The sequence below is a fragment of the Candoia aspera genome, chromosome 2 (genome assembly GCF_035149785.1).
Source record: "Candoia aspera isolate rCanAsp1 chromosome 2, rCanAsp1.hap2, whole genome shotgun sequence".
Classification (NCBI taxonomy): domain Eukaryota; kingdom Metazoa; phylum Chordata; class Lepidosauria; order Squamata; family Boidae; genus Candoia; species Candoia aspera.
The window spans coordinates 202021231-202146419 of record NC_086154.1 but is presented as its reverse complement, the minus strand read 5'-3'; the positions used below and the strand labels follow the sequence as shown (position 1 = coordinate 202146419).

Below are 125189 nucleotides of genomic sequence, written 5' to 3'. Positions count from 1 at the left end.
GTCTTCTTCCACTTCCGTGCATTGCTTGTTTAAAAATAATTCCTTATCTCTTCTGGCTAACCTCTGGAATTTTGCATTTAATTGGGCATATCTCCCCCTATCACTGTTGCCTTTTGCTTTCCTTCTTTCTTGGGCTACTTCTAGTGTCTCAGCAGACAGCCATTTTGCCTTCTTGGTTTTCTCTTTCTTTGGGATGTATTTTGTTGCCGCCGCCTGAACAATGTTGCAGACTTCTGTCCATAGTTCTTCTGGGACCCTATCTACTAAGTCCAGTCCCTTAAATCTATTTTTCACCTCCACTGCATATTCCTTAGGAATATTAGCGAGCTCATATAGCTGATCTGTGGGTCTTCCCTAATCTCTTTAGTCTGATCCTGAATTGTGCAAGAAGAAGTTCATGATTGGAACTACAGTCAGCTCCAGGTCTTGTTTTTACCGACTGTATAGATGTCCGCCACCTTTGGCTGCAAAGGATGTAGTCAATCTGATTTCGGTGTTCTCCATCTGGTGAAGTCCATGTATAAAGCCATCTCTTAGGTTGCTGGAAGAGGGTGTTTGTTATGCAGAGTGAGTTGTCTTGGCAAAATTCTATCAGCCTGTGTCCTGCTTCGTTTTGTTCTCCCAGGCCATGCTTACCTGTAATTCCAGGTGTCATTTGACTGCCCACCTTAGCATTCCAGTCTCCCGTGATGAAAATAACATCTCTTTTAGGTGTGTTGTCCAGTAGGTGCTGCAGATCCTCATAGAACTGCTCTACTTCAGCTTCTTCAGCATCTGTGGTTGGGGCGTATATTTGGATCACTGTGATGTTAGATGGCTTGCCCTGAATTCGAATTGAGATCATTCTATCGTTTTTTGGATTGTATCCAAGCACTGCTTTAGCCACTTGACTATTAATTATGAAGGCTACTCCATTTCTTCTGTGGTCCTGTTGTCCAGAGTAGTAGATCTGGTGGTCATTTGATGTGAAGTGGCCCATTCCAGTCCATTTCAGTTCACTGACGCCCAAAATGTCTATCTTCAATCTTGACATCTCACCAATAACCACATCCAATTTGCCCTGGCTCATAGATCTTACATTCCAGGTTCCAATGGTGTGTTGATCCTTAGAACATCGGATTCGCCGTTCACCACCAGCACCGTCGGCCGCTAGCCGTCCTTTCGGCTTTGAGCTAGCTGCGTCATCACGTCTGGGGCTAGTTGAACTCATCCTCTGTTCCTCCCCAGTAGCATTTTGACCATCTTCCGACCTGGGGTCTCATCTTCCAATGGTATACCGACATATCTCTGGTTGTACTGATCCATTTAGTTTTCATGGCAAGAATACTGGGGTGGGTTGCCATTACCTTCCCCAGGGATCGTGTTTAGTCTGACCTCTCTGTCATGACCTTCCCACCTTGGGTGTCCCTTCACAGTTTAGCTCATGGCATCATTGAGGTGCTCAAGCTCCAGCACCACGACAAGGTAACGATCCTTTGCTGAAGAATAATCCCTATATATGTTGATAAATATTGTCAACACATACTTATACTGTAAGTATATATGTATATAACATCACCAATAAACTTAAGTGCTCAGCTGTGGTATGCTGACACTATTATGAAGATAATAGTGAGGATAAAATGGGGGGTAGAACCATGGATATGTCTTAAGGAGCTTGCAGAAGAATTACCTGTGATCTAAGAATAATATCCAATGGTGAGTATTTAGGAGTGGGAGAGAAATGTCTATCCATTTCTGTCTGGTATAAGCAGCTGCTTTTAGTTGGCCTATGAAATAAAATTACACTGTTTTACATTGTGTTATTTGGTTTCCTGAGAAATCTTCATGGTGATGAAGGCTCACACAAGGGAATATATGTCTTGATGCAGACTTAGCTCAAATGACCTTTAGGACTTACTAGATTCAGACTTCCATATTTTTAAACTTATTACATCAAAATATAGTTAGGTGATTCCTTTCCAATCACATATAGATCTTGTGTACCAATAATTTAAATTAAATTAAAAAGATAAGAACCAATACGAACTAGAAAAACAAGAATAAGAAAAAATAGTGCAGAAAAGAAAAAAAATAGAAAAAAAATATAGTACAGAAAAAAAGTATATATCTGTATACTACTAAAACTCTCATGTCTGTCTGTACTTTGTAACCTTTAACTGGGTGAATCGTAGGACAACAGTTTTTGAACCAAGGTACTTCAAATGGGCTAACTTACAGAATGCATCCAAAATCCAGGACCTGTAACTCCCATGGAATAGAAGTTTGGCAAATCTTACAAAACATTTTATGACATAAAAATGATCATAAAACATTTTATGACATAATACAAAATGCCATAAAACATTTCCTGTGGTCAACTCCTGATGTTTGGGCTATACAGTTCAACATTGGCTACTTTCAAGGCAGATACATCTCTGAATGTCTCCCAGAATTTTTAAGAACATTTCCAGTGAAGGCAGTACATTAGAAGCTCTGCCACTGTTGAAAGCATTGAGGAATCTGGTAAGGAAATAGCTCTAAAACAATGACCCAACAGGTCATGGGTTGTCAAGTAATACATAAACCTTGATGGTAAATGGCATTGGGCTTATTATACAAGGCATCTTAAAGGCAGGGACTGGTGGATCCCCACCACCACCACCATGTTGTTTCTCTCCCCTCCCACCAAATGTCACCAGTCAGCAGGAAAATGTTAACCAGTTGTTTCCCTTAATATGGGCTGGGGAGAAGGAGAGTTTTGACAAATGATAGACTAAGATGTTTCAGCCTTTGTCAAAATGTAGTTATACACAGGTGAATTGTAAGGAAGCCTGACTACCAGCTGATAGGTGGACTCATTTTGTACATGGGTTTAGCACTATTCCAAAACCAGGCCAAACAGGTGACAGACGGGGGAAGAATTGTACCATGAAGCAGCAAAAAAAAAAAAGACCCATCTCGTTTTACCATCCAGCCCTCCTGAACCTCTTCCCCCACCTTTGATCACCTGCTATTCAAGCCAATCCAGGTTTAGATACTCTCACCCTGTCTGAAGCACACTGGCCCTAGAGAAGAGTGCCCAGGAACCAAAGGGGAAGGGTGTGCCCACATTAGCCTAAGGTGGACAGTAGGTGTTGGTCTGATGCCCTTCCTTTGGGGTCATCTAACTCATTTTGTCAGTGAAATTATTTGCAAACATGTCACAGCAACTTGTACCATGTAGTCCTCAACGACCACAATTGGGACCAGCAACTCTGTTGTGAAACTAGGCAGTCATTAAGTGAAACATCACATGACCATGCCAGACTTATAAGTTCCACTATGGTTGTTAAGTGAATCACCTGCAATCATTAAGCACAACTTTTTGTGTTTGCCCCATGCCCCAGTTGGGGGCGTGTTATAAATAAAAAATGTAGTTAGGTCACCACCAGTGCTCTAGGTTTCTTCTTGCTTGGTTAACTAAGGAGCTCCTCTAAAGCCTTCTGGTGCAGAATCACTTCATTGCCCTCATCTCTGAATTCCAGAGCTTGATAATGCGTGTGGCAGACTTGTCCACCATATCACTGAAGAAAACCCTAAGTGCCTGTGTTAAACCTCAGCTACACTCAGTGTTCCGTTCATCACCCATTGAAGCAGACATAACCAGCTGTCTCTGGAACAGGCATCTTGAGATCCCTGGAGGTCTCTGAAGCCTGGTAAACAGCTGGGAATTTGTATGGGGAACACACATGTTTAGTGAGATGATATCCTCCAAGGGATCAAGGATGAGTAAATAATTTATATTATTTGAACAGATAGCATGCAAAAGAGCCTCGGTTGATTCTACCTTTACTGAGAGCAATATAGTTATATTTTGCTTAAGCACTTTCACATACTTTTCTCACATAGTTACCAAACCCACACCAGGCAACTGGGCAAGGAGCCTGAAGACAGTGAGACAAACAAACTCGGCTTCAGATGTTACGTATGGCCAAGATGTTTTCCAACCAGCTTCCTCTTGGCCTTCCCTTTTATAGCAGTCCTCCCCCTCCTTTTGCCTTGGCTGGCTTCCCTGCCTTGGCTGTTAATTCAGTGACCTAGGTCCCCTTTAGCTGGGCCTTGTTTTCTTGATGAGCAATATTTCACCCTGGGCCAGCTTCTGGTTTAATCTGGTCTAAATCAGGTCACTTACTGGCCTTGCATTGCCATGTTCTTTAGATAGCTTTGTTCTTTGTTTGCTTTCTTGCTCTGTTTGCTATCCCCCTACTTTTTTTTTCCTTATTACGTTACTGACTTCAGATAGTCTATAATATTTATACCCCCTGCCTAAAACTAATGAATCCATAAGCACCTGGGTGGATTTCTTTAATTAAGTTGTGCCCTTGTAGAGGTTGATGATGGCTATAGGCCCCAAGCTAACCAGAAAGTGATTTGGCTATAACAGACAATTCAACCCTTGCATGGAGTCTGCTCTAGGAGGAAGACTAAATCCATTAAATGGCCACCTTAGTGCATTCTGCCAATTATTAGTTGGGACAGACCCTGGTTACCATGGAGGTAATGAACTTCTGAGCCACTCTGGAACCCATCCTCAGGATGTGAAGATTGGAAGCACCTAACACCAACAGTCTGATAGAATCCAACTTCAGCCTGCCATGAGATTGATGACTTCAGGTAGGAATACTGCTAGGCAACAGGGTGAATGGGACATGAGTAGGAGTATTCCCAAGCTTTAGTACTTTTCCATTGAATGCCCTTTTGATGCTTAGCTCAACTACCCTGGAAAAGGTAATAAACAGATCTTTGTTTCAGACTGGTTTTTCAGCAGCCAGCAGTGAGTGTCTGTTTTCTCATTAACTGTATCCTCTTTAATGGCTTTACTATGCCTTTTATATTATTACAGTCTGAGCAATTGTGTAAGAGCTTAACAAATTTAATGCATAATTTTCCCTGTATAGGGTTAGGGTGAGAATCTTTCTGTGTAGAGAATGTTCTTGCGGGTCCTGCATCTAGATGGATCTTACACTGCTGGAAAAGAATAGTTACATCAGCTGTGTGTGAAGGCTGCATAAAGTGCCCTCTTGGCTCTGGTGGGAGTAACTGAAGGAACTATAACTGATATAGTGAAACAGTTGCAATTTTACTTTGACAGAAGAACAAAAGTAAATATCAATTTTCTTTTTTAGTTGGTAAACCACCGCTTGGGGTTTAGTGTGTTATATGAATTCCAGTGAATTCTGGTTTGTTCAATAAACTTTTTTCAGTTTAGTGTGTTATGTGAAAACCAGTGAATTCTGGTTTATTCAACAAACCCTAATTATACCATACTTTATTGTGATACCTAATCTAAGACTCTGCTTGAGCATTGTATGTGTTGTCCTTAACAAATAAGTGAAATTCTACATATAAACATGGGTTTGTGGTTGTATATTATGTACAAATATAGAGTCCCTGCTAATAATAATTCTAATGTTAGCTTATTGATGAATATATAACTGCTGCAGAACAATCCTTTATGCAAGTTTTCTAAGTACAGTAATATGCTTGGTTGAAATAGTATATACAGTTTAGAAGGAAGAGCCATTACGACTTATGATGGCAAGTATAAGTCTAGTTAATATAGTATTAATTAAATCTGAAGATTCAGCAGTTACTCTTTTCATGATCAAATGTGATTTAATGAGCATTTTTTAGTCCGTTTGTGTATGTATTTTGATTAGGAGAATTTGTCTTTTGAACCATATTGTTGAACTTGCAAGCAAAAAATGTGAAGTTACAAATGTTAAGCATCTTGAGTAAAATGGTAAAAGAAACTATTTGGTAACATGCAACAATAGTAAAAAAACAAACAAACACCCATCTACCAGGCTGGGGCAAAGTAAAACATATTTATGCAATATTAAACAGGCCACCAGATGGCAGCAGACATCTTTGCATAAAATCATTTGCTGGTCCACAGAGGAAAAAACATCTACAATCTAAAGCTGGGTGATAGATTTATTGGGATGAACGAAAATGATAGAAAGGGGTATGACTCTTTTGTGTCACTTCTGGTGTACCTAAAGCGAACCTTGTCAAGAACAAAAGGTCTTTAGCACTTAAATAAGGTGAACACTATTTGTTTATCATATTTTTATCACCGCCCATCTCCCACATATGGGGGACTCTGGGCGGTTCACAATAAAACAGTTTAAAATTCAATAAAATCATAAATAACCTTAATCCGTCAAAATAAATAAATATAAAATGTAATGAGGTCCAAGTAATGGCAGATCTAATACCACCCAAAGGGGAACAAGACCGGCCTCGGCAGGACTAGGGAGCCAACCAACCCCAAGAGTGGCTCTTCCTCTCCCCACTCCAGGCATGGTGACAAAGCCAGGTCTTCAATCGTTTCCTGAAGTCCAAAAGAGAGGAGGCTAGCCTTACTTCCGGGGGAACGATGTTCCAAAGGGCGGGAACTGCTGCAGAGACGGCCCGCCTCCTGGACCCCGCCAGATGGAGTTCTCTTGCAAACGGGGTCTGCAGCATGCCCTCTCTGCATGACTGGGTGGGACGGGTTGATGTAATGGGGATGAGACAGTCCCATAGGTAACCTGGACCCATGCCATGTAGGGCTTTAAAGGTGATAACCAACATCTTGAATTGGACCTGGAAGCATACTGGCAACCAATGCAGCTCACGGAGCAAAGGGGTGACATGTGTTGATCTTGGGAAACCCAAGATCGCCGACGCGGCTGCATTTTATTTATTGTTTGATTGATTGATTGATTGATCAAATTTAGCCACCGCCCATCTCCCCCAAAAGAGGGACTCTGGGCGGTTTACAATAAAATCAAGCGCAAAATATAAACATTAAAATCTCATAAAATAGTTATTATAAAATAAAGTAAATAAATAGAATCCAAGAAAGGTATTAAATCCAGGCTGGTGGGAGGGACTCTAGGGTGCGAGCCACCCCCAAGAATGGTTATTCACTTTTCCGCCCCAGGCGAGACAGCAGAACCAGGTCTTTAGGGCCTTCCGGAAGGTCAGGAGTGAGGGGGCCTGCCTCACCTCCAGGGGCAAGATATTCCAGAGGGCAGGGGCCACTACAGAGAAAGCCCGTTTCCTGGACCCGCGAGATGAAATTCTCTTATGGATGGGGTCCGCAACGTGCCCTCTCTGAATGATCAGGTGGGGCGGGCCAATGTAATGGGGATGAGACGGTCCCTCAGGTAACCTGGCCCTATGCCATGTAGGGCTTTAAAGGTAATAACCAACACCTTGAATTGGACCCAAAAGCAAACAGGCACCCAGTGCAGCTCACGCAACAATGGTGTTATATGTGCTGACCTAGGGGCACCAAAAATAGCCCGTATGGCTGCATTCTGGACCAGCTGAAGCTTCCGGATACTCTTCAAGGGTAGCGCCATGTAGAGCGCATTGCAGGACATAACCAGGGCGCGAGTGACTGTTTGGAGGGCTTCTCGATCTAGAAATGGGAGTAACTGGCGCACAACCCGAAGTTGCGCAAAGGCCCTCCTGGCCACGACTGCCACCTGCTCTTCAAGCAGGAGTCATGAGTCCAGGGAAACCCCCAGATTACGCACTAAGTCTGTCTGGGGCAGTGCAACCCCATCCAGAACTAAGGTTGACAATTTCCCGGAAGATGAAGCACCATCAATCCACAGCCACTCTGTCTTACCAGGGTTCAGTTGAAGCCTGTTGTTCCCCATCCAGACCCCCACAGCCCCCAGGCACTGAGAAAGGGCAGACATTGCATCACTTACCTCAACCGGGATAGAGATGTATAATTGGGTATCATCAGCATACTGATGATACCTCAACCCGTGGTGACGGATGATCTCACCCAGTGGTTTCATGTAGATGTTAAGAGAGGAGAGAGAACCGAACCCTGCGGCACCCCACAATGGAGGGGTTGAGGGTCAGATCTCTCCTATCACCACCGACTGGGACCAGCCCTGGAGAAAGGAGGTGAACCAGCACAGAACTACACCACCCACCCACAACTCCCTGAGCCGTCCCAAGAGGATATCATGGTCAATGGTATCGAAAGCCGCTGAGAGGTCAAGGAGAGCAAGGATGGATGCACTGCCTCCATCCCGCTCCTGCCAGAGACCATCCATAAGTGCGACCAATGCTTTTTCTGTCCCATATCTGGGCCTGAAACCTGACTGAAAGGGTTCTAGATAATCAGCTTCCTCCAGGATCCTCTGGAGCTGCAGTGCCACCACCTTCTCAACCACCTTCCCCATAAAGGGGAGGTGGGAGACTGGGCGAAAATTATCCAGCATGGCAGGGTCCAGCGATGGTTTCTTGAGGAGGGGGCATACTAACGCCTCCTTAAAGGCTGCCGGGAACACCCCCTCCCGCAAGGATGTATTTACCATCGACTGGGCCCAGCCACACATCACCTCCCGAGCTGCCTTCACCAGCCAGGAGGGACATGGATCTAATTGACATGTGGTGGCATTTACAGTCTGGAGGATCTTGTCCACTTCCTCAGGCCCAACAGGATCAAACTGTTCCCAAATAACTGAGTAAGTACGCTCCCCAGGAATCTCCCCAAACTCCGTCACACGCTTGGAGTCCAATTTAGAGCGAATCCGAGCGATTTTATCCTGCAGATGCTCTGAAAACTCCTCAGCACAGCCCTGTAGATGATTTTCCAGGTCCCCTTTCCCCAACAGGGATCGGGTGATCCTAAACAGGGCCGCTGGGCAGCATTCTGCGGATGCAATAAGAGTGGAGAAATACTGACATTTTGCCGCTCTTACCACCACAAGGTAGGCCTTAATTGCGGCTCTAGCTTGTGTCCGGTCGGGTTCGGTCTTCGTCTTTCTCCAGCGGTGCTCTAGGCATCTCTTAATCCTCTTCAGAACCCTCAGCTCCTCCGTGAACCACGGGGAGTGTCAGGTTCGATAGGATAAGAGAGGCAGCACAGCTGCAATCCTGTCCAAGGCCCCGGCCTTCTTCCTATTCCAGGCAGCAGCCAGGGCCTCCGCTGGACCGTGCACCAGACCCTCGGGTATAACCCCCAGTCCCTCTGAAACTGCATTGAGTCCATCAGTCACCAGGGGCGGACTGATCGAATAGGTCCTGCCTCCCTGCGGAGGGGGGTGGCATATGAGAATCCCAAGGTCACCAGGGTGTGATCTGACCATGACAATGGGGAAAGATGTAACTCTCCCCTCAGATCACATTGCCACTGCTCTGACAAGAAAACTAAGTCTGGTGTGAGGCCACTGTCTTGAGTCAGGTCCCGAATAATCTGAGTCAGGCCCGTGGCCACCATGGTGGCCATGAACTCCCAAGCTGCCTCCGAGGCCCGCCCCAGGGATGGCAGATTGAAGTCCCCCAGAACCATAAGCCTGGGGAATTCCACCGCCAACCCTGAGACTGCCTCCAGCAGCTCAGGCAGAGAGGTTGCTATGCAGCAGGGAGGCTGGTACAGCAGCAACACTCCCAACTGCTCTCGGGCACCCGACTTGAAAAACAGGGTCTCACAACCAGCTACTTGTGGAGCAGCGCCCCAGAAAGCCACTAGAGACTCTGATGACAACTGCCACCCCTCCTCCCCTGCCCTGGCATCTTGACTGGTTCCACACCCAAAACCCGACTGAGTACATCTCCGACAAAGCCACTCCCCCTTCCGGGCCCAGCCAGGTTTTGGTAATACACACCAGGTCTGCCCCCTCCTCTGTGATCAAGTCACACATGAGGGGGGCCTTGTTGTTCACCAACTTGGCTTTAAGAAGCAGCAGCCAGAGGCCAGGGTCCTCACAGGACTGCTGTCCAGGGCCTAGGTTTAAGCACGGAGGGTTGGAACACACTACGGGTAGCAAACACCTGGGGCGTTTTCCTCTATGATGACTCACCCTCTGGCTTCCATCATAACATCCCCTGCCATCACCACTTCGATGAATTGTCCCGCCCTATATCCCCCAGGTTCTACCAGTCCAGCTGCCTCCAGTTCTGGACCTCTAGAATTCCTGGCTTGAGGTAAGGATCCCTCCATCCTCTCATACAATCATATAACCATACACACTTTCCACAACTGTGAGGGGATGGTGGGCCCACCAGCACACCAGCTCTCACTCTCAGCGTTGATAGGCCCAACCATCACCCAGATACTCACTATGCCCCCCAAGCCTCTCTCATTAGGTAACAGGGGGCATCACATCCACTACCCCTCCACCCCTGTCTCTCACTCAGGGGAGTGCTCTAACACACCAGCACATTTACACTCGGACTCCCCCCTTGTCTCTCACATGCAGGGAAGGAGCCCCCATTCACATTGTAGGGACCTTATTAATCTCTACCACACCCCGTTGTTGGGAGGATAAGGAAATTGGGAGGGGATAGCCAAATTCTAGAGATTTTACAGTCTAGAGGTCAAAGGCCTCAGGCAGTTCCCCCCAGCGTTGTCCGTGATGTAGCCAACAGAGACCTCAAAAAGTCCCTCTATGCAGCCAGCTGTCCAGGAAATCCCGGGTAATGACAAGGTCCAGGCCAGAGTCTGTCCCTCCAAGGCACCAATATGTCCTCCACCACACCCAGCCAAATTGCTATCACAGGGCTCGTCCGGTGGCCAAGACCAGTCTGGTACGCCACTCCATCTCCGCCAGGGCCGACCATTCATTGTGCCTTTCATCACACCGCCCCGACCAGTCCTCCTCATGCTGCGCCATGGGATCAATCTTCCACCCCGGGGCAAGCGGGGCTTGCCGGGGCTCACTCCTGTGCTACACAGCTACTCCAAAGTAACTCCAGCAGGACTGGCCTGCTGCTCCGCTGCCCGTTCACTGCTCATCGCACCACCAGGCTGGAGAGGATGAAAAAACTCCAGCAAAGGCAGGGAGCTCCAGCCTCCAACAATGTTAGAGGTAGCAGCTACGAAGCAGCAGTCTAAAGGAGCCAACCAGGGTTCCTTGCCGCCTACCGCTGCTCGCCGCCACCGCTCTATCCAGGAGGGTTCCCCCACTCTCACCACCCACACATCAGGTATGGGGGTCAAGCTCTTCTGACCTTCCCCAGTACCCTAGCCCAAGGCCAAAGTTGGGGGTAAAGGTCTAAATATCCTAAAAGTATCAGGAGTCTCTCACCGTAGAGCGGCATCTGGTGTCTGGTTGCTATCTTGGATTCACAATTAGAGCAGCATATTAGCCTGCCTGCCTCTATACTACAGGAAGGGAAGGATATATTGAAGGAAGGGGAGGGAGAAGTGCATTTTTCAAGAAATTAATGGACTTGTCCAACTTAGTCTGTGACATCAGTCTCTCCCTCCCATGTCTTTTCCCTGTGCTTTTCCTGTAGTTATTTTATTCTGTTATTTTAAATAAATTTCATACTCCTTTATTCAGTCATGTCTGAGGGTCCAATGTGGCAATTTTTGAAGAGGAGGTATGTGAGAGAAGAGGAGGATTTTAAAAAGAACAATACCTATAAGTTTAATTATGATAATAATGAAGAATTTAAAATTTCTCAGGCATTTCCCTGGACTCAACAGACTCAAAAAAAAAAGTCCATCTTTACAATGAAAGCTATTTATCAATGGGTTTTATATGGAATGGTGATCCAAGTTGTTCTATTCTGTTGTATCTCATCTGTGGCAAAAAACTTACAAATGCAGCAATAGTTCCAGCAAAATTAAAAAGACACTTAACTACAAATCACAGCCCTATGACAAGTAAAAATTCTGATTATTTTAAATGGCTATTGGAATCACAGAACAAAGAGTAAAGCTTTTGTTAACAGTCAGTAAAAAAGCCCAAAAAGCAAGTTATTTAGTAGCACAATTCAATTTAATTTTCACATTTATGTGGCCTCCCATCTCACAAAAAGCAACTTTGGGCGGTGTATTATTACTTATTACACAGCAAAGGAAAATTCATGCTTTGGGTGAGAAAGTAATCATGCCAGCATGTAAAATAATAGAAAAATGCTAGGACCAGATGCAGTGCAAGAAATTGAAAAGGTTCCACTGTCAGACAGTACAGTAAGTTGGCTATTGATGACATCACATGATGCTGAAGACGTTTTGTGTGACAAACTGAACAGCAGCTTTTCTATCCAAGTTGATGAGCAGAAGAAGTGTTCTCAACAAGGTGTTTGAACTAAAGGCAGAATTGCAAGAGTATTTTCAAGAAAATAGTATTCCACATTTTGCTGAGTGCTTTCAAGATGGAGAATGGTTGCAGAAACTAGCATACTTAGCAGACATCTTTCATCACGTGAACCAGCTGAACAAGTCTCTGCAAAGCACTGGAGAAAATGTTTTGACTTCAAGTGACAAGATTTTTGGATTTAAAAGAAAACTGAATATTTGGAAAAAATCATGTTGCAAAAGGAAATATTGAAATGTTTCCACTGCTGCTTGGGCTTGAGAGTGAGGAAGGATACTGGATAGTCTCAAATCTAATTGAAAGCCACCAGAACAAAATTGATCGGTACTTTCCCTCCCTTTCAACACAAATGTATGACTGGGTGAGGGATCCTTTCTCTGCATCTTCTGCTCAGCCTGAGAACTTCATTTTGAAGGAAAAGGAAGAACATTGTGAGCTGCAGTCTGATCGTACACTCAAGATGAGATTCATTGATCTGCCCATGGACAAGTTTTGGATTTCTGTGAAAGAAGAGTATCCTGCCATTTATAGGAAGGCACTGAACATTTTGCTGCAGTTTTCAACTTCTTACATGTGTGAGCAAGCTTTTTCTTATTTAACAAGCATCAAAAGCAAAGACAGAAATTGTCTTATTTCAGTTGAAGAGGAAATCCATGTGTGCTTATTTCACATTCGGCCCAGAACTGAGTATTTGTGCAGCAAAAAACAAGCACAGGTTTCACATTAAAGAGGTAAGTTTCATTATTTTTAGTTTAAGAACACTGTTAATACTTATATACAAGGCCTACACATGAAACGAATATAATAATTTTGTAACTTCTGGCCTATATTTGAGCCTGAATGTGCAGGGGTTCCCTGAGGCCTGAAAAATATTTAAAGGGTTCGTCGAGAGTCAAAAGGTTGAGAAAGTCTAAAATAAAGGGTAAACCATGGTTAATTGCATCTTGCTATGTTGTAAGAGAGAAACAGGTTTTTAAAATGAGGTTGTTAGCTGTTTCTTGAGTAGTTATTAATAAATTCTCCTGGGAAGAGGTATTTTCACTAAGAGTTTTAATGAATTACTGTTCCTTAGCAAAAGAAGGCAGAGTAGAAGCTTATATATATGTAGTGACTTGTTTCTCACTACACTAAGCTTTAGTGGCTACAAATTGTATGACACAACTGCTGTCTATACCACAACATATACTAAGCCCTAATCTTTATAAAATGTAGTGGTTGGTTTCACACAATACTGGTTTATTCAACGGATTGTGATTATGCAAATCCAGATGTAGTCAAGCTCCTAGATCCTCTGTATTCTTGAAAACTTTGGACCTCCAGGGACCCAGGTGGTTTTACTGGCTCTGCCTCTCCCTTCCCTTCCCTTCCCTTCCCTTCCTTGAATGACCAGTGTTCTTCTTGTTGCTATGTAAACATTCTTTCAAATTAACAGACTTTTACTTGTAGGAAGTACCTATTTAGTGCAACCTACTCTTTGCTCCTTCCTTCAGCCATACCTATCCATTCCTTCACCTGGTAAGCCTTTCCTTGATTCTTCATCCTTGCGTGGTTTTGCTACATATTTCTCTCTTTGCACTTAATTTAAATACCTATAAAGATCTTATTTTGATTCTCCAGCCTATATTGTCTGCTTTCTCCCTTGTAAGCATTGGCACATCATGCTTTAATGATTAATCGGACTGTAATCTGATTACAGGAATCCAGACTCTTGAAAAGACGCAATTAAATTTTATTCAGAAATATAGCAACTACAAATATATTACGAGGTCCAACACAATACATCCACTCACAAAGCTCTACTACAAGTTCAGTTACTGTAAGTTGATCCCAAAGTTAGAATTTACTTTTATTTTGTGCCTTTGAATCAGTCTCAACTCCTGGTGAGTCCCTGAACAAATCCACCCAGTTTTTTGGCAACATTTTCAGAAGTTGTTTGCCACTGTTTTCTTCTTAGGGCTAAGAGAGGGTGACTGGTCCAAAGTCACTGAACTGGTTTCGTCCCTAGCAGGAGTAGAGCTGGAAATCTCCTGCTTTCTAGTCTGGTGTCTTTAACCATTATACCAAACTGTCAAGGCTACAGTGGGTCACCCAAACAATGACAGTGACACAACTCCTTGAATTAAGCTGTGGTTGGCTAGCTTCTGGCTCAGTGGCCAGAAACACTGAATGATAAACCAACCAACACATTTTGGCATTGCGTGTTATATGACTCCAGTCCACGTGGTTAGTTTATTTATTTATAATTTAGCTGATCTAAAGTGTGGCAGACTGATCTAAGAGATTCACTCTCCCTATTTCAGTGTATTGTGTGAACATGGTGTTTAATAAAACCTGGTTAATTTAATCATGGCATGATTAAATGCAACCCATATTGATTCTTGGTATCTTTGTGAAAGTGGGCATTTAGGAGATAACAGGTACGATCTAGATTAGAAAGACTTAAGTTGTAGTGGGGAATGCTTTTGGCTCTGTCATTACAAAGAAATGGGTAACATTTGGCCCATATGGGTATGAGTGAGTGAGTGAATGAATCAGACTACGCCAGATTCATTTTTCCATTCCTGTATTAGAAGCCTGAGTGGTCTCTCTGGTACAGAGTAGCTTTTATCAGCTTAGGTTGAAATCCCAGGTATGACCCTATCTGGAGATATGTGCAATTATTTATGCTCTAGTACACTCTTGTTTGGATAACTAAGTGTGTTGGACAACCTTTGAAGATGTGCAAAATGTAGCAGTAAAGTGTTTTCACAGGACCAGAAATTCCACAGTATCCTTTCTGAGGAAAACTTAAAATGCTTGGCAGAATGCCTCAGAATCTCTTTACACCTTGAGACCCTGATACTTTTTTAAACATCCCCTCACATATCTGCCTATCTGTGTCCTTAAATTCTACCGAAGGTTTCCTCAGAGCATTCCCTCAATAAAGATTATCTTTCTCTGCCCCCTTCCAATATGGTGTGGCTCTCCCCAAAGAGAAATTCACATTGTGTCAGTACTTTTCCTTTCTGGCAATAGGTTAATGCAGTGTTAATTTTCTAGGTCTGTGCTTTTGTATGTATTACATGCTGGCAGTTTTAATTCTTGTTTACATCTTGGCTTGTTTTAGCACCTAACTTTGTGCTGTCTTTTAGCAAGCCATTACTGCATTGCAAGCATTGGTTCTTGTATTTTCTTGTGTACTGCTATAGTACCTTTTTATATCGTTGTGAATGCTTTAGATCTTGGTATTTTATTGTGTCTGAGAGAGTCACTGACCCAAGGTCGCCCAGTCAGCTTTGTGCCTAAAGTGGGACTAAAACTCCCAGTCTGCCAGTTTCTAGCCTGATGCCTTAACTGCTACACCAAATTGGGTCTCTAACCCTATATTAAATCAGCAAAAATTGTTTTTTTTTAGGTAAACTTTTTATTTGTTAAAATACAATACAAAATCATAAAACATTGTCGACATACATAACATTCTAGAATACACCTAACACCACGTATACACATAGAAACAAGTAAGACAATAACAATAACAACATACTAAAACATGGTTTCCGACTTTCGTAGCTATAGATATACAAATAATTATCTTTGTAACTCTCTTATCGTTATTTTCCCTTAAGTTACTATTATTTCTATTTATTTACTTCTTTAATATAAAAATCCCATTATCATCTCTTTACTTTTTTCAATTGAATACAGGTAACCTAATATCAGTTGCCATATTTCTTTAAATCTCGTAGTATTTTTTTTCTTTTATTAAAATCATTAATTTCGCCATCTGTGCTAGCTCCAATATTTTCATCACCCACTCCCCTATTGTTGGTATGTTTTCCTTTTTTGCAATGTTGCGCATATATAATCCTAGCTGCTGTGATCATATATAATAATAAATTACCATATTTTCTCTCTAAATCCTCTTCCATTATACCTAATAAAAATAATTCTGGTTTTTTTACAATTTCTATCTTAAGAATTTTCTGAATCATTTCAAGTATTTGTGCCCAGAATTTTTCTGCTTTCTTACGGGTCCACCATAAATGGTAAAATGTTCCTTCCTTTTGTAAACATTTCCAACATACATTAGAAATGTTTTTATACATTTTTGCTAATTTTTGTGGGGTTAGGCACCATCTGTACATCATTTTATAAAAGTTTTCCTTTAAATTATAACACAAAGTAAATTTTAATCCCTTTGTCCATATTTTCCCCAGTTCTCTAATAAAATATTATATCCAAAATTTCTTGCCCAATTAATCATACATTCTTTGACTTGTTCATCTTCTTGATTTAATTGTAATAACATTTTATACATTTTTGTAATAATATTTATGCTCATTATTTATATATAACTGTTTTTCAATGTTTTTTTTAATTTATAATGTTTTTATCTAATTTAAATCATTCATTTAACTGCATATATGTGAACCAATGACACTGATGTCCTGCTCCTTCTATTTCTTCTCTTGTTTTTAGCATAGGTGTATCTTGTTCATATTTTATTATATCTTTATATCTTAACCATTTTACCTTATCATCTAAACTTTCCATCCTTGCAAAAGATTCTTGTGGCGATATCCACACTGGCATATTTGGTAATAATCTACTTTTATATTTATCCCAAACTCTCAATAATACTTTTCTTATAGTATGATTTCTAAATTCTTTATTCATTTTTACTTTTTCATACCAAATATATGCATGCCACCCAAATCTAAGTTCATGTCCCTCTAATTGTAAAAGTTTTGGATTTTCTAATGTTAACCATTCTCTTATCCACAGAAAACAACAAGCTTCAAAATACAATTTAAGATCTGGTAACCCCAACCCTCCTCTTTCTTTGGCGTCTTGTAATAATTTAAATTTAATTCTTGGTCTTTTTCCTTGCCAAATGAAATTTGAGATATCTTTTTGCCATACTTTAAATATTTTTTCATTAATTAGAATTGGTAATGTTTGGAAAAGAAATAGCATCTTCGGTAATACATTCATTTTGATTATGGATATCCTTCCTAGCAAAGATAGTTGTAATTTTCCCCATCTTTCCATATCAATTTTTATTTCCTTCCAAATTTTCCCATAATTATTTTGAAATAATATATTATTGTTTGTTGATAATATTACTCCTAAGTATCCAAACTTTTTTTCTATTGTAAAACCTGATTTAGTTATTAAAGTTTCTTGTTGTTGTTGAGTCATGTTTTTACTCAACATTTTCATTTTTTGTTTATTTACCTTAAATCCTGCCACTTCTCCAAATTCCTTTAATTTCTTCAACAGATGTTCTATAGAATCTAGGGGATTTTGTAATATAAATACTAGATCATCTGCAAATGCTTTTAATTTATAAATTTGTTTTTTAATTTTTACTCCTTTTATTTGACCATCCCCTCTTATATCTCTATTAAGGACTTCTAGGAGTAGAATAAATGAGAGAGGTGATAGGGGGCATTCCTGTCTCTTTCCTTTTTCTATTTTGCTATTATCTGTCAATTCGTCATTCACTATAATCTTAGCTCTTTGTGTTGAGTATATTGCTTCAACCCCTTTCACAAATGATTTCCCAAATTCCATTTTCTCTAAAACTTTAATCATAAAAGACCAATTCAAATTGTCAAATGCTTTTTCAGCATCTAAAAATATTAAAGCTATTTGGCATTTGTTATGATGTTGTGCATATTCCAAAATGTCAATCACGGTTCGTATATTATCTTTCAATTGTCTTTTTGGTAAAAAAACACTTTGATCTTGATCAATAATTCCTTGTAGGATTGTTTTTAATCTTTCTGCTAATATTGAAGTAAAAATTTTGTAGTCATTATTTAACAATGATATTGGTCTATAATTTTTGGTTAGAGTTGAGTCTTGTTCTTCTTTTGGTATAAGTGTTATATTAGCTTCAGTCCATGTCTCTGGTATTTTTGATCCATCTATAATCGAATTGAATAAGTCTCTAAATGGGTTTATAATTTGTTCTGTAAAGTGTTTGTAATATCCTGCCGATATACCATCAGGTCCCGGTGTTTTTCCTATTTTAAGTTTCTTTATAGCTTCTATTATTTCCTGATTTGATATTGGACTGTTAATTATTACTTGTTGAGTTTGTGAGAGTTTGGAAAGATTTTGCTTATTTAAATATTCCTCAATTTTATCTAATGAAATTTCTTGTTTTTCATATAAATGTGAAAAAAAATTATAAAATGCTTTTTTGATTCTTTTATTATCGACTAAATCTTCATTATTTTCCCTGATTTTAATAATCATTTTCTTCTCCCTATCTTTCCTTATTTTATAAGCCAGCCATTTTCCTGGTTTATTAGCAAATTCAAAGTGTCTTTGTTTTGCATATCTTAATTTCATTTCTATTTCCTTTGTTGTCAGCAGCGAAATTTGTTGCTGTAATAATTTAATTTGATATAATAAATTATCATCTGAGGGTTTTTTCTGCAATTCTCTTTCCTTTAATTTAATCTGATTCATCATTGTTTGTAATTTTTGTTGATATTGTTTTTTAATCATTTGATTTAAAGATATAAAATGTCCCCTCATTACTGCCTTACTAGCATCCCAAACTGTTCTAATGTCCACTTCATTATTCAAATTTATTTCAAAAAATTCCTTTAATTTCTTTTTACACTCTTCTACTATTTCCTCTTTTTTAAAGATATTTTCATTCAATCTCCATTTAATATTTCTGGAATTTTCCTTAATTATTATATTTACTGGATTGTGATCTGAAAAGGTTTTTGGTAAAATTTCAGCTTTAGAGATTTTATTTGCTAAATCCTTTGAAATCCAGATCATGTCTAATCTTGAAAAAGATTTAAATCTTTCTGAATAGAATGTATAATCCTTCACTAATCCATTTTTATGTCTCCAGAAATTACCAGTGTTAAATTTTCCATTAATTCAAAAAATGATTTTGGGAGTTTCCCTTGCTTATTTTTAATTTGTTTTTCTGATTTCCTAACAATGGTACTGTAACCTCATTCCAATCCCCCATCAATATCCAGCTTGTGTATGTATACATTGATAATTCCTCCATTAGTTTCACATAGAAGTTATTTCTATTTTCATGTGGGGCATATACACCTACTACAATCGTTTTGATCCCTTGTATTTCTAAGTCAATCCCTATATATCTTCCTTGTTCATCCGAAAATAATAAATTTGGCTTCAAATAAGGTTTCACATATAATACAATTCCATTTATTTTCTTATCATTAGCTGTTACAAATTCTTTTCCTAAATTTTTGTTCACTAAATATTTTACCTCTTTTTTTAATATGCGTTTCTTGCAAACAAATAACATCATGATTTAATTTTTTTAAATAATGAAAAAAAAATTCCTTTTTTGTGGAGCGTTAGCTCCATTTATATTCCAAGTTGTATATTTCATTACCATCACACCAGTAGCTTCTCGTATTCCTTAGAATTTGTAGCTAACTCCTCTCTCTGTATCTTTTTCTCTTTTGTCTTATTTTGTTCTAGTTCCTTTCTGTGTCTTTCCAGGAAGTCTTTTATTTTATGTATTGAATTTAATTTGTACCTTCTTTCTTGAAAAGTAAAACTCACCCCCTCTAATTTTTCCCAATGGAATGAAATATTATTTCTTTCCAATATCTCTGTCAGACCAGCATAGTCTTTTCTTTTTCTCAATATTCTTATAGGTATCTCCTTAAGTACAATTATATCTTTCCCATTAATTCTAATCCTATTTTCAAAATGTGCCTGCAAGATCATATCTTTTGTTTTTCTCCTGGAAAATTCAATTAGAACATCTCTAGGTTTTTGATGGATATGTGCATATTTTGAATTATGCGGAACATCATTTCTATCTCTTCTGCCATTCTATCCTCTTCCCAGTTTATTAAGTTTGCTAATGTTTGTATTATTGTTTCTTCCATTTCTTCCTCCTTCTCCTCTGGTATGCCTCTAAATCTTAAGCTATACTGTTTATCTCTTAATTCTAACAATGCTATTCTATCTAGTTCATCTTCTCTTACTATTTCTAATTCTTTCACCCTTTCAGTCACTTTTTAAATTTCTCCCTCCATTTTCTCATTCATCTTTCTAATTTTTGTTCCAATTTCTTTTCAAAGTCCTCAAAACTTTTTTCCAACATTAGATTCACATTTTGAAGAATTGTCTGGGAAGTCTTCAAAAAAAATTCTTCGAACATAGCACGTACTCCATCGTTTTCTCCTGACCCCAAACCTCTTCTATTTTGCTTTCTAGTACTCATGTTCCCTTAAGTTCATACAATATTTAAGTCAAGTTTTTATGTTTTGTATATCCACCACGATGTAAGGAAAAAGTCAAATCAAGTCACTAGAAAATGGCTCCTTTATATTAATAAATAAGTCCAGTCCCTGTTTATTGTAGTAGTCCTTTAAATCCCTTCGTAATTCTAGAAAATGTCTCAAAATAATGAAACTCACCAAGAGCCTCTGTATCTCTATATCTATGATTAGCTTTTTCTCCTCTTTAGTTCTGTAAATGATTCATTAAGGAGGTGAGGTGGTCGATGGTATTGTCTTGTAAATCAAGATGTTCAGTCGCAGCTCCTACAGCTCGAAACTAGCGCTTCCCAGCTGATTGCCTGCTTCACTAAAAACGTGAGCCGACTGCTCTCTTCAAAAATCAGCTGTCTGGAAGACACGTTAGCCTTTCATTCACTTCTTCTTCACCCAAAGTTGCTTTTCGCCCCTTTTAATTATCTGGAGTGACTTTTAACACTGTGCTGAGCGTTTTAGCTGGCAGAGCTCCACTAAAACTCAGTCCGTCGCCATTTTCTCCTCACCGGAAACCCAAATCAGCAAAATTTGAGATGCTCAACCACAAGTCATCCAAGTAATATAGTAATTTCATCAAACTAACATAATTTGAGTAGAATAATGTATGAGTCCTAATTAGTGAATTCACAAAAGTTTACTAACATATCTAGGACAATTATTACCTTGAGGTATTAATCAGTGGCTTAGTTTGCAAAATATGACATCTTAAGGTAGCTTGTTTAGTTTTTGCTTATTATAATGCATGAACCCACTGTGGATTATAAAACATGGTTGACGATTCCTTTCCAGTCTGGTACCCTCCAGATATGTTAGGCTGCAACTCCCATCAGCCAGCATAACAAATATCTTGGTTGATGGGATTTTTAATCCAACACACTTGGCACCAAGATATTGAAGGTTTGCTTATGGTTTAATGTTCCGTGTGAACCTACTCAATTATGGTTTATTTAACAAACTGTGATTAAACAATGACATATGTCTATCTAGTCACTGTTAAGTGTTAGCTGTTTCCACTCTCTTGGCCTCACTCCATGAGAAAATGGACCATGTTTTCCATGCTCATGTCTATGTCTGTTTCACTGAACTAATACCATTGATGGGATTTTCAAGCCCAAGCAAGTCTGGATTAATTAACAAAGGCTTTGTTTTGTTTTGTTTTGTTTTGTTTTGTTTTGTTTTGTTTTGTTTTGTTTTGTTTTGTTTTGTTTTGATCAGAGTGGATACATACTGCCTATGCTATATCTTGTACCCTAAAACCTCACTGACCCCAAACAAAGGGATGTCAGAATTGAGAAAACCATAACATTTATGCAAGTACCAAAAATGTGGAAGGGAAAAAAAAACAGTATAAGCAAAACTGCTCAGTGAAAAATATGTCCTTGGTGGCCATTGAATGCTGACTGTGGAAGAATGAAATTGAGAATCAGGGGTGATAGAAAATGGAATTGAATGTCCTGGAAAAAAGGCATGGCTGGAAACGTGAGCAGAGCATTCCAGTGAGTGCTGGTAACTAGAAGGAGCCTGCGTCTTGCCTTCAGATGACACTTAACCACAGGAAGACACCCTTGTACAGTTTCTTTGCTACTTAACCACTGTATAGGTAAGTGGGACAAACATAGTCCAAGTTCACACATAGTCATAACTGAAAAGTTTCAGCTCAGCATTCCCTAATTCAACTCCCATGGCTCCTTTGTGTTTCCTTCTGAGCTAGCAGGTAGTATTGTCCTGGAGAAAGACTGAATAGATTCTTTATCTACAGTAGGTGACACTTGTAATATGACTTTCTCTCTTTCCGCTTGTATTTTTCACTCCTAGCAGCCACATTGGGAGATGAAGAAAAAGGGGCATATGAGGTTGGGGTGGGGACCATAGAGACTCCCATCAGCCATACTTATATTAGCAATGATGACAATCCTGAGTGAGTAGTCACTTTTCGTTTGTCCCCCCTACCCTAAACCAGAATATGGTAGCTTCCCTACCACTGTTGGAATGTTATCATGAATTACTGTATTTGGTCATCCATAGTCATGTGCTGCTGGCACGAAAGTATGGTTAACTTGGGCAAAACCAAGATGGTGACCACAAGCAGACGCCGTTTGCCACTCTAAGGGGGTGAGTTTGAGATCGCCCGAACTGCAGCCCCAGCCTTTGTTTGTGGGTTGAGGTTTTTACGGGGGCTGAAGATAACAATTTGAGCCCAATTTGGGAGGTGGCGAAATCCCCCTCCCCCTGGACAGAGTGGTAGGAAGTGGTGGGCCCTGTTGCAGCAGCCTCTTACTGGAGCCAGAGTGGGAGCCATTCCTCCCTCCCCTCCTGTCCTTGCCTCCACCGGAGCCTCCAGTTGAAGTGGGGGTGGTAGCGTTTCCACGGCTTTGTGACTTTGAGGCTCTGGGGCACCTGGTGGCAGGTGAAGCAGCAAGCAGCCTGGCAGCAAGCAGCAAGTAGCCTGGCAGCTGGCAGCTGGCAGCAAGCAACCTGGTGGCTGGCAGCAAGCAGCAAGCAACCTGGCGGCTGGCGAAGCAGCAAACCCAGGATGCTAGTCCGGCCTTGGCGAGGAAGCAGAACCAGGCGTTGCGGCGGACCTTGGAGGCCGGAAGAATCTAGCAGTGGTGGTTCGACCAGCTAGCCAGGGGTGTTGGGCCGGCCTTGGCAATGGGACTTGGGTGCAAGACAACGGACAAGAGGCTGGAAACTGAGAACACGGCGGACTGGGGGCTTGAGGCACTGATGAATTGCAGCACGACAAAGCAAGCCGGGCAGTCTCTGAGCAGGAGGACCGGTATCGTGCCACAAGAACTTGGAAGGTAGATTTGGTGGAGACTTAAAGATGGGACTTTAGGGGAGTGGCGGTCTGTGTGGCACAGTGGACTTTGGAGTTCTGTTAGGGCACTCAGATGTGGGCACAGCCTAAGGCTTCTAATATTGCTTTGGCCAATTTTAGAACAACTGGATTTGAGAACATCGAGATAAGAGACTATAGCAAATTAACTCACCATCCCTTCCTAACCGTCCCAAGATATAATTAGGCTATTAGGGATCCCTAAATGGTGAATGGTGGGCCCCCTCAGGTGTGAGAGACGTGAGAGGGTGCCCAGGTTTGGATGGGTAGTGTGAGAACACTCACCTCCTGAGTGAGAGGCAGGAGGTGAGGAGTAGTGGTTGGGTTGCCCCCCTGCTGACTAGTGAGAGAAGCCGAGGGGGGGCACAGTCTGTGAGTGTGTGTGGTGGTTGGGCTCTACTAGTGCCGAGAGCGTGAGCTGGTGCACTGGGGGGGCCCACCATCGCCCTGTGATTGAGTTGAAGTGTGGTTGTGTGAACAAATGGAGGGGTCCCTATCCTTAACCAGTGATCTCAGGAGTCCAGGAGTGGGGGCTAATGGATCTCGAGATTCGGGGGGGTTGTAGGGCGGGGCAGGTGATTGAGGTGGTGATGTGTAAGGGATGATATGATGGGAGCCAGAGGGCGGGTCATCATAGAAGAAGACGCCCCCGGTGCTTGTTACCTGTGGTGTGTTCTGGCCCTCTGCGCTCAAAACCTGGTCCTGGACAGCAGACTCATGGTTGTCCTGACTTCCGGCTGCTGCTCTGTAATGCCAGGTCAATAAACAACAAGGCCCCCCTCATATGTGACTTGATCACAGAAGAGGGGGCAGACCTGTCATGTATTACTGAAACCTGGCTGGGCATGGAAGGGGGTGTTGCTCTTTTGGAGTTATGCCCAATATTTCCAATTCTTATATCTTGAAGATAGTTTCCAGGCCAATTATCTATGTGCCCCATGTGGAAAACTAGTATGTGGCCAAGAAAAACAAACAAACACCCAAATGGACTAATATTTGGAATCTAGTTGTATAACCGTATTTTGTTTAATTGCAGTATCTCAACTTAAAAAAAAAATGCAAGACTGAGAGTATACATTCTAGAAGAATTACAGATACTGTTGGCAACAAGAATTTATGTTCTAAGTCAGTAGCAATTACAGGGATCTGTGAGGTGGAAAGCAAGAGGGTGTAAATGATGAAATGTGTGTTGCTATATTGCAACACAAACCATGTGACTTAACGTACTTGTGTCCAATTTCAAGTATGAATGCCTGGGGTTTACATCATGATATTGTTTTGTTACTTTTTTCACCAGTGTGGTTTGTATCTGACATATATAGCATTTATATTTTCACAGTGAATTTTTGTACTAGGAGCAAGCAGCAGTATCCATGGGGCGGGGGAGGGGAACAGGGGTCAGACTGATGAAAGCAGCCCTGCTTTCACAATGCAAGCCGTGCCCCTTTTCTACATGCATTGTGACACTGAACACACAGAAGCGGGAGAGCTTGCAGTGCTACACTACTTTGTCATTCTGATGAAAGCAGCAAGATATTGTGGACACTACTAGAAGCAGGATTTCATACGGTTACTGAACCCAGTGCTTCGATTCTGCAAACCTCGGCAGTCGTTCCAAAGGGATCTAATGACAAATTCTTAATTTGTTTACTGAATTTCTACTTCACTACTTTGTTTCTTGAACAGTCAAGGCGGCTGGCAGTGATTAAAAAAATACAAAATGTAAACAAAACAACATCAAAACCATTAAAATAAGGATTAAAATTAAACATTACACTACATTAACAAACACTTGGCAGAATATATACATTTTTATCATCCTAAATATTAAGAGAGCGGGGCCAAATGTATCTCCCTAGGGAATGCATTTCACAGCCTAGAAGCTATGCAGGAGAACTCAAGCTTCTGGTGATGAGGGAGCTTCAAATGCACCCTCCTGATGGTCTAAATCAGCGATTCTCAAACATGTTGGTCTCAGGACCCCCTTGCATTCTTAAAAATGATTGAGGACCCCCAAAGAGCTCTGACTTATGTGGGCTATATCTATCGATATTTATTAGAAATTTTAAAATACATATTTATTTGACTTTGCAGACCCTCTGAAAGGATCTCGAGGACCCGCAGGGATCCCTGGACCACACTTTGAGAACTGCAGGTCTAAATAGTCAGAGAGCTTCAAAGCAGAAGAGGTGATTCCTCTGATAGTTAGATTTGGGCCCTAAGACTTTAAAAGCTTTAAAGATAAATATTAATATCTTGTATTGTGCCCAGAAGGCAACCAGTAACTGGTTGTAATGGTATGTAGGAAAGATCTTGGGAGACTGGGCAAAGAGATGCTGCCAAAGGAACAGTCAGATAAGAGAGGGCATAGTCTGCATCTGGGTAATGGGCAGGACAAGAGGCTCAGGAGAGACCCTCCCTGGTTTCTCAGGCTGTAAAGGAGATGGCGGGAGAATTGTACTTTCCGACTTGCAAGATTCTGTCAATGTAGCTTTCAATAAAGTAGCTCATCTGGTTGTGATTCCTATCTGATTTTCCCTGTGAGGCGGAGAGAATCTTGCAAGTCGGAAAGTACAATTCTACCCACCCCTCCACCCCGTGATCCCTGTATCTTGTAAATATGACGACTTTGGATCCGTATTTCACAATCATATATTTAATCTTAATTGTTCAAGCTGTTCTGTGAGTAACATTCTTGTGGCACTTTTAGTACACAGGTATGCCAACTTCCTCTCCACAAACTGAGCCAGTTATGCCAGGGTTCACAAGATTGCCTAGAGACCTCTTCATCTCCTGACTTTCTGCCATCCAGATGCATAGTTGATCACATTATATTAACCAGGAGCTTGTGAACTAGGAGGTTGTATCTTTATCCCTGTTGGAGCTCTAGTGGAAACAGTCTTTTCCCCACTTGCACCTAAGTATGACTGCAAACATATCCTGGCAACATCTTTTTTCTTTTGCCATGTCCCCATGATGTTGCCTTCATTGTCCCCAGATCATGACCTAAATCTTCATTAGCTACTCTGCAGTATAGCATTTTCCCACTTATCCTGGCACTACCAAGGACAGTCACAGGTTATTTGACCTTGGCATCCATTACCTTAGAGCAGTGTTTCTCAACCTCGGCACCTTTAAGCTGCATGCTGGGGAATTCTGGGAGTTGAAGTCCACACATCTTAAAGGTGCCAAGGTTGAGAAACACTGCCTTGGAGGGACATCACATAACTGCAGTGACCAGGAGCAACAGCAGAAGAGGGATTGAAATGGGAATTTCACACCAATATAATTTTCTACTCACCAAAGAGAGGTGGAGAGCACTTCAACTCATCCATGGGGAAAGGCCCACAGGGTAGGGGGGAAAAAGCAGTTCCTTTGTTTTGGAAAAGAGGGAAATTAAGAAAGCCCTGGGTTCCTACCCACTAAGACATGGATGGGAAGCCTGTTGACAGATATTGCTGAACTATAGCTGCTAGCATTCCTGGCACAGGCCATGGAAACCATGGAAAACTGAGTTGTTACTGAACAGCATTAGGGAATTTGTGAAGCAAGGTGATGGCCGCCTTGTTGAAAACAGTAAGTCTTCTGTGTCTTTAAATGTTACATAACAGGAGCTGGACCTGCCTCTCTCCCTACCCCCAAGTCCTTGCTAGACAGAATACCATTGATTTCCTAATTCTCTGCTAAGCAGCTTGAAGAAGTAGGGAGACAGACCAGCTAGAACAAAGAGTGCCCAAAGACAGGTCAAAGCTTTCATACTAGCTCCCCCACACTCACCCCCCCTTCTGGGGATTAGGGGCAATGTGACCCCCTGGAGACCAATTTGAACTCTGGGTATGCCCTGAAATGCTAAAGTCTTTATCTTAATTGAAATTAAGTAGTTAGGTGGAACTGTTTTCCTGTTCCAAGTAGGAGGTTAATGGATTACAACGGGCGCCTTTATTAGTGATAACACTGTTCATTGTTAAAGCAATGGTGATAGCAGAATTCATTATTACAACAAATGCACTGTACTGTAAAGCAAATTTGTAGCAAATGGTGTGTGCCATTTGTATTTTATTATATTTGCATCCATGTTGCCTTAGAAGTAAATCTTGCTGTTCAGTGAGGCTTGCTCTCTAGAATATATAGCTAGGTTAGCAATATTTTTTTAATCTGTTCAATCGTGTCCAATTCTCAGAGCCTGCCTGGACAAGTCCCTGCAGTTTTCTTGGCAAGTTTTTCAGAAGTGGTTTGCCATTGCCTCTTTCCTAGGGCTGAGATAGAGTGTCTGGCCCAGGGTCACCCAGCTGGCTTTGTGCCCAATGCAGGACTCCCGTCTCCCGGTTTCTAGCCTGATGCCTTAACTGCTACACCAAACTGGCTCTCTGTGGTTGGCAATTACATTGTACATATTTCAGAAGTCCCATTGCATTTGACGGGGCTTGGTTACTTAAAGGGAAGGGTGGGGGGGATCACTTTAGGCTTGGTTTACCATCACTCGTAGAAATGACAGTAATCTCATCTTTCTTTTGCAGATTTTTCATTTTCTTAACCCTTTCTTACTTAAACGAAGGGTTACTTTGGTCCAGGGTATGGTGTAGAACCATATTACAGAAAGGGGCTATTTAGGCCCCCATCAAGTGGGCAGCATCTCCCCTGCAAAGTGTGTGGGGTCTACTCTCGTGGAGGTATCTCTTCATTCTCCGACTTAATCTCCCAGAGAAAGGGGCACAAAGAGAAGCAGGTGTGGCTGGATTTCGTCCCTCCTTCACCATCCATCTCCTCGTGGCGCGCGCGGGCGCGCCCCGCGCGGCTGAGGGCAGATGGGGTCGAGCTCTCCCGCCGCGGCGCGGCGAACGGGGGAGCTCCCGCCGGGCCCCCTGGGTGGCGGCAGCAGCTTCCTCGCTTGCACTTCCTGCTCTGCCCGCAGTGCCTACTGCAGCACCAGCGGTAGTTTAGGCGCCAGCGCCTCTGGCTCCTCTTTCTGGTGTCTGAGCTTGGCTCTCCAGCAGCCGCAGCTCCGGCCCCCTTCGCCTCAGCTACTCACTCCCTGCCGCTCCTACTGAGAGGGCGGGGAGGGTTTGAAAGGCGCCCGCCGGGGGACGAAATCCAAGGCTATTTCCTCCTCGCCTTCGCCCGTCTGAGCAGAAGGGGTGGCCTGTGAGCCAGCCAGCCTGCCTGCCAGCCAGCCAGCCTGCCTGCCAGCCAGCCAGCCAGCCAGCCAGCCAGCCAGCCAGCCAGCCATCCTAAGAGCGAGGAGGGCCTTGGAGCGGAGGAAGGGAGGCTGAGGGGGGCGAGGAAGGTAAGCGCCTCTCATTGCAGCCGGCTCCCTTGTCTGCCCCCCACCCCGGACGTCACGTCTTTCTGTGCTGCTCCGCTTTTTGAACCTCTTCAGGTTTGCCCTCAGAAGATTCTCCATCTCCTTATCCCTGCCCCCCCCCCCCGCCCTTCTGCCCTTTCGGGCACTCGGCGTCTGCCTTCCTAGGCAGTCAGTCCTTCTGGAAAACTTGTTCCTAGGGGAATGCTGTTATTTCCCTTTGGGTCATGGAATCGAGTTTGGACTGGTACCTTGAGGACAAAGTGCTGGGGAAGGAAAATCCCTCTGGTTGCAATTCGTCACGGGAACAGGGTGGAAGTGGGGCAAAGCTCTTGCACTTATTTCGAAAAAGCACCCCCAAAGTAGGGTTATTTAGAGTCTCCCCATTTCAGTATTTTGGTTTATCCTATCTGTAGCTTTCCCCTCCAGGGTCTGTGTTCTAACTATACAGGAGTATTTTAGCAATAGCGTGTGGCGGGAAAAGCATCTCTACAGATTTTCTCCAATACTCTGCTTTGAAATCTGTTTAAAGCACTGAAGTTCAAATAAATACCTGGTAACATTATGGCTTAAGACAATTTGGTCCAGATATTTGCCTTGAATAAGTAAGCAGAAACTTACTTGAGGGTGGGATTTGATTGGTTGGGGGAAATGTAACTTGAGATAGTTGGGCAATTAAATGTGCTCTGTTGTGGTTAATACAGAAGGAGATCAGTCTGGTATTACTTATATTGAACACCCCACCTCCCCCCAGAACCCCTTCCCATACATCAGAATAACCTCTCTTAACTCTGATGAGCATTTGTTTATGTTTGAAATATTTGGTACCCATTAATCCAGGCCCATTTAAGCTACAGTAATTTGAATTTGAAAAAATTGTGGAAGCAATTTGACAAAAAAGATACTAGTATCTTAATTTCAGAAATTGCTTTGTTTGATGATCTGCATTGTTTTTATCTAGTTTCTGAGGGTCATGAAATTTGTTCTTACTTATATGTCTTTGGGCTTATAAAGATATTAAAATGTATTATTAGTTATTAAAATGGATTTTTGATACATTTGATTTACTCCCTCTCCGGAATCACATTTCCACTGTGAGTGTAATATTCAATTTATGGGTAACTGTTCTTCACAAAAATCAAACTTTTGATTTATCATCTGAACGTACTTTGCAAATAGGAAAATTCAACCATATTCACTGCAAACTTTTATTTGGTTTATTTTTTAAACTGTTGGAAGTCTTTTTAACAATTTGTCATATGAACTAGTGAGATGAATTAGGATCTGTGTTTATACTGAAAGGTAAAGGTAAAGGTAAAGGTAAAGGTTTCCCTTGACATAAAGTCCAGTCGTGTCCGACTCTAGGGGGCGGTGCTCATCTCCGTTTCTAAGCCTTAGAGCCGGCGTTGTCATAGACACTTCTGGGTCATGTGGCCAGCATGACGACTCGGAACGCCGTTACCTTCCCGCCGAAGCGGTACCTATTGATCTACTCACATTTGCATGTTTTCGAACTGCTAGGTGAGCAGGAGCTGGGACGAGCAACGGGAGCTCACCCCGCCGCGCGGTTTCGAACCGCCGACCTTCCGATCGGCAGCTCAGCGGTTTAACCCGCAGCGCCACCGCGTCCCTGTTTATACTGAACAAACATAAATTTCAAGGCAAAGACTTAAAGAATTACTAAGAAAAATAAATCTGGGAGAAAAACAGGAGCAAAAAAAAATGAGTATACATATATCATTGAAATACAAATATTTTAAATATCTATTTCAATATTTCCATCTAGATTATTGGTTAGGAAAAATATTAATATAGCAAAGAAATTGTGACCAGATTTGATTAACTGTAGCCTTTATTGTAGATTTTTAAAAGGCAAAATAATTTCCCATTTCTAAGTGTCAGAGTTCCAATGAAATGTCTTTTTTTGTTTTCTAGTATTATGTGATAACAAAACTGGCAGCTAACAGAAAATTGAATCAGTTTCTTACAGTGCTTCAGTTTCTAAGCCTTAGGAACTATGGATGATGAATTAAAAGCCTCATTCATTGTTATAGAAGAAATTTTTCCAGTTTCTTAAAATATTTTAAACTAAAAGTACTGTAGTAAATGAGCATTACCATTAAAGATGGTAAAATGTACCAACTTGTGGGCAAGCCCACAAACACCATTTAGAAGAGTTAGAATTTATATAGGATAATGGTAGTGAAGTGTAGTGCCATCTATGGATTATTTTCATGATTAATTCTTGATGAGCTGCTGAAATAGATCTAAAAGGAATTTTATGACACACAGCATTCTAGTATGATTCATCATGCTCTAATTGGAAATCGCCCTCCCAGACTTTTAAAAGAACCAGTGTGGTTAGTATAAGAATTTTATATAATATTTGTCCTAACAACCAGGAAACACACTGAGACAAGGAACTGGTCTCTAATATTTATTGCTAGTACTCAACAGGAATCCTAACAAACTGAAGAAGCGTGGGAAAACCCAGACATATAACCCCCAAGGGTTAAGGCGGTCCCGATCTGTGTCTCTTTGAATGGCTGAACAATTCCTCAGTGCTACGCATGCGCTTGACAGTCTGGATGGGAGCCCCCTGCTCGCCATCCTTACTCATGACAATATTGTCGACATGATTTTAAATGTAGATGTTGTAAAAATAGTTCCATGTCAGAGAGCAGAAGACATAACATTTCCAGTATACGTTTCCTGTTCTCAGATAGAATCCACAACCACCAATGAGGCATGGCACCTGGTGTCATGTTCACTGTTCCGATGTTTCTGCATCGTAATGGTTCGCTTGCCATGGTGCTGATACGTGTTCTGGCTGGGAGGGTGCTGCTGCGAGCCTTGTACTAAAAACGTGTTGATCTGTGCGAGAAGGAATGTGTTTAGACTATCTCTGAAATGTCAAGGTCTCTTTGCCCATTGAGCAGCAGAGCTTGTTAGGAGCATCTGGGAATGTGGGGTGAACTGTATGTGAGGGAGGGGCTGGGCTGCTGTTTGTAAGATGCTATTTAGTTTGAGTTTAGGCGCACTTTTCTCATTCTCAGCTTTTTACCTGTTTGCACCCTTTTCTAAATAAACTCAGAACCTGAATTGACATTTTGAGTCTGAGCGTTTTATTGGAATTAAGGCAACCATCACATAAAGCTGAGAATCTTTTTCAAACCAACCTCACTGCTCTTTACCGGAAAATTTTCTTGTGAAAGAGGATCCAGCGATGGCTGAAGGGGGAGAGGATCTTACAGAGCTCGAAGAATGGGCGGAACAAGCTCCAGAGTCGACGTCCACGAGCAGGGACCCGAGCCCTGTCCCCGCCCGAGCAACCTCTCAGTCGGGGGATTCCTATTCTACAGCAGGATCAAAGAAACCCCCGCAGGACGATGGAGCGGGACAGGAGCAATTTCTATGGGATGCGCTGGTGGACCCTCAGCCTGGGCCATCCCACTCAGCATGGAAGCTCCGCTGGCCAGACAGTCTGCTGGGAGTGGGACCTGAGGTGTCAAGGAGTCCTCCGCAGGAGGGACCGGGACTGGAGGACTCCGCCACGCCGGACCGAATTAGGGTCCTGGAATCCAAGATCGAATCCATGGAACATGTCTTGCGCTCCATGTTGGCTGCATTTGGGGATCTTGTTAGAATCGTCAAAGGTCCCGGGGCGATGCGGCCACCCAGCCTCCCGCCTTCCTCACTGGCTCAGGGAGGGAGCACCCCACCACGGGGCTTGTCAGCGGGTCCGTGGGGATCTACTCCCATAGGGGTGGCTCCGAGGCAGCCATCCAGTGGGGTTCAACAGATTGGGGGAACCCCCCAGGACTTCCCGGTGAAGTTTGATGGTGACCCCGCTAACCTGTCCTTCTTCCTCACCAATGCCGCCAGCTTCATGAGATGGCATGGCCACCTCTTCCCTTCAGAGGAAGAGAAGATAGTGGTGGTGGCCACGAAATTGAAAGGCATTGCTGTGGACTGGTTTGTCCAGCTGTCGGAAATTGGGCTCCAGCCCTGGCCTCATTCGATGCCTTTTTGGCTGCCTTAAAGTGCTACTTTGAAGATCCCTTGGCTAAAGAAAGAGCTAAGGACGCGCTTAAAGCACTGGTGCAAGGGCAAAAGCCTGTTGCTGACTATGCACTGGAATTCAAAGTTTTGGCAGGCAAAGTTCCCGAATGGTCTGAGGCCACCTTAATTGATCGCCTTAAGGATGGCCTCAATCGTGAAGTCTTGCGTTGGGCTCTTGGGCGAGATGATCCCAACTCATTACATGATTGGATCTGCCTCGTTGGTAAAGCAGAACATGCCCAGCGCACCTTCATGATGGCCACAAGAGAGGACAAGCCTGTCACCTCTGGCCGTGCTCCGGGGCTGGCGTCTACCTCGCAGTGGGATACGGAGAAGCAGCGCCGATTTGTCTGGGGGCAATGCATCACCTGTGGGAAGCCAGGTCACCGAGCTGTTGACTGCCCCAAAGCTAAGGCGGCAGAACGTCCCACGAAAGTGCTTCAGAAGCCAACCAAGAAAGCCGTCAACCCTGCTCATTGGGTGACAGAAGTGCTGGGCACTGCGGACGACGAAGATGTCTACACCCCAGGAGAAGAATTAGATGCATTGGAGCAGTTGGCGGGAAACGCTTTCCACCTGACTTAACCGGCGCCGCGGGGCAGGTGGTACAATCCGGGCGCAACTCTAACGGGGTGAGTGCTGATTGCCCTATTCTTGCTGTCAAAGTTGACTTGGGCTTTCAGGAGAAATCTATTGAAGTCTGGGCTTTACTGGACTCCGGATGTTCTAGGTGTTTGATCCATCCTGATTTAGTCAAGGCATTGGATTTACCCTGCTTCCCCCTCCCAAAGCCGCTGCTTTTTCAGCAGCTTGATGGCTCTACTGCAGGGGGGGGGGGCGGCAACCCACTTCACGGGTGAAGTTGCATTGTGCATGGGGTCCCACTTCGAACTTATCCAGTTCATAGTGACCCCTGTGGGGAATCCTCTGGTGGTGTTAAGGATCCCATGGTTCACTTCCCATAACCCCTACATCAATTGGCGCTCCCGCTCCATTACCTTTGAGGATGGCTTCTATCAAGCTCCTCTGCTGGGACGTGCCATGCCTCCAATGGCTGGGCAAGCAGAGATTGTGGCTTCCCCCCCTCCCCTGTCCCCCTTGGAAGGTCTTCCAGCCACGTACTCAGACTTTGCTGATGTCTTTGGGGAAGAGGAGGCTGACCAGTTACCCCCCCCCCCCCCACCACAAAGCTGACTGTTCCATTGAACTTCTTCCTGGCGTTCCATTGCCAAAGCCAAAGATTTACCCTATGACAAAAAAGGAACTCTCCGTGTTGTGGGAGTTCATTGACAAAAACCTCGCTTGAGGCTTCATTGAACCGGCAAATTCGCTGGTCGGGGCGCCTGTTTTGTTTCGAGAAAAGAAGGATGGCAGCCTAAGACTTTGCACGGACTGCCACGGGTTAAATTCCGCCTCCCTTTCCAACAAATACCCTCTGCCTCTCGTCAAAGACATGCTCTCACATCTGTCTACTGGCAGTCTTCTCAAAGTTGGATCTTCGTGAAGCCTACTACCGCGTTCGCATTCGGGAGGGGGATGAATGGAAAACTGCTTTTAATTGCCCACTGGGTTCTTTCTAATATAAGGTTCTCCCGTTTGGTTTGGCAGGGGCTCCTGGTGTTTTTATGCAACTGATCAATGAGGTTCTGCATGACCACTTGTTTAAAGGGGTTTTGGTGTATTTGGATGATGTTCTCATTTACACTAAATCCTTAAGAGAGCATGAACGACTTCTGAAACAAGTTCTTACCAAGCTTAGAAATGCCAAGCTTTATGCTAAGCTGTCAAAATGTGAGTTTCACAAGTCTCGCTTGGATTACCTTGGGTACAGGATTTCAGCTCAGGGCATTGAAATGGATCCTGTCAAAATTCAAGCAATGCTTTCTTGGGAACGCCCCAGAACCCGGCGCCAGCTTCAAAGTTTCCTGGGATTTGCCAATTTTTACAGATCCTTTGTCAGGGGGTTTGCTGAAATTGCTCTGCCCCTCACTGATTTGTTACGGACTAAAGGGGTGGGGGAGACCCGCAAGGTTAAGAACCCAGGGGCCGTGCTCAATTGGACTCCTGCATGTCAGGCTGCTTTTGATCAGCTTAAAGTTCTTTTTACTGAGGAGCCCATCCTCTCCCACCCCAACCCAGACCTTCCCTTTGTCGTTCAGGTTGACGCTTCTGACTTCTCAATTGGGGCTGTTTTATTGCAGAAAGATTCTGCTGGGGTTTTGAAACCCTGTGCTTATCTCTCCCATAAATTTTCGGAGACGGAAAGGCGTTGGCATGTTTGGGAAAAGGAGGCTTTTGCAGTAAAAGCTGCCTTGGAGGCTTGGCGACATCTTTTGGAAGGGGCTTCTTCCCCATTTGAGGTTTGGACGGATCACTGCAACCTCGAGGCGCTCCGCGCCCCAAGGCGCCTCACCCTAAGCAGATTAGGTGGGCTCAATTTTTCAGCCGTTTTAATTTCCAACTCAAATTTCTTCCTGGAAAGAAGAATTTTATGGCTGACGCTCTTTCCTGGTTGCCTCAGGATGAGAGCCCAGTCTCCGATGTCATTGGCACTGTCCTATCGGGGCTGCAACTGGGTTTGGTGGCTGTCACCCGCAGCCGCGCACGGGGCCAGCCGCCACCTCCTGCCTCGCAGGTTCACAAACCACCTGCTTTGTCCCCTTCATTACGCTCTGCTTTTGTTTCGGTGCTGCAATCTGATCCATGGTTTCTGGCTAACCCTGACAAGGTGTCCATTGAGCACGACCTTGCTTGGGTCAAGGGGCGGTTGTATGTACCTGACTCGCAGAGTTCCACTGTACTGACACATTCTCATGACAGCAAGCTGGCTGGTCATTTCGGTTTTCTGAAGTTCCTCCATCTCACCCGTAGGCAATTCTGGTGGCCTACTCTCCGTAAGGATGTTAAAGCTTATGTAGCTTCTTGTCCTGTCTGTGCTATGTCCAAACGGGCTGTGGGTAAGCCCCAGGGGCTGCTACAGCCGGTGGCTGACCCTGCACACCCTTGGGATGTGATTTCCATGGATTTCATTGTGGACCTACCCTCCAGTCAAAAGAAAACTGTCATTTGGGTGGTTAAGGACTACTTTTCTAAACCGGCACATTTTGTGCCCTGCGCTGCTATTCCCTCGGCTCAACAACTGGCAAAACTCTTTTTGGTACACGTGTACCGCCCACACGGATGCCCCTCCCGTTTGGTGACCGATAGGGGCACACAATTTACCTCCAAGTTTTGGTGGGCTTTTTTGAAACTGATTGGCACTGAACAGGCATTGTCTACCGCGTGGCACCCCCAGACTGACGGATCCACTGAGGTCCTTAATGCCACTTTGGAGCAATTCCTCCATTCTTACATAAACTATCATCAAGATGATTGGGTTGACTTGCTTCCGTTCGCTGAGGTGGCTTACAACAATGCTGTCCACCAAAGCACGGGTCAAACCCCATTCCGCATTGTTTCTGGTAGGGATTTTGTTCCCATACCTGAATTTCCCCAGCCACCTGCTCCGGCTGTTGCCGCCTGTGATTGGGGCTCCCGGCTGGCTGATTCCTGGCCAGTCATTCACACGGCTCTTTGAGAGGCACAGGAAACTTACAAAAAACATGCGGATCGACACCGCCGCCACCAGCCGGCTTTTCAAGTAGGGGATTTAGTCTATCTTTCTACTAGATTTATAAAGTCCCCTCAGCCCTCTAAGAAATTGTCTCCTAAGTTCATTGGTCCTTTCCCAATTACTGCAGTCATTAATCCTGTCACTGTTCGTTTGGACTTGCCTCATAATTTGAAGCGTTTGCATCCTGTTTTTCACTGCAGTTTGCTCAAGCCTGCTCACAATTCATCCCGCTGTAATGATTGCCTAATCCCAAATACTCAGTCTCACAAGCTCGGGCTTAAAGATAACTGATTTATTAAAGGAATAGTATGCAAATACAGAGAAAGCTGAGAATGAGCAAAAGCGCGCCAAATACAAACTTAAAAGCCTTGCTTGTGAGCAGGTCCCGCCCCGTCGCCCGTCAGGACGCTCCCTCTCCCAGGTGCTAGAAGCCGTTAGACGCGCCTGGGAAAGTAACCTTGAACAGGAGCGCAAACCCAAACATGCATTCCAAGCCCTCAAAACAATGGAGGGCGAAGGAATGGAAAAACCCCGGGTGAAGGAACACGGAACAGAAAAAGACATGTGAAACGTTACAATGTTAACCAGACATTAGAACGAGAACATGACATATTGCCCCCCCAAAAGAAACTAGGGAGATGGTTTGTCAGGATAGGCAGAGTGAAATTGGGCTACGAGACGAGGAGAATGTACGTCTGGAGCAGCAACCCATTCAGGATGAGGGAAATGTTTCCAGCGGACGAGGTACTGTAAAGCGGAGCGCTGGCGTCTGGAGTCGAGGATAGATGCCACCTCGAAGTGTTGCTGGTTGTCAATCATGAGGGGAGGTGGAGGAATGGGTTGCGGATGCCAACGGTCCGACGACAGGCAGGGTTTGAGTAAACTACAATGGAAAACAGGATGTAAACGTTTAAGGTTGTGAGGCAAATCAAGTTTAAACGTAACAGGGTTGAGCTGAGCAACAATTGGAAAAGGACCCACAAATTTAGGACCAAGTTTCTTAGAGGGTTGTGGGGACTTGATAAACTTAGTTGATAAATAGACTTTATCCCCGACAGCAAAGGATGGTTCTGGGGAACGCTTCGCATCGGCATGGCGTTTATAGGTAGCCTGGGCATGGCGGAGAGCGAGTAGAATATTAGACCATGAGTCTTTGAGAGAGTCTGCCCAGTCAGCAAGGGTGGCTGGTAGCGGTTGAGGATGAGGAAGTTCAGGAATCGGAACAAATTCACGTCCAAAAACTGTTTTAAAGGGAACTTGACCAGTGGTTTGATGAATGGCATTGTTGTAAGCAACCTCAGCAAATGGGAGTAAATCGACCCAATTGTCTTGTTGGTAGTTAACAAAAGCTCTGAGGTATTGTTCCAATGTAGAATTAACCGCCTCTGTAGATCCGTCCGTTTCCGGATGCCAGGAGGTGGAAAGCGACTGTTTTGTACCCAGAAGTTTTAAAAATGCCCGCCAAAATTGTGACGTAAATTGTGTGCCTCTGTCACTCACCAAACGGGCGGGGATACCGTGGAGGCGGTACACGTGGATGAGGAAGAGGCGTGCCAGCTGTTGTGCGGTGGGGATAGAAGCGCATGGGATAAAGTGGGCTTGTTTGGAAAAAAAGTCTTTGACGACCCAAATGACAGTTTTGCGTTGACTAGGGGGTAGATCAACGATAAAGTCCATGGAGATATCCTGCCAAGGGACAGATGGAGTGGCAACGGGTTGAAGGAGACCTTGGGGTTTGCCTGGTTTGCGCTTTATCGCCGCACATACAGGGCACGCAGTGACATACTCCTTCAAGTCTTTGAGTAAAGTTGGCCACCAGAATTGGCGGCGAACGAGGTGCAAAGTTTTTACGTAGCCAAAATGTCCAGCTAGCTTGTCATCGTGGCAGCGCTGGAGTATGGTTTTCCGCATTGCCTCGGGTACATAGAGACGATCGTTGCGCCAGGCAAGATCATCGGTGAAAGTTAAAATGTGTGTATTGGTTTGCAACCAAGTATCTGTTTTAAGGTGGGAAAGCAACTGTTGTTGCAAATCGGAGGGAATTGACAAGGGCGCTGGGCGGCTGGAAGGCAGAGCGGCTGGAGGCGGAGTTGATTGCGCTCGGGTCTGGCTGCGAGTCACTGCTGCCAAACTTAATTGTTTGTCGGTCCAGACGGTGCCTTGGACCGTTGGTCCTGGGCCAGCATCTTGGGGTCTGCGCGAGAGTGCATCAGCTAAAAAATTTTTCTTGCCTGGTATAAATTTAAGAGTGAAGTCAAAGCGGCTGAAAAACTCAGCCCAGCGCAGCTGTTTGGGACTGAGTTTCCGACTGGTGCTTAAAGCTTCCAGGTTTTTATGGTCAGTCCAGACTTCAAAAGGGTTTGAAGTGCCTTCCAATAGGTGTCGCCATGTCTCTAAAGCCGTTTTTACAGCAAAAGCCTCTTTTTCCCAAACATGCCATCTTCTCTCTGTTTCTGTGAACTTGCGAGAGAGGTAGGCACAGGGTTTTAAAGCGCCAGATTGGTCAGATTGTAATAGAATTGCTCCTATGGAAAAATCTGAAGCATCGACTTGTACAACGAAGGGTTTAGAGGGGTTTGGATGCTGTAAAATTGGTTCTGTGGTAAAGATTTGTTTGAGCGCTTCGAACGCTTGCTGACAGGCTGGAGTCCATTTAAGGAGTGCGCCTGGGTTCTTTGAACGTCGCGTATCCCCCTGTCCTTTAGTTTTTAACAGTTCAGTAAGGGGGAGGGCGAGTTCTGCAAAATTTTGGGCGAATGCCCGATAGAAATTAGAGAATCCAAGGAAACTTTGTAATTGTCTCCTGGTACGGGGAGGTTCCCATGCCACGATAGCTTCTACTTTTGCAGGGTCCATTTCAATGCCCTGAGCTGAAATCCGGTACCCTAGGTAATCAATTTGTGACTGATGAAACGCACATTTTGACAGTTTTGCGTACAACTCTGCTTTTTTCAATTTAGCCAGTACCTGACGCACCAAGTGGATATGTTCTGACATGGTTTCAGTATAAATCAATACATCATCCAAATATACCAGTACCCCCTTGAATAGGTGGTCATGCAAGACCTCATTGATTAGTTGCATAAAAACCCCAGGTGCCCCAGATAAACCGAATGGTAAGACTTTATATTGGAAAGCCCCAAGAGGACAGTTGAACGCTGTTTTCCACTCATCCCCTTCCCTTATGCGAATGCGAAAGTAAGCCTCTCTCAAATCCAGTTTGGAGAAAATTTTGCCTCTGGCCAGATGTGATAACATATCTTTGATCAGGGGCAAAGGATATTTATTTAATATTGAGACCGCATTGAGCCCGCGGAAATCGGTACAAAGCCTTAATGACCCATCCTTTTTTGGCCTGAATAGGACAGGAGCTCCTACCGGAGAATTTGCCGGCTCAATGAAACCCCTAGCCAGATTTTTGTCAATGAACTCCCTTAGCGTGGTAAGCTCTTTGGGAGACATGGGGTATATTTTTGGGTGAGGCAATTTTACATTTGGTAAAAACTCAATGGCACAGTCCGTTTTTCGGTGGGGTGGCAAGCGATCCGCTTCCTTTTCCCCAAATACTTCAGCAAAATCTTGGTATTGATTGGGTAGTCCCTCAAGAGGTTGAAGCGTTTGCACAGTGGTATACGCTACCCCTCCACCCTCCATGTCCTCCAGTAGGTCCTTTTCGGGTACTTTGTAAAATCCATCTGCAAACGTCACAGTTCTATGCAGCCAGTTGATAAAAGGGTTTTGTTGCACAAACCAAGGCATCCCCAAGATTACCAGAGGACCCCCCACTGGAGCTACCACAAATGGCAGCTTTTCCTGATGGGAGCCCATCTGCAAGGCGACCAGTCCCGTGGAAAGATTGACTGCTTTCCCTCCCGCCATAGTTCCATCCAATTGGGTGAAAATCATGGGTCTTGGCAAAGGGAACGTGGGCAGTTCCAGAGCCGCTACGACATCAGGGTGCATTAGGGAACGGGAGCAACCCGAGTCTAGCATGGCCCACACTTCCACCGTTTTGGTTTTTGAGCTCAGTTTAACTTTAACAGTCAGTGTGGGGAAGTTTCCACTCACCGAATCATGGTTACGCCCGGTTTCTTCCACCTGCCCTAGGGCGCCCTTCAGGGCAGGTGGTAGGCTTTTCCCGCCGGTTGCTCGAATTGCAACTCTTCCTCCTCTTCTCCGAAGGGAAGGTCTGGGGGGTCCAGTTCCGCGAGGGCTGCCTTCAGTTTTCGCGGTGGAGCAGGAGCAGGCGTCTTTACCGTGGGTTTAGTCTGTCGTTCCTCTGGACGGCGTCTCGGGCACGACGTGGCTCGATGCCCTTCTTTCCCACATCGGAGGCACTGACCCTTGGAGAACCGTTGCTCCCTCTCTTCTTCCCAGGTTTTCGGTTTGGGGCGGCTGGCAAGTCCAGATGTGCGCGCTCCTCTAGCGAGACGTGTTTGTCTAAGCTCTTTGGTATGGGCATAGGTTCGTAGGGCATTTTCTGCGCTTCCCGCCAACTGAATCCACCCATATAGCGTTTTAGGATCATCTCTGCCCAGAGCCCATCGAAGGATTTCGGGTTCAAGCCCCTGCTTGAACAATTCGATGATTGTTGGCTCAGACCAGTCTTCCACTTTTCCTGCCAAAGCTTTAAACTCCAACGCATATTTGGCAACTGAGAGGGACCCTTGGTAGAGTTTCCGCAGGTCATTTTTGGCCGTTTCTTGAGCTAGGGGGTCTTCGAAATGCTCTTTTAGTGCCCACAAAAAGTCATCGAAGTCCTCCAACTCAGTTGCCTCAGCTTGGCATAGTTGCACATACCAATCCGCTGCCCTTCCTCTCAGCTTGTTGGCAATGAAATTGACCTTGCCATGTTCAGACCGAAAGTTTCGACCCCAATCTTCTATATAATGCTTGGCATTAGTAATAAAGAAGGAGAGCGTTGTGGGATCCCCATCGAACTTCACTCCAAATGGTGGGAAGGTTCTTGCCGGCTCAGCTGGCTGTGGCGGTGCCGCGAATGTCAGCGTGCGCCGAGCCCCCATGGGTGGTCGATCCCTAGGAGGTCTTGCCTCTCGCTCCCCCCCTTGACGGGCTGATCGAGTCTTGCTTCTCCCCCGGGTCGACATGGTACTGTGCCTGGGGTACTGTGACGGCTCTTCTTCCCAATCCTCCGGGGTGGGCTCTGCCTCTCTGGGTAGATCCTCTCTGGGTAGATCCTTGAGGATCGTCACTATTAAATCCATCTTATCTTCTAATGCCCTCATACGAGCCGGAGTGACCGGCTCCTCCGGGGGTTGGTTGGTTACCACCACCCTCGGTGACAAGGGGACTTCGTGCTCCCAGGACAATTGTGGAGACCCCCTCCCCGGTGCTCTTTCCATAACAGTTCTATGTTCACTCCTGAGACTCTCCTGCATGGATATCAGCAGCTCGTCCAATTGGATATCTCGCAACTCCCGACGTGCTGCTCTTTGCGCTCTCGAGGTTAGCGCTGGCCGGCTTTTAGCCGCCTCCCGCTCCTCTTCGCTTCCCTCACTTGCGCGAAGTTGAGGTTCTGTCATCGCTAGCGTACCCTCTTATCCAATGATTGGATGGGGCTAGCGGAAAATGGATAAAATGATTCTCAGCTTTATGTAATGATTGCCTAATCCCAAATACTCAGTCTCACAAGCTCGGGCTTAAAGATAACTGATTTATTAAAGGAATAGTATGCAAATACAGAGAAAGCTGAGAATGAGCAAAAGCGCGCCAAATACAAACTTAAAAGCCTTGCTTGTGAGCAGGTCCCGCCCCGTCGCCCGTCAGGACGCTCCCTCTCCCAGGTGCTAGAAGCCGTTAGACGCGCCTGGGAAAGTAACCTTGAACAGGAGCGCAAACCCAAACATGCATTCCAAGCCCTCAAAACAATGGAGGGCGAAGGAATGGAAAAACCCCGGGTGAAGGAACACGGAACAGAAAAAGACATGTGAAATGTTACAATGTTAACCAGACATTAGAACGAGAACATGACACCCGCTGGCATCCTCGCTGTCCTCCCCCTCCACCAATCATGATTGATGGGCAGCAACACTTCGAAGTTAAGGAGGTCCTGGACTCCTGCAGGCTGCGGGGAGCTCTTCAATACTTGATCCACTGGAAACACTTTCCCCATCCTGAATGGGTTGCTGCCCGGGATGTTCTTGCCCCTGATTTGATACATGCTTTTCATGTTGCTTACCCTTCTAAGCCCTCTGTTAGGTGATTTTTTGGGGGGGGGCGGTATGTCATGTTCACCGTTCCGATGTTTCTGCATCGTAATGGTTCGCTTGCCATGGTGCTGATACGTGTTCTGGCTGGGAGGGTGCTGCTGCGAGCCTTGTACTAAAAACGTGTTGATCTGTGCCAGAAGGAATGTGTTTAGACTATCTCTGAAAGGTCAAGGTCTCTTTGCCCGTTGAGCAGCAGAGCTCGTTAGGAGCATCTGGGAATGTGGGGTGAACTGTATGTGAGGGAGGGGCTGGGCTTCTGTTTGCAAAGATGCTATTTAATTTGAGTTTAGGCGCGCTTTTCTCATTCTCAGCTTTTTACCTGTTTGCACCCTTTTCTAAATAAACTCAGAGCCTGAATTGACATTTTGAGTCTGAGCGTTTTATTGGAATTAAGGCAACCATCACACCTGGTCACATACAGAGTCCAATGACCTCAGCTCTTTCTTTCGTTGGAGAGAGGAAAAGTTTGGTCCTTTTAAAAAGAAAGGGCAAAAGTCTGTGAAACAAGGCTAGAAAACAGGGTTTTAACATCTCCCCCAAAAGCTGCTGATGAACAGCTGGAATCTCCACGAACTGAGGGAGGTCCTGGTATTGAATCAGAGAGAACATCTGATTCACAAGTCATCTATTTTCTGTAGAAATTGGCAAATGCTTACCCAGGAGTTTGCACTAGAATGTTGGTTTGTTTTCTAACCAGGTGGTGTTTATCTCCTCCAACACTGAATTTCAGCTATTCAAAGATGATAAAGGGTCCGTCACAGTGTATGTTTCCTTCTTCTAATAAACTTTGTCCTGGTTTATTTTCTGTGAGATTGGTTTTCATGGGAGATGAAAGGTTGAATCCTGTAATCAACACACCTCTCTGCTACACAGCTAGAAATATAATAATAATAATAAACATGTTGACCCTTTAATTGCCATAAAGGCAGAACAGATAATGAAAGCCCTATTTCTCTCACGCACTGGTATTAGGAGGCGGGCACCCTGTGAGGTATCCCCTGGAAGATAGGTGGTAGCACCAAGAATTACCAAGCTACTATCCTCAAGCTGGTGACAGGGTGAGGATGTGAATACCCAGAGGACTTATGGGAGACGATGTTTGAGACTTCTAGCCTTTCAGCCAATGAGCTACAATAGATTTATAGCATTTTTCTAACAATAATCTTAACTGATAGTTTATGAGGAAATGATTGAATTTAACACATGTGAAACCAAGTAGAAACCAAAGGCTGAACTGTGGAATCCTTGGTGCTCTGAGCTTGGTTGTTTGCTTGCAGACATTTCATTACCCAACTAGGTAACATCAGTGCAAGTGAGTGTGAGGTTTGCTCCCTGTTTATATACAGTATACATTATATACTGTGTGTGTGTGTGTGTGTGTACACACAGACATGCATACAGTATCCTCTTGAGATATTACCCAAATTAAAACCCTTGGAAGTGATTGAAATTATGTTGAAAAACCCCACCGTGCAAGCAGTCAATTATAATTGGAGGAAATTTAAATGCTAGGTTGGACGCATATGACCAAACCCTCCATAAACAGTTTAAATGCTTTTAAGAGGAAGAAGAACGTGAAGAATGCTTCTAGGGAAAGTTTGGCAGGATTTTGGGTGAAACAAATGGACCTTCTTGGATCCATCCATGTAGTCTTAATGGCACTCTAATGAGTAATCCACCAACTGAAAACACATTTTGGAGACGGGAGGGAAGGGTAATAGTTGACTGTGGGGTTGTTCCTGCAACTTGTTGGCTTCACCAGTGACTATGGAGGTGGAACCCTGATTAGAAAGCAGCAATTTCCCTTTAGTCCTGAGGTTACCCTCTAATGAGCTGTACAGAATAGAGGAAAGATGTCCCCCAGTTCTGAAGGATGCAAAGACTGCTGTTCAAATTAAGTAGAACAAAAGGAGTGCTACAGCTTCAGCTGATTGGTTAAATTCTCCACTCAGATTAGAAATGTACACCTATCACAAATTTACTCATTACACAAATTTACATACAAAGACACTCCATAATGAGTGTGTAGAGTTATATAATGTGTTTATTAACAAATGGAAGTTGATGTCATGGAAAAGAGGAAATGTCATTTTCATTTGGGCAGCGAAGAATAGAAATAGTTCAATCAAAAAAGTGTCCTTATATTTTCAAAAGGAAGTTTCAGACTGAATTTATAGCTTACAAAATCCCTTCAAGGCCTTCATGCCAAGAGTTGTTGAAACTTAAAAAACAAGGTTAGTCTTTTCTGAAGGAGAAGAATAAGGCCAATAAGGAATCTTTGGAGTTTTCAGTTCAATCATTTAAAGAGAAGGATTCTTCCTTTTTCTGACAAATCATTGGCAATGGTTTCAGTAAACTCCAGAGAATCCAGACAACTAGATGCCTGTACAAGCATGGGAGCAGCAACTTCAGAGCTCTCTGCAGGTCATTCAGGGACCTGAATAGAGGTGACTCAGATATTGATAAATTGACCAGCAGGCTGCCAGTTTTTCTATTTGAAATGGTTAAATAATAGAGACCCAAGTAGTGTTTAATTAAAACAAACCTAATTTGGTGAGTGCCTCTTGTTAGCTTCACTTTTATTGATCAAACAGGACGTATTCCCAAGGATTGCAGAGGTAGCAAGAGTAATCCCAGTTTGCAAAAAAAGGTAATAAGAGTGACTAGGCAGAGTTAATGGAAGAACTAACACTGGTTCCTAAGCCATTAATCCTTTTTTCCAGGGTTGATTAAATTAATGTTTATGTTGCTTCCGGAACAAGGAGCTTGATCGTTCTGCCCGGTAAACTAACAAAATGCAACTTAAAAAATGAGTTACCCATGATCTTAAAATGAGGTTAATACAATAAAAATGGTTGCTTCATGTATACTGGATACTTTGGAGAATTGTTTATAAAAGTTGGTGACAAATGCTGGGCTGTTAGAGATGCAACTCAGAAGTTGGAATATTAAATCATTGTTTTGCTCTTGTCCTTTTGTTGCTCTATTTGGGGTTGATATGGACAGAATTGTTAATACAGCTCTTAAAATATGTATGATAAAGATGCATATGTTCTTCTTGGTTGTATCCCCAGTATGAAGATGTTAAGAACCATAGGTGTTCCTGTGATGAAAAAAAGTGATGATATGTTTGTGGTGATGTCACAATGCAAACCCTACTTGCATTCTGGTATCAGATTCAAATGTATAAGTCATGGGATTTGCATTGTGCTATCATGACACATGTTTCATTTCTGTACCAATCCACCCAATCCTAGCCAGTTATAGAGGCTAACTGAAAGAATTATCATACCATGTTGGAAGGAGAAATCTGCATCTGATAAGCATGAAAGGAATGTTGACATATATTGTTTGCCAACATTTGAATTTTTATTTTTGTTGTTTTTTAACAAATGGATGAAGAGGACCTTTGAGCAGTGGGTTTTTTAGAGATGTCCAAACATGTTTTTTGTGCCTTTTTTCCCCTTTCTCTTTTTATTATTCTCATGATTATCAATTAACAGTTATACTGTTCATACTCTTGCGTGCATCTATACTTAATATTTTGTGAATTAGTTTAATGTTAACAAAAGTGTTAATATGTTTGAACTTTTGTCTTGTGTCAGTTTTTAGAAATTTTAACTCTTAGTGTTAACTTTAAATTTGTCTCAACAGAAATATTAATATTGTAGGTAATAATAGCCAGTTTGGTCTAGTGGTTAAGGCAACGGGCTAGAAACCAGGAGACTGTGAGTTCTAGTCCCACCTTAGCCATGAAAGCCAGCTGGGTGACTTTGGGCCAGTCAGTCCCTCTCAGCCCAACTCACCTCACTGGGTTATTGTTGTGGGGAAAACACAGGGGGAGATGGGCGGTGATAGAAATGTGAATAATAAATAAATAAAATAGGAGGAGGAAGGAGTATTAGGTATGTTCGCCGCCTTGAGTTATTTATAAAAATAACAAAGGCAGGATAGAAAATAAATACAAAATTTTAAAGATAAATAATATTAACAATATTGATTGATAGAAAAAGAAAAAGGCAAATATGGGCCACACGTATAGAATATTTTACTTACAAATGCATCAGCTGTTATGCAGTTATAACTGTAGTTTTAAAGTTTTAGCTGCTTAAAATCAACAAGCATCCTGGAACTAGGTCCTGGACCCTGCAATGATAAACAGGGCTCAGCATCAGATATGGACTTACAGCTCATACCATAATATCTATTTTTTTAAAAGACTCCTATAGAACAGAAAGTAGTAACATATGGCTGTGAGAGCTGGACCATAGAGAAGGCTGAGCAAAGGAAGATAGATGCCTTTGAACTGTGGTGTTGGAGGAAAATTCTGAGAGTGCCTTGGACTGCAAGAAGATCAAACCAGTCTATCCTCCAGGAAATAAAGCCAGACTCTCGCTTGAGGGAATGATATTAAAGGCAAAACTGAAATACTTTGGCCACATAATTAGAAGACAGGATACCCTGGAGAAGATGCTGATGCTAGGGAGAGTGGAGGGCAAAAGGAAGAGGGGCCGACCAAGGGCAAGATGGGTGGATGATATTCTAGAGGTGATAGACTTAACCTTGGGGGAGCTGGAGGTGGCGATGACCGACAGGAAGCTCTAGCGTGGGCTGGTCCATGAAGTCACAAAAAGTCGGAAGCGACTGAACAAATAAACAACAACAACACAGAACAGAAAATAGATGAAATAGATATTCTGAAGAGGAACATAATGGACAACAGCAGGCTTATAAGCGTTTGACTATATTCACTAAAGAAAAAAAGAAAAGAAAGCAATGCTAATCTTCCTATATGCAGAAATAACCTTTGATAACCTGCAGTGGCCATTTTTACTTGCAGTATTAAAATAATTTTTTTTTCTCCAAAATTCTTGTTACAACAACTTCTTATATGTAAGGTCCTTCTTGGACAGAGCAGCTAACACAGAGGGGTCTGTCTAGGATGCATCTTGGCACTTCAATTTATATTTATATTTGGTAGCATCAGCTTTCAGTAACCCTGATTTCCATACTCCCAAACTGGCAGGCTGTAGAATCATGGGTTCCGAGAAAAGAACCAAACAGAAAATCTGTATTATAAGGGGGTATAAGATTGAGTACATTCCCCGCACCCCATCTGTGGAGAGATTTTCTTAAACTTTTAAAAGCCCAAACATTATCACAAATCCTACACAGAGCACAGGTGAGAATTTATGCCATGGAGAATACTATGGAAGTGGTGCAGATGAAATTTTTGAGAGAAATTCTTGCTGCCCCAAGATGCGTAGCCAACAGTGCTCTCTGACTTGTGGTGGAGATGCCTGTGATCAGTTACTAGCTATACATCTGGTTCTTCCCCACTGGCCTATTTGCCTTGTATTATCAGAGGAGCATTCCTCAAGTTGTAGGGGTGCTATAGCATTCAAACTGGCACCTTACAGACTCTTGGTTCCTTCTTAGCCTGGGTTATTAAAAGGACAGAAATGTACAGTTCTTACTGAAAGGATATGGAGTTCAAACTGGAGAACAATAGGACACCAAATAAGAGCAAAGCCTGGATTTTTAGGGGACTTTGACAGCCAGCCAAATATTTTACATCTCTCACATTACCTAGGTTGAGTGAGAAAGGACTTTGTTTGAGCACCATATAATGCATTATCATCAGTGCTCCTACTGGGCAGATACTTCAAAATCCTCTTATCCACATGAATTTCCTGTTACGGTTTGGAGAGATTGAAACCCTTCTCCGTGTACTGCTGTATTGCAATTTATACAGGGACAAATGGCATTCTTTTATTTCACCTTTTTTGTGATGGTATCCTGGACAAACAGATCTTTATTACAGAAAACTCCTACTTTCTGACTAATGCTTGCATTACAGTACTATGATTAAATTCTGTGTTGCTGCAATTAAAATGTGTCATAAAACATTGGATGCCTGACTGTTATGCTTTTGTTTGTTTCTGTGTTTTTATCTAGGAAGATAGATAGATAGATAGATAGATAGATAGATAGATAGATAGAGTCACGCTCCCCAATAAAATGTTCCCAGAACATCTTATCAGACTCACATCCATCTTTGTGCAACCCGTGTCAACCTACAAGTCGCCATCTGGGAGGGGGAGATGGACGGGAGTGTGAATTGTGTTGTTTGGGCTAGATGCCCCACGGCCCAAGGTCATTGAGAGAGAGACCGTTCCAGCCATCTGCTGGCATGGGGAGGAGGGGCACATTCCTAAGAGGGCAGTAGGGGGGAAATTGAAAGTTTGTGATTTTAAATTGTAGAACGTGTGGGAAACGCTATTCGCAACTTTTGTACTGGACACTTCACTTCATTAAACAGATTTATAAGTAACCACTTATGAGTTGTAATTAAATGAAAGCTTGAGAGGATAGTAACTGACATATATATACACATACATACATACATGTATCTTCTAACTCATCAAGGTACAAGCTACTTCTGAGCAGGTATTGTTACTGGCAAGTTCTTGTATTGCTTGGAAATTTTCATTAATACAACAAAGGTAAATATAAATATTTCTTTTCTTTAAACCAACAGAAATCTGTAACTTTAAGATGGTTGGGCTAGGAAACAGCCGTCGTGGGATAAAGTCGCCTCCTCTTCTAGTAGCAGCACTTGTAGCTTGTATGATCGTTCTGGGATTTAATTACTGGATAGCAAGTTCTCGTAGTGTTGATTTGCAGGTATTACTCTTTTATTGGTTTTCAAATTGAATCAGTGTATATGCTTCAGTGTTTCAAAGTGTTAGTTACTATCTCAAGTTTACAATGCACTTTAGAATTTCTGGATAACTGTATCTGACAGATATTTGGCAGGTGGCCATAAAAGCAAACAAGGAAGAAGAAAAGTACCTGGAACGACATTGTATCCTGTTCAGCCAGGAAGTTCTGTAGCTTTATACCCAGAATTAGCAGTGTGATGCTCTTGGGCATTGTGGTATCAAAGATGCCACAAGACAGCATCCACTGACCTCCATCATTTCTAAAAAATTAAAAATAGTCAAATCTTAAAATATCTCTGTGTTGACACACATTGTCTCTTGAGATTCTCACCATTTATAGTACATTTTTCAAATACATTTGGTGCCTATAACATTGCACAATAGTGGCTGCTGCCTGAAAAGATGTGTGGTGTGACTTTTGACTAATTATATAAATGAAGAGACTGTTTTCTGTTTTCTCTTCCTTCACATGTTTTTATATGTGATGTGCATATGCAAACAGGTCAGAAGCCTTCTTATTTTAAGTCAGTATGTGGAATTAATCATAAGCTGCTTGGTTATGCTGTCTCATGGTCTCTGCTACCCTAATCCTTGTCCTATTTTGCCTCTTACTAACAGCACACAGATCCACCTGTGTTCCATGGTTGAGTCTCTCCTGGAGCTCATTATACTTCTGAAGCATCATTATGTCAGTATCTCTTTCACAGATGGTTGTTGCACTGCATCGCATTTAATATTAACAGAACCATATCCCATTCTGTAGTCACCATGCTTACTATAAACATAGGCAAACATAAATAGCATTTGAACTGCAGGGCAAAGTAACTGGATTATAGCCAGAGTACATGACGCAAGTAGTGTTTTGAGTATTTTTAAAGTCTGCTAAGTTTATACATGTTTTAAAATAAAGTTGTGCAATTATTCTTAGCTGTGGAGGTGTGTATATGCAAATAAAAACGTAGCCCCACTCCCATCAAAAGGCTTACCAATCACTCTTATGAAACAAGAGGAAATAGAGGCCAATTGTATTTTTTTTCCCACAAACATCTTCACCTTGCCCCAGGTCAAAGGTGAAAGTGGGGAAAATATTGCAGAACTGGTTCTACAGCTTTGAAGATACTCCTGTACTAAATTGGATAACTTTATAGAAAATGCAGCAAGTCTATTAATGCAACAAGGAAAAAAAAAAGACTTCTCCAGATTGGCTCCTTACCTTCTGTCCACCAGTTTCTGCTAGCAGCTGGTAAATTCTGTCTTCTGGGCCAAGTAACTTATTTCTTCATCCTGAGGATCAAAATTACAAGGAATTTTTTCTCTCACTATCTTTCCCCTGTCCATGTTTTCAAATTCTGTGATATTCATTCAGCTAGTGAGTTGGACTAATAAGCATCACATTTATGTGTGCGCATATAGAGAAATAAATCCAGTTTATGTTTTGAAGATATAGAATGGAAAAACAAATTCTAATTCTGTACATATACTGGGGTGACTGTGATTATTCTTGTTAGTGACTGTAATAAAGATATGTACATATGTATGTACTAGAGAAATTTTTTTTCAAATCTTCTTTTCCTCTTAGAATCGTATAATGGAACTAGAAGGAAGAGTGCGCAGGGCAGCTGCGGAAAGAGGTGCTGTAGAAATGAAAAAGAATGAATTCCAAGGAGAGCTAAAGAAACAGAGGGAACAGATTGACAAAATCCAGTCCCTGCATGATTTCCAGATGGAAAATATGAACAAAATACACAGAGATGAAAAGGTAGAAGTTTTTTTCTTCTAGTTTTGGGGCTTTTAAAAATTTCTACTAGTATTGTCTGTTCTTGCATAAAGGAAAGGGCCTTGATGAGAATTAACATGCAGTTTCTTAGGATAACTCTTCTGAAGAAGCTGTGAAAATGGTGTGGGAATCCAGGATTCCAACACAATCTGCCTTCAATGTTGCAGGGTATGTGACTCAATCATCCCTGTGGAATTTACCATCCAGTTAGATTAACAACTTCAACAACAATTTCTTTAACTATTTGTCCTCTTCCTCCTTGTTAATTAAATTTACAAGCTCAACTCCATTGCAACAACAGGCAAAACCAGAAATCTATAAAAAGAGCCTGCCACCTACTCTAGCCCAAACCTTGGGTGTAAAGCAAGGTTTTAATGTCTCTTTTAGACAAGATCAGGGTGGGGGCCAAGTAAATCCCTGGGGGTATGTTCTTCTAGAAGGCACTTCTGCAACAGAGAAGGTATGCATCCTAGGTCCCATCAAATCACACTGTTTAATGGGTGTGACCTGGAGATGCCATCATATAAGATGGGCAAAAACTACAGAAGACAGTTGTGTTGGCAGAGTGCTAGGAAAGCATTTGGCCCAGGAGAGATCAGAAAAGTCACACACCAGGCATTTCTATAAAAATAATTTTATTTACAGAAAACAAATATATTTAAAGGCTGTTTGCTGAGAGGAGAGATTTCTGTCAGCTGCATACTCTCTGCAAGCTTACACAGAAGGGAAACTGAAACTAAAACAAGTTCAGGCAAGTTCCTCCCTTAGGCAATGCAACCATTAACACGTGAAAAGGGGACAATTAAATTCAACCTCTTCACCTGGCCAAAATGATTAGTTACCATAGTAACCTTAATCTGTAGTAGAAAACATATTAACACTCCCCTTTTTATACTACAGAATGAGATGCAAACCAATTTGCTTTGTTAACTCTTTGTGTCTTGGTACAGCAAGAGGTTTGGTTAAAATATCAGCAATCATGTCTTTTGATTCACAATATTTCAACATTATTTCTCCTTTGCTTATCATATATTTGATATATTGATATATTGATATCTAATATCGATATGTTTTGTCCTATTCTTGCAGGCTTCAGATTTTGCCATAGCAATGCAAGCTTGATTATCCTCATAAACAGTTATAGGCTGGTTCACTTCCATGCCTATGTCTTTTAACAAATGTTTAGACCATATAACCTCATTACAGGTTTGTGTTAGAGAATAAAACTCTGCTTCTGAAGTGGAAAGAGCAACAAGTGTTTGCTTTCTAGAATGCCAGCCTAAGTGAGACCCAGCAAATTGAATTAAAATCCCAGAAGTGGATTTCCTGTCACTGACATCTGTTCCCCAGTCAGAATCGGCAAAAGCCTGCAATTTCTCTGTTCCAGAGGCATTTATTTTCAGGCAATAATTCTTTGTTCCTTGCAAATACCTCATTAACCTCTTCAGTGCTGCTTTTCCAGTAGATATAGGTTTCTCTACCTGTCTACTTAAAATGGCCACAGAATTTGAGATATCTGGGCGAGAGTGATTTGCAATGTACAGTAAACTTCCAATTGCAGATCTATATGTCTCTGCCTCAGTTAATTGAGTTTCTCCTATATCTTTCTGAAAATCTGTTATCATCGGAGTAGAGACTGGTTTACAGTCTTGCATATTAAAATCCTCTAGGAGCTTTTGAATTTTACTATGTTGGTTTAACAGAAAGCTACCATCCTGTGGTGGTCTCTCATGAAGGATACACAGGCTGCAAGTTTTCTCAGGATGAGAGCTTGTGGTCTCTCATGAAGAATGTAGGAAGAATGCACAGACACAACTTCCTCGGGATGAGAGCCCCGATTCAAGCCGTAAGCTCTCTTTTATTATTCCCCCAGTTAAGCAAGTGCACTAAAACAGTAATTCACATAGCAGAAGGCTGATTGGTCTAAATAGCAATGCATACCTCATGTAACCCCCGATAGCCTCCTGGCACAGCTCAGGTTACAGCTCCTGTTGCCTTGTGAGGAAAGTTTTTGCTACAACCTTATCCACTATGGAAGTTCAAGGAAGGTTCAATGTAAATAAGCATCTCACACAGCTGTCGTGGTTTGCCAACCAACAACATAGCATACAATGCTCTCTACATCTCCTCCTTTTTATTTTCAGTTATAGCAAGCCATTTCCTGTTGTGATAGAGGCTGATACACAGGAGAGTAACGCTGAGGGCACATGGAAGATATGAGAGGGAAACAATAAATGCAACAGCAATTAATGCAAATAATACAAATATTTGTATAGTGATATTAAACATATGAGTACATGATGAATAAATGCCAAGGTTAATACTGTTAGGGTTAATATACTGCCAACACAATGTGGCAAGTGTCTGAAATCTAGAGGCTAAATGAACTATGGTCACATTATCTTGGGCAGCAGTGCGAATACCTGGCACAAAGGTTTGGTTGTGCCAGTGGGTTACAAAGAGAGGAACTGCCACCAGAGGAAGTCCAGCGTGGCCATAGGCAGGGGCGTGCAACCAACCCCAACAGTCCATTTTCTGTAGAGTGCGAGCAAGTGATTGTAGATCCGGAATGTATATATTCGGAGTCCAGGATCCATGCTGAGGTGAGGCTAGAATAAATGAAAACAAACTACACAAGCAAATACATAAAATGGTAATAAAAGAGTTGGCATTCAAACAAGCAATAATGGCAACAATGAAATTGTCCTCTGATTTAGGGAGATTGTTCTTTTGCAACAGTTGGTTCGCTTGCATTCCCAGAGCTTTGATTTGTCCCCATGTCAGACGGTGCTGTTGTTGGCGTGGCACTCGAGCCTTGTTGGTGGTGGCTCCTGTGGTGGAGTTGGTTTGCAGCATCTGTCCGAACTGTGGAATTGGATTCCTCAGTTCCTGATGCCATTCCGCCATGATATGGTTTAACACAACGTCCAGGAACCCACAATGGACCTGTGGGAAGAAGCAGAGCAGCATATCCCCTTCCCCAGGTCAATAAGGGAACAGGACCTTTCCAGGTAGGGTCAGGAAGTTGCTTATAATATACCAAAGGCTTTGGTAATGTGACTTGAGATCCAAAATGACGTTGAACAGCAGTGTCAGAATTTGAAGAAAGATTTAGATGATTAAGTGTAAAAAGAACCTGATTCAGCCATTGCTGAATATTTGGCAATGAGGGTAATACTCCCCCATTTTGTGTTTTGTGTTTGTCCAGGGAGGACTTTAAAGTCTTATTAGCTCGTTCAACAATAGCTTGACCAGTGGAATTATAAGGAATGCCAAAAAGGTGAGAAACAGACCATTGCTGGCAAAAGGAGGCAAAGCCAGAGCTGCAATAAGCAGCTCCATTATCAGTCTTTAAGACTGAGGGCTTGCCCATGACAGCAAAAGAGCAAACACAGTGATTAATAACATGCTTTGTGGCCTCTCCACGTTGTGGAGTGGCAAAAATATATCCAGAAAAGGTATCAATAACAACATGTAAATACTTCCATGGAGAAAAGGAGGGATATTGAGTCACATCCATTTGCCAAATCTGATTAGCTTTCAAGCCACGGGGATTGACTCCCATGGATGGAGCAGACACGTGTTGAGAACAAGCATCACACTGTTGAACAATGGCTTTAGCTTGTGATAAAGGCAAATTAAATTGTCGAGCCAAAGCTCGGGCGTTTTGGTGAAATTGACTGTGACTTTCCCAGGGGGAAGCAGAAAACAACAACTGGATAGAAGGACGACAGGCTGCATCGGCAATCTGGTTACCAAGTGAAATCTGTCCAGGGAAAGGTTGATGACTTTGAATATGAGCAACATAGAGAGGATGTCTGCGGTTATGCAAAACATCCTGTAGAGTGAGAAGAAGTGACAACAAATTTTCATCGAGAGAAGGAGAAACATATGCACCAGGAAGAGAACAAACAATTTGAGAAACATATAGGCTATCAGAGATAACATTGAGAGGCTGGGAGGGAAAGAGTTGAAGGCCATAAATCATAGCAGCAAGTTCAGAGCGCTGTGCAGAGGTTTGAGGAGGGGTGATTTTTGTGTGCCACTGTGAGCCTGTTTGCCACGCCACCGCCCCCCAAACCTTGCCGCCATCAACAAACAAAGTCAGAGCGTGAGACAAAGGAAAAGAAGAGATAATAGAGTGAAAAATAAGAGGCAGTTGTGAGACCGCCAATAGACGAGGGTCAGATGATAAGTGATAGGTGACAGTGCCAACATAATCAGTCAAAGCAATTTGCAAGTCAGAAGACTCTGAGAAAAAAATTTCCCATTCTCGCAGTGGGATGGGAACAATGATTCGTATCAAATCCAAGCCAATTAGTGCTCGGCTACGAGAGCGTCCTTTGAAGATCAAAGTAGCAAACAAAGAAGCCAGAGGAGTGATAGTACGATGAGGAGTATGTGGGAGGTTTTCAAGAATGAAAACAAAAGGTTTAGAGTTGGATTTGTAAAAAAGCAACTGGCAAAAGACCGCAGTAGGAAGCTTGCCAGTTGATAAAACAACCAATGTGAAAAAAATGTTATCTTGACAGCGATCTACCCACTGTAGGGCAAGGCTGTCTTGAATATTTTGTAAAACCTGAAGTTGTTCCTTCGATAGGGTAATTAAGTCTGTGGGGTCTTTGCCACCTTTTAAGGCAGCAAACAAGGGGCTCATGGCCGCTGTTGTTTGGCCAATATAAGGACGGAGCCAATTTATTGCCCCTAAAAGCTGCTGCAGCTTAACATACGAAATGGGAGATTGAATCTCCAAAGATGGTAGTTGTGGGTGAGAATAGGTTTGCATCAGCTTATAAAAAAGGCTCAGAGGATTGAATTTTCTCTGATGCAATTACAAGACCATATTCTCCTAGGCATGTCTGTAAATCATGCAACCATGACAGTGGAAGGACCTGCAATTAAAATATCATCCATATAATGGTAAACTCACAATTTTGGATATTGGAGCCGAAAAGGTTCTAAAGCAGTAGCAACATAAATTTGACACAAGGTGGGGCTATGTAACATCCCTTGAGGCAAAACTTTCCACTGATATCGTTGCGTAGGCCGGTCAGCATTTAAAACCGGCACAGTAAAAGCAAACAACATTTTGTCTTTCGGATAAAGAGGAATAGTAAAAAAACAAAAAAAAAACCAGTCCTTTAAATCAATAATTCTTAATTCATAAGTTCTGGGGATTAAGTTAGGGTTAGGCATCCCACATTGTAAAGCTCCCATAGGCATGATGAGAGCATTAATAGCACGCAGATCGTGCAACATACGCCATTTGCCTGATTTCTTTTTAATAACAAAAACTGGTGTATTAAAAGGACTGGTTGTTGGCTCAAGATGACCAGCTTGTAATTGTTCTTAAACCAACATGTGTAAAGCAGTTAATTTGCATTTTGAGCAAGGGGTTTTTGGCTTAAAACAAGTATTACTGGTCCCTCTGACAACATTTGCTCCTCCCCCCGGTGCCCTGTATTGTGCTTTAAAGTGTCCTGGCTTCCCACAATTGAAACAATTACCAGTAGGCTTGCCAAGGCGTCCCTTATGCAGAGCCATTGCTAAAGTCCCCATCTGCCAGGCATTAGTCCCTACCTCCAAACAAGCTTTTAACATGTCAGCCAGAGAATACTCTGGTCGAGAAATGATAGACTGTAAAGCCTTCTTACAATCAGCATTGGCATTTTCTGCAGCCATGCACTTGAGAAGCTCATCAGCTGCTTCAGTATTGTCTTGAGTTTCAGAAACAGGGAAGGTGTTTAAACCTTCCAATAACTCTTCTCCTGATAAGGTTCCAGCATGCATGGAAGCTTCAAACCCAGTTCTAACAGCTCCTTTGTACATCGCTTCCTCTTGTGATTCTACAGGTGCCACAACAGGCTGAATTAAAGGAGCAGGCAGTGTCACTTGAGGACCCGGAGTTGTTAATTGGGGTCTCTGAGTTGGTTTTAAAAGATATGGTGGTGGGGCGCTTGGAGGCGGCAACGAAGAAGCGGTGGTATTAGCATTAAATGCCTGAGCATGAAACTCAGTCGCCTCTTTAATCTTCTTCCACAATGCTAAGATTAACATAGGAGCTCGAACACCCTCATGCAATTCTTTCCCTATTCTTATCCAATCTCCAAGTTCTAATGATCCCTGTTCTGGATACCAGGGACATCTACTATATACAATTTTTAAAAGTTCCTCAAGTCTCTTTAAGTCTGTATCATAAGGCTTTCCTGTTGCTTTAATAAACGTATTCCTTAGCAGACATTTCAGTTCTTTGGCATGAACTTTCTGCCCTACTGAAAGTTTACTCCCCATACTCACGAAAGGGAACTGAAGTCGTCCAGCGATTCAGTTGAGGTGCACCGTAGCTATTCCAGCTGGTGAGTAAAGGGTTGCAAGGAATCACGTCGGGGGGGGGGGGGGGGTCACCACTTGTGGTGGTCTCTCATGAAGGATACACAGGCTGCAAGTTTTCTCAGGATGAGAGCTTGTGGTCTCTCATGAAGAATGTAGGAAGAATGCACAGACACAACTTCCTCGGGATGAGAGCCCCGATTCAAGCCGTAAGCTCTCTTTTATTATTCCCCCAGTTAAGCAAGTGCACTAAAACAGTAATTCACATAGCAGAAGGCTGATTGGTCTAAATAGCAATGCATACCTCATGTAACCCTCGATAGCCTCCTGGCACAGCTCAGGTTACAGCTCCTGTTGCCTTGTGAGGAAAGTTTTTGCTACAACCTTATCCACTATGGAAGTTCAAGGAAGGTTCAATGTAAATAAGCATCTCGCACAGCTGTCGTGGTTTGCCAACCAACAACATAGCATACAATGCTCTCTACACCATCCTTCTCCCTGTGTATTTCCAAACCTAGGTAATTTGTTACAGTTCCAAGGCTTTTTAATGTGAAATGGCTTTTCATGCAGACTTCAAAATCAAGCCTTTGTTTTTCTGTTGGTGTGAACAGCAGCAAATCATCAACATAAATGCACAGATATATACAGCCTTGTTTGTCTTTCTTCATATATACACACGTGGATCTGCTTTTCCTTTTTCAAAACCAAAATTCTGCATTTTTCATCTAATTTTTGGTTCCAGGATCTAGCAGCTTGTTTTAACCCATAGATTGACTTCTGCAGTTCACAGACCAGATTCTCCCCTTTTTCATAGCCAGGGGGTTGCTGCATGTATAATTTGTGGTCTAAATCACCATAGAGAGATGCAGTTTGAATGTCATAGTGGTGAACTGACATTCCTTTGAGTGCAGCAATTTTTAACAGTAATCTAATTGATTCACCTTTAGTAACTGGTGCAGAAGTCTTGTCAAAGTCTAAATCTTTCCTTTGAGTGAACCCTTTTGCAACTAACCTTGCTTTATATTTTTGGATTTTGCCATCAGCATCCCTTTTCAGTTTGAAAACCCACCTACAACCTAGAGAGTGTTCATTGGGAGGTAGATTTACCAGTTTCCATGTTTTATTTTCTTTCAAGGATGCTCACTCCTGTTGCATGGCAGAATGCCAATTTTGTGCAATCTCGAGTGGTAAAGCATTCACTTGTTCTAAAGACTCAGGTTCTGTGAATATGTGAAAAACCTTTACTGTTTCAGCCTGAAAACGTGATGGAAGAACGCCTTTATTACTTCTCTGAGATCTGCGAGGTAATACAGGGCTTAAATTTTGACTCCTATCACTTTCCTGAGAAGCATCTGTCTCATCAGACAGATCTTCAGTTTGCTTTTCTGGTTTAATGTCTTCATCAGGCAAAAGATCACCATCAGCAAGTCCTTGCTGTTCTCTTGTGGTGGTCAGATCAACTGGAGAGCTAAAGTTTAATCTCCCCCAGTTTTGTTCAGCAAAAGAAGCGCTTTTGCTAATTATTAATTTCTCTCCCATTATGAACCTGTAGCTCCTTTGGCTTTCTTCATAGCCAACAAAGATGGCTTTCTTTGTTGTGGGGCCTCCTTTCCTTCTCTGTTGTTTTGGAATATGAACCCAAGCAGTGCTACCAAACACTCTAAGATGGTTTACCTTTGGTTTCACACCATAAAACAAATGGAACGGAGTGTCCTGAATCACAGAGTTATACAATCTGTTTTGTACATAACAGGCAGTAGATATTGCCTCTCCCCAATACTTAAAAGATAAATGTGAATCTTTAAGCATGCATTCCATCGCATTTTGCAAGGTTCTGCCATTTCTTTCAGCAACACCATTTTGCTGAGAGGTGTAAGGGTTAGAAAGAATTTGTACTACCCCCTTTTCCACTAGGAACCTTTTGAATTTGTGAGAAAGGTACTCTCCTCCTCTATCACATTGGAGTGCAGATACAGGCCTAGAGAATTTTCCATTTGCCCATGTCACAAAACCTTTAAATTTCTCAAATGCCTCATCTTTATGTTTTAAGATGTAGATAAATGTATATCTTGAGAAATCATCAATGATGGTCATTGCATACCTTGCTTGTCCAAGACTTGGAGCAAAAGGACCAATAATGTCAGAGTGTACAATTTCCAAAGGTCTAGTTGTAACTCTGTCACTGTGCTTACTCACAGGAGCTTTTAGTGTTTTGCATTCTTTGCAAACTACACAATCTAACTATTTGTCACAGGGTTTTATCTTTAGGTCAGCACACAGCTGTGGCGTTTGTGCTATATACTTGAAATTAGCATGACCAAATCTCCTGTGCATCAGGTGTACACATTGGTCATGATATGGAGTGTTGCCAACTGCAGCCTTGCAGCTTGGCTTCCTTGCATTTTGCACAATGTACAAGGAGTCTTTTAACATACCAGTAGCACACAGTTTTCCATGTCCATGTATCTCACAACCATTTTTCTTAAATGTTATGACATACCCTGTTGCAGCCAATTGTGCCACAGATAAAAGAGTTGATTGTAAATTTGGCACATACAACACACCTTGTACAGTTTCTCCTAAGCAGGATAAATACATGACACCTTGTCCCATAATTTTGGTCACAGACCCATCAGCCAAAGATACACTTTGTCTTTCAGTTTTAGACAGTGACACAAAAGAGCTTTTACAATTACATAAATGACAACTGGCCCCAGAATCTAACACCCATACATCAGAATTACCCTTCTCAGCAACCTGTGCAATTTGGGTTGTCTGAAGAGCCTTCTTCTTTGTTGCCCTTGTGTTCTTCTCTGTCTTTCTACTCTTGGGTCTCAAGGCACAGTCTTTCTGCAAGTGTCCAGCTGAACCACAAGTGAAGCATCGCTGTCTGACTAGTGCTGTGGCCTCAGCTTCCTTTCCCTTCGTTTCCCTTGTTTTCTGGTACTGCAGCTTTCCTGAAGAGATGGGCGGGGATCTTTCCTTTCTCTTCTCCCATTCAGCGAGTAAGCACTGTGTAACATACAATGGGGTGAGTTCTGCTTCAGGCATAGCCTCCAGGGTACAAATCAGGATGTCCCACGTTTCATTCAGTGAGGACAGGAGGATATAGGATTTTGTGAGAGGTGTAAATTCCATTCCTCTTTCCTGCAACTCAACAAACAGCTGCTGAATATAATGCAGGTGCTCAGGAAGGCTATCTCCTTCTGCAAGGTAGGCTTTGTACAGCTTTTTTGTCAGGGTAACTTTACTCCCTGCTGTTGCCTTTACATACAAGTCTCTCAAAGCATCCCAAAGTTGCTTTGCAGACTGCATACCTCGCACGTGGACTAGCTGATTGTCCTCAACTCCCAGGATAATGGTGGCTCTAGCCCGCTCATCCTGTCTAAGCCATTCAGCACTGGGATTTTGGTGGGGTTGCTCACCAATTGGCAGCCAAAGATTCTCTCTGCGAAGATACATCTTCATCTTCAGGGCCCAATTCAAATAGTTGGTCTCTGATAGGCGCTCCAGAGGCATCGCTGAGGGTTGGGAGGTAGCCATGGCTTCTTCCTTCTTTTGCAAGTCACCTCAGCTGGCTTCTTTATCCTGTAGACCGGCAATTGCTGGAAAATCTCCAGGCAGCTCCAAAGAAAATCTTCACAGTTCTTTGCTACCTGCCTGTCATGAGTACTGATGGCGAGCAGGAAGGGGCCTCTATCCAGGGGGGAAAACGCATGCATAGTACTGAGGAATTAAGGAGCCATTCAAAGAGACACAGATCAGACCTGCCTTAACTTTTGGGGTTTATCTGCCTGGGTTTTCCCATGCTTCTTCAGTTTGTTAGGATTTTCTGTCTTATGTAGCAGTAATAAACACTAGAGACCTACTCCTCGTCTCAGCATGATTCCTGACTGTTAGAACACTGCCTTTAAATTGTGCATGAGGTGTGGAGCTGATCTCTCTATTCTCTCTGGGTTTTACTGGGCTTACTGGGCTGCTTACTGGGCCCATAACCTGTTGGCAGAGTGCTAGGAAAGCCTTTGGCCCAGGAGAGATCAGAAAAGTCACACAGCAGGCATTTCTATAAAAATAATTTTATTTACAGAAAACAAACATATTTAAAGGCTGTTTGCTGAGAGGAGAGATTTCTGTCAGCTGCATACTCTCTGCAAGCTTACACAGAAGGGAAACTGAAACTAAAACAAGTTCAGGCAAGTTCCTCCCTTAGGCAATGCAACCATTAACATGTGAAAAGGGGACAATTAAATTCAACCTCTTCACCCGGCCAAAATGATTAGTTACCATAGTAACCTTAATCTGTAGTAGAAAACATATTAACATTGTGGCCCCCCAGATAACCAGGCCCAGTTGACTGATGAGTTCTTTATGGTGAGAAAATTTCATAAGGTAATGTCTTTCGATTAGCAGTCAGAACTACAATGTCATTTCAGGAAATTTATGACAGCTGGAAAAGACCTGAAGATATATATCCAAATTATCCTAATGTTAGCACTAGGCCTGTTATGGGTGCACATTTGCCATGATTTCGGTATAGGTAGTCCTTGGATTATGAATGCAGTTGGAACCAGGAAATCTGTTGCTAAGTGATGTGGTCATAAAGCATGTCATCTGTGAGGTTTGGGCCTGCTTCTGACTCCGAAAACGAAACTTATTCAGAGTCAGAAGGGGAAAAGGAAACCTATCAGCAAGGTCTTGAAGAATCTAAACCAGGAAGTGACTAAGCAGAGCAGGAGAAGCCTCCAATTAGTGCTCGAGAGAGGAGAGCAGAGAAGCATGCGAAAGAAAAAGAAGCACGATTGGCTGGTAAGGGAAATGGCGCAAAAAGGAGCAAATAAAAAGGCAGGCGTGCCAAGAGCAAGGTGCCGGAGACATCTGCTCCTTTGAGCTCACAGCACCTGCAGAAGAATCCTTACCAGTGTCGGAAGCCTTGCCTGTAGCCAGCGTGGAACCAGCGCCTTCTGCCTTTGTGGAACAGCCTTCTGCTTGGGTCACTCCAGTAGAGCCTCTCTCTGCTGTTCCTGTTGAGCACAGTCTCGGGTCCAGCTCCAAGCTTTGTCACTTCGTTTCAACACAATCCGGGTGTGCCTCCAGCTCTCAGCCTTGCCTGAACACTCCAGTCCAGCCTTGCCTCCAGATCCCAGTCTTGTCTAAGTGCTCCAGCCCAGTCTAGCCTTGTCTCCAGGTTCAAGCCTTGTCTTGATGCTCCAGTCCAGTCCAGCCTTGTCTCCAGAACCGAGCCTTGCCTAGACGCTCCAGTCTAGTCCAGCCTTGTCTCCAGCTTCGAGCCTTGCCCAGATGCTCCAGTCCAGTCCAGCCTCATCTCTAGATCTGAGTCTTGCCTAGGCATCCCAGCCAAGTCCAGTCCTGCCTTCAGAACCCAGCCTTTCCTAGATGCTTCAGCCAAGTCCAGTCTTGTCTCCAGAACCAAGCCCTGCCCAGAGACTCCAGCCCAGCCTTGTCTAGCCTCCTGTGTGCCAGCCTGATCCAGCCTGCATGCCAGGACACCAATCCGAGTATTCAGCTCTCCTTTGGCATGCACCCTAGCTCCTTCCAGCCTTGCAGCTTTGATCAGAGAATTGGCCAAGTTGTGCCTTGCTGCCTTGCCACAGCCTGACTCTGCAGTGTTGCCTGGGTGTCCTTTGTCACCTGGGTGGACTTGATTGAATTACATGCTCTAATCTATTGCAAGAACTTGCTATCGTAAATAGTTTATTCAGTAAAGAATTTTATTAGTAACTCTGCCTGACCCTCTCATAGTCTGAACAGCACAGTATCATGTGACCATGTCGCTTAGTGACGTCAATTTCGGCAGTCCTGGTTGCTAACATTAAATGAGGACCTTGCGGGTTGTTAAGTGAGGACATTACATGATTGCGACTTCCAACTTCCTGCCTGCTTCCCCAATGACTCTGCTAGTGGGAAGCCGACAAGGAACATTAGAAATTGCAATTGTGTGACCACAGCTCACTGAGACATAGTAATTGCAAGCCAAGCGCGGGGACCTTGATTGCAATCATGTGACCACAGGGATGCTGGAACTCCAAGGACCTGTCATAAGTCCCCCTCAATAGTCTCCTTTTGCAAACAGAGCTTGGGGAAGAGTTAAAACTGATAAAGAGAAAGGAGCCGTTGCAAGAGTAATTTTCAAAGCAACATTTGGTTTTTTTCCTGACAGTCTGCTGAGTGCGAGGGCATTGTCAAGGGGAGAGAGAAGGGGGAAAATAGTTTTGACCAGTGTTCATATAAGGTTCTTAATGGACCACAGTCTTTATAAAATTTTGTTGTTGTTGTTTTTAAAGAAGCCTCAACCCTGCATTAATCAGCAGATGTTGGTATTTTCTATTTTCTACAGCATGAACCTGTAATGGTGCTAATGCTGTTCTATTTATATGTTGCTTATCCATAGGGACGCGGTGGCGCTGCGGGTTAAACCGCTGAGCTGTCGATCGGAAGGTCGGCGGTTCGAAACCGCGCGGCGGGGTGAGCTCCCGTTGCTCGTCCCAGCTCCTGCTCACCTAGCAGTTCGAAAACATGCAAATGTGAATAGATCAATAGGTACTGCTTCGGCGGGAAGGTAACGGCGTTCCGAGTCATGCTGGCCACATGACCCGGAAGTGTCTATGACAACGCCGGCTCCAAGGCTTAGAAACGGAGATGAGCACCGCCCCCTAGAGTCGGATTCGACTGGACTTTACGTCAAGGGAAAACCTTTACCTTTACCTATCCATTGTAAACTGATTTGGCTTTATACAACAGCTGTCTATAAATATTTAAGTAAAAATCCCATGACCTAAGAATGAAAATAGATACAGCATGCAACCTTTATTTTGGGTAGTGGGAACAGAATGGATTTTTATTTGAAGAAATCTTGAAATACTTAGACTCACAGCAAGGAGGGAAAAGTCGTACATGAAGTTTGTATTAATACAAATTAAATAATTTATGATGAATCCTGAACTGATTGCTGAAAATCAGGATCAGATACTGTATATTGATTTTGTTGTTTATTCGTTTAGTCGCTTCCGACTCTTCGTGACTTCATGGACCAGCCCACGCCAGAGCTTCCTGTCGGTTGTCAACACCCCCAGCTCCCCCAGGGACGAGTCCGTCACCTCTAGAATATCATCCATCCATCTTGCCCTTGGTCGGCCCCTCTTCCTTTTGCCTTCCACTCTCCCTAGCATCAGCATCTTCTCCAGGGTGTCCTGTCTTCTCATTATGTGGCCAAAGTATTTCAGTTTTGCCTTTAATATCATTCCCTCAAGTGAGCAGTCTGGCTTTATTTCCTGGAGGATGGACTGGTTGGATCTTCTTGCAGTCCAAGGCACTCTCAGAATTTTCCTCCAACACCACAGTTCAAAAGCATCGATCTTCCTTCGCTCAGCCTTCCTTATGGTCCAGCTCTCGCAGCCATATGTTACTACAGGGAACACCATTGCTTTAACTATGCGGGCCTTTGTTGTCAGTGTGATGTCTCTGCTCTTAACTATTTTATTGAGATTTGTCATTGCTCTTCTCCCAAGGATTAAGCGTCTTCTGATTTCCTGACTGCAGTCAGCATCTGCAGTAATCTTTGCACCTAGGAATACAAAGTCTTTCACTGCTTCTACATTTTCTCCCTCTATTTGCCAGTTATCAATCAAGCTGGTTGCCATAATCTTGGTTTTTTTGAGGTTTAGCTGCAAACCAGCTTTTGCACTTTCTTCTTTCACCTTCATCATAAGGCTCCTCAGTTCCTCTTCACTTTCAGCCATCAGAGTGGTATCATCTGCATATCTGAGATTGTTAATGTTTCTTCCAGAGATTTTAACTCCAGCCTTGGATTCCTCAAGGCCAGCTTGTCGCATGATGTGTTCTGCCTACAAGTTGAATAGGTAGGGTGAGAGTATACAGCCCTGCCGTACTCCTTTCCCAATCTTAAACCAGTCCGTTGTTCCGTGGTCTGTTCTTACTGTTGCTACTTGGTCGTTATACAGATTCTTCAGGAGGCATACAAGATGACTTGGTATCCCCATACCACTAAGAACTTGCCACAATTTGTTATGGTCCACACAGTCAAAGGCTTTAGAATAGTCAATAAAACAGAAATAGATGTTTTTCTGAAACTCCCTGGCTTTTTCCATTATCCAGCGGATATTGGCAATTTGGTCTCTAGTTCCTCTGCCTTTTCTAAACCCAGCTTGTACATCTGGCAATTCTTGCTCCATGAACTGCTGAAGTCTACCTTGCAGGATCTTGAGCATTACCTTACTGGCATGTGAAATAAGTGCCACTGTTCGATAGTTTGAACATTCTTTAGTGTTTCCCTTTTTTGGTATGGGGATATAAGTTGATTTTTTCCAATCTGATGGCCATTCTTGTGGTTTGCAAATTTGCTGGCATATAGCATGCATTACCTTGACAGCATCATCTTGCAAGATTTTGAACAGTTCAGCTGGGATGCCGTTGTCTCCTGCTGCCTTGTTATTAGCAATGCTTCTTAAGGCCCACTCAACCTCACTCTTCAGGATGTCTGGCTCTAGCTCACTGACCACACTGTCAAAGCTATCCCCGATATTGTTATCCTTCCTATACAGGTCTTCTGTATATTCTTGCCACCTTTTCTTGATCTCTTCTTCTTCTGTTAGGTCCTTGCCATCTTTGTTTTTGATCATACCCATTTTTGCCTGGAATTTACCTCCAGTGTTTCTAATTTTCTGGAAGAGGTCTCTTGTCCTTCCTATTCTATTGTCTTCTTCCACTTCTGCACATTGCTTGTTTAAAAATAATTCCTTATCTCTTCTGGCTAACCTCTGGAATTTTGCATTTAATTGGGCATATCTCCCCCTATCACTGTTGCCTTTTGCTTTCCTTCTTTCTTGGGCTACTTCTAGTGTCTCAGCAGACAGCCATTTTGCCTTCTTGGTTTTCTCTTTCTTTGGGATGTATTTTGTTGCCGCCTCCTGAACAATGCTGCCAACTTCTGTCCAGAGTTCTTCCGGGACCCTATCTACTAAGTCCAGTCCCTTAAATCTATTCTTCACCTCCACTGCATATTCCTTAGGAATATTAGTGAGCTCATATCTAGCTGATCTGTGGGTCTTCCCTAATCTCTTTAGTCTGATCCTAAATTGTGCAAGAAGAAGTTCGTGATCTGAACTACAGTCAGCTCCAGGCCTTGTTTTTACCGACTGTACAGATGTCCGCCACCTTTGGCTGCAAAGGATGACCATCTTCCAACCTGGGGGTCTCATCTTCTGATGGTATACCGACATATCTCTGGTTGTACTGATCCATTTAGTTTTCACGGCAAGAATACTGGGGTGGGTTGCCATTACCTTCCCCAGGGATCGCATTTAGTCTGACCTCTCTGTCATGACCTTCCCGTCTTGGGTGGCCCTTCACGGTTTAGCTCATGGCATCATTGAGGTGCTCAAGCTCCAGCACCACGACAAGGTAACGATCCTTTGCTGAAGGTATATTGATAAGGAACACCAAATAATTGTTTTTAATAAAATGGGTATAGTATGACCGGTGCCTATAGTTAACTTTATTTTAACCTTTTCTGCAATTCCCAATGTACATGTTGTCTGCTGCTGTTTTTAATCCTTGCTTTACTCTTGAATATTTACTTACTTATTTTACCATTCGTATAATCATTTCCACTCCAGTAAGGCTCCCAACAGTTCATAGAGTTTACATTAAAACAATAAAAGCAATACATAATGACAGGAATTGCAAAGGGATGGAGACATTACCAAAGAGCATTAATTTACATAGGGAAACCTACAGCATCAAACTCTGGATGCACTGCCTGGGAAGTGGAAGTTGGTTCTATCTGAAGGAAATGATCCTGAATGAATCTTGGCACCAAGCTGTGAAGGGTTTTATAGGTAATAGCCAGCACCTTGAATTGTACATGGAAGCCAATCAGCAGCCAGTGCAGTGCCACAAAACGTGTTGAATGGTTAGGACTGCTGTATCTTGCATCAGTTGCAGCTTCCAGATAGCCTTCAAGGGCAGCCTTGTGCAAAATGCCCCTTGCAAAATGCCAGTAGTCTATCATAGTTGGGACAGAACATGTATTCTCATCACCTCTTATCTGAGGAAGTTCAACAACTGGTGTCCCAGCCAAAGTTGGGTAGAGTCTCCCCAGCCATGGTCTCTACCCGCAGAGCATTCTTCTCACTTCCTTGTAACCAACAAATAGTTGCTGCTGCTTCCATCATAATTTTAGTCAAACTGATCTTAAATACAGGGTATATCAAATAGGCATATCTTAGTACCTTTCAATAGCCAGGAGGGTTTGAATTTTGGCCGCTGGCAAATCTGCTTTATCCTTACGTAGGCTGGATTGCTTAAGCAGTTTTCAGATAGTGCTTATGCATTTTTCACGAGTCTCTCCCCCTGTAGACTGTAAACTTGGACCTGTTTTTTAAAATAAAAATATATAATTCTCGAGATACTGTTTCTGCATCTGAAGTCCTCTTCTGAATTTACAAAGAAATGCAATACAGCTCACAATTAACATTAACTGTTACATAAGCCCCTTAACAAATATATGCATGTTACTTAAAAGTAGTTTATCCATTCTTAAATTAGTTGTCTAGACGATTTTACACAGATTTTACCTGGAAGGTTTTCAGGAAGCAGCCTTGTACCATCTGCTCTGCCTGCCAGCTGGGCCAAGTATTGCAGGCAGCTACTGACAAGTTTGCTTTATAAGATAACTAAACGCTAGCAGTAATAATAGTATGTCTTTTCTTTTTTTCATGAGCAAAAGTTTATTAAAAATGAGGGCATAATAAAAAGCAGCAATGCAATATGCATTTTGTATTTTTTTTCCCCCTTGTCTGAGTTAAATTTGTCCAGGTATAATTTTGTTGAGTTTGTGTCACATACTTATTTGTGGTACAAATACAGTATTTCAAAGCTGGCAATTAAACTGATATAGTTTGAAGAAAAGGTGTCATGTTTAGGGATTGCAATAAAAGTCTGGGAAAATGCATATAGAGATAATGTGTAGATAAATGTAATTAAAAAGAAAATTGAATTAGGATAGTTGTCCAGTTTGGAAGAGAAAATATTGGTGGAATTAGTTGTAATTACTTATTACTTGAGGTGATCCTTAAGTGAATTGAGGATCAAATGATGAGCAAATACAATTTTGATTTTCTTCAAAATCTAGTCAAGGTTTTGGTAATACTCCAATGCAGACTGCTAAAGTACATATCCAGACTATAATCTTTGTTCTTTTTATCTGTTTCAGTTGCAATTATAAGGAACAAATACTACTTTCCAAGGTTTAATTAACATTTATATAATAATAGGAGAATGCAGAAAGTAAATGTTAAGGCTCAACATTAAATCCTTAGCTACACTTACAGACTTAGACTTAGACTTAGTTACACTTAGAGGAAAATACCTGAAAATAGTAGTTCTATTAAATTAGTAAAGTGATTTGTAACACTGACTTATGTGCTCTAAATATGATTAACTTTCAATCACTTAACTTCCCCTTTTTCTTTATCATAGGAAATGTTACTAAATAACGTCACAATAAATGATCAGCTGATCCAGAATCTTCAAGGTAAATCTCAGTAAAGTATCATCATTGCAACTTTTATTCTATATTTACTGATACAACTTTTCCATTCCAAAACAGTAAAAAAAGACCAGAAAATATAGGTTCAGAATGTAAGCTTCATATATAATTGGCTGAAACAAGGAACTTGAAAAACAGTGCTTGAAGAAAAAGTCTCAAGGCCACTCTTGAAGGATCAGCCATCTCCTTGTTTATTCCTTAAAATAAAAAGAATTTGTGATATGTTGATATGGTCCCAAATGGATATCTGCAGGGGGTACAAGGAAGCAAGTAATGTCTCATGCATTGTGACCTCATGCAAATAACAAACTGTATAACATAACATAGTTTATGCAGATTGCATAATTTGTGACATTTATATGTGTGTTGTCATTGTGGCTTCCTGCAGAAGCATATGGAGAAGTGTACAGATAAATACCAACATACCAAACAACACTGATTCAAGGACTTACATCATAAATTGTTACAATATTAGAAGCTGAAATCATAAACAAAAAATCAGAAGTAGTTAGAAATACTGGGTCTGTTACTGGTTTCCAGCATAGAAGCAGACAATATTATATGTTTATATAAATAAAACTGGATAAATAAATATATTTAAAGGCTTCTGTGGAAGTTTGACTAATCCTGGAGAATGTTGTTCATATTTTTTTTCATACGCATATGAAAGATACTCTTCCAATATCCATTTTTCTTGTGTAAAAAGAGAGAAAAAGGAGGGAGATAAAATCAAGTGGAGGAGAGAGCTGGAAGAGAATCGTGCAATTATACTTTTAAAACTGCAGTCTGAAACATATAGAAATAAACTGTATTGAATCAAATGGACCTTTCTTTTAGTTAAACAGGATTATTTAGCAGAAGTCATGCAGACTGAACAAAATAGGTTTTAGTCTAACTATTATGGACCAGCCTCTTACTAGTGGAAACAAATCTTTGCTCTTTCATAACTTTTTATGTGTTTTCTTCCTTTAAAAAAACAACAATGTTGCTGCAGAGCATTTGAAAAAATTGCAGAGGGAATATGAAAAGCTTCAGTTCGACGTCTACGGATTTCAGAATAATCAGACTAATCTCCAGAGAAAATTTTCACTTGACATGTAAGTTTGCATTAGCTGTGTTTATGAGTATAAATAGAATTTATGAGTATAAATAGAATTTTCATTAAGTCTGAATATGAATAATTTTTCTATTCTGAAATTAGTAGGTTAGATTTTTAAATCCTATACATTTCTGGAAGCAAGTCCTATTGAAGTCAGTGGAGTTTCAGCATGAAGTTATAGTTGCATTATAGATCATTACATCTAAACGTGTTACTTAACTGATTCATGAATCTTGGTATTTGGACTAATATACTTTATGTAGTTACATATCAAATGAGCAAGAAATATACATGACCTGCAGTTAAAATGAAAGTTATATTTGGTTGCTCTTACTTACTATATACATACCATTTGAAAGGTGAGTGCAAAAGAAGGAAGAGAGAGGTCAAAGGGGGAATGAAAAAAGGCTACCTCTTCTCAGGTAAAAAAGGCTTAAACTATTTAGTTCCTCAGCTATCTACTGTACATTAGCCAAGCAAGGGCTCAGTAAATCTCTGGTTTCTGATCTTTCCAAGGCTGCAAGAATAGGAAAGTTGTCAAACAACCTTCAAGCTACAATATATGGTAGGCAGGCTATATTCAGATTATCTCTTCATAATGTTTATCTGTCCTTTAATGAGTTCAAGGCAGTATGCACATTTCCCTGCCTCTCTCCCACTCTCTCATGGCCAATTTTATTGTCAAAACACTTAAGTAGATAGCATTGAGTCTCTGAGAAGACAGTGACTGGCCAAAAGACACTCAATAAGCTTCATGGCTGGGCAGTAATTTGAACTGAGTCTCCCCACTTCTTGTCAAACAGTAACTATAACAACACATTGGTTTGTGGATTATAGGTTATGTATATTGTTTGTTCTATATTCTGTTCTTTGCTTCAAGGTCTCAGTGTGTCCGTAAGATGAAGGAACTGAAAGAACAGTGTGAAGGAAAGGTAGAAGTCTCACCAGAAGATAGCAAGATACAACAAGAAAATAAGAAGGAACATACTACAAATATATCAAGAAAAAACCAAGTAAGATTTTAATGTTTGTTGTAGATGTTTATAGTTTTATGCAAATTGAATTATCTCATTATTCAGAACAGTATAGTAGGGTCAACACTTTTTATCATTTTTAACATCTGCCTATCCTAGGTCCTTGGGAAGGACTTGATAGCTGGAGAAAAGTGCCAAATCCACTCTAAATATCTGGCTGACTGTGACCAACCATAATATATTAAATGTATATGCTGCCTGACTCCTAGCAACTCTGGGTGGTTTACAATTGTTAAAACATTTTTTAAAAAAGAACGATACAAAAAAACACAAAAACAGCACAAGACAAAAAGACGATGGCAAAGAAAATAAACTCATAGTGGAACAGAAAGGAAGAAAGGGGCATCAATTATCCTCTTCAAAGGCCTGGGCAAAGAGCCAGGTGTTTAAGGCCCTTCAAAATAGTAGGGCGGGAGGTGATGGAATTTGGGGGGGAACCTCATTCCAGAGGACAGGTGCTGCTACAGAGAAGGCGTGCTTCCAGGGTCCCAATAGGTAGCATTGTTGTTTTTTTTTAAATATAGTAAATTTTATTAAGTTTCAAGGAAAGATAAAAACAAATAACTACAAAAAAGAAAAAAAACTAAAAAAGTGCAGAAACACAAGAGAAGAATTTTTTTTTTTTAATTTACAGGAAGATGTGGCTTCCAACTTTTTAACATCAAGGATATAAAAAATTTCCATAATCTCTCTCTTACTCTATATTAAACCAAAACACCATATTATTTCTATAAATCATTCCCCTTTAACACATAATAAAATCACTAAGTACAGTTACTCCTCCCCCTTATATTAAAATGAAAAAAGAAAAATTCATATAAACCTCCTAAACATCTTTCTCCTCTCCAAAAGATAAAACGTATTTAATTATTCCCTTCCTACCACTATTCTATACATTTTTGTCTACTATAATAAAAATCAAATTAAAAGGCACATAAGTTGTCAGCTATTACACTTAATGGTGTAGCAATTTTAATAATCTCAATCTTAGTAAACCCAAAATCTTAATAAACACAAAGAACAAAGCCAATTCAAAACAGTAAGTCCAAACCTTTAAAGACAAATAACATCAGTCAAGTTCTTAAGGCAAGCCAAATAAATGTTCTTCAACCCTTATCCCACTTCAAAATAAATCAGAGCAGTTACATATTCCCAAGATATGCACAAGCTTTCTTGTTAAGAAAATCAAACAGCCCAGTTGCCCCCCTCCAAAATTCCAGGTTGTTTTCATGGCATTCCACCAGGAGATCGACCCTATTTATAGCTTGCAAATCACTCTCTCCCCTAGATTTCTCCAGCTCCATTATTTAATCTTCATTCAGCATCTTGACAGAAATCCCAAGCTCAGTCTTAAAAGAAACCTTTCTGTCACTCTTAAATTCCTCAGTTTCATCCAGCAGATCCCCAACCTGATGGCACATTTTAGCTATCATATTTTCCACAGTGTCCTGGATATCTTGCACAAAGGTTTAATAAAAGTCAGAAGATACTTGTTTGAAGTCCTGGTGAAGGTCAAAAAGGATCTGTTTGAAATCCTCCATGTCTCACACAGTAAATTATGGTGCCCCCTAGGAACTTAATCAGCGAGAGTAGAAGATAAGGGAAAGTTTGAAAGTTGTTTACACAGAGTGAAAGTGAATAGCAGACTGCTCTCAAGGGAAAGTGATGGCAGAAAGCTGAAGGTTCAGATCAGCCGATTCAACGTGTAAGAAATGCTAATATCTTCAAATTTAATACAAAAATAATAACAGGAAGGCAGTTATTCACTCAATCTTTGAAATTTCCTTTTGAAGGAAAATGAAATCCAAAACTTAAAGAAAATTTAAAAAGTAATCCCAAAAATAGCATTAAGCACCAAGAGAAACAGCTTCTCCTCGCTGTAAAGAGCCTCTCTTGGGGTACATATACTAAAAAAATAAATTGGTGATTTAGAAACGGGGTGGCCATTCTTAGTGTCCCTTTAAGGCTACAACACAGCTTGGAAATGATGACGTCCCTGCCTCCCAGGAGCTCTTACTGTCGACCATGAAGCACTGTTCGCAATCTCCTGGCTGCAAGCCACCATTCTGGAGGACAAATGGGATGATTCCATGAGTTCTTCTTGGTCCAGAGAATGGTTCTGGGCTTCAGGAAAGCCTGCCTGAGCCAGAAGAAAAGCCGCTGTGCTGCCCTCTCCGCCTGCCGAAACAGCAGGCACAGCCACTCAGAATGCCATTCCTGCTGGAAGCCACAGATAGGTGGCATTGTTTAATCCAGGGTTTCTCACCCAGAGTTCCATGGAAACCTATGGTTCCATGAGAGGTCACTAGGGGTTCCCTGGGAGATCACGATTTATTTAAAAAATAATTTCAAATTCAGGCAACTTCACATTAAAGAGGTAAGTTTCATTCTTTATTTTCAGTTTAAGAACACAGTTAATGCATATATACAGCCCTACACATGAAACGAATATAATAATTTTGTAACTTCTGGCCTATATTTGAGTCTGAGTGTTCAGGGTTCCCCCAAGGCCTGAAAATATTTCAAGGGTTCCTCTGGGGTCAAAAGGTGGAGAAAGGCTGTTTTAATCGATAGAACCCAGAGTGCGCCAACCTGCCAGATCAAACTGGTTAGGCACATAATATGGAAGACAAGAATAAGTTTACTTGGTTCTTCATTCTTATAAAAAAGCAATGCATGTTTTTCAAATAGAGGGAGAAATGTGCTCAATGTTATTTGAAAAAATGACTACTTTAACCTTCAGTTTCTGATAGTAAATATAGGTCCATTTCACATACACAGATGAAGTTTCACTTGCTTCAGTGATTTTCATTCATCATGAAATCAACACCACTGTGTTCAGGGTGGTGTGTTCTCACTGCTGTGTTCTGGACAAGCTGTACTAGGATACCATTACAGTTGTCCTTAAGGAAAAGTAATTGCATTGAAAATACTAGGGGTTTCTATGTGCATACTTCCAACACTTGCATCCTTTCCAACATTTGAAAGTTTCTCTTAGTTTTTACCATGTTGATCTCTCCCTTTTTTCTGATTCTGGTTATCCAAGAGTTCTGCATAAGTACAATTTGGACTTAGAAGTGTGGTTTTGTGATATGCCCTCAAATATATTCTGAATATGTTAACCCAGCACACTATTCTGCTAAATAATTCTACATCAGCTTTCCCAACCTTGTGTCTCCAGGTGTATTAAACTATACCTCCCAGAATAGCGAATCAGATGAGTTGTAGTTCAGAACTTCTGAGGGATAAAATTTGGGGACAGGCTACTCTGTGACATTTGTCAATATAAAACAAAAGAGGAAAATACTGTTTTTATTTTTTATTTTTAAAAGGCTAATATACAGACGGTGACTTTTGGACAGGCAGAGTTTCAGAATCATGATCTGACAAACCAGGAAAATGAGCCTCAAGAAAAAAATATGTCTAATGATTCTGTGAAATTAGATCCATCAAGACCAATAATAAACAAAGAAAAATTGAATCATCACAGAGAAAAAGGTAAAAATAGAGCAGTAACAATGATACAGTTTTTAATTTAGTCATTAGGATTTAATGTGGAATGTGGAACTGAGTTATAAGTCATGAGTTAAGCTAGCATTAAGTCCTATAACCTATTTCCCCTTAATAATAGTGAATCATTATCAAACCATTGCTTAAAACAGTTAATAATTCACAAATTTTGTTTAATATCATGACTGTGTTTTCAATACATACAGTTAAATTAGTTATTTAAATACTTAACTGAATGTGAATATGAATGCCATATCCAGGATACTGAACCATTTTCAGTCTGTGGAATTTATTTCTGGAATATGTTAAACTGCCCCCAGAAGGGCATGCCTGGAGAATATTGTAGAGTCTCTTGTTCCATTTGGTTGCTGAATTTTGCATATTGCAAATATGTGTATATATGCATTACCAGAGGCCATGCTCCAAAGAAGGGTGAATTCAAGAGGACTGCTTCCCTTTCAATTCACAGTCTAAATGTTTCAGGAAAAAAAACCCTCACCATCTTGTTGGGCAAATACATTAATTTTGGTATTCTTATTTTGAAAATTAATCTCTTGTTTCACACTGTGCTGCTTCTTAGCAATGTATAAAGAAATCCTCTGATTATTCAACTGTTTATAAAAGAAGCTTCATAACATGAAATTGAGCTGGCCTGCATGAGATAAAATGCTATTAATTGCCTTGTCTTATTTCTCTTAAAAAGTTCTGGGTTGGATCCATAGCCTAAGCAAAGTTATGTTTCTTGCTGGATGTTAGTGACTGGTTGGGCAAGTGAACATTCTAGGTGAGGAACAAGCAGACTTTACAGTAAAGTGTTGATTGATTAAAAAAAACAAACTTTAGGAAACCCAAAGTGGCACAACGTACAGCATTTGTTGTTTTTAAGTGCACCTTGATTCTGTCTTCAGAGAAATTTTGTGCAAAAAGCTTAAGGCCTCCAATATAATTAAGCTACATGCAAAACACAAGCTTGCTAGTAAGGTTTAAAGAGAAACCAGCTGGAACTCTTAACTGTTCCCCTGATTACTCTGGATGAGTTGCACTCTCCTTGCACTCTCCCCACAATTTGGGGGTTTCATTGATACTGCTGGATCAGGAGGTAGAGGCTATGGCTCAGGGAATCTTTGCTCTATGTTTTTCTGTAATAATGCCCACCCTTTGGAACAGTTTCTTGCCAGAGATCTAGACAAGAACTTTGCTCTTGAGTTTCAGGAAGGCCTTGAAAATAGAAGTATTTAGGACAATGGGGAGGGAGTGTGACATCTGTTTGTTGAATTACATTAGTTTAAATTGTATTGCTGCTATATGATCTATGGTATGTGATCTATACAATATGGTTTAAACTTTATATAACTAAAGGCAGTTCTGCATATTTCAGGTAAGAAGGCCCAAGTTGAATATGCAATACAATCCAAGTTGAATATGCAATACAATCCAGACAAAGATATGCTAAAACCTTATTGTTTCTTCTGTTTGAAAGGTAGTTTTGTATTTATAGAATTAAAAGTGATAAACACCAAACTTTACATTAAAAAGACAGCTGTGCTGAGGATGAAAATCAATTGCAAACACCACACATATCCATGATTAGCAGGATCATATCCCATCATATCCCAGGGTTTGCAGGAAGAGCCAAGTCTTAAGTGTTTTTCTAAAAGCCAGCAGGCTTGGGCCATACAGATCTCAGGGGGATATTATTCCAGAGGGCATAGACAGCAACAGAGAAGGCACACCATTTGGGCCCCATAAAATGGCATTGCTTAATTGATGGTTGGTATATCCAATGTGGAGACTTGTGCTTGGCTGATGATCTTTGGCTGATGATCTTGGCTGGTGATCTTTCATTAAAGCTTAACTTTTGTCCAATGCGGTTGGCTCCTCTGATGAGTTTCATTTGACTTGGAAACTTCTTTCCTGATATTTTCATTGAACTATGACCAAGCTGAGTACTTTTAAGCAATGAAGCCTGGACACTGAATGGCAAAGCAAGGTGAACTTACTCCCTGATGATGTTCAGTTCTAGAGTCTGAACCTGAGTCTGGAATAAGTCAACTTTCTTGCCATCTTGGATTTGCTTGCCCATTGCAGAAACCTTTTTATAAGCTTTATTTCATGCCCTTTCACCTCCTCTTCTGGAAGGCAGGACCCTATGTTTTGTGGCTCAGGGAGGCTGAAACAGCTGGATTTGTCTTGCTAAACTGCAAGGATGATAGGGATCTTCATAGTAAATGTATTACACTATCTAGCAAATCTTCAAAGTGACCCAAAGATAGCAAAATTTTGTGCAGTGTTGTGTAGAGCACAGCAACAGATGAGTAGTTGCCAGCAAAATTTATAATCCCTCTCTTTCAGCATTGCTTTTATGTTTGTTTGTTTTATTGTCTGGACATTTTAATTTTTATAAACTACAGTATTTTAAGGGGCTGACCTTTGGCTATAATAATTCATTCATTGATCAACTCTTGTAAAGGTAAAATTTGTTCTAAAAGTCCACAATGGGTCCAGTTCCTCTTTCTGATGCAGCCTTAATTTTATCTATCCTTATTTGCTGCTAGTCTCCAGCAACGTAGCTATAGTTACCCTTGATTAATAGACCCATTGCCATAAAATCAAGGGATTTCAATCCTTAACAGAAAAATTATTTGTTTTCTTCTAATGTGCCACCTTGATTAGGATCCTGGCTACTCATTCTCTATCTTCCAGAGGTTAAGTCTGGCTAAAACAGAAAATATGATCTATAAGTATAAGCGGTATGAGTGCTTGTCCTGGTATCTGCATCACAGTTACAAATGTTCCCCTGAACTTTGAAAAATACCTGCTACTACAAAAATGGAGTTAACAGAGGCTATACAGTAGAAGAACAGATGCTACTGGCTAAGAGAGAGAATGAGGCAGTTACAGATGTGGATTTGAAACAGGACTACAAAAGTGATATGGAAGGAGATGCTGTGGTTTTGAAAACTGATTCAAAAATGCCAGAGTACAAGAGAGATATGGAAAAAAGATGTCAGAATGCAGAATCAAAGGAAAGGGATCATACAAATAATAAATCAGAAGAGTGACTTGGAAAGACTTTTTAACTTGGATTTACAAAAAAGTGTGTGTTAAACCAATGAAGTTGTTTCTGGGAGGAGAAAAACAGAAATGATTGAGGGTGCTCCTGAAAGGAAACAAAAGCATGATAAGAAATTAACTTGGGGGACGTTATTCAACAAAGGTCCGCATAATTAAAGCAATGGTGTTCCCTGTAGTAACATAAGGCTGTGAGAGCTGGACCATAGGGAAGGCTGAGCAAAGGAAGATCGATGCTTTTGAACTGTGGTGTTGGAGGAAAATTCTGAGAGTGCCTTGGATTGCAAGAAGATCAAACCAGTCCATCCTCCAGGAAATAAAGCCAGACTGCTCACTTGAGGGAATGATATTAAAGGCAAAACTGAAGTACTTTGGCCACAAAATGAGAAGACAGGACACCCTGGAGAAGATGCTGATGCTAGGGAGAGTGGAAGGCAAAAGGAAGAGGGGCCGACCAAGGGCAAGATGGATGGATGATATTCTAGAGGTGATGGATTCAACCTTGGGGGAGCTGGGGGTGGCGACAACTGACATGAAGCTCTGGCGTGGGCTGGTCCATGAAGTCACGAAGAGTCAGAAGCGACTGAATGAATAAACAACAAAATTCGACAAGGTTAAAGATTAAGCTTTTAAAAGAAACAGAAGCTCTATAAAGTGAATCTTTTTGATCAGGGTTAAATTTTATATGTTGTGATTTCTGGTAGTTATGGTTTTTTTTCTTGATCAGGGCTGTATGATGAAGCTTTAAGGATTTGTCTATAAGTGAAGAGAGTTTTCGTTTATTTCTTAGAGAAAGGGATAAGTTGGATTATAAAATGGTTGTTTTTTATTAAGGTTAAAATGTATATGCTAATTCTGGTAGCTTTTAATAGATCTTTGCTAATTAGAATTAAATGATTTATTTTGATTAAGAAGGGATGTGATATGGGAAGAAGAGATTTTTTTTTCTTTTTTTCCTTACTGGAGGTGTTAACTTACTGAAATTGTTTATACGTCTGGAGGGGAGAAGGGTCATCTTTTATATATCTTCTTTTTTCTGTCTTTTTTCTTTTTCTCTATTTCTTTTTATTTCCTTTTTTCTTTGCTTTTTATATTTTCTTAGTTCGTATTAGTTTTTTATCTTCAGATATGTAAACTTTAATAGAGTTATACAAAAAAACAAATGTTCCCCTGAGATGAGCTATCCACAGACCATGGGCCTAATTCAGGCTAAAATGGACACATTCTGGCAATACAGTTTTCTAGTTAAAGTATGCTGTGGCAACAAGGGGCGTTGGAGCACAAGGCCTCTGCAAGATGAAGCATTCCCTTTCCCATGTTTTAAAAGCTCCCAAGCCCATTAAAAGTAGGTTGAAAATGTTCATCCCACTGTCTTCCAGTGAAATCAACACATCCCCTTCGGCCTGCCACCCAGCTGGAACAGAGAATTGTGGCCCCAGCCCAGAATTGCCCATTCTTTTGTTACGTACATTCTTCAAGGTCCCCACCTGAGCATTATGTTTAGCTTGATGTTTGTGAAAGGAAAGTTGAGGATACGTTGCTGATTTTAAAGGCTAGAGGAACTTATGCAAATGATTTATCATGTCCAAAACCCTAGGTTATCTATATTAACATATTGACCAATTTAGCACTGCATAGTAAGTATGTTTTAGCATTAATCATTAATTATATTCACCCAGTGAACATATGGCAAATTACAGCTAGCCATGGTTTGCCAGTCTCCCACTTTGGTTGATACATCTTTTGCTGGGTTTGAGTACATCCTGGCTTTAATGGTTTTTTTTAAATCTATTTGCTGTCCTAACAATAAAAAGTTTGCAGTGACCATTTTTCTCAAATGAAGCCTCCACAGGGAGGAAAAAACACTCTTACACTTTGTATTCTTTTTTTCCTCCCCTTTTGGAAGATCGTTTAACCATAAACTAATATAAATCCAGATGACACAATAAACTGTATTTAATGTAATGACAGCAACAACAATAGCTTATTGTAATTTAACCGATTCTTATCCAACCTCAAAGAGTGCATCTTGCCCATTCTTCCACTGTTACAGTACAGCAGCCTTCTCCAACTATTCCTCCAGATGTCTTGGGCCTGAAACTCCTTACATGTTAGAGGAATATTAGGATTTTGCCTCAGTGCAGAGAACAACTTGTATTTTTTTCATATCACAGTGTATCCTAGTCATGTATAGAAACTTATGGTGATCTCCAAAATTGGAGCTGCAGATTGAATAATTGGCCTCATACGTTTTTTGTTTTTTTATGTTTAAAGCTCCCAAATCAACTCCCAAGAACTGAAAGAATGTTCGGTTTTGTTGCTTTGAACCTCCCATTCTATGATTCAAACACAAGAAAAAAATTGTCATTCATGTTATTTTTGAAATATTTAAATCAGCTCTAAAAATGATTATTTCGTTTATGTTAGGAACCAGTGATGTTACTAATGAAAAGTCCAGGAAAAAGGAGGATTTTCTCAATCAAGGCCATCTACAAATACCTTCTATTTCTAGCAGAGATCGTAAAGCAGTTCCTCCCGAACCAGAACCAGAGCTGAATCACCATGAGCAAATTAGAAATGTACTTGGAGAAGCTTCAGTAGAAAGCCAGACTGGCAAATTCTCAGAACTTATAGGCCACCAAAATATCAAAAAAGCAAAAGAAGTTGATGAAGAAATTGAACGAGAGGAACTCTTCAATGATGACTTGCAGCAGGATGACCAGGAAACTAATAAAAATGGTTAGTATAAAAATTGCTTTCTCCATGTTGTACTAGGGTTGCAGTATTTGAGGAAGTGGAATAATTTATCAAGTCTACTTTTACAGAATTGTATGTTACTATACATTTGTAAACGTGGCATTCAATGTAAATTGCAATTGGATTTGATTCTAGCTTAAGTGTGATGTAAATCCAGCTGTTATGATTCATTCAGTAAACCATAGTTAAGCATAATATGGAAAGCTAATTATGATTTAGTCTTTCATGCATATGATTAATTACATTCTCAGTGCAGTTTTCTCTCTTCATATGTATTATTGTGCAGAAAACTCAACATGGTAAAAGATGTTTTTGCAATAAAATCAGAAGACAACTTTTCTACTTTAAGATGCATGAAGTTGTTGCTTGGCTTGTTTTCACAGGTGAATTTGAAATCAAAAGAGTGGACCAGGATAATAAACGGGCTGATTACAATTTAGATACAAATGAGGCAGAATCAGAAACGGATAAGCAAGCTGCTCTTGTTGACCAGCAAAATAACTTCAATGGTAAATCTTTGTTATTTCCATGTTCTGGCATATAAAGTTTGCATTATGATTTGTCTTACTTTTAATGAATGAACTTGCAAATCTTGTCTGGAAGAAAGGCTTTACAAATGAAAATTTGTCACAATGGGATTGTGCATGGTGATCTCCAGGTAAGAGTAAGTAATAGGAGTAAAATAGAGATAACTTCTTAATTATTCCATTTTAATTATTTCTTCTTCTTTTCTAGTTCAAAATCTTGAAGATCCCAAAATGGAAATCAGCTTATTTAAGCTCAATGAAGCTCAACAGCAGAAACTGTGAATAGCAATTTCAGTCTGTGACTCTTGTGAAACTATTTAGGCAAGTCCATCTCAAAAATTCTATAAAATTTGAATCGGGGGATTTAAATCAGTCCTGATTCCTCCCCATCAGGAATGTTATCTCCAGACTTAATAGGCTGGATTTACATCCATCAAGTAGACAATGACAGTGTTGCAGGCGGAAGTAAGCCACTGAAAGTATATGAAATCAGCCTGTTATTCAGCTACCAGGTATAGTTTCCTTCTTGAATTATAACAGTAACACCTTAGATATAAATTGTCTTTCTCTAAAATTGGGAATGTTGTATAGCTTGAGAGATACTGTTTGTCCTGCTTGTGTTCACATCTCTTTCCATATGATTATTCTCAGTTTACAACCTGAACTTAGAAAGTCAATTTTATACTTCCCTTCTACAGAAACTTCCTCCAGAAAGAATCCTAGAGAACTGTATAACTATACTTCTTTAAGTGCTTTGCTTTGAAGTAAATCCTATTTAATACAGTAGGAGGTGGTATCAAGTAAATATGCATAAAACTGAGCTGTATGTCTACATCTCTTTTATTCAAATACCATGTTCTCTTTTTTGAATTATAGGAATGGTTATGGGTTAACCAGATGCAATGGATTCCTGCATTTGTGTAAAACAGGCTTTACCCATTCTGGAATTCTAATATACAAGAGTAGCCAACTAGGTACATAAAATTATACTTGAATATATGGAGAAAATGAATACATAAACCCCAAATGTTTTGCTGCTTCATACTGTATCTTATTTTGGTGTAAAATAAAGAACTGCAGTATTATATAGGACATGATGCTAAATTGCAGCCAACATTGATCATAGCACTTTAGCCTGGTTGAAGGTAACTAGAATAGAGTAAGTGCAATACAGTTATTTTGTACAACAAAGAAAAGGTTAACTGATTACTATTTTGTCAAATGCAAATACTGGGTTTATTTTGATTAAGTTCTTGACTATAAAGTCAGTGGGCTCTCAAGAGTCTTGTAATCTGGTTGTTAGGTCACCATCAATAAAATACTGCACTCAGTGGGAACAGTATTCTGTAATGTGTATTTTGATTCTTAGTCTTTAGTTATCATAGTTGTTACTCTTTCAAAAAATAGTAAATTTTCATTTGCATAAACTTACGGTTCCATTTTATAGTTCTACTTGCATAGATTAAACTGACATTCTATAGTCCTCAGGTTATGACCACTTGTTCAACGGCCGTTCAAAGGTATGATGGTGCTGAACGAGGACTCATGACCATTGCAGCTGTCACAGTGTCCCCACAGTCATATGATCATAATTTGGGCACTTGGCAACCAGCTCGCATTATGATGGTTGCAGTGTCCCTTGGGCCATGATTGCCATTTTTGACTTTCCCTGCCAGCTCCCCTCAAGTAAAGTCAATGGGGAAGCTGGCAGGAGGTCACAAGTTGCTTCTGCCACATTTTTACCTGCCCACCCTCCATAGCGCCGACCTGCACTCTCTAGCACCAACTCGCAGCACCTGTCTGCCCACCGATAGCTCTCACCTGCTGACCTACTTGCCTGGAACTCCCACATCTTCCCATGATGAGGTAATGTTAAGTCCTTCCTTAATGACCTGCATGGTCTTAGGGTTATGACAGCAACTGGGACTGTCAGGATTGCCATCACTAAGTGATGTGGTCACGTGATGTCATGCTTTATGACCGCATCACTTAGCAATGGAAATTCCAGTCCCAATTGCTGTTGTAACCTGAGGACTAACAATTCAAATGTGTAAACAACAAAACCCCTCAACACTGCATTTGCTTCAAATTAGATACTGCATTTAGCTGACTCATTAGAAAGTAATTCCATAAGGCAGACTTGTTTTATAAGGAAACTGATGTTCATGCGTACCATACTTTTAATCGAGGATAGCAAAGATGTCCTCCTTGCAGTTATGTTAGAAAACAATCCCTGAACAATGAAAACTGAACTAAATGAAGATGCTAGCAACCCAAATACAAAAAGTAAAAAGGTGTAGAGTCCTTCCAGTGTTTCTCAAGGATATATAAATAGAATCTATCAAGGGCCAGAGCATGAAACAAAAACTGACACTGTCTTCTGAAGGGGCTTTTTTGTCCAATTGTATGGTGATCAGAAGTAACAGCTAGCCAAGCTCTATGGATAAAACTTGAATATTTGCAAGCTAACCCGGTTTGATCAGAGGCTCCCACAGAAACATGCAGAAGGACCAGTGAATGTGTTTTCTTTACAAGTGAATTCTAATGCATATCAAAACAGAACAGCTTCCTTTATTGCATTGTATTTTCAGAGTGGTCAGCATGTTATGAAATGTTCCAACACCATTCATAAAAGTGATTTATAGATAAATCTACAATAAAATCAAAACATACACCGCTTCAACAATGTAGTTATAAAATCAGCTCCAGTAGAAGAACATTACACAAACCATTTTAAAACAGCAGTTATTCCAGCTGTTAGGGAGGGCTGGATGAAGTTTCTCCTGATAACAGTACTTTTGACCAAGAGCTTTCTGTCCCTTTTCAGCACAGCATAAAGGAGTCTCTCCAAGGCAGTTTTAGTACACAAATTATAATTCATCTGTTGTCCTAAACCCTTCTTTTCAAACAAGTTTCACTACTGGGAAGTATCTGTGAGGAGAAAAATCAAATTCTGGAGGAACCTAGAATAATAAATACATATATACATTAGTGTCCATTTAAAATAGCTTCTCAAGAATTCTATCATTCCAACCGGATTTTTAAAATACCAACTATGCAAGAAAAATTCCAAAGGGGGAAGTGGGGAAGATACTTGATAGACAGGTATTATGTAATTTAAGGTACTAAATTCAATGAAGCATCCTTCTGAATAAACATATAGTCTTCAGTTATTGTTTTTAAGTATAGAAAGACGTTCCATTAACATAACTTTCCATCATCACATGTAACCTAGTACCTCAGACATGAACTTGTAGCTCTGATACCTTTGCAGTGGGTACTTTAGTATTACATACTGCTGCTCATGCAAGAGAGCACTTCTATTTTCTCCCTCACTATACATCCCAAATTTGTTCTTGGCCAGGCCCCAAACCAGGCCTCAAACCCTTCTGCTGGAAATAGTTCAATATGACTGCCCCCATTTGACAGACTTCAGTTTGTTTCCATGGTACCTATTTTATTTTAGCTGCAATTTGCTTACTTTAGAATCCTTTTTGTGACCTCCTGCCAGCAACTTCATAACCACAATATTGGGTTTAGCAACTTTAAGAATTCGATTGACCTAGACAGAGACAGTCAAGTTTCATATTATCTGCAGATAGTTAAAAAAAACCAGTTGCAGTGAACAGTTAATAATATTGATTGCAGTTTTTATATTTACTTCTCTATAATGGCTTATTAACCCAGTTATATACTAACAAATACACTTTACAAAAATATTGTTCTATGGTATTATAAGTCATAAGCATACTGACAATATTCCAGGGCACATTGAAGCAGCCTGGTTAAGCATGCAAAACATTGCTAGATTGTGGTCAACATCTTTTAAAAGATACACTGCTTTCCATATTCAGAGATAAACAGATTCTCTGATTCTTTTTAAACAAATCACATACTTTACAAAGTTGCAAAGGGGATCCAGAGCAGATTTCTGTCTAATTAACACATAGGAAAGAAATAGTAAGTAAAGCAACAAACACCTTAAGAACTAGAATTTCAAATTTGGGGAGGGGTTATTCTATTTATAACAATTTGCCTGGTCATTTATCTCTTTTTCCTTTTTAATTTTTTTCTTTATCATGATTGATGTTGAAATTATATTAACATTGTTAATACTGTTGAATTGATTTTTTCCTTGTTAATTAGTTTAGGATAATAAGTTTTTAAAAATCTTGAAGAATGTGAGAAACAGCCACTATAAAGAGAGTATCTAAAGAGACCCAGTGCTGAACTGTAATGCCAGCAAAATTATCATTCTATAAACTGGTTAAAATTTTTTTAAAAAGTTTATGAACTTACTTCTTCTAAGACTGTGTGACTTAGATGAAAACAGCCATCCTTCATTCATACTTAAAAAAGGGCACTTCAATCAATAGGCACTTTGTTAATGCAAGAATAATATAGAAAAATCCAGTTCCATCATAAAATATCAAGCAATTAGTCTTCAAAACCTTCAGATGTTTAAGGACGATGGCACATTTGATACTAAGAGTTTATGCTAGCAGAATTAGGTAGACAATCTGCATATACCTTCCTTCAGTAGTGTTTGAATAAGCAAGTTTCAGTTTAGTTTCCCTGTTCTATAGTCAGGTTTTTACCTCATGATCTGGGTTAGAGATATTCTCCAGTATCATTTTCGCTTGCTGGAAGTGTTTGCTAGCAGCCATGTAGAGATCAGAAGACTGAGGAGGAGGACTGTATTTGTTTAGATCAGACATTTCCTAAACATTAAATAATAGGTATCCTTTAAAATTGCAGCAACAAAAAATCCTTATAGAAATTATTTAAAAGTAGGTTGTGGTTTGGTGCAAAGAGTATACAGAAGCAGAACTATTTTACACATTAGTTCATACATGATTTTATAATCAAGTAAGTAATGGCTTATTCACTTGTAGTACTGTAAAGAGTAACAATTATCATACTTTTCAGTACCAATAAGATAGCATGGGAAATGCTATTTAATATTTTAAAGGCAGGTTTGGGATGTGACTTGATATAAACTACTGTTTCCTACCTTCATTCCAAGGAAAATAAATATATACCACTGAGAACAATTGCTCATTAAGACAATAAGATTTGTGGGGGAAAAAAATAAAGTAAAACATACAAATAACCTATAACATGGCTCTAAGAGAACTATGATTCACCTTGAATTGCAAATAGTGTACAGGTGGTGGTGTGATGACACTGTTGAATGGGGCAAACCGATGTTCATATCGAACTTGTTCACTATCTAGTTCAAATTTCGGTTTTCTCACTTTACCATCCATGTCGAAAGCAATCATAGTCTTCAGGAAAATGCAAAGTAAAAGCAGCAGAATGAGAGATCTGCTTGTTACAATAGCAGCAATAGAAATGTTAATATATGTATATACTAGTTACAAATAATTGCAAAAATGGTTTATAAAACAAATAAATACATTGCTGATCCCATACAACTGCATATGACTCTGGACATTCCACCCTAGCAATTTCCTCATGAAATGTAGTTCACAACTGTACTACTGGTGTTAAACACAACACCAATTAAAACAGTGATTCATACAACAGTAAACACCAATTACAACAGTGATTCATACTTATTATCACCACATGACTATACTACTGAAATGTACTCGGAAGCTGTAGATGGTCCAAAATGCGGTAGCCCAGCTGCTAACGGGTACAAGGAGGTTTAGCGGTTTTAACACCAATGCTTTGCTTGCTGCGTTGGTTACCAATTAAATAACTAGGTCCAATTCAAAGTGTTTATACTAAAGCCCTACAAGACTCAGCTCCTGTGCACGTACAGAACTGTCTCTTCGAATTAGATTCTGCCCATCCTATGTATTCTTCCTGAAGTGATGCAATAAGGGGATGGAGGCCCAGAGAGAGTCTTTGTTTGTGACTGCCCCTGCACAATGGACAGCTTGTCCCCCTAAGTTTCATGGATCCCCCATCCTGTTAGCCCTTAGAAGGCCATAAGGACCTTCCTATTCTTGTGAGCATTTGGCTGCTAATGGCAGTGATAGGCTGCCTTTTTTGGACTGGACCTTTGAATAAGTTGTTTTATTATGGCGTTTTTATTGGGATTTTGATTATTTACGGTTAAAAAAAAGTTTGTCCTATTATGTGCTGATGTTGATGGCTATTATAAACCACCTAAAGTCTCTAAAGTAGGTGGTAGAAAAATTGCTATGTAAATAAATAAAGCTGTACTGGGTTCCTCTTCACTCATAAACTACAATGGTTTCATTCATAATTAAGCAATGCACAATATTATGTCAGCATCCTGTAGCCATACATACTGTACATTTGGGTACATAAACATGCCCTTTACAAACATTTAATTAGAAATATTATTTAACTTATTGAATTGATAATAATGTATAATACATCACCTTGTACATCCCAGCACACATATTTTGATAGGCTTGGCTCATGGTAATCTCTCTGCTCAGAGGACGAGCTGTAAATTTCATGCATAGAAAGTCTTTATCATAAAATTGTGCTAACTTCTGAAATATTTTTAAAAACCCATACATCTGAAAAATGAGGCAGATCTCATAGGTGATACCTGTTATTCTGCAAAATTTGCCCTGGTCCTACAACAATCTAAATTACCAGAGACACTTCCCTCAAAAAATCCACTTTCTAAATCACCGCTGAGTTGCAACAAATGATAATTGAAAAGCATTTTTTATTTTACTCAGGCTTACAGGCCACTTGAGTTGTAACCAACTAAGACTATACAATTGGGAAGGGGAGGGAGATCTGCTTGTTTCTTCTAATGATAAAAGTGAGCTAAGTTATGATAACAGACAGGTTATGAAACCCCTGATGCACCTAAGAATTTTGCTAAACAATTAAGCCTAACTGGGAAAAACCCTGGAGCAGTTATTAAATGGGAAAATGCAATTAGTGGAAAGAGAAGCTCCAACTTCTAAATTTGTTCAACAACACAGTAAGGAATTAAAATTATATTCCACTGTTGTTATTGTTGCTTAATAACTTATTTTACAATGTCTATACTATAGGTATTTTATCATACTTTAATGTATTGCTGATTGCCATAAGGCTGTTTTCAACTGCTGAGAGATTGTGGATAATGGCAAGAACAAATCTAATACTGTAAAATAAACTTAGTAAAACAAAATTCCAACCATATGACCTATTTTTTTTCTAATGGTCCAACTCCAAATAGTCAAATATAGGTTTTTATTTAAGAATGAGGTTGGAGTTAATGAAACTGCTTACTTGGGAGAACATATATAATCTAGATTTCAATGGCTACATGCAGCTGAACATAAGAAAGGCAACCATCAAGTCAGATGTCATAACAGAAGCACCAAGAAAAATAATAAAGAGGTTGCAAGTTCTCTCACAAAAATATACCTTTTTTCTTTTTCTTTGTTTTTTTATTACTCCGGCCTTTCTGTTGCTCTTCCATTATTCTTTCTTCAGCCATCTGAGAACTATCAGCACGACTGAGTGTTGACATTAGCCATGCATACAGAAATTCAGAAAGGTACCTAATATAGAAAAAATACTTAATTTAGGACATTTACCAACTTCTGATTTAGATGAGACTTTATTTTTAAGTAGAAAAACGGTAACCATTTGAGCAAATTGTTCATTTTCAAATAATTTGTTAAGCTAAAATAAAAATCATACTTGGTATTTATAGACTTTATAATTTAAATGAATAGATCCTTTATTGAATCGTATTATACACCAGCTATCATTAAAGGAATTTGTCTGCTTCAGTAAAACTGTCCTCTTTTTTCCCAAAGCACAGAATGGAAGAAAGGAAACTGATCAGCCCAATGCAATAGCACTGATCTTACTAAAATTAACATAAAGACACAGCAAGATTCTGGAGAAAGGTTCTCTTTGTCAACTTTAGTTTATTGTGAGACTAGCCCAATTTTTTTCTCCCCATGCTCCATCCCTCTATTTTAGAGGTCTCTTTGACCCTCAGAGCAGTTTTCCAGAGGGTGCAGGAAGGTGATAAGGGGAGAGAATACTTTCTTGCCATGAAGTTCCTCAAGTAAACTCATCACAAGAGTCACAAGCCTGTGTTACATTAACATTTTAATAGGTTATCAACTGAAATTAAATCCAAATTTAATTTTCGAAATACTGAAAAATAACTAGGAACAAAGTTTATGACCAATATCAATATATCAATCATCTAAGAATGGGTAAATGGACAGCTGCAGGTATACTGTTAGAACTTTGCTAGCACTGTTAGTATAAGGGCTCCCACTGTATGAAGCATTGAACAAATTATGGGGAAAGAACTGGGAAGCTTTCAGCTACAGTCATGTGAAAAAGTAACTGAAATGTTTGACTTTTTCAACATATTTCAACATACAAATATTTGATCTTTCAACAGTATTGATAAAGGGGATGTAATATAACAAATATGCACTATTTACATCTTGTAGTCCATTGAGTAATTTAAATGAACATAAATGCAAATTTCACATGTGGAAAAAGTCAGGTGCAAAAGATTAGAACATTGTTAGCATCTAGGAGGAACCTGTCTTATTGAAACCTCAGACATTTAGTTTGATTTGCTCTATGTTGTTGAAGTATGTGGTATCAATGTGCCTAGACCGAAAGAGCTCTCTGAAGCTTTCAGAAAGAAAGGTATTGATGCCTAAGAGTCAGGGAAGGGATTTTAAAGATTGCCAAACAACTGGACATCAATCATCCCACTGTCTGGAAGATCATCTACAGGTGAAGAAGATTTCAAACAATTGCCCACTTGTCCCAGCAAGTTCAGCCCAAGAGCAGAATGCAAGATGTTGAAAGAAGCCTCAAAGAACCCCAGAATTTCATCACGTGACCTACAGGTAGCTCTCAACACTACTGATGTCAAACTGCATAAGTCTACCATTAGAAAGAAGCTGCACAAATTATATCTACGGAGGTATGCCCGAAGGAAAACTTTGCTGTCCAGAAAGAACGTCAGGGCAAGACTGAAGTTTTCTCATTAACACCTAGGCAAAGACCAGAACTTCTGGAACAATGGGCTCTGGACAGAAGAGGCAAAAATATCTGGCTACAGTACCAGAAGACATGTTTGGTGAAAATTCAGCATTTTACCAGAAGAACCCGATACCGACTGTAAAGCATAGTGGTGGAAATGTTTTGGTTTGAGGCTGCTTTGCTGCATCAGGGCCTGGGCAGCTCACCATAACAGAATCCACTATGAATTTTTCTTTGTACCAGAGAATGCTTGAGGATAATGGGAGACCATCTGCCAGAAGATTGAAACTTGAAAGAAAGTGGACCCTACAACATGACAGTGACCCTTAATATTCTAGTAAATCCACCAAGGAATGGCTGAAAAATAGGAAATGGAGGGTTCTGGAATGTCTACTTAAGGTTGTTTCGGCCAAAGGAGGCAATACCAGGTCTTAACAGCCAAGGGTGCACTTACTTTTTCCACAGAAGAAAATGGTTATCTGTTAATTCTTTGTCGAATAAATGATTTCAAAGTCAATTTTCCATTTTTTTGTTCAAATACATCTCCTTTATCTTTCTGTAATGTTTCAATGAAGATAAAATATTGATATGTCCCCATATGTTAAAAAAGAAAAATATATGTATGGCGTGTACTTAATTTTTCATATGACTGTATGTCTGATGACTCTCTTAGATCCACACCCAATGAAGTTTATATTGGCTGTTCCAGTTACCAAAGCTTTAAGACTAACTGCTCTTAAAACTTCAGGCAAGTAAAGGCATACAAAAACAAGATCAGCAGCATTTTAGGTAAAGGTATTGTATATATAATGCATGTATCTCTGTAAGTAAAAATAGTGAAGCAATGCAGAGTTCATTAGTGTTCCAGACATTTAGAAGAAAAGTAATCTTAGTCTCAGTCAAGTATCAAAAACACTGAGTACGTCTTTAAATATGAGCAACAGAGATCTATGGAATCTATGACTACAGGTAGTCCTCAACTTACGTTCAGTGACCGTTCAAAGTTACAATGGCACTGAATGACTGGTGGTTATGACTGGTCCTCGGAGTTCCAGCCATCCCAGCAACCCCATGGTCACGTGATCATGATCTGTGTGCTTGGCAATCCATTTGCACTTATAACCAGTTGCCAAGCACCCCATGATCATGTGCCATTTGCAACCTTCCATGCCAGCTTCCCCAGAAAGTCAAAGGAGAAGCCAGCAGGGAAGATCAGAAGTCACTGGGGTAAGTCACCCGCACACCCTCCCCAAGCCCTTTGTGCTTGCCCCAGCCACTGGTGCACCCCCCACCCTCCCTGACCCATGCTGCAGCCCCGCACTTGACCCACACTTCTCGTGCACCCTCCTTGCACGCCCCTCCCCGACCTGCATGGTACCTCTTGCGACCCCCTCACACATCCTCCCTGTGCCACACCTCTCATGCACCTCCACATACCCTCAACCCACCCAGCACCTCTCGTGTACCCACGAAGTGCCTCTTAATGCACCCTCCCCGATCCCATGCACCTTGTGCAGCCTCCCTGATCCACACTGCTTGTGCACTCCCATGCAACCCCCCTGACTCAAGTGGCACCTCTGCGCACCCTTCTGCCATGCCTCTTGCGCACTCCCTGACCCTCCCCCACACCCCCGCCCATCTCCTTACTCCCTCCCCCACCCGGCAGTAGCCACTTACCTGCCTGTGGGCCTGAGACTTGCAACTTCCTGCCAGCTTCCCCACTGACTTTGGTTGTGGAAAGCTGCAGGAAGTTGCCTCACCTAACCACGGTGGGATTTGGTTAACGATGGCAACTGGGAACGCTGGGACTGCTGTCACTAAGCAATGTGGTCGCACTTTATGACTGCATCTCTTAGTGACAGAAATTCTGGTCCCAATTGCCATTGTAAGTCAAGGACTAGTTGTATTATATTTAGATAAGGTCTGGACAGTACACCCTCCTAGTTTGCAAGTAGTTTATTCTCTTACCAATATATGTAATAATATTCATGCATACTGTATAGCTCCAATTCAAACCCGCTGAGAAGATACTGTATCATAATGCGAAGATTATGGTATAGGACCCAAGTTCCCAAGCATGCCAAATGCTGCCTTTGGGGTTCTTGTTTCAAGAGCATACTGTGAAGAGCTGCATCCACTTTCTCTGCCTAATGAAAAAACAATATTCAGCTTAATGCAACTACAAGTGCTGAGATCATACTAACAAAATTTAGTATTTATATCTGCATTTATATTTTAGACCCCAAACTGAAAGTTTGATGCAAAACTACTGTATTTTCACACAAAAAGAAATAACACAAATGTATGCAATAACGTAATGATCAAAACAGTTTTATTTAATTTAGGTGTAATATACTGCCTGATGCTAATGAATTGAACACTGTCTCCCATACGATATCATATCCTAGAATTTTGTGTCATATACTGAGTTATTTTAAGCTTTGAAACCTATTAGATATTCTAACATTTAATGCTCCAATATATGGTATTATGTGCCTTTTTTAATAGATTGATTATATGTTGTCTAATGTTATTAATAAATATAGCATGATTAGTTAGAAAGAAAAAGTGAGTCTCCCCAAATTTAAAGTTTTCTTTAAATCCTACATTCCTAGATATTCACCCTTGTGTTTGAAAAGGCAATGGAAAGAGAACAAACAACATGTATTGCATGTAGATCTAGGAAGCATGGAGAACAATAGCATACTGCTTGGGCATTATAAACTATTCCTAAAGTTCCCAGTTCTCCAACGGATGCTAAATGTACCTTTAATATTCTTCTACAGCCAAATCAACTGGACAGAAAATACAAAGCCATTTTCATGGCAGACTTTATAACGTGTTTGATGCCTGCTTATATTACCTCATCTTGCAAAGTAGCAAACTCTTCAAGAATATGGCCAAGTTTATCTCTCTGTCGAGCTCTATTGTGCCCATGAATTTGAATCAAACTACAAAATGGCTGGAAAAAAAAAGATTGAGTTGATGTCAGACTTTGTTATATTTTAGACCTTATTTATACTGCAGATCTTAAGAACAATGTTGTAGTGGTAACAGCATACTTTGATGTGATTATAAATATGAAATCAATCTGAGTTCTCAGCTCACTTCTGACTTCAGACACAGCTGTTTAACAGAGTCTATGTGGTGACTGTAAATCACATAGTGAACTAATTCAGATGCTAGGAGCACTGTCAATATGAAGTCATTTGTTTCAGAAATATTTTTTCAGTGCTAATATCTGTGATGGAATTAGGCACATACGATGTATTTTTTTGTAGACATTAGGCATTCCAGAAGAAAAGCTATACCATGGCCAAAAGCAGAAACCTTTTCTCCTTTTCTGCTAGATCTTCCAGAGATGTTGAGAAAGTTCTAACCTGCTTTCCGCAGGCTGTGAGGACTGGAGTGGGTAGAAAGAAACTGAATCCCAGCAAGAGGGAGTTGCTGTTTGTCCAGAACACTTAGCTCTGAAAAGTCTGGATGTAGTTATCCTTCCACTGAAAATCTACAACTGGTGTGTCTGTGTGTGTGTGTCCTGGATTCGTGACTCCTGCTAGAAGAGTAAATGGAAGCTGTTGCCCTGAGAGCCCTTTGCCCAGTTCTGTCTAGTGTGCCAGGTGTGGCCCTACCCAAATCAGAAAACCTTGCCAGTAGTAACTGACCTGGTTGACCTTACAACCACACATTTGGATTACTATAATGTGGTCTACTTGGGAACGCCTTTGAAAACAACTTGGAAACTACACTTGACACAAAATGCAGCAGCCAGGATGCTTACATGTGAGAGCCATGATGCAACTACAGTGGCTATTCTCCAATAGCTGGCTGCCAATAGGCTTCTGAGTCCAATTCGAAGTCTGATTTTAACTTATAAAGACTTATATGGTTTGGATCCAGGGTACCAAAATCTCCTCCAGGTGGAATCTGTCGGGTCTGTACACTCATGCAAAGGATGCTCAAGGTCCCATTTCTATGAGAATACAGAAGGACGTGGGCCTAACGTCAGTCCATCTCTGTGATTGCCCCCATGCTTTGAATACTGTATCCTACTACTGAGGTCTGGGCTCCTCATTACTTTCCCACAAGGAAGTTAAGACAATCTTTTTGAATGAGCATTTGGGGGTTGAAGCTGCCAAATTATGTGGTGATGAGGTGATACATATATTTCATATGCTGAACGTCAATGCTAAGGTTACAATATTGCTGTACGCCACCCAGAGTCACTTTTCACAAGATGGGCGAGCATATAAATGTGATAAACAAACAACAAATAAATATGCTATTGTTTTGATTATTATCTGTTTTTTTTTTAATTCTGTAAAGCACCAGGAGTTACTTCCAGCTGGGCCTGGATTGGTTGCTCTGTGAAATTTCATACCAAACAAGTTTCAAACCAAACATTTTGTACATAATCCTAACAGGACCCTCTATACTACTTCCTTTGCCATTTTACAAGGTGCCATTTTATAAATATTTTCAAATTCAAATAGCTGGTTGACTTTTTGCTAAAACCATGGAACAGCCCAACTTCGAAAAGGTTGTAAGTTGTGAAAATTTATCTTTTATCCCTACTGTATTTAAATATTTAAATAAATGCATTTATATTTCATAATACTATCAATACTCACTCGAACACAGTGTGTGACAAAGGAGTCAATATAGTCCTTAGCCTGGTGATTGTTATAAAGACAACACCTAACAGGAAATGAGTGAAATTATTCTGAGTGAAAATCAAAGATGTACATTGTCTTAAAGTTGAGGAGGGCAAACTAAGTCGCCCCGCTAAAATTATTTTTTATATCCCCCAGAGCATACCCATATTTCACTGCCGAAGTCTGGCATAAGTCTACTTATGACGGGATTAAATGATGAGATTTTTCGTACCTTTCATATCCTCAGTGACACCCCTCCCCCAAATATATACAACTCCCCCCTGAAAATCTTGGGTCATCTGTCTGGTGTTGTCACATCACTACCCCTCTGGTCCCTGGAAGCTTACAGCTCATGAACAAACCAACTGCTTGCTTCAATCCCTAGGAGAAACACTTGACTTGGATTCCCAACTATGGTTATGCCATATCAACTCCCAGACACTTTTTCTCCCTTACCAATTTTCAATTTTTAAACATTCATAGAGAAATCTATTTCTAAGCAGAAGTGATTTTATTAACATCTGTTTCTTAAACACTGAGATGCTATAAATATATAAATTAACACCCCAAATAGATTTTGCTACTCACTTAGGTGAAAGTACAGGAGGACTGACAAAAGATCTTAGGGCATCTTTTACCATGTCTTGCATAAGGTGAGTACCAAACACTTTTTTATTGTCCACAAGAAAAGTTGTCTGAAAAAAATGTATCTTCATTACTTTACATGACTATGAAAATAATCTTCAAACTTTTATTGTATTATTTCCAACTTGCCTGTAACAGTGATCTTGAAAGAACACAAGGTGACTGTTCACTAAATTCACAGAAAAAATCCTAATTTATAAGCAGAGTAAGAAAACCATGGTTAACATTTTGCAAACGATACATTGTATAAAGATGAAGTCCAATGCTCTTCCGATATACAACTTCTTCTATTAGCAGAAGGAAGCTGCCCACCCCTTCCACAACAGATATTTGAGACACTTAGTTGAGAATAATTATAAAAAGTGATCTCAGATTTCTATCTCAATATTCTTTCACTAGCTTTCCGCTTTTTAAAAAATTTTTGCGCTTTATGTTTTCTATTTTTTTTAAATTGACATATGAAACATGAAATGATATTTTCATTCATGAAAAAGCCCTTGGAATTATTCAAAGAGGATGCCTTTTTTTCCCAATTAATAATACGTTAAAAGTATTAATACTCACTAGTATGCAATGCAAATTGGTTAAGTTGATGACTTCACACACAGTTTTGATTCGTTCTATAAGTTTTGAAAAATAGTTAACCATTTCTTCTCTTTTAATAATTTTTGCATATCGAGGAAAAGTTGGAGGAAGCAATCTCTGATTAACTAGTGGCTCAAAGCCCATCATTATAGGGTGGTCTAAAAAAATAATAAAGAATTCAGTTATGGCTCTCCATTTAAGTACTCTATTATATAATAGCTGATCAAAGAACAGTTTATCAAATGATGAACAACTTTCAAAATATCATTTCTGTCAGTTAAGCAATTTAAGATTAATAAAAATTTTTGAACAGCAAAGTAAGTACAACATAAGTAATAATGAAGCAAAATGAAATACAATCATAGATTTTTGCACTGTTTCTCTCAGAAGGGAAACACTATTGTTTAAAGAGTTTAATGTGCATATGGATCAGTCTCAAGATAAGTTAAGGCACTGAAAATCACACACCAGTGCTTTGTAAAGTGAATATATTTGCTATAATAGCTGCAAGGATCAGGCAAAATAAGAGATGATCCCTGTCTTGATAAGGTTAACTAGAAAGACTATGACAAAAGTCTCATTTGGGGCTCTTGAATATTTGGAATTTTAGCAAAGTAGCCCTCTTCCCAGCAACAGCCAGAGAACATTCCTGAAGGAAACTGCTTACCTCCTTTTGTTGTATCATTCTGAGCCTGAATACCATGATGTATTAAGTTGTGAATAGCAGAAAGCAAATCAGCAGCCTGAGTCATCAATTTCTGAGCTTCTGCAACTGCACTAGTCTGTCCAGAAACAATTTTAAAACCTTATGTATAATAAAACAATTCCCATGTTAAGATTTAGGACAAGGAAAGACAGTGCACATACAGTGTAATATAACACTTTACAGTGTAGTATTATATTGTATCATATCCTTGCTTATGCATGGTGAACATGAAGATGCATCTCGGCTATAAAAATTTAAAACCAATCTTACAGACTTGATTATTGTAAGATAAAACAACTGCTTCTAAACACAGCCTCACATTCCTCTAAGAACTCTGCCCATCTCAGAATAAAGTAACAGTTAAAATGAACAACATTATGCAAAAACACTGAAAATTCAAGCAATTTCAGCTTGAAAACCCATGAGATTTCAGTTAGGGCAATAACATGTAAGAGTGTGCACTAGTGCCCAGTTTTAAATTTCAGATATTTCCTTGTAGTTCTGCACTCTGCAGTCAATAAGCTGACCCTCAATTTTTTAACCAAAATACTATGAATAATGTACCACCTGCAGATAAGCTGACCCTCGAAATTTTCATGTTTTAATTTTCATAATTGGCTTATCTGTGGGTGGCAAATTTTTCATGGTATTTTGGTTAATTTGAGGGTCTGCTCATCCACAGATGGACTTATACATGAATATATACAGCATATACTGGTATTTTAAAGAAGTATAACGCTATATACTTACAGATAAGCCTATCTGCAGATAAGCCAAACCCAATTTTTTTTAGTGTGTTTTGGCACCTAAAATTTTCAGCTTATCCACAAGAATATACAGTAGTTTCTAAATGTGGAAGCTCTACATAACAACCTGACATGAACATCTAAAGCAACAGTTTGTTGCAGGTAAAATGTGTTTAAAAATATTCAATTAATCATACCTCTTTCTTGGTAAATGCTATTAATACAGTCAGTAATATCCGAGTAAACTTCACTCTGCTGAATACTGCAAAGCACTGCTGATGCTATTGTAAAATCAATTTCAAAATTAATACATTTTAAAATTTTATAAAAGAGAATGTTTAAAGTGTAAGCTATATTTGCTATTCATACATACAAAAGTTGTTTTGTAATTCTGAACACTGAAACATTTTTTAGAAAATAAAAATAAATTCCCTTTTGGATTAGTTGAAAATAATAACAGTACCTATAAGAATATAATTTTTAAAATTGCACCTTCAATATGATCAAAGTGCATGATTATCACTAAAAGTAATACAATTCAAGTCCTGCCAAAATCAAGACCAAAACAAATAAACCTTCCCACCAAGCAATCTTATGATTCTAACCAATTACAGGTAGTCCTTGCTTAACAAAATTGGGACCAGAATTTTGGTTGCTAAGCTAAGCGGTCATTAAGCAAATCCAACCCGATTTTATGACATCTTTTTTGTTGCAGTCGTTAAGTGAAACAGTGCAGGTGTTAAGCAGAGCCAGTATGGTCCAGTGGTTAAGGCAACAGGCTAAAAACCAGGAGACTGTGAGTTCTAGTTCCGCCTTAGGCATGAAAGCCAGCTGGGTGACCTTGGACCAGCCACTCTCTCTCAGCCCAACTCACCTCACAGGGTGGTTGTTGTGGGGAAAATAGGAGGAGGAAGGAGTAATAGGCATGTTTCCTGCCTTATTTATAAAAAAAACAATAAAGGCAGGATAGAAAATAAATAAATAAATAAATAAATAATAATAAACCACATGGCTGTTAAGTGAATCATGCAGTTCCCCATTGATTTTGCTTGCCAGAAGCCAGCCAGAAACATCGAAAATGGCAATCATGTGGTCATGGGATGCTGCGATGGTCATAAATGTGAACTGGCCGCCAAACGCTCAAATCGTGATCACATGACCACAGTGACACTACAACAGTTGTAAGTGTGAATTCTGGTATTAAGTAGGTTTTTTCAGCACCATTGTAAGTCTGAACTGTCACTAAACAAATGGTTGTTAAGCGAGGACTTCCTATAGTTTTTTAGTATCTATCCTTTTTTAACTTAGGTGCTTTTCATGTGATCTTGTATAGCATACGAGCATCCTTACTTCAAGTTCAACTTCTGGATCTCTCTCTTCTCCTTGTCGGCTTCGAGTGCTCTAAAATAAAAAGCATTAGAACAATTTAATGGTACAGTACTAATGAAGTACTATATCAGTGTCATAGCCCAGTGTCACATAAACATCATCTCTGTGTAGTAAGTAGGTAAGATGTTCTATACTATAAACACCTCAGAAGAAATCTAAGATATATTCTGCTTTGATAAGTCTTACTGAGACTCAGGGAAGTCTAGGTAGAATGCAGACTTGGTTTGGAAAGACCTTGGTTTAAAATCCCACTCACTTACAGAATCAGAATCAAAGTACTTATGAAATGTATATCTGACCTATTCACATCTAAAGCAGGAGACTCGATTTTTATATTAAAATGAATGCATAGATGGCAAGAGTTTGACAAATACATACCACTGAACACCTGGCCTCCATATGCTGCTTCATTCTAGATACCCTTTCCTAGCCCCAATATTCTGGCTTGATTTACACTTGCATTGGAATGCTGAATTTGTAGTCTCTGCAATGAACTGCACTTGAAGTGATGGTGGTCAAAGCTCCCCTCTACATGATTAAGACCACTCCTCTGTACAGAAAAGCGAATAAAAATGGCTGCACCATCTCTTTTAGCCTGATCATATCTAAAAAAACTAAAGAGTATTCTAGAAGAATTAAAACACAAGTCAGCACAAAATCAAACTATATATTTATTTTAAGTATGTATCATTAGTAATTCAGCCCCATACTAACTCTTTCTCAATTTAACTAAGCTTAAAGGGTGTTTGTTTGTTTGTTTGTTTGTTTGTGTGTGCCTTTGAGCCAGTGCTGACTCAACTGCCTGGACTAGTCCCTGCAGTTTTCTTGGCAAGATTTCGGAAGAGGTTTGCTATGGCCTCCTTCCTAGGGCTGAGAGAGAGGGACTGGCCCAAGGTCACCCAGCGGGCTTCATGCTTAAGGCGGGACTAGAACTCACGGTCTCCCAGTTTCTAGTCTGGTGCCTTAACCACTACACCAGACTGGCTCTGAAGATAAAAATGGAAAGGGACCATAGCAAAGGCTGGGCAATATATTTTAAAAGTAAACAGAGCCCAAATATAGGCTTTTATTAAGTTGATTAATCTAAAAAAAATATTTTGTTAGAATGATCTTAAAGTCATTCAAAAATAACTTGCAGTTAAAAACAAGTGTTTTACATTTTGGGACTAGATCACAGAAATTAACAACATAACAAGCTGAAAGACTACCAAGATCCCAATTCTTGCCATTGTCTCTATCTATCTACCTATCTACCTACCTATCTATTTTCTATCCTGTCTTTATTATTTTTATAAATAACTCAAGGTGGCGAACATACCTTACACTCCTTCCTCCTCCTATTTTCCCCACAACAACCCTGTGAGGTGAGTTGGGCTGAGAGAGTGTGACTGGTCTGTTGATACTGAATATATTGCAGAGCATGTGAAGATTTATTTTACATTTTTTAAGAATAGCAATGCAGTAATTACAATCCAGTAGAATATTGAGCAGACTTGGATTTAGAAGCTTTAAGATTACTTCACTAATGGCAACTCCACCAATAATTATAATTGTTAGATGTCAAATGGAACATGACAGGTTTATGCAATGTGGTTTCTATTTTGAGGGAATATGTATGTCTCACACTCAAGCACAAGCACATAACAGGTTAATAAACGTTTTTAACATTATTATTATTAAGGTTGATTGCACAGTCAGCCAGATGTTTAGACTGGATTTGGCATTTCTGTCCACCTATTGAGTCCTTCCCAAGGACCTGGGATAGGCAGATGTTGTTGTTTAATAATATTAAATGTATTGTTGAAGGATATAGGCTGTTCTGAGTAAAGCTGCCTTTTGCAATTGACTGATGGTGATTTTGTCAATGCTGATATTTATTTATGTTATTATTATATAATAAAATATTTTATAAAATATTTTATTACATAAAGTTTTAGAGAGCCAGCATGGTTAAAGTGCTGGACTAGGAACAGGGAGAACCAGGTACGCCTTCTTTGGGCATGGAAGCCAGTTGGGTGACCTTGGGCCAGTCACTCCCTCTCAGCCCAAATCAGTGTCAGGCTCTGTGACAAGCTGGCTGAAAAACGACCTCCCTTGTGGCATCCTGCAGGGAGAAGCTTCATTGTAAGAATTAGGAGACTGGGCGCAAAACAAGAGGACTCTGCAACTACACAAAACAGATGCTAAGAGGAACCTCAGCAGAGTAAAATTTTTTTTATTAATTCTGTACTTTATGCAGCCTAAATACTAGTGTTGTATTTGCCCATATTCATTATACCAGAAATAGCCTCATAAACCTAATTTTTGAAATAGTCAGCAGAAATACCTTAACTCGCCGTTGCAGGTCATCTTCAACATCCTTTAGCATACCTGGAAAAAATATTACTCAGTTCAGCTGTATGAATGCTACTTGAAAAAAATCAGTTGGGTACAAAAGTCTGGGAACAGGACCAACAGCTCTGGATGTTTTCCAAGAAGTTTGGAAATCTGGTTCTTTTTTACTTTTTTTTTTTTTTTTTTAAAGAAAGACACCATGTGTTTTGGCAAAGCAGCAGCTGTCTGGTTTCCAGCTGCCTTAAACTCTGCCCCTACCCTTTCTAGCATTGTCTCTGGGCCCCAAAGCTATCTAAAAAAACTTTTCAGAAAGGAGAGGAGGCGACCTACCAAAGATGAGGAATTTAATCAGTATATTGTATTTCTACTAAAAACAGTACTGAAGATAGTCAACTATAAGATACAGATACAAATAACCTGTCATGTTCCCCATTTCAATGTTCTGTTAACATCGTAACGTTTCACATGTCAAACCGTTTTCCATGTATACCCGTCTTGCTCATGGCTGGGTTTTTCCATTCCTCCGCTCTGTTTTGTTTTGGAACTTTGGAATGTATGTTTGGGTTTGCACTTCTGTTCAAGGTTACTTTCCCAGGCGCGTGTAACGGTTCCTAGCACCTGGGAGGGGGTGTGTGCTGATGGGTGCTTGGGGCGGGACTGGATTGAAGGCAAGGCTTTTAAGTTTGTATTTGGCGCGCTTTTGCTCATTCTCAGCTTTCTCTGTATTTGCATACTATTCCTTTAATAAATCAGTTATCTTTAAGCCCGAGCTTGTGAGACTGAGTATTTGGGATTAGGCAACCATTACATAACCTTTGCTTCAGAAAAACCTCTAATACATCTGGCCAGGAATTTGCACTAAATTACTGACTTTGGTTTTCAGTGTGGTCCTAAGTCTCCTTGTCTCTAACTCTCTATACAAGTTAAGAACTTGGATGTTCAACTTCACTTTCCATCCCTACTTCAGAGTGTAGGCATAAAGATATTTTTTTCTTTAGAATCTTATGATTTGTAATAATACTTTGAAACCTGTTCAATATCTCTATAGAGGTTTCTGACAGAGTCTTTATTTGTAGCAGACCATTGCCATCTTGTGGTCTAACTTGAGCACTGTATTAAGTTTTAGTTTTTTCCGTACCTACCATATTAGCATGTGAATTCAATCTTTCTAGCTATAGTTATCCCTGAAGTAAAAAGCACTTGACAGTGATAATGGTGAAATCACCAGACTATTCATTGTTCTCAACAGATTCCAAATTTTTAACAAATTTTGTCTTACAATGTATCCCTTCAAATTCTTTTCTTTTGTTTCTTTGTATTGTCAATATGTATTAAGTCCACTGGCTAGGCCAGTTCCTTCTATAATAGCTTATGCCTGCATTCATATGGTCTTAGCTTAAAGATTACCTTCTAAACCTAAGTCCTTAAAAGGGTTTTGGACTAGAAGTCAATACACCTCTAACCATGCTTACTGACACTACTCATAATACAAAATATATTCAAATATATACAATGAAGCCTTGGTTTAGAGAATGGAAATGATTCACGGATCAAGCACCACCAATGCTCCTCATAGTTCCATAGTGCTTGGTCCAACACACTATAATTTGATACAACACAATTTCCTTACAAACCAAATTTGCAAACTGTGGCTTAAGAGGCTCACTCAAAATAGTTGAGTTAGTTTTAGATATAATAAATACTTATGCCTTATTATAGAAGGCCAACAAGTGAAGATCACCTGAATACAAGCAAAATCTTGCAACACTTACTTATGCATACCTAGCTATTCTCAAATCCTGATACAAATAAGAGTACATACAGCTTAGACTTTATTTTCTCAAACTAACAAATGGCTATATTCTCCAAGAAAAAAGACAATTAATTTAAGGTTTACCTGTAACTCGAAGATCCGTCACACTGTTTGCCATTTTAAATCCATATGTCATGGACTGAAAATCTTCCTAAACACAAAAGGGGCGGAGAGGGGAAAAGAGTTCTGCAGTCAAGGTGTATTTGCCATAAGTAGCAATTTGCTTCACAGCATTTCTGCAAGAAGCATGTCAGCCTGCATTTGTACCACTAGGTAGTTTCAGAAACGCTCACAAGACAGTTGGGAGAGAACATACTTTAACATTCATTTTAGGAATTAAGACTATTCCAACTTCTGTATGATTTGCCCAATAGCACATTTTATATATAAAGTTTCCTCAATAATACAGTATAGTATTGATGAAACAGGAAGCTTTATTAGTGATTTTCAGGCTTAATTTATTAAACTATAGTTTAAATGAACTGCATTTCCCTAATTCAAACATTACAAGAAACCTTGTTTTTATCTGATCTCATTCTTCAACTGAAGGAGAGATTTAACTGGTTTAACCACAAAGCCTTTTTCTTTCTTTCTTTGTTCATACTTAAAATACTGTATATATGTTGTTTTATTGGTGTTTTTGGTTATACGAAACACTTCCAACTGAGTAAGGGTAAATCTGTTATAGCTGTGCTCAGTACAAGAATGAGGGATATGTCAGGCCCAAAGGAATGGAGAGTTCTGCATTTATACAGGTAAGCTATCCTACGACTATGGAAGTGGATGTTCCAGAAAGCCTATCTTGAACTGTAAGTTAAACATGGAAGGTGTATAAACTATAAGCAAATAAAATAAAACAACAAAACAAAACCAAAAAGAGAAAGAGAAAGAGCACACTATAAGAAAAAAGACTAAGATACTAAAGAAGTAGTATAAGCAAGAAAGAATGGATAAAAACTACAAGAATAGCCAACTATAGCTAGAGAGAATGCAATTTTATTTATTATTAAAGGGAAAAAACATCAAGCAAAGAAGAAACTCACCTCTTCAAATACTGCAGCTTTGTTTACTTTTTCTCTAGCAATATCACAAATTTTTAGGATGCCTAGTGCAAATGCCTTCATAGCAGGATCCTCAATAAAGTCAGGATTATGAATGTAGAGGCAGGTGAATACTGTCTGTGCCAAGGAATGGCCTTCTAGCCATGTTATCTGAAAATATTAAGTACATAATAAGGAACATCAAGCTAATCACAGAAGCCATTTGAGTGGCATTAGAATATTTGAAACAACTTGGAATAAAATCTTGTTTTGTCCCGAGCATGGAACAAAAGTTTAAAAGATACGTTGCTTTGCTATAGACACAGAACTCTTAAAAATGCTAGTTTGAGCCTGGAATATTTTGCATACTCCTGGGGTAAATAATTCATGGATATAATAATATGCATGCATACGGAAAAAAAAAACAACCTCTACATTGAATTTCACATCAAGTATCTACTTAACTCTCCTATACATATATCTAAGAAAGTGGCTATGATCATGGATACACCTACAATGACCATTATTTCCTTGGAAAAAATAAAGGAAAGGGGCAAATCTGAAAGAGGTTTATACGGATTAAAAAAAATGTTTATGTTTATAACTTTGCTTTACAAAGGAAAACTCAAGAGCAAAACCAAGAAAATAAATAATTAAATTAAATAAATCTAAAGGATAGCTTTCCGACATAAAAGACTGTCCTTTATAATAAAGGACATATGGTCACTATAGTTACACCACAGAATTGCCCCCAGTGTATCTGACCAGACCCCATTTACTTTCATAGGGCCAAATGGTTGTTGATGCTATGGTACAATGCTGTATTACAGTCATGAGAATACTGCTCTGACCAGGGCATTTGTAATATGGGCCATTATCTGAGAGTAAAAAAATGCCAGACAAATCCCTTCCTATTTCTGTCCAGAGTACTGTAGCCTATTGTGCCTTGAAATTTAAATTCCATTCATGGGCTATAGTGATATATGGCTATGCTTCCTGGCTCCCTAGTACAAAAGAAACTGGTAGCCCCTCTACTATTAACATGTACAAAGGTGTATAGGGAGGAAAAGTTTTTATAAGTTCAAAATATCAATTCCATTTTATTACAGTTATAATTATCCAAACACAACAATGGCTTTAGAAATAATTTGTTTCAAGAAAATGCACCAACTTAATTTTCATGCACAATAAAGTCTATGCTTGATCAGAAGTAATCCCATTATCTTTAAAAGGATCTACTCTCTAACTTATGTTTTTAGGGTTACAATCTTAAAAATGACAAAATAAATTGGATTTATTCAGAACTAAAATATTCTGGTTAGAACTAAGAATACAACTACTTCAGTTTACTTTTATTAATCTAAAACCCACTTTAAAGGCTTAAGGAAAGAAATTATTTCCATTCATGCCACATTAACAACATTACATTCTTACCAAGCAGCAAAAGCAAGTGTCCATTATCCCTATCAATTCAGGCAAGGATAAGTCTTTAACTTTAATGGTCCCATCCTTTAAAATAAGGGAAAAAACACATGTTTCCATTAGCACTAAGTAAAAATAAAACAGTGAGGAATATTTCCACTCACTGCTGCAATTACCAGCTGGGAAAGGGCCTTTGTTCCCTCCTGACACACAACACTGACCTATGAGGAAGAATAAAAAAGACTATCTGCTCCTGTAGCAACTCATTTCCATCAAAGCAACTATTGTAATCTAAAGCTACAGTGTCCTCCCTAACATATTTTTTGTGATCCCTGGATTTCTCTCCAACTATCTCTCTGAAAGTTTGATGGTTCTGTTTCCTACTGTTTTAAGGTGGGAAATGTATAAAAACTGAAGCCCTAAAACAGGTTTAATAGGTAAAAGCAAACAACCTTATCAGGATCAGAAACCCTTTTCCTAAGCCCAGAAAACACTGCCGCTGCCCCGTGTGACATGGTCATTCCCATTTTGAATCACCATCCTGCCCATTGTGGTCCTTACTCTCCCCAAAAAAGGTAAATGCAATCCCCACCCACAGAAGGTTGTCTACTACTGCAGTATATGAATACTGACATTGTTTACAACAGGTACAGTATTTGAGTGATCCCGTTTTCATTTTGCCTGCTCCTTTTTATTTTCCTTCTGTGTTGCTCAGTTCTGATTGAGATTGACTGACTCCTGATTATTCCATAAATCATTCTGAGAGTCTCCGGCTGACAACAGATGTTTCACATACTTATCAAGAAGTAATAAGAAAATAATGTAAGAGAATCCTGGATGAAATGGATTATCTCAATCCCTTTCAGTCAGGCTCCACTGGATGGAATAGAAACAGCACTGGTTACTCTACTGGATGACCATCAGCACCTGAATGAGGGCAGTGCAGTCACCTATCCTGTTAAACCTCACAGCAATATTCAGTATCATTGATCATGATTACAGTCCTGAGTGGGTGGATCTAGACAGTGTGATCAAGAAAGAAAGCGAAAGAGCTGCTGGATCCTCCTATCTGGGGTGCTATAGAACTTAGTCCACTTTCCCACACTGATTTATTTAAATTTATATGCTGCCCGACTCCCAACAACTCTGGATGAAACTTTCATTGGATAAGATATCATTAGTACACCCATCTATACCATGGGCCATGCCAGAGATGTAGATTATCTTTATTCACTGCCTGGGGCACTAAAGGACTGGACAGGACAAAGCATGCGCAAACTGAAAGCCAGCAAGATAGGGATACCGTTTCTCCAAAACCATCATTAATTCCAACAGTGGCTCTAAACAGAGTTATACTTTCCTTAAGGAGTGGCTCTACAGTCTGAGAAACTCATGGATTCACAGTATTCCATTCACATGGATTACACAGCAGATGGCATCTATGGGGGAACTTTCCTCAGCTTTGTCTATATGCCATTTGCACCCAGTTTTGGGGCCAAGGGCCCTGGTCACAGTAATTCACGTCCTCGTTACCTCCAGGTTGGGTTACTGTGAAACATCTTACCTGAGTCTGCCTGTCAAGATTCAGAAACTGCAGCTACTGCAGAATGTGGAAGCCCACTACCTGACAGGTAAGAACAGTTTAAGCAGCCCTGCAAGCAAATCCTATGTAGCTTGGGTCCAGGGTTTCTTCAGGATCATGTTCAAGTAGAATCTGCCTGTTTTATGCACTTAACTTAGGAAGAGAGTTTCAGACACCCACCCCTTGGGAAGTCAGAAGAGTAGGAGAAGGAAAAAGGACTTTTCTGTGGTTGCCCCAGACTTTTGGACTAGCTTGCCACCCAAGGTCTAGATGGCTACTTCACCCTTCATATTTAGGAAGGCAACGAAGTCTATACTTCTTTGCCTAGCTTTTCAGAGCTAATAGTTTTGCAGGCTTTTCTAGTTTTTACTTAATTTTTAATTCATAGCACTCTTTATTATTATTATTATAGAGTTGTTCTTTAAGTGAGATGGGCCATGACTAAATTTGAAATAGGAATAAAATAAATAAATATTATAGTAATTCAAAATTTATTAAAAGCTTTTATTGTTGTTCTTTTGAGAATACTGTAAGCTACCTTGAATCTATTTGTTTTGCAGGGTACAATTTATATAATAAATATCAACATTATCAGCCCTTAACAGAATTATTTGATTGTGGTACCATAATCAGCTTAAAAACACCCAAATTCTTTAATTAGGATTGAGTTTCAATCAGCATGATTTGCTATAAATTAGCAAATCAACTCATAATCAATATAACTTAGTTTTTTTTCCTGAATTCTTAAATTGAACATGTTCTCAGAAGTGGCCTGTTTTTAAATTTTAATTATTAGTCTTCTGTCTACTATTCCAGTTGATGGATCTTTGGTCTAGTGTTAGGAGGAAAAAGAAGGTCAACCTAAAGCCTGCCATCTCTTCCTTATGCTCAATACAAGACATTTCACATTTCTTAAAATATTTGTATTCATTCAACAATGACTTATTTTTATGACTCATTAGACAGTTGACACTAAAACCAACCTTGATAGCTTGTTCAAAGTTAAGAACTTTTCGATTAACTTGGTTTCCAATCATACCAGCATCCATCTTAGGATCCATCATTTCAATAGCAGACATGGCTTCAAACAGACCAAAGCTAAGGATGTTTAGAAAAGAGAAGAAAAACTAATACAATAATAATAAATAGTTTGTATTTAAAACTAACTTTAAAAAATACTTAATGCTTATGCAGTTTATACATATCATGCAAACTTAAGTATCCATCTTGAAAAGTACATCTAGAATGTATTCTTAAGCAAGTAGAAATGGGGAAGATGGAAAATTATTAATGAATATACGCCATTTTCAGTGAAAAACAAACAGATCTAAATAAGTATTAAATGTAGAGCTTGAATATTATTTTCTTTTCCATAATTTTCATCTTCATCTACTTTTACAATTTTTATAGCAAGAAACCATAAAATCAGATCCAAAGACATTATGTTAAGTCTTTAACATAAGTTGCTAAAATAAATGGTCAGCATCATATGCATACAGTATACATTCAACTAGTTTCAACACTGATCCAGTAACATTTTGAAATGTGCCTCCCTTCTATTCGTTACTGACCATACCCTTAATTTTGTGAGTACTGGAATAGAGAGAGTGAGAGAAAAGTTGACTGATTATTCTACTTAGGGCAAATAATCTCTCTCTAAGCTCAACCTTAAGCATATCTATTTGCTTTCATTAAAAATAATTTTAATAGCACTTTCACCCCATTTACACTGATTTGGATCTAAATTCAATAATACTTAGAAAAGACTCATTGAAATTAAGGGTAGACATGACTGGATTTAACACAGTATGTTTATAATTCTTTCTCCAGTTTCTAGCACACATATCCTAAACCAAGAAGAACATTTTTCAATTCAACAAAAAACCAAAGCCATTAACACCAATGATAACTGCTAATGTTGCCTCAACAAGGATTCATATGAAAATCTAATGCCGACTAGTTCAATGAAATTCACAAGAGGTTTAAATGACCAATAGATTAAAATAAAAAAATAACATGAAGCAATCATATCGAGTTCCTGAAACACGCTATCCAAGGTTGCTGAACCAAAATCAAATTAAACATTTTTATGATAAAGACATAAGAAATTCATTTTGTCTAAAAATTGTATCTCAAGCTAACAGATAATTTTTCTCCAAACAAGCTGTCATCAAAACAAACTGTTAGGGAATACTGCCTAATTCCAAACATCTTTATATAGAATTTAAGTCCAATTGAATATGTAAGACTGTTTTCACAATAACACAAATTTTAATTGTTTGTTCATATAGCTAACATACATTGTTTATACCCAAGGTGATGTCAGTACATACTACTGAATGAGGACAAGATCTACCAAGCATTTGTTTCACATCTGGATATATATAAAAATATAAATTTGTACTCTTAAATAAACTCACAGTTTGTCATGAAGCAACTCTCCCAACTTCAATTCTAAAAAAGAATTACAAATTAGAAAGCTATTCAGATAGTTTATATAATACACATATCATCAAAAATAAAGAACCTCACACTGTGAAAGGATATGTATGTACCCAAACTTCAGCATAGCCATGTCAGAAGTCTACTTCTGCATTATTCAAACGTTTTGTAGATATCAGGAAGCCCAAACTGCTTAGGAGAGCCAGTTGGGTGTAATGGTTAAGGCACCAGACTAGAAATTGGGAGACTGAGTTCTAGTCCTGCCTTAGGCACAAAGCCGGCTGGGTGATCTTGGGCCAGTCACTCTTGCTCAGTCCTAGGAAGGAGGCAATGGCTAACCACCTCCAAAAAATGTTACCAAGAAAACTGCAGGGACTTGTCCAGGCAGTTGCCAGGAGTCAACACTGACTCAAAGGCACAAAAAACAAACAAACAAACAAACCATTGCCTAGATAGCAGTTTATGAGAACAAACTGAGAATTATCTCCTCCCTCCTTCAAATCTCTATGTCACTTGAACACCTGCTTAGAATGTTGGGATGGGCCTCAGGAACACAGTGAAGGCTCTGAAAAGACACACTCCAAAAATGTTGAGTCACTAGGAAAGAAAATTCCCAGGGGGGGGGGGGAAACCTGGGACTTTGAGAAAAGTGGGAAAATGTTCAAAATTTCATTTTTATTGCATAGAAGCCATGATACTAATTGTGGAGAAGGAAGACACACAAGGCATGAAAGGGTTGTGTCATCCGATACAGTCCATGAGTTCCTTAGTGAGCTGGGTGAACTCAGTAATTACTTCAGTAATGAGTTTTGGCAACTCCACTTTCAGACCAATAAGAAACTCTTTGGCTTTCAAGTAATACCACTCAATCCTCTCCAGAAAAGCCTATTGGTTATATATGAGGTCTGACACTGAAAATTTTCTGATGCTACTAATTCATAATTCCTATTTATGTTTACAAGTATTATCTAAACCCCCATTCAGAATGACTTACCTTTACAGCAATTTTCAAAATCTTGGGTAATGTCTATCCAGCTTGTGTTACTCTTTTCCATTTTCTCGGCTATATTCATCTCCCATCCTGAATCATCATCTTCTACTGAAGCCTTCATAACCATGACCTTAAACCTGCACAGATGCTGGGATGTTAAAAACTAAGCATCGAAACGTCAGCAGTGCGAGCCAAATAATGGTTGATACGATTAACTCAATATTCTGGGTATATGCAACAGACTGACCCCCACCAGCTGGGTCAACAAAATCCGGTTGACTCGTTTGTGATTCAGCGCATCCAGAAAGCAGAGCCGGGGACTTTGAAAATACGGTTTGGTTCCTCCGATCTAGTAAAGAGACTGAGTCAAGTTTTAAAGCCTATCGCGATGCTGAGAGTGGGCGAGGCTAGCTGGGACAAGCCTCTTTGTCTGTGCGCCACCAAAATCGCAACCAGCCAGGTCACTGGGCACGATATTCCTCAAGCCCAGAAAGACCAAGAGAGGATTCCTCAGCAAACCGAGTCTGGGGAGAACTATCCGGGCCTCTCACCTGCCGCTCACCTCCGCTGGCGGGGGTGGCGGCGCTGGAACGCTGCTTCTCAGCCCCGCAACTGCTATTTCTGCAGCCGGCTGCGCGTGACGCGGGCGGGGGTGGGGAGGAGAAGAAAGGGGGGCATCGCTTACCCTGTGTCTTCGGAGCCCCTGCCCTCGGATCTCGCGCAGCCGTCTGAAAAATCTACCGCCCTTCCCCTTCCGAGCACAAACCATACAGCAGCAGCGCAGGCAGAAGCCCACCTACTGCGCTTGCGCAGAATCGGAAGCTTTTACTTCCGAACCCCGGATGAGGGGACTCCAGGGTCTGTGGAACCGTGTATTCCATAGAGATAAGAACAAGAGAACGAGAAGCAGAATTCTTGGAGCTGCAGAACACTGACCGGATTTCCTGTGGCGGTTCTTTGTTCGAACTGCTCCGCTGAATGGTAATTATTTGAGTTGCTTGGAGGAAAACCGGGATTTTATTGTTGTAATAGTTTCGTAGTATCGAGTCTCACCGTTCTCGTCAACGAACCAACTCAGAAGACAGAAGAGAAATTCTTGGTTTTTTTTCCCCCAAACTGAATTTTCATGCCATGGCAAAATTCAGATTATTTTCAGCTCTGCAGTCTTTATGCACCACTGCGTTGTCCGGTTTAATTTTGGGAGCCCTGTTTTGTAATCTGGTGTTTTCGTTTCCATATTGTAAGTTGCAGTCTGTGGGGATGTGGCTTTTGTTTGTTTGCATGCTGTGTTTCTCTATGGCTAATTGATCCATGAATTACTTACTTAATTATCTCGGTTCTCAGAATTCCCTGAATTACAAACGGGCCACTTTGGCTGGCTTTACCCAACTGTCTATATTTGGTCTTGTGTTGTATGAACTCAGCCCATGATTAGTTAATAGCTTTGTATATTATGCAAGTCCTGAAAATTGAGTAAACTCTAAGTAAGCACGTGTTTTCCTGTGGAGTCCTTGGTGCTCTCTGAGGTTGGGTGTTTGCTTGCAGACGTTTCGTTATCCGACTAGGTAATATCAGTGCTCATCAGTGTTTTCCTCTCAAATGTGAGGGGTGTGGGGAGTGAAGCAGTCAAGCTTGTCATGCAATCCAGAGCTATTATATTCATTTTGCAGGTGGGGAGTTAGTAACGAGAGAAAATAATTTATGACAGCCCGGTAATGAAATCCTGTGTACTCCTTAAATCACTAAGAGGATGAAACTGAAAAAAGTAGTTTAAAATGAAGCCTGGTTAGTACTGTTTTTTCTTTACTTTTAACCATACATTCATGTACTAAACTCAAATGTGATTGGTTTATTTTTGGCTTATTATATAATGCAAACATAACCAACTCTCTGAAGCCATTAGTTAGGATATCTCAAGCTATAAATAATGTGTTATTTTTAGACGGTTTATAGCATTTTACCTAGGGGTAAAAAGCCTCAATATAACATTCAATTAAATATAAACTATTTAGTGTCACGATAATACCATGGTAAAATGCAAACAACTGAAAGTTTAAATAGATGAAAGGAATAATACAAAAATCCATTTGTAGCAGGTGATTTTGAAAAAGTTAGAAGCCTAGAAAACAAAATTAGCTTGGCATTCACTTCCATAAATATACAACCTTTTTAAGGTCAAGAGCTCATATTGCTGTTGTGGAATAATTTTAAGCTTAAGGAGAAAAGAGTGCAGGCAAACCAAAAGGTTAATATATCCAAAGAAAACCCCACATCCATAAATTGATTTTCACCTTCAAATGCAATTTTGATTAGGCTAGATTGGTCCTGGCTGCATTTAAATGGTACAATAAGTGATACGTATAATTAGGCCTCCTATTTTATCTAAACCTTGACTATGAGCCAGATTATGGTTGAAGTGGAGTTCCTTAACCAGAATATAAAGCTGTGGGTTGTTTTATGGCAACATTACTTCATTTATAGTTTGGCGTATCACAAAATCCAAAACAGTGTTCTGCTGGTCCCAATGGCCTTTATTGGTTTGCCAGGCATAGAGCTGAACTGCTAGATCAACCACAAAGTAGTTATTCGAATATTAGCAACATTGCTGTCCCAGCTTTGTTACTCACTATAGGTGGGTAATTAACTGTGGTAATGAATGGCATGGGGAATATCTCTGGTCATTCACCATTCTACCTCAATGACTATGACCCCTGTTAGGCAACAGTGTTTATCCCTCCTTTTTTTTTTTTTAAGTTAAAAATAAACAGAAGTGGTGGCAGGGATATCTGAGCTCAACAATAAAGGAAATGAAAGCTGTATCCCATAGTGATTAGGACCACCTTATATAAGATGATCAGAAGGCTACTTTCCTGATGATGGTTAACACTGAGCTGATGATGTCAAGGTGTCATGCAAATTCAGTCCATATGTTTCCTATCTTTAGAACAGCTTTTATTTACTATTTATTTATTTCTACTTGTTTAGTAGTTGCTGGATATATATTTTATTATAGTTATACTTAGGTATTTTTACAAAATGGTTAAGTACTATTCCTTCTGATTTTGAAGTTTGGCATGAGTGCTATTACATATAAAGCCAACCAGTACAGACAACAGGCTATATATGAAGCAGACTTGGGGGAACTGCTAGATCTGCAAAGCCATAACAAGACCTAAAGGCCTCTGGCTCTGCATATGGTAATAGCTTTTTGGGATGTGCTGATTGTGGCTCTCCCCAAATGGCAAATAAAGGCCTTATTGCCTGTCTTTTGAGGTTTCTTCCAGAGTCCTCAAGGTCCTTCCTGGGGTGAGGGGGTTGCTTAGAGAAGATGGAATCCTGAGGACTGGTGAGGAGGGGATGCAGAGCAGGGCTGGAAAGGCTTCACAGGTGATAGTCTGGCTGAAAGGACACTGAGGAGGTACAAAAAGACCACCCCTAGCTCAGCTTCCCAGACCTTCAGGCAGAGCAACTGGGTAGTGGGTACACATTGGAATCCATCTTCGCATTTGGTGACCTCTGCTACCTGCCCCCCCCCCCACTTTGAACTGCATTTTGTACCTGATAAAGACGTCATTATTCCCTTTGCAAACATGGGATCAGGGAAGCAAAAGGCTGCCCATAACCAGCAGGAGGGATCAAGCTATCCTTGTACAAGGTGAGGGAAAGCAGAAGAGGACTGTTCAGGAAATTGTTCCCTTTGCTCAAGAGCAGCACACTGACAGACATTAATCCCTCCCTCCTTGCACATTCCTACCTAGAATTGGAAAGGTGACAGGAAAAAACTGAGTTGCCCTGCCCATCAGTGCCTCGGGCAACTCCCAGCCAGCTGGGCAGGCAGATCTGGTGGCCCTTCTGGTCATATTAGTGGTCAAATGTGGATACCAATTGAAGCATGCCCTCCCTCTGGCCTTGCATGCAGGAAAATTGAAATATGCGAAATGGCCCTATACATGCTTGTCATTGCATAATGTTGTTTTGCTGTCATAGCCCCTTAACTAACTCTGCTGGCATGTGAGAAGGTACCAGGTGGGGTGGTGGTGAGAGCAAGTGCTGCAAAGTGACTTACCTTTTATCCAAGAGGTGCCTTAATGATTTCCCCCCTTTCCATTGCTAGGAGTTTGTGCTGCAGACTTGTTGGAAATGCAGCTTACATGTGTGCAGACCACTTGTTAACTTGGCTAATCAGACCTGAGTCAGACCTTGACAGCTGGTTTCTCGAGGCAGAAGAGCAGCAAATTCTAACAGGACTGCATTTTTTGCTATACAGTATAAACATCATGGACTGCTGTCACAATTTGCTCCCACTGTGTCCCAGCAGCAAAATCTGAATTTTCTACATATATAAAGAGCAATTCAAAATAAATAGAAAATGAGTTCGAAAAGTAAAACAGATTTTAGGAATTATATAATATTAATTAAGCTACTTCCCATTTAAAATGGTTTTAAATTTATTGTTTATGTGAAAAGTTTTTATTTTATGAATTTGCAAGGTTCTATTATTGTTTTATTTCTTAAATTAAAATGTGATTGCTAAAAGTAAGCGCTATATTTCTTTCTTGCCCAACCCTAACAATGAAATCATTAGTTTTATTCTGGGTGGGAGGGAGCAGTCTCACAGACGCATTCATTATGATTGGGAGGCTGTCATAGCACTGCTATATTGTCTTATAATTTTTAAAGCAATATCATATTTGAATCTATAATGATTTTGATTATACTTTTTTAATGTTTCAGAAACGTATACTGATATTTTTCAGTGATGTATAAATAGACTTCATTGTGCAATCTTCCTATGTGCAATTTCCAGGAAGTCCTAAAACATAATTCTGAGCTACAGAAACAGATACTTTATTTTTCAAAATTCAGTATACAAGTGTGTGAGCTAATTCAATAAAAACAGAAATGTATTGGTGAGATGTACAATGCAGTCTTATTTAAGCTTATATCAAAAATTTGCATTTGATGGAGCTTCATTCTTACCTATGTTATTACTGCAACCACACAACACACTGATTGCAGTGTGGAATTTTATCCAAATAAGAAGAAATAAGACTGAATCAGATAATAAAATTAATGCAACATTAAAGAATAGCTGTAGAAAAACAAAATATGTTTCTTCGGACATCAGGAATGTATAAAAGATCCAAGAAAAATGTACAATCGTGGGAAAGAAGATAACCTGCTATAGCCTATTTTTAGCACATTCATTTTATCCCCAAAGGCTGGACTGTTCTTTGCCACTTTTCCTATTCAGGAAACATTCAGAAACCAAGTAAGGCATACTGTTCCTTGAGATACTCTTTGCAATTCTTTTGAAATTTCAGAAACATACATTGTTTTTGTAACATTAAAAGATTATAAAGTGGCTTACAATGCAACCGAAAACAACATTGGAAACTTCTAAAGAAAATAAAGTTTTCCAGAAAATAAAATATATATCAAATAAAAGTTAACAAAAATGCAGTTAAAGCCAATTATATCTAAGCATGATTCAAAGCTTAAACAAAGAGAACACCAGCTACTCAGTTATGTAGCAACACATTTTAAAGTGTTGGCCCTACCAGGGAGTAATGCCATTTGTTACTTTGCTCTCAAGGGCATTCCTGCAGATCAGGGTTGGGGACTGGAGTGGAACCACTGTTATCGCCTTGCCTCCTATGTGATGAGTCAGTCCCAGAAAGTAAATTGGAGTAGGGAAGAACTACTCTATCAAGAATATAGAATATATTAAAGCTGCCAATATATTAGGTGCCAGAACACCTGATTAGCCTTCTCAGGAATCGTTTTAAAGAGCAGAAAGATATTGTACAAACTAGACATGAAGAAACAGTTTGGGACAATGTCATGGTACATATATCATGGTTTGGTATGTGTAACAGAGACAAGGATGCATGTTGTCCTCATATCTGTTTAACATGCAGTAAAGATAAGAATGACAGGATTTGAAGAGATAAATAGAGTAAAAATTGGAGGTTGAAACATATAACAATGAGAGATGTGTGAATGATACTATTTTGATAGCTGGAAGTAAAAACTTAGAGTTCATTATGAAAGTAAAAAATGGAAAGTTAAAAAATGTTAAATATAAAGCTGTCAGTCATAATATATATATTAATATAATGTCAGTCACAATGCGTAGTGAAAAAAAGTAGTAGTAGATAGTTTCCTTGGGCTCGGTAATAGGGTATGCTGGAGAAGTAGAGATTAATTCCAGGGAGAATAAGAACAATAAACGTTTATGAGATCATGAAGGATTGGGGTATTTCGGTGACTAAATTAGAATAATTAAAGCAATAGCTTTCCAGCAGTAACATATAGCTGTAAAAGTGTGCGTATTTTACAATATTTTGACATACGATTACTGCCATATATAATTATTTCCAGTTTTTTAGAATAAACGTGTAGGTTTATGCCAGTTCAGACTGGAATTAGTATTGTATGCTGTTACCACTGCACTATCATTCTTTAAAGTATTTAAAGAAGTGCCAGTTTTCTGGAATATATGTTTTTCTGCAGAATAGTAGCTTTGTAAGTATATTACTATTTCTGTAGATAACTTTATTAAGAGAATTTATAACATTCTACATTCAAATCAAATTTACTTTATGAATTAAAGTAAACCACACCATGACAATAAAAAGAATTACATATTAATAGATCCACATATTACCAATCCAATGTATTAAAATGCTTTAAATATGGTACTATCCAACTCAGAATCAAGCCTCTTCTTCAGCATCTGTGGTTGGGGTGTATATTTGGATCACTGTGATGTTAGATGGCTTGCCCTGAATTCGAATTGAGATCATTCTGTCATTTTTTGGATTGTATCCAAGCACTGCTTTAGCCACTTTACTATTAATTATGAAGGCTACTCCATTTCTTCTGTGGTCCTGTTGTCCAGAGTAGTAGATCTGGTGGTCATTTGATGTGAAGTGGCCCATTCCAGTCCATTTCAGTTCACTGACGCCCAAAATGTCTATCTTTAATCTTGACATCTCATCACTAACCACATTCAATTTGCCCTGGCTCATAGATCTCACATTCCAGGTTCCAATGGTGTGTTGATCCTTAGAACATCGGATTTGCCGTTCGCCACCAGCACCGTCGGCCACTAGCTGTCCTTTCGGCTTTGAGCTAGCTGCGTCATCACATCTGGGGCTAGTTGAACTCATCCTCTGTTCCTCCCCAGTAGCATTTTGACCATCTTCCGACCTGGGGGTCTCATCTTCCGATGGTATACCGACATATCTCTGGTTGTACTGATCCATTTAGTTTTCATGGCAAGAATACTGGGTTCGGTCGCCATTACCTTCCCCAGGGATCGCATTTAGTCTGACCTCTCTGTCATGACCTTCCTGTCTTGGGTGGCCCTTCACTGTTTAGCTCATAGCATCATTGAGGTGCTCAAGCTCCAGCACCACGACAAGGTAACGATCCTTTGCTGAAGCCCCTCCCTCCTAGACTTCAGAAAACAGCTGAAGACCTGGTTTTGCCGCCTTCCCTGGAGTGGGGAGGGGAAGAGCCATTCTTGGGGCTGGTTGGTTCCCTAGTTCTGCCGGGACCAGTTTTATCCCCTTATGGGTTGAATTAGATCTGCCGTGGCTTGGATTTTATTACATTTTACATTTGTTATTGGTAGTATTTATGATTTTATTGAATTTTATATTGTTCTTATTGTGAACCACTCAGGGTCCCCTGTGTGGAGGAGATGGACAGTGATAAAAATTTGATAAATAAAAATAAATAGGACTATAGCTCCCAGAGTTCCAAACCAGATGGCCGTTTACACCAGGAAGGGAAAGGATATTTAAGATTTTTCCTCATGTTGCAAAAGATTACCCCTTTCCCCAATTTCAAATGCACATGTTGTTGTTGTTAGTTGCCGTCAAGTCGTTTATGACTCATGGCAACCCTATGTATAACAGAACAAAATGCTGTTCGGTCTTGCGCCATATGCCTGACTGTTCCAACGTTTGTATCCATTTTTGAGGCAATTGTATCAATCCACTGCATTGAAGGTCTTCCTCTTTTCTGCTGGCCCTCAACTTTACCAAACATGTCCTTTTCAAGTGATCGGTTTTTCCTAACAATGTGCCCAAAGTACATAGACTCTCATAGTCTAAGCCTAGTTTCTTCGCCTCTAGGGAACATTCTGGTTGTATTCCTTCTAAAACTGATTTGTTTGTTCTCTGGCAGTCCATGGTATTTTCAATAATCTTTGCCAACACCACAATTCAAATGCATCAATTCTTCTTCTATCTTCCTTCTTTAATGTCCAACTTTCACAGGCATATGTGGCAATTGAGAAGACCATGGCATGAGTCAGACGCACCTTTGTTTTTAAACTGACATCTTCTGAAAACTTTAGATAGGTCTTCGATGGCAGATTTTCCCAGTGTGATATGTCATTTGATTTCTTGATTACTACTACCCTTGGCGTTGATCATTGATCCGAGTAGACTGAAATTGTTGACGATTTCAATTTCTTCTCCATTTATTGTAACATTGTTTATTGGTCCATTTGTGAGTATCTTTGTCTTCTTCACATTCAGGTGTAGTCGGTATTGCTGACTACAGTCTTTGATCTTTGTCAGCAAGTACTTCAAGTCTTCTTCACTTCCAGCAAGCAAAGCTGTATAATCTGCATATCACAGGTTGTTAATGAGTCTTCCACCAATTCTGATACCCTGTTCTTCTTTGTATATTCCTGCTTCTTGAATTATTTGTTCAGCGTACATGTTGAATAAGTAGGGTGAAAATATACAACCTTGCTGCACACCTTTTCCAATTCTGAACCACTCGGTATCACCATTTTCTGTTCTAACAATTGTCTCTTGATCCGTGTACAGGTTCTGCATGAGTACAATTAAGTGCTCTGGAATTCCCATTCTTCGTAATATTAACCATAACTTGTTATGGTCCACACAGTCAAATGCCTTTGCCTAATCAATAAAACAGAGGTAAACATCTTTCCGGTATTCTTTACATTCAGCCAAGATCCATCTGACATCAGCAATGAAATCTCTTGTACTGTGTCCTTTTCTAAATCCAGCTTGGACGTCTGGTAGTTCTCTGTCGATGTAAGGCTGCAAATGTTGTTGAATTACTTTCAGCAAAATTTTGCTAGCATGTGAAATTAATGAAATTGTTAGATAATTTCCTCATTCTGTTTGATCTTCTTTCTTTGGAATGTGTATGAATATGGATCTCTTCCAGTCAGTTGGCCAGGTCATTGTCTTCCAAACTTCTTGACATCAAAGAGTAAGTGCTTCCACTGCTGCATCTGATAGTTGAAATATCTCAATTGGTAATCCATCAATTCCTGGAGCCTTGTTTTTCGCCAATGCCTTCAGTGCAGCTTGAACTTCTTCCTTCAGTACCGATGGTTCTTGATCATATTCTACCTCTTTAAATAGCTGAACATCGACTAACTCTTTTTATACAGTGATTCTGTATATTCCTTCCATCTTCTCTTAATATTACCCATGTCATTTAATGTATTGCCCATAGAATCTTTAAGGATAGCAACTCAGGGCTTGAATTTTCTCTTCAGCTCTTTCAGCTTGAGAAATGCTGATTGTGTTCTTCCTCTTTGATTTTCTAACTCTAGGTCTTTGCATATTTCATCATAATATTTTTCCTTATCTTTTTGAGCTGCCCTTTGAAATTTTCTATTTAGCTCTCTTCATTCTTTTTTCCATTAGCCTTAGCTACTCGGCGTTTAAAAGCAAGTTCCAGAGTCTCATCTGACATCCATTTGGATATTTTCTTTCTTTCCTGCCATTTTAATGATCTTTCACTTTCTTCACATATTATGTTTTTAATGTCTTCCCACAACTCTTCTGGTCTTCAGTCATCAGTGTTTAGTGCATCTAATCTATTTTTGAGGTGATCTCTAAATTCAGGTGGGATGTTTTCTAGATCATACTTTGGCACTCTTGGACTTGCTTTGATTTTCTTCAGCTTCAGCTTGAACTTGCATATGAGCAATGGATGATCTGTCCCACAGTCAGCTCCTGGCTTTGTTTTAACTGATAGTATTGAGCTTCTCCATCATCTCCTTCCACAAATGTAATCAATTTGATTTCTGTGTAATCCATCTGGCGAGGTCCATGTATATGGTCGTTGACTGTGTTGTTGGAAAAAAGTGTGGCAAATAAATCATAGGTCTCATGGAATTCTATCATGTGTTCTCCAGCATCATTTCTATCACCAAGGCCATATTTTCCAACTACTGATACTTCTCCTTTATTTCCAACTTTTGCATTCCAGTCACCAATAATTAACAGAGCATCTTGATTGTATGTTCGATCAATTTCAGATTGCAGCATTTCGTAAAAGTTTTCACTTTCTTCATCTTCAGCATTTGTGGTTGGTGCATAAATTTGAATAATAGTATTAACTGGTCTTCCTTGTAGGCGTATAGATATTAGTCTATCACTGGTGGCATTGTACTTTAGAACTGATCTTGAAATATTCTTCTTAATGATGAATGCCATGCCGTTCCTCTTCAATTTTTCATTGCCAGAATAGTGTACCATATGGCTGTCAGAATCAAAGTGACTGATGCCAGTCCACATCAGCTCACTAATGCCCAAGATGTCCATCTTTAGGTGTTCCATTTCATTCTTGACAACTTCCACTTTTCCTTGATTCATACTTCATACATTCCATGTCCCAATTATTAATGGATGTTTGTAGCTGTTACTTCTCATTTTGAGTTATGCCACATCAGCAAATGAAGGTCCCAGAGGCTTTACTCCATTTGCATCATTAAGGTCAGCTCTACTTTGAGAAGGCAGCTCTTCCCCAGTAGTATATTGAGTGCCTTCCGACCTAAGGGGCTCATCTTCCAGCACTATATTGCAAAACATTCTATTGTAATCCATAAGGTTTTCATTGGCACATTTTCTGAAGTAGATTGCCAGGCCTTGCTCCCTAGTCTGTTCTTCGTCTGGAAGCTCTGCTGAAACCTGTCCAACATGGGTTTTGGTAGTAGAACAAAGATAAATTAGGATATGAACCCACATTTACTAGTACTAGAAGGTAAACATGAAGCAATTAGTATTCAAGAATTAAGATAATTCTGGGATCTTTATTAATTAATTAGAAATAAGGCTGTTATTGAATCACCTTCTCACATAGTGAATGCTTCCGATTCTTTTTCATTCAGAATATATACACTTCACTGAAAAAGTATTTGCTCCCTTTCAGATTTTCTGAATTTTTGTGCATCTCTTACACTGAATATTATCAGAAATTCTTGTAGGTTCCACTGATATATAAAAGAAATATGAGTGAACAAATAATGTTTGTGCTTTCATTTCATACATATCCAACATGCAATGTGCAATTATGTAAGTTCAGTCAGTTCAGTCAAAGGGATAATTAGGACCAATTGTCTTGAGTACTTCATTAAACAGGCCTAATTTGGACCAACCCTGTCCTATATAAATCTTCAAAATTTGCCCACCCTCATTCCAGTGAAGTTCACACTATGCATATTCTAGAGGTATATCATGCACTACCCAGAAGAAATCTCTGAACACTTTCCTAAAGAAGCCATTGATGCCTTTCAATCTGGGAAATTCCTAAAATTCTGGAGTTCCAACAATCTATAGAAACAACCTTGAAATGGAGTTGATTTAGGGCAATAGTGAATCTTTCCAAAAGAGGCTGTCCTGTCAAAATTATTCCAAGGGCCTAGCATAAAATTGTCCAGGAAGTCACACTCCCAGAATAACATCTACAGGCCTGCTGGCCTCTCTGTCTTGTCTTAAAATGAGTGTTCATTCTGCACCATCAGAAAAGCACTGTGTAAAAATAGAATTCATGGGAGAGTAACAAGGGGAAAAACATGGATTACAAACACTGATTTCACCTCATGTTTGCCAAAAAGCACCATGAAAACCCTCCAGACTTCTGGAGGGACGTTCTATGAATAGATGAGGCAGAAAGTGGGATTTTTCAGGCAAAATGAGGGTCTTTGTACCTCCTGGAAATGAAATAAGAATTTCATACCAACAGTATGGTATAATGGCTGCCTCACAACTTGAACGAATTGAGATCATGATTTCTGTTTTATCTCAAGAGTATTCTATCTACAGGATAGTCTCAGCCATTTGTCCTTCGGATAAAGTGCAAAGGAGGTCATGCAACAAGACAATTACCCTAAACATACTGTAATCTACAACAAAATGAGGAACTTATTTAGTCTTGAAATGGCCAAAACCTGAAACAAGCAGTTCCCCCTAAAAAACTTAGCTTATCTTAAAGAAGTTAATGATGGAAGAACAGTCCAAAATCCCTACACACCAGTGTGAGAGACTGATCATGAACTACAGTACAGGCATTTGGTTGCAGTCAGCCATTTTATTTCCGTCACTGACCAGCAAAACAAAAGTATCACGTTTAACACCCTGAATATCAATGCAACCTATACAGCATGGCAACTGATTAGAGTAAAACAAGCTGTAAAATCATGTAACAAGTAACATTCTAAGTTAAAGAATAAAAATTAATATAGTAAGATGTTATACAATTTATATAACCGATCTAAAATATAGAACCATTGTAATACTAAAAGCCATGGAAAGTTGTAATTAATATTATTACTGTATATCTGTACTGTAATGATGTGATGTATAAGGAAGAACGATACATAAGGATTGATTATGGTTTCAGAACTAAAAGAGTCCAATTATTGTGACTATTTATGTTGTTAAAATGACTCTAGCAGTTAATGATATTAAGACAGAAATAATCAATTGACAGTAAGGTCATAAAACATCGATATAAAGTAGTGACTAAATAGACAACATTTGGTGCAGTTACTGCAACTAATGGTGGTGCAGTTACTCAATTTTACAGGGTGGGTTTTTTCACACTGGCACATGGCATGTTGGATGACTTTATTAAGGAAACAAACAAAATGAGCACCCGCACGAAGCTTCTAATATTAGGTGGGAAGCATACTTAAAAACTCGTAAAACTCTTAAGACTTTTTCATAGGACTGTATTCTGAAAACTAAATCTAGATTACAGCTTTTAGCTAGACTTCTGGGACTGGCGAAGATCTTTCGGGGGATCATATCACTGCTTCAGCTAAAGGTCAACTTGGGCGCCCTGCTGTCCTACCAGACTCGACCGAACGGGCGGGCAGCAGCATGTGCTGAAAGAAGACGACCAAACCCTTCTCCCTCCCCGCCATCCCTGGCGGGAGAGACTGAAGACCGCAATTGAAGGGGAAGGGCGTTTAGCCGTTCGACCCGCCCTGGGCGAGGAGCATGCGCGCGTTGCGGCTGAGCGCGCGCGTGGCGGGGGAGGAGGAAGGGAGAGCGCGGTGACGTCTCCAGGATGCGGGCAGGTTTCTGCTGCGTCCTCTTTCTCCCGTCGGGCGTGTGCGGAGGAGAGTCTGGGCTCGGCGTCGCCGGTGCTGCGACGGCCGTCGTTGCCTCTCCGCGGGAGTGGCGCTTGGTCCGGGCCCACCTTCCTCTCACCTGCCTCCCTCCGGAGCCCGGCCTGGGCACTCTCCCTCCATCTTCTTGCCGGAAAAGATGCAGTCCTGAGGTACTCGGAGGCCGAACCCTAAGAAAGATCGCCGCCCCTGACCCGAAAAGGTGACTGACACAGCCCGGGGTGGAAGGACGCTCGGTTTGATTAGCCCTTTAACAAGCTTTGCCTGTCGGCGGAGCTTCTACTGGTTCCGACCACTGGCGGCAGCGGCAGCAGCAGCAGCAAACAGATAAATATGGAAAGAGGGCAGTTTAGCCAAGGGAATTGGCCGCTGAAAATGGTCATTGAAGAGGAGGATCGTCATCGTGGTGATCTCGCTAGAATAGAAGCTGCATTCTGGAGTGGCTGGCTTTCCTACCCCTCCACACACACATTTTTTCTGTCCTAGGAACTCCATATCATATTTTTAAACGTTTATTTAGAGGTGTTCACTTTCATTAGATCACTATGTCACAAGGTCTTTTTTGGATGGGGAATTACTTCTCCGGTTTATTTCCTAGAGTAGGTTTGAAATCTTACAGCATTGCGCCTGATGCGTGCTGGTTATTAGGATTTGCAGTGGAATATTGTTAGGTGGCATTTCTGTTTATTAAATAGGCATGACTTGTTAGCTGGCACACTCAGTTGGGGGGGTTTAAAAATAGCCCATTTATTTGTGCTTTCTTTTCCTTGTCACAAAAAGTGGCAATTTATAGGAACAGCAATGCAATTAAAATGGTTAAAACAGTCCAAATGGGAGCCAATAATATTTTAAAAACATCTTATCGTTAACACACAGTGTTCAGTGTGTGTTAATGATAAGCAGCATGAGGTTGCATACGTTTAGAATTCCTATACAGCTCCTGTTTGTTCTCATTATGGATGTTTGTGCAGGTGTCTCCTATACATACCCAGCTGTTCTTCTCTGCGTGATGCCTGCTATAAGTATTAAGGAGCATGACAGGGTGCTGGGGAGGGGTATGTGGAGAAAGGTGTGGAAAGAATGCACAGTTTTTCAGTTTCTCCTAATGGCTAGCTGCATTGCTTAGGCATAGTGAGAGAATCCCAGTGTTGGTGTGTTTGGCTTTGACTCAGCAGATGTGCACCCAGCCATTGTAATTTGTAAAGTCTAGTTTATGTCTTAATATTATGACTTGTTCAAGAAACTGTGTTTAGAATAAATTATGGCTTCATTTGATGTGTGCATCCAACTGAATATGGCTGGAGTGATCCATATAAGATATTTCTGGGTAAAAGAAGGCATGAGGAAAAACCAAACGTCTGTTTCTTGTTACCATTTGAAGGTGCACTGACGCAAGATGGTCTTGATTTGCATCTAGAATTGATCTATCCCTGCAGTTAGTTACACAGAGTGAAGCCTTAGCCTTCTACAACCAATGCTGCTATAAAACCTTTATGTTAAGCAGATGTTGGCCCAGCTGAAACAGCAACTGCATTAGGGCTTCAAAATCTTAACGTATTTATGGCAGAAAGCACTTCTGAGGAAGGTTTCTGAATCTAGACTGCCAGCGCAGAA

At 40.4% G+C, this 125189-nt stretch overlaps 2 protein-coding genes across 4 annotated transcripts; one reads left to right on the top strand and one right to left on the bottom strand.

Annotated features, from left to right (window-relative positions):
- Positions 1–28133: 28133 nt before the first annotated feature.
- Positions 28134–82166, top strand: GOLM1 (golgi membrane protein 1). Of its 3 annotated transcripts, none has more exons than XM_063295197.1 (11): positions 28134–28365; positions 28438–28491; positions 48953–49098; positions 50716–50895; positions 68761–68815; positions 69825–69927; positions 70810–70942; positions 74326–74461; positions 79973–80284; positions 80686–80811; positions 81038–82166. In XM_063295197.1, exons 3-11 carry the CDS (start codon positions 48970–48972, stop codon positions 81109–81111), a joined length of 1248 nt encoding a protein of 415 aa, XP_063151267.1. In that variant the 5' UTR covers positions 28134–28365; positions 28438–28491; positions 48953–48969; the 3' UTR covers positions 81112–82166. The 3 variants fall into 3 exon arrangements, with proteins under 3 accessions (XP_063151267.1, XP_063151265.1, XP_063151266.1); XM_063295195.1 differs by having other exon boundaries at positions 74296–74461; XM_063295196.1 differs by lacking the exons at positions 28134–28365; positions 28438–28491 and adding an exon at positions 48846–48861 and having other exon boundaries at positions 74296–74461.
- Positions 82167–83380: 1214 nt separating this feature from the next.
- NAA35 (N-alpha-acetyltransferase 35, NatC auxiliary subunit) lies at positions 83381–110932 on the bottom strand. Its single transcript, XM_063295191.1, has 23 exons — positions 110841–110932; positions 110159–110292; positions 109143–109176; positions 107706–107820; positions 105153–105227; positions 103722–103889; positions 102763–102829; positions 100858–100901; positions 98493–98543; positions 97340–97423; positions 96358–96472; positions 95670–95848; positions 95235–95294; positions 95049–95155; positions 94437–94503; positions 92669–92767; positions 91774–91952; positions 88204–88340; positions 87210–87277; positions 85977–86117; positions 85428–85550; positions 84311–84391; positions 83381–83792 (listed from the first exon to the last, which is right to left on the bottom strand). The coding sequence occupies exons 2-23, from the start codon at positions 110280–110282 to the stop codon at positions 83733–83735; spliced, it is 2178 nt and encodes a 725-aa protein (XP_063151261.1). The 5' UTR covers positions 110283–110292; positions 110841–110932; the 3' UTR covers positions 83381–83732.
- Positions 110933–125189: the final 14257 nt, after the last annotated feature.

Excerpts from the sequence above, each read along its gene's own strand:
- GOLM1 (XM_063295195.1), top strand. The coding sequence starts at position 48,970 with ATGGTTGGGCTAGGAAACAGCCGTCGTGGGATAAAGTCGCCTCCTCTT. Across the intron at positions 69,928-70,809 it reads AGAAAATTTTCACTTGACAT|GTCTCAGTGTGTCCGTAAGA; the intron begins GTAAGTTTGCAT and ends CTTTGCTTCAAG. Across the intron at positions 80,285-80,685 it reads CCAGGAAACTAATAAAAATG|GTGAATTTGAAATCAAAAGA; the intron begins GTTAGTATAAAA and ends TTGTTTTCACAG.
- NAA35 (XM_063295191.1), bottom strand. The coding sequence starts at position 110,282 with ATGGTTATGAAGGCTTCAGTAGAAGATGATGATTCAGGATGGGAGATG. Across the intron at positions 97,424-98,492 it reads ATCCAGAAGTTGAACTTGAA|CATCAGCAGTGCTTTGCAGT; the intron begins GTAAGGATGCTC and ends ATTTTACAATAG. Across the intron at positions 83,793-84,310 it reads GTCACAAAAAGGATTCTAAA|GTTCCTCCAGAATTTGATTT; the intron begins GTAAGCAAATTG and ends TTATTATTCTAG.